The sequence below is a fragment of the Ixodes scapularis genome, unplaced genomic scaffold (genome assembly GCF_016920785.2).
Source record: "Ixodes scapularis isolate PalLabHiFi unplaced genomic scaffold, ASM1692078v2 PGA_scaffold7__128_contigs__length_106722199, whole genome shotgun sequence".
Taxonomy (NCBI): domain Eukaryota; kingdom Metazoa; phylum Arthropoda; class Arachnida; order Ixodida; family Ixodidae; genus Ixodes; species Ixodes scapularis.
The window spans coordinates 18,624,789-18,768,437 of NW_024609882.1; the positions used below are offsets into that span (position 1 = coordinate 18,624,789).

Below are 143,649 nucleotides of genomic sequence, written 5' to 3' on the forward strand. Positions count from 1 at the left end.
CCTACGGGCTGCAAGTAGGTACCGTAAGCAGGATTTTTCTTAAATTATTTCTGTGTGTGGGTGCGTGAGGGGGCTAGTTTGGACGAAGGACTTACAAGGCTACATTCTGCTCCCTCAAACTTCGCCCTGAATCGCCTTTGTCACGCACTGGGGCTTCCCAAGGGGTTCCCACTCCCAGTCCCAGCTCGAAAAAAAAACAAAAAAAAAAACGGACATTCCACAGAAACTGTACATACAAAGGGGTTGACCTCGCTTCCTACAGCTCCGCAAAAATCTTTCTTTTTTCCGATCGAAAAAAAAAGCAAATTTTATTATTGTCATTTTAGAAAAAAAAAGTGTGTTCGAGGGGGGGGGGGGGGGGGGGGGGGGGGGGAGAGAGAGATTTCAAATGACAAGTGCATCAGCGCGCCATCTGTTAGCCTACTATATAAAGAAGTGACTTATTTAGAGGGGTGTCAGTAAGATGTTTTATTGGCTGTTGGCGTTGAAGTTGAAATGTAAACGGTAGATGCGATGAACGGTCTTGCAATAAATCAGTTTAGAGTAGCGCCTTGTCCCTGTCGTTTGTGTTATGTTCTACTGTCCCTGTCTGTTTGCGCTTTTAAACCTTAAACCTAATAAAAGTAATCACCTGATTACAAAATTACTCCAAAAAGTAATCGGTTACACGTCATTCCATGTCAAACGTCCCAGACGTTGCGCTCGACCACCTTCGATTTCTAAAAAAAGAAATCATGGCCTTTTGCTGCAATGTCCGTAGCCATGCCCTAAAATATTTTTGACGAAAAAATCTTTTTGATGGCGTGTGCGCGGTTTTAACGTTTAAAAATAGCATGAAACTAGGTGTCATTTCATAACTCATGAAAAATCTGCTTTTTTAAGAAACACCCAACAATAGTTTTTTCTTAAATCTGCTTGGCATTCGACTTGCAATGTAGTTGGGCTTGTGCAATTTCGTTCAATTTAAATAGTTTTTAAAAACACAATTTCTTTTGAAATTTTTAACATTTTTGTTATTTTATTAAAAATATCTAAATTCTCCAGGGATACAATAGAACTTTTTAACCGGAGGCCCCTGCAGGTATATAATCTATTAAAAAATGTTTAAACCGCTCATTCAAATATCTCGCAGTAAAAAAAAATCCGGAAGTTGCAAAAAAGTGCGTTTTGACACATAAGCAGCCGTTTATTTTACCTTGATGTGGTCGAAGTAAAAATACAATACATGGTGGGTTTAGAAGAGCAATCGATTGCCTTTTGATTCTGAAAGTTTAATCAAATTACTTTTTGTTTAAAGCGAGAAAACAATTTTTGAAGTTGAACTCTCGCAGCTGACACTAGGGTGCCTACATGTTTCCGCCGCTCCGCTGAAGCATGTAGGCCCCACGATTAGGTCCAAAGAAAGGACGGAGTTTACTGCCGCTTCCCCTTGTCCGTCTTTTTAGCTGCAAGGGGAAAAACGGCGGGCATCGTGTTGATAATCGGAGGTGCTGCCAGTGCGTAGCCATAGCAAGCCCGTTTTGCCGTTTGTATCTGAGGGCGGCTCCTCACACTCCGAAACGCGATGCCTAATCGATGGGCGGCAATATGGCGACGGGCGGACTTACAATGTGGTTGGGCTTGTGCAATTTTGTTTAATCTATATATTAAAAAAATACACCATTTTCTTGAAAATTTTAACATTTTATTTTATTAAATATATATAATTGCTCCCGGGACTTAAATTAACTTTTTACCGGCTTCCCTGTAGGTATATAATCTATAAAAAAAAAATTCAAATCCGCTTAAATAAATATCTTGCAGCAAAAAAAAAAAAAAAATCCTGAAGTTGTTAAAAAGTGCGTTTTGGCGCATAAAGAGCCGTTTATTTCACCCTGAGGTGTTCCAAGTAAAAATACAATATATGGTGGGATTGGAAGAACAATCGATTGGCTTTTGATTCAGAAAGATTAATCAATGTAATTTTGGTTTAAAACGAGAAAAAAAAATGAATTTGAACTCTCGCACCTCAACCTGGCGTCGCTTCTTAACGCCTCTTCGCCGCACAGTACGCCACCTGCGACGACAGCTGACACGATTAGGTCCAAAGAAAGAACGGAGTTTGCTGCCGCTTCCTCCGTCTTTCCGGCTGCAAGGGAAGAAATGGCGGTTATCGTGTAATAATCGCAGAGGACGCCAGTGCGTAGCCATAGCAGGCCCGTTGTGCCCTTTGTATACCCGAGGGTAGCCCCTCAAACTCCAAAACGTGACTCCAAAAACGCGCCGTAACGCGCCGTGACGTAACAGAGGTAAGTTCGTGTATACACATACCGGAAGTGCACTGTCCTACACTTTTCTGCACCGGTGCAAGAGGCGCAGGAAAATCGAACGAAACTAATGTTTCTGTACGTGTTCTATCATCGCGGAACCAATCGTAAACTAAAAAAAAAAGGCATGTTAATTGCGCTTTTGACGCTGCTTGATATGTCCCCCATTACCTCGTAGCGTCGAGTGCATCCGCACTTAAGCTGAAACGAAGTATAATTCCGACTCGGCAGCCGCCATGTTGCTAGGCCCTGAGGGCACGGTAAGATGGCGCAAATTTTGACTGCATGACAATTCCGTGAGAGAAGGAATGCGGGTACGATAATTTGCTGGCTGCTCGTGTGTCCCCTGTGGCTCGCGGAAGAAAAGAACTGAGCAGGAAAAAGAAAATGGGACAAGGGGTGAGATCTTCCTTACGTTTATAAACATGAGTGCCGGAGCGCGTGTCGCTGATGTACACTTCAGCCGCTTCAATGAGAGCCCGAACGCGTGTCGCGGATGTACACTTCAGCCCGTTTAATGAGTGCCCGAGCGCATGTCACGGATGTACACTTCAGCCGCTTTAATGTAGCATTCAATGTATCAAAAGTCATTTAGTCAAACGCCGTAAAATTACTTTTTTTTTTTTGCTTTGTGGGTGATATTTTTTTATGTTCTGGTTATGAGCCTCGTACAGACGTTTGCAAATACGCGAAGGCTTTATGGAGCCATTATGGAAACGTCCGCGCAGAGGAGCGGAAGACGGAAAAAGATGGAGTGAAGGGGGCTGCACGCCTGGTGTGCGCTTTTGAAATTGTTTACGAGAACACAACCGGTCGTGTAGGATGTATCGGAGCTTACGGTGGGCGGTGAGGTATAGCCGCTTTAATACGCAAAAAAAAAAAGAACAACAACACATATATCGTAGTTAAAATTGTTGCTCAGTTTGTCGTTGAAATTCGTAAGCATTTTGCACCATCTTGTTCTGCGTAAACGTTTCTTTATTTTACTGGCTAGGAAATGCTGTGGAAATTCTAGAAATATTTTTCGTTCAAGCCCATGTAGTCTTGTGTCACATTTAAAACTAATTTAGTGTTTTTTTTATTTAATTGTTTACTTTCCGCGGACGGACCACCCGAGACCAACCTGCGACTTTTGTTGTACTGCAATTCAAATGTTCCTCCCTTGCTATGTATGAAAAACATAATATGTGTATATACATATAATCATAATGAAACCCTTGGTAAGTGTATTTTCTGTTCAGAAGTTAATAAATCGTATCCCATTCATTGGGCGCGTTACCCGAGGTGCGCGCCGTCGGCTTTGGTTGTTACAAACCCAAAGACAGACGCGAAAATGCGCAGGGTTCGCTCAAAAATGTTATCGTATTTAATACCTCGCACTCCTTTGCTAAGGTTTTCCCTCACGTTCGATTCGTTCGTCTGCTTTGCGTAGCAAGGGACCCAGCTCGTGCATTTATCCTTCATAAGCTGATTCTTCGCGATGCAAATCACCCTTTGGATAAATGAAAGCTTTGCGTCGCGAGGAATCAGCTCATCAATGTACTCTTTTATTTGTAAACGCTTTTGGTTTTGGACCTTCGTTTTCAATCAACCGGGGCGCTATACATCTGGTTAAGAGATGGCAATACACCAGCTGGCCAGGTGTAGCGCCACACCAGGAACACGAGCGCTCCTTTGACCTGATTTTGCACCAAGGAAAAACTACGCTCACTACTTTATTTTAGCCGCATAATTGGAGCGTTTTTAAGCACTAAATTCGAAAAAAAGAAGAAGGAAGAAACGAAATTCTTTTGGGGTGACGAGTTAATGGTCATTTCCTTCCCTCGCCCAGGGAAAGGCGAAGGGCCGTATCGCGTACAGAGGTTTCCATACGTCTCGCAAAAAGGAAATTCAAAATCGCGTGCAACCGCTTTTCCTTTGTTACCATCTCCGCGAAAGGGGTCAGACAAATGCTCCGTGTGCGTTCGGTGCATTCCCTTGTCTCGGTTTTCCTAAACCGATGAACGTTTGTGTGTGTGTGTGGGGGGGGGGGGGGGGGGGGGGGGGGGGGGGCAGCGAAAAGCGCGCGGGAGGAAAACTAAAGCGCCGGGTAAAGGAAACAAACAGTCATACTTTCGTTTTTGTGTCTTCCTTTATTTATTTTTACGCACGCGATGAAAAGATTCCCCGAACGCGCGAAGCTGTATCGACGAGCGGGAACTTGGCGAGGGACGTCTTAGGAAAGTGCAAGCAGAGTTCTCGCGAACTGACCTCCAAGAAATTGGGCGAGTATTGGTGTAGATTCCTTTTGACGGTCCTCGTGGAAAGTGAAAACAAACAAAAATACGAATGAAATACAAAAGTGAAAGAAAATACTTTATTTTTCCATTTTTTTTCCCTGTCTTCTGTCATTTGCCTAACCCTTATATGCTATTTTATGTCCCTTATCTTTTATTGTGAACCAAACGAGCTTTGGAAGAAGGATGACTTCATCACTCCAACACACCTTCTTTTTTGCTTGCTTTTTTTTTTTTTTTTTTTTTTTTTTCTATCGAACGAGCAGGTTAGCAGCGGTGGGCAATGCAGAAGCTTCCGTTCCCCTACGGATGCCACTAGCCGTGTCGATTTGAAGGTCGTTCGCGACCGGTGTGTGCCCTAATAAACGAGGCAAGGTATCAGTGTGCGCTTGAGTGGCCATGCGAAACAGGGCTCGCTCGACAGCGTTTCGTCTCTGTCTTGTTTATCGTTGTTTTTATTATTGCAGCAAACAAAATCGCCGAAGTACGCAAAAAAAAAAAAATCGTGTTTTCTAAAAAAAACGAAAAGGAGTTCGGTGGAGGGCTTGTTTTGAATCTCGGCTTTGTTCAAATCCTTCGTTTCACCTTTAAGTCCGAACGCAGCCGACGTTAGGATATGATGGGACCAATCACAAAGCATCAAAAGTGCACCGTCATGGTGTTGGTCCTGTTTCTATCACCGCTGACGCAATCATAAATTGAAAAGGCCTGCCGCAATATCCGGAGAGATAGACCACCCTTAACTCGATGGCAAATCAGATGAAAATGATAAATGTGCCATAAAAAAAGAAGTAAAAAAAAATGCTGCTTTTAGATTTGGTGATTCTCAAAACTTGACATCGCAGGAAGGGGCGATGAACCAAAATCTACTGGACTTCCCAGTCAGCAATGTTCGCGTATCTCCCGCCGTGGTTATATATGTATATATTCGTGATGATTCTATCTTCGCTGAAGCAATCATAAATAGAAAAAGTCTACCGCAATATCCCGAGAGATAGACCACCCTAAAATCGATGGCAAATCGGATGGAAATGATGAATGTGCCATAAAAAAAGTAAAAAAAAAAGTGCTGGTTTTAGATTTTGTGATTCTCGAAACTTGTGATCGCAGGAAGGGGCGATGAACCAAAATCGATTGTCTTTCCCAGTCAGCAATGTTCGCTTATCTACCGCCGTTGTTAGCTAACACCGTTTTTGCCGAGGTCACCATCGGCCAGGGCTTTGCAATTGCGAGAAATAAACTATCTTCCGGTGTTTAAAAAAAACCAAAAAAAAACAAAAAAACGTATGTTAAAATGAGGGGTGGGCTATCTTTCGGGGGTGGGGCATTTCTCGGGATATTATGGTAGTGACTTTTGCTCTTTTAACGCTGCTTGATTGGTCCCATTACCTTATAGTGCTCTAAACGCTAAATATCACATCGCGAAATTCGATGTGAGCCCATATACGACTACTTTTTGTTTTGTGTTTTTTTTCTTCATAGTTATAACTTATAATGGTCATACCATAAAAAAAGAGCTAGCAAAATGTTATTCTTCATTCGCAGAAGCTTATTTTTCAACACGCGAGGTCGATACTCGATCATGCGTTCGTTATTTGGAATCCCCGCCAGCAATATCTAACCGACAAATTAAAAAAAAAAAAAAAAAAAAACTTTGGAATAAAGCAGCACGATTTTTCTTTCTCATTGCTTTCTTTCCAGCGCTGAAGAACTTTGTATATGGAGCTTCGTTGTTTGTGCTCCTTTGACCTTATAGTGTGTACGTTTACAGTTTGAGTAATTGCAGTATACTTATAATTACAGGTACTGTATAGCGCAAGCGTTGGTTTGGGCACTTTCACGGTAGTTTGCTCGCAAGTACTCCCAACAGGAAAGCTTGACTGATCCTCAAACACCTTCTTGAGCGAAACGCTTATTCGTTGTTTTCTTTTTAAAGCTAGGCAATGCAGTCAATTGTTATTTCTGTTTCGTAACTAATATGTTTTGATGAAAACGAGAAAATTTTTGAAGAGGCTTATTATTTAAAGAAAAATGTACTCACACTTTACTTCAACAGCGGTAAACCACATTAAGAAACCGTTGTTAATGGGGTTCACCAAAGATGCATCCCACGACTCTGCAGCTTAAAATAAAGAAAAAATAAATAATAAAAAAGCAGCACCAACAGACGTCGTACGAAAAAGCTGATAACGCCGGATCGCTCATGGGGCAGTTAATGCTGTCCACTTCGTCCATCTTGTACCCTACGTTTACTTGTAGCAGGCTTGCACTAAGTAGTCAGATTTCTCGCGATCGATTACTTTTTGAAGTGATTGTGTAATATCTCGAATATATGTACTAGGAAGTAATCGTAAGAGTAATTCGATAACTTTGGGAAGTACGAAAATTACTCGTAACCGTTGCTCTTCTTCCGAGCCCTTCCTAATGGCGCCCATTGCTCCTACAAGTCTCTTACCAAGGCAGTTTTGGAGCCGAGTATATCCGACAGGAGGTTAGTTTACCAAGATTGGTGGGTTACGATGATAAGTATTTCCTAGTTCGGTGATTCTAATTTAACAATGGATAGTACGAAGGACCCATTTTCAAACTTGCAGAAAAATCTGTCGTTTTGAAAATCTGAACTATCCGGAAAGATACTACGCGGTTACTTTGTCAAGTAACTGCCAATTACTTTTCTTCTCTAGCAATCGAGTGATATAATTGAGTACTTTTTAAGCGAGAGTAATTGTAGTTATAATCGATTACTTTTTTTTTTGTAATGTATACAAAACGCCGTTTCATGACGGTAGGATGCATTGCCTAGTTCAAGTGCCTCTATAGTTTAGACACGAGCCATACGGCATAGACTCTATACCGTACGGCACGGCTGAGCGCGAAAGCATCACTACTTGTTTCGCAACGCATTCAGAGTATTTCCTCCAATATACTATATGCATTTCTTGAAAGGTGAACATCCACAGTTTCAGCAGTCTTTTTTTATATGTACTTCTTCGACTTACTAAGCATTGGGTATAGTATCGGAACACTCTAATAAATGCATGCCCGTCTACTTACCCGTGACATACTCAAAGAGCCAATCTCTGCGATCTACGAAATCAGCTCAGCGAATGATGAGGCGGAACATCCGTTTAAACCTAAAATGAAATCTGCGCTGTGACATTACGCAATGCAAGCATGACGCTTTGCATTGCCACGGCCCAGACTTAATTTTGAGGTCTAAACAGATGCTCCGCCTCATCATTCGCTCAGCTGATTTCATAGATCGCAGAAATTGGCTCTTCGAGCGTTTTGCGGGTAAGTAGACGCGCAGGCATTTCTTAGAGTGAAGCGTCTCTGCAGTGCTTTGTCGTTCAACAGTATACAGATTACGTGCAGCCAACGCTACGGACCAATGGGGCCGGTCAAGCACCGCCAAAAGTGCTCGTTGTTTTTGGCGTGATGCTATCACGGCTAAACCTAAAATCGCGCGCAACAAAAAAAAAAACAAAAAAAAAACGCAGGATTGCGGCGCATTTACTACGTGCGTAACTGCTTTAAGTGGTGATAGAAAACACACAAAGACAAAGAACGCCGCGACGACTGACTTTTTTTTTTGGCGCTGATTGATTGATTTCATTGCGGTCGGAAGCGTTTGACGCAGCACACACCACTCAAGTGTATGCTCGCACGCTGCGGCCCTTCTTTCGCTTATCTCTATTTTTGCGTGCTGGGCAAAGATAACGTATGCGTTCCAAATAGCTCGCTCGGGTTCGTCTTGTAGATAATCGGTTTCCGGCGTATCCATTCGCGATCGGGAACAGTTTCGAGTACCAGGCACGTAGCCAGGATTTTGTTTCGGGGGGGGGGGGGGGGGGGGGGGCGCCCATGACAAAATGCTGTCTGAGGGGGAGGGGGTGAGGAGGTCCCAGCAAAATGGAAGATTTCGAGGGGGAGGGGGGCGCAGGCCCCATGAGCGCCCCCCTGGCTGCTACGTGCCTGTCGACTACGCGGAAAGGGGCCTTACCTAGAACAGCTTCTGCGCATGTCCGCGCGTAGCCTTCCACTTGGCAAATAATTACCGCGCACTATATATAGTTAAAAATATAAACTTTTTTTTTTTTTTTCGTGTTTATCAATGATTGGGAGACGCGCAGGTCATATTCTGCTCTTTGAGGATCTTGCACGATCAGAATAATTATATTGCAATTCGCGATTGGCTATCCCGAAAAAAAAAAAAAAAGACTTATCGGCCACGTGCGCGCCCGGAAGCGTCGCTGTGATATCGGCCTTTCGTGATTGGCCGAACGATCACTATGACGACTCGAGTACACGATCAATTCTACCTTCAATATTAAAAAAAAAAAAAAAATAAGAGCAATGTCATACTGATCACTTAGATGGCGTCGGTTGAAAGACGCTGTGAATTCGAGCCTCCACCGTGCTTTCTACGCACACCATCGACATTTACACACTGGCGATCGATAATCTTGATCGTGACGTCACGGATAGGAACCGTAAGAAGGTTACTTACCGAAACTCTTAGAAGGTTTTGATGCATTCGCATTCGCCGCTAAGTGCTGTCTTCATTAAATAATAATAATAATAATGATAATAATAATAAAGTTCAGTGAGACACGCGTCCCTACAACCGCATTCACACTGCTCATACATTATACAAAAGACAACGAGTTTTCCGCAGACATGAAGACAGAAATGTTTGCGGACATCTTCGAAGCATGTTTGGTTCATACGTTTGTTTGATACGAACATGTCTGCGGGCCGTTTTTTAAACTTTCGATTCCGTAGCTAGGGGAAAAGAAATTCTTGCTAAGGTGGCTCTGGCTGCCTCTTGGAGTAACAATGGGATTTCGTTTCGTCTGCTGTTTGTGAAATCGTGTGGATTTGTTGCTGTCCTCTTGGATGACAAGAGCAGCTCCCAGAGTCGAGCGGTCTTTGTCTCCGAAAGAAGCGAGGCACCAGAGACTATTTCAGGAATCGTAATGGTGGTGCTCCATTCTGTTTATGACTTCCCGCTCCTGGGTGCCAGACCCCGCTTGGTGCTCAAGGCCTCACTGGATGTATTGTCTTCTGCCACATTCATTGCTGCCCGTTGCTGGAACAATTCCGGCCTCTATATAACATCTCGCTCGATGTGGGACGGTATGTCCCTTTTTGGGGTGCAAACTCACTTTCTTCTGCTCTGTTTAATATTTTTTTTTTCTCTATGGTTTGATTCTATCCTTCCCAATACGAAAAAGTACTCGTTTTGCGCTTTGCACTATATACGTGGCGCTTTTGTTTAAACTGAAAGCAAGTTTTGAAAGGGTTTTTGAAAAGCAAAATTATTCCTTCTGTTCTGCATAACGTTTTCAACCCGGCGGACTTTAGGGCGGGAGTGGGACACTGTAAATAGAAAGCAAAAAGATAATATTAAGATATTCGGGTTTTTTTTTTTTTTTTTTTTTTTTTTTTTTTTTGTGCGTGTCTTTTTGGGCACGTTCTAACCAGGTCTCTAAGCCCGTTGTCAAAGTGGACAGGGGCAGGTGCACTTGTTAAATTTTAGACAAGGAAGGGATGCTCCGGGGGTTTCTTGAGTTACCACCACTAATTACATTTTCGGAGTACTAAGGCTTTACCCTGCCCGGCACGCCATTTAGTATGTATAAATTCAGAGCCGACGCTAAAAAAACGGCAAATTAAGGTAATGCAAAAACCAAAATTAAAATTTCCCCGCGCATTCCAGTGACGTGATTTATACATGTTAAAAAACTTACAAGTCAAGCAACAAAACAAAAAGTATATTGCGCATTCTGTGTCATTCTGTTGAAATAAGCTTTTATAGAATTCAAGTCACGTCATCAAACCAATCTTAACCCATTGGAAAAAGTTATATACTGCTCAAGTCACAACATCTGTCGTTACTTTTTCGGTGTTACCAATAGAGCTGTTCAGCTTAAGAAGAAAATGGTGATAAACAAATATTAAAAATTCAAGAACATGGTCAGAAAAAAAAGTTATTTTGACTTATTATTTAGTTTACGAGTTCAGCTGTTTCTATGCGGAGGGCAAGTTCGTCTGCTTCGATTGAGCAGACGAACTTGCTTGCGGTTGCGGTGACGTCAGAACGTCAAGCTCCGATTGGCTTCGATTGGCTCCGATTGGCTCCGATTGGCTCCGATTGGCTCCGATTGGCTCCGATTGGCTCCGATTGGAAAGATGGTGGGTAGACCTCGAGGCAGCTATAGCATTGAGGTCTACCCACTATCCTTCCATCAAAGCCAATCAGGGTTCTGTGTTCTGATGTCAGTTTAACACCTGCGCAAGAAACAGACAAACTTGCTCGCCGTATTAGAGTGTTGAACCAATTTTGAGGCAAATCCGCGACCATCAAAATGTCGCCGGAGCTACGAAGTTTAGCTGTCTAGTGCTCTTCATACTTCAGCGAATGTAGGTTAAATTGAGAAGGTAAGAACAACACGATCAATGCTCCACTAAGATAAGACATCCCGACGTAAGCAAATACATATCTAGAGTGGAAATTTCCAGAATACGTTGTCCCCTTTATACCGGGGGGGGGGGGGGGGGGGGGGAGTTAGTATTTTTGTGTATTCATGCCGCCTCCGATGACGTCTTGCGTGCTCATTTGATGGCAATGAATTAATCAGAGATCCTATATCTCGGTCGGTCTATCAGTCTGTCACCTTGAAACAGAGAGCGTCAGAGCGAGAAAACAATTCAAATCGCGTGTTATCTCCCCGCTGTCGATTGCGGGCCACCGCGGTTATTTACACCTATAGGTGGAAATAACCGCGGTGGCCCGCAATCACAATGTCTATAGACATTGTGGTTATTTCCACGTACCCCACAGCCACGAGTTTTGATTTTGCTGTTTTTATACATAGCTGTATGAACATATATACTGATCTACTTCTTTTTTGTTTTAATGACACGTTCAAGACAATAACAATTATTCCAAATCAAGAGGCAAATGTGAGCTGGTTTGAGTCCAAGGGGAAGAAACGTGCTACAAATTAGACGTTAGACGTTTAGACAACATGAGTCTAGTCTATTCTTAAGTAGGGGTCCCACTGCTTATACGCGACGCAAAAAATCAGTCAAATTGGACGTTTTAGTGTTTATACAGCGTAAGGTCGGTCTGCCAGGATGGGGCGATACTGGTATACACTGTAGATGAGCAATTTTGCCAGTGCAGTACGACTGCTAACCTGGGGTATTTAACGTGCAGCACGCAGTAGTGATACACGGCCGCACGCCGATGCAATGCCCATCCAGACCGAAACGGGCAGGGGTAAGGCTCGAACCCAGGATCCCTGGGTTCTGCAGCGCGAGCTTTCGCTCCACGCGTGTCGAGCTGGACGTGCGCTTTAGCCCACTCGGCTACCGATTCCCCCCACATGACACAATGCGTGTACGGTCGGATGCACCCCGAACGACTGCAAACGAGCTTGAAAAAGCTTCCACGCAGTTCCATCTTCTCGCGAACATGGAGCGCTCCGCGAGCTATCATAGTATAATAAACCGACACCAGTTCGACACAAAGACCGAGGCGACAAAGCGAAACCGAATTTTGTTCCACGATTGCAGACTTCCCATCGGCGTATACTGGAGGTGAGATGCGACAAGAAAGACAAAGGTCATAAAGATCAGTAAATAGACATGAAAAAAAAAATTGTGTAAAAAAGTAACAACAACCGGTCGATCTGGAACCGACCCGGAAACATCAATGATGAAGACGTTTGAACGCTGAAAGCGCCATTTACCCCTATCGCAATTGCTGTGTTTAGGGTGCGGTCCTGATTAAAACAACGAAGTCATCCCTGATGTTTGCTATAATATATCGCCTATACTGGTGCTTGGAGATGGTTTGGCGATCTCCGTGAATCGCTTATTTCTCGTTCCTATTCTAACTCGGAAATCAATGTATACAAATGGGAATAGAAATATGCGCACATTCCAACATATAAACACAAAATCAGTTTTTCCTCTTATAACCTTAGAATTTGCCTGTTTCTCGGTCACCTAGCGCAGCAAATGGACACCACTATACATGACGCAGAGAGGCAACAGCGGAAGTAGAACCAGAGGCCGGCGAAAGTCATTATTTACCGAGACCATAAGGAAGTGGACATGAAACCGACGAGCTACAGGCATTTTCTTGTTCCGCAGCACGATTATGACCAGCGAAACAACGCACAAGTATGTCGAACATTGGTATATCTACTTCGGTTTTTTTTTTCTTTAATAGCCACTCCTAATACGATCCTTTCACTATTTGACTGTAACGTTTTGTGCATATTTTCTCTTTTCCTATAGTTCCAATGTAATCACAGTACCCTAAACCGACACAAATGTTGCAGATAAAGACAAACTTATATTTGTTTTTATGAGTGTTGGCTAAAGTGCAAATATAAAGTACCTGAAATAAAGTACAAAGTAAATTAGAGGTTATGCACTTCAAGGAAAGTAGTAAGTACACCGGGCGCAATGCACTTGAAGTAAAGTGCTATCAATACAATGTAGATTCGAAATAAAACGCGTCTTTCCTTTTTTATTTACTGGAATGCATTGTTCTAGGGGTAGTCTGGATGTATAGTTATTTACGGAAATAGCGGCGAATATTGAATAAAGTTAAGTGGCCAGGGAGTAGTCGTGTATACACTCGCTGACAGACAATTTAACACAGTCAACTTACAAGGCACTTATTTGTATTGGTCTTACAGCCGTCATTACTTCACTCAGAAAAATGACCAGAAGACGTCTCGAAAGAAGATAGCGTGTTTTCGATACTTCACTCATTGGTTGTTGCTGTTGTTGTTTTTGCTAGAGGCTGTTGAACGCTTATACTCAATCTCAAAGGTTCTGTATAATACTTAGAAAGCCAAGGATGCAAACGCGTGGTTCTTAAAGGATCGAGTGCAGGAGGGCACTGCCAAGATGAATGAATGCGTTCGTCCCCGTGCATTTCCCAGCACTTTACACAACATATTGAGTATATAGTTAGCCCTCTGAGAACGACACAAGAAACGACTTCTGCGGAAGCTCACTCCCTCGGTTACACAAAACATATTTTTGTGGTACACATTTCACAAGACCAAATTCGGGGAAGCTGGTTTGAAGCTGGGAGTTGTAGTTTCCTCCGAAAAGTAACAAAACAAAAATGCATTAAATACAAGTACACATTAAGAGAATGTACTCCAAGTAAAGTACAAGTTATCGTAAACCTACTAAAAGTAGTACTTCAAGCAATATCTACTCAAGGTACTACCCGAAATTGGCTTTATCTTCGATAAAACCGAAATTTGGCCGTATACAACTTCAGGAATAGCACAGTCAGCTGTTCGAAGTTATTGTTTTGATAAAATTGGCAGGACTTTGTCTTTGAGTCTTTTGTTACAAATTCCGCAATTATTGGAGTTTAAATTGTTAAAGGTACAATTCCCCCAAATTTGGCGTTCGTCGGAGTTTGAACTGTTTTATTCCTAATACGTAGCACGAAGTTTAAAAGTTTAAGAAAATATGATCGACATATAACCCCGTCAAAAGACGCGGAAATAGATTTTAGTTGTGAGCAGTATCTACAAGCGGTCTACAGCATCATAGCTTACCCCGTTATAAAAAAAAACACTACGTCTTCCCCATTCAAAATAGTCTAAATTATGCAAATCTCACATGCCCTATCACACGCCGAGATTAGCTTCTTTCATGGCCCAGAAATATAGCAACATTGACTCGCTGACCTGAAACGATAGAGGCGCGTTTGTTAATCTCCCAAGGTTACAGAAACGGAAAAACGAGAACTGCGGTGGCCTCTCCTTGCGACCGGGAACACAGCACTGTGTCCCAGATTCGCTTTGTCTTTTTTGTTCTATTTGTAATCAAGAACAATTATAGGCGCTTTAAACACGCGCCAGATTGGGCCGCCATTGCCGACCTTCTCATGTTTTACCAAGGTACCGAGCCACTGAAGCGGGCGTTGACGAGTCTCCACAAAGGCCAATGCTGGGGAGAAGGACACAGTAGTCCCTAAAGAAGCAATCACCTGTCCTGCTGTGGCAATGATGAAGTGAAGCGAACGGAATAAGAGAAAACAAAAACTGAAGGTCGGTTATGGCGGCGCCCATGCACAGCTGCTGCAAAGCGTCTGTATTCATTATAAACGAGAACAACAAAATATTAAAGTAATATCAAAAATATTAATAAAAGAAATATCGGTCAGTGTTTACAGATAGCGCACATTGAATTCGCCGGGATCCTACGTTTGTTTTCTATGCGTGATTGGTTTAGGCGTGACAGCATCCCGCCAAGACAACGAGCACTTTTTGGCGCTGGCTCGTTCCGGAAGATGTCAAGAACAACCATCCGGTGTCCACGTGTTTTTTTTTTTTCTCTTTTTTTTTTTTTTTTTAATCCGACGGTGGTTTTCCGCCGTGTTATTTCGCTCCAAATATCTCCCAGCACCCAAACGACTGGCTTAAATTATTATGTTGTCTTCTTTCTTACCAAAGTAGACGAGAAGAAACGCAAACAGCGAGTATTTTAGTTCCCGTCTGAACACGCCGCATGCGATCGAGTCATTCTAGGGGTAGGGCTGTCCACACTCCTCGCGACTTTAAAAATACTACCGGGTCCTTGTGGCTCAAAACGAGGAGCCATCTACGGTTCTTCCTTAGAGTGTCTGAAGAAACTTGAATGAATATGAAAACTTCAATATATAAACCAGGTCGTAAGCTGTACGTAAACTTGCCTTTTTGTACTCCGTGCATCTCTGCATCGGCGGTAGGAGTCCACTTCGAAGATAAACACTTACTAATTTTGTGTACTAATGTGAGAACGGGATTCGTCTTTTAAATAATATTGCACCACTTTAAAATTACGTTCTTAAAAAAAAATTAAGAACACATAATAAAACAAACAATACACGTCACGAATTAAAAAAAAAAAAACAGACCAATACATTTCGTATAATAAGTTTTATAAAACTGAAAAGAAATAGGCAATCATAAATCGCATTTTAAATATAGATTACCCTAGCCGAGTCAGAAGGTATACAGCTGGATAAATTCAGACCATTTATTAGTCATCGTCAACTACCAAAAGAACGAAGTAAAATTAAGATGTATCTTTCAAGTAGGATCTTGTGGTAAAAAAAAAAAAAACATATTTTGTGTCTTTAATACGTGCCCGCTCATTCATAAAGTAAATAGAGTAGTTTCTAACGTGAAATCTGTTTTGATATCACAAACGCGGATTGGCACACTTGAAAATATATGGTTTATGCAGGATCCGAAATGGGGTGAGTGTTGCCAAAACGATTATAAAATGTCATGAATAAAACCTACATATACAGCGAAAGAAGAAGGGAAATACAAAAGAGCAGAGAACAAGTCATAAGACTACGTTACGAGAAGCACATCAAAAAGCTTAGTTTAATATTCGGAAAAAATATGTAACACAGGCAGTTTGACCCGACTGTTTAAGAAAAGCTAAGATGTCTCCCGTACGCGTGTTGCAAATCTAGAAGAACTTTGGACTTAGGAAAAAAGGCGGATAAGTTGGGTAGCAACATTTTATACAAAGATGCCGATAGAAAACCACAATGTCGATCGAGCCAATGTTGTTCGCCACGTAATAAAGAACTCCATACAGAAAACACACATCGAGCACATTTGGGCTTTGGGACTGGACATCCGGGCGACAATAAAAGAGAGTTCTCGAAGTCCATTTACAGTGGTCTCCACTACCGTCCCGTGATAGGCGAGGTCGCCTGCAGACGTCGTGCGACCAGCTGGTATCGTGAGACAAAGCGACAAGGTTATCGGCTGCGGCGTATCTCCGTAAGTGGAGTGCCCGAATCAATGGACCGCTCTCCACCAACGTCGTCCCCGCGTCACTGTTTTTCGGTCCGGAAACAACAAGGAACGCCTCCGACTAGACAGGACGGTCTGGTCGACACGTACATCTCCGTGGACGGCCTTCGGAGACGAACCTGCCAGCGACGACAACCGCCATCCGCAGCCGAGGGAGCCAGGACAGGCGCCCGCCGAGTACGCACGAGACACGGCGAGATCAAGGTGCTGCCACAAGGGCCAATCGCCCGATCATTCCGGGATCACGGCAGTCTTGAGGACCGAGCACCAGGGACGAGTCACGTTGGAAGGCCAGCCAGCACTGGAAGGGCAGCCGACGTTGGAAGGACAGCCGGTACTTGAGTCGCAGATACTCTTTGCCTGGACCACCATCCCATCCTGAGGCACACCATCCGCGAGACACTGTACCAGGCAGAGACGACAAACCAACAGTCATGTTGGACTCTACTGAGAAGCAGGCCATCATCCCCCGGAACGGGTCATCGTGCTGTAAGTTGTCCCTAGTCACCGTGCACTCGTTGGCTGCTCAAGCCCTGTGCCTAGTGCATTTCTGGTGACATCTTCTAAGGCCCTTTAGTTCATTTGCGTCCATTATTTTAAAATACGACGGCGCGTCTTTGCGAGCCTTCATTCAGTGTTGAGGGCTTGGTAGCACCAGAGGACGCGAACAAAACAATAATAAATATGATGCGGTGGAGCTCTGCATTAGTAGGACGTTATAGCTGAGCACATAGCAGCCATAGTGCATATTCCACTATAGAGGTCTCTAGCTTTAGGTTGACTCAAAATCTCGGCCAGGGGACCGGACCACGTTAAGTGTACCGCGGTTCTTAAATTGATGAATGCTTTCCCAGGTGCATATCGCCGTTTTTTTTAATAGCCTAGATTATTGCATTGGGTGTTTACCAAAAGACAGGCGAAAAACGACGCGGACTGTAATCTCACAAACATGTATCATATCGCATGTGTCCAAAGAATTTCTTATTCTCCAAAGCCGTCTACGTAAAGTCCTGGCCTTCATTGCGCCCTTCCTTGTAACGATGACTGCAGCTGCTGGACTGACTCCGCATTCGAACGTGCAAACCGTGACGGAAGCTATAGGCGTCCGCTTCCTGTTTGCGAATACCAATATCGGCTAGATAACGCAGGGGTCGACGCCGATTCGTTGTCAGCCAAATTCGACTTCGGTGAGCGCATTGACCCCGCTGTTCCCCCGCTTGCCCGCCGACGATTTGAGAGCGGAAGCATGCGACGTGAATGCGGCTGGCGTAAACAAACGGCGCAGCTATTACGGCACGCATAGTTCAGCAGTATATTGTGCTCAGGTTCCATTAAAAGTTTTCAGATGCGCTGCCTTAGATCTTTTTCTTATATCTAGTTATGTTTTTTTAGCGGCAAGCCAGTCCTCTAGAGAGCGCCTGGTTGCGCTCCGTTTCAGGTGAAAGGTTTTTTATTCATTTTTTTTCTTTCTTGTGTAGTTATACGAGGTGTTTTTGTTTTTCGGGTCAGTGTTCGGTGTATCGTTAGTTACCTGTCGCTTCCTGCCTCTTACTAAGTGGAGCAGGAAGCGAGAGCCGCGGTACCTCTTCCGCTCTTTCGTGAGATGCGAGCGTGATCCTAAGCACCGGCTCGGTCGTGCTGCTCGATTCAGGGGGCTGCTCCGGCGATCACGATCTGACGAGAGCTTGTAGCTGCGCTACGATCACCGATATCCTATCGCGTCTTAGTAAAGTCTGCCATGGGCCAAATTACCCGACTGCATCAAGAATAAACGCACGCTGATATTTATGCCAGATAAAAAAAAAATAAAAGCAGTATCGTTTTTGCAGTGGGTGTGCGCCGGTATTTTCTTACATTACACTCTAAGAAATATGTAGCGTCTACTTTCCCGCTAAACCATTAGCGAGAGGCAATCCACAATGAGCATGACTGTTTTTTAATATTTTTCTCTTTTTGGTCTCAACATATTTTCAGCGTCGTCATTTGCCAAGCTCGCTCCGTATAGGTTACAGCGCTTGGTTTTCCCAAGTGCTCTGCGGGAAAGCAGACGATACAGGACCAGCTTGCTAGAAACAGTGAAACAGCGAAACAGCAAAACAGCGTCTCAGCTTAGACTGGGTGAAAGCAAGCACTGCCAAAGCCAGCGCACGAGCCAAGCGGGACTCAAACCGCGTCCCAAGGCGCTCGCGCGCCCCAGCCTTTGCGGTGCTTACTTTCGCCCAGTCTCGGCTAAGACGCTGTTTCTAGCAAGCCGGCCCATATTCCTTGCAGTGTGGTGTTTGATAACAACATTCAGAACGCTCGTTGCGGTAGCTGAGAATAGGGCCAGCAGTATATAGCTGTCTCCAATGGATTAAGACCGCCTCTGGCGTACACAAACGTTTCTGGTTATGTCGTTGTGGTTCTGCGGACAAACACGAAGGCGAAGGCTCGACCACACAAAATGATAAATTCAAATCCGAATGGCCGATAGACTGTTCCAAGGGGTGCGGTAGGCACAAACGAGTTTCTTTTGACCCGGCGAGATCTAGTTCTGGTTGAATCACTGCGAGGCGCAGGGCGCGGACGTTGGTCGAAAGTTTCCTCGTTCGTGACTCAGTACAAAGAGAAGCCTTTCCGTGAGGGTGCAGACAAAAAATCCATGCTAGCCCAAGAAAAAAAAAAGAACAGTAGGGTGTGGCCCGTCTGCACACCGATCACTATCAGTTTGCCGTCGACAAATAGCAACCCCAAAAAACAATTTTAAAAAAAAGAAAAGCGTATCAGAATCCACGGGGGATGGTCGAATGTGTTCGCGGACCACAGCTCAGAGCATTTGGAGCGAAAGCCCGCGCTCAACGACCCAGGGATCCTGCTCAATCACCAAACCCTGTCCGTTTCGATCTGTGTATCACTACTGCGTGATGCACGTTCAAGATCTCGTGCTAACGGTGCCACTGCACCGGCTAAATTGATCATCTACAGCGTAAAACAGCGCCTCTGCAGCTCAAAGGCAGACCTAACTTACGCAATATAAACACGAACGTCTAATGTGCTTTTACTTTGTATCGGAAAGCGCCCCATTTATTGTCCGTGTAAATAAAGCGCGTGGCGAGCACCGATCCGTTTCTCGTCGCGCGATAGCTATTTACATCGCAGAATCAACGAATCATTATGCGGAAGAATCAATCGGCAATCCAGGTGAACCTGGGAACCTGTGTCAAAGGTGTATATCCACTTTCGTTCAGCATCTGAGAGGCAGTCAGAAACTTTATTTACTTCATTTATTTTAAATACCCTCAGTGGGTGTTAGTATAACGCTCCGAAACAAGGTGCCGTCGCTGATGGTTACGATATTCTCCGGAAGGTCGTTCCAGCTCACAATGGCGTCCGGAAGTGTAGAATAAAGGTAGGTCATTGAGTTGCATTAGGGCCGGGCTATTTTGAAGGGATGATCAAATCTCGGACAGACGTAAGTAGGCAGGTGAAACAGAGAGTAATGTAAGGATGGGTGGTAATAAATTTTGTGCAGTAGACAAGGACGGGAAAAGATACGACGAATAGAAAGATTGGGGATGTCAAGGTGGGCTTTCAGGGCAGACACGCTGGAGGAACGTAAGTAATTAGATGAAACAAACGGCGCGGTTATGGACCAACTCGAGTTGGTTTGCTAAAATAAGGTGGTGAGGACTCCAAACCGAAGGCGAATATTCTAGTTTGGGCGGACATGGGTAACATATAGAAGACGTGGACTTAAATTTGCGGAGGAAACATCCTAAATCGGCATTGCAGACAGATATCTAGAAATGCGAAGACAAATTGTTAACTTCCTTACCTTAATAATTTCTTTCGTCTGTTATCTCGTCGGGGCGCTTATAACCTCGTTTAGTTTAAAAAATGATCGCTATTCGGGATGCAACTGCTGGGCGTTTTCTAAATCACCGTATATAGCTCCCAAGGACTGCAGAAGTTGTTTAGACAGACATTCATAAAACACCTACGCATCACGGCCATGCTATATATAATGGGGCCTGGCCTCACTTTGGAAAAACATCTAAATCATGAACCTTTTTGTTGATCCGATGAACCTTTAAGCGTTTGTTGACAAACGTGCTCGTCGCACAAGTTGAGGTTTATTACTGGCAAAAGACTTACATGTCCGTTTACGCGAAAAGGCGGCGTCGGCGTTGTGCCCGAAATATGGGCATAAAAATACGTCATCAGACACGCGGCGCTCACGGTAAAAACGAACGCGCCTCAGAAATAAATCACAAAGAAAAGCACAGCAACGCTGATGCTTCGTTTCGAAAGCCGTGAAGCCGGCGGGACGCTCAAGGTAAAAGCGGACGCGCCTCAGATATAAAACACAAAGAAAAGCACAGCAACGCAGGTGCTTCGTCACAGAAGACGTGGGGCCGAAGGAGGCGCCGCGCCTGCGCACTGGGGAAGCTTGATATCACCGCCGGGGCGCCGTGTTCAAAAGAAGACTTGGCGCGCCGCTTGTAAGAATGCGCGGTCGTGTAAGAACGCTTTCGCTTTCCTATACGTAAGCGGACCTAAGCGTCTTCGGCGTGTTTTATTATACCGAACGGATAGCACCTAGCCTAGCAACTTCTTTGCCCCTCCATCCAAAACTTTGCTCCCTTTATTATTCTTTTTTTTTTTTTTTTAAAGTTCGACCCGTAAACAGTGTTGCCCGACTTCAACACACACATTTCAAAATACGAGGAAAAACAATTTATACAGTATTTTATTTTAAATCTTGAAAATGGTTACTAATTCTTACGTAATATAACAGCAAATCTACTTTTTTTTTTTAATTTAGTTTTCGTTTACGTGTGAGGGAGTTTCAATGAATTTCAGGCACGTAGCCAAGATTTTGTTTCGGGGGGGGGAGGCGCCCATGACAAAATGCTGTACGAGGGGGAGGGGAAAGAGGAGGTCCCAGCAAAATGTAAGATTTCAGGGGGGGGGGGGACCGGCCCCATGCCCCCCCCCCCCCCCCCCCCCCCCCCTGGCTACGTGCCTGGTTCCTTTAGCGCTGTCACCACGGTATAGAAAACAAGGCGCAGGATCACGTAGCATTCAATATGCCTGGCTGGACGAACGCCGTGAAGACGCACGTTTGGTGTCGCTCGATTAGCTCCATCGTATCTGGTGAAACAAAGTACAGCCAATCGTAAGGTCCGGCAGTGTGTAGGTGATCTCGTTCAGAAACGGGAAGCACGGGAGCACCTTAGCCGAAAACAGCCAACGAGAATGCAGGAAATCCGGCACAGCGCAGCGAGGTTTCACCGGTGCACGCTCTCCGTTTCCGTGTCAGCCGCAGTGCGTTACCCGCAGACCGTAGATCAAAGATGTCGTGGCTCGCTTAATCGGCTTCTGCCCGTGGAGAAAGCCGGGAACCTGTGCGAGGAAGGGCCAGCGGAGACCCTCGGGCAAAAACGGGGTATATGCAATGCATGCAGATCCGATGCTCAACTTCCCCGACGCTGCAGTTCTACAAGTGCGCGGAAGCGTTTTATTTTTGGATAGGTCTCTCGAAACGAGGACGAAGAAAACGTTCGAGAGATCCCGATGGATTACAAATGGCGAGAGAGAGTGGCACCCAGTAAGCTAGAGTGGGACTCGGTGCAAAGTCAAAACGGAAATGCGGTTCCCAAAAAAGGTCATTTCGGGGGAAATGACGGAGAACATGCAGGAGAGCTGGTGAACTTTTGGGATCCCGAAAACCCAAGACCGAGGAACAACGAGGAGACGACACACACATTTTAGTGTCGCTTTTTGAAGCTGCGACCGCTGTCACGATAGTTTTTGAGAGATCGAAGAGCTTTACAAATATGTGTTTGTTTGTTTTTTTCTTTTCATGTGTGCGATTGCTGTCATGAAAGCCTTGTTTTAAGTCGTGACCACTGTTTAAAAAACTTCAGAGAGATTTTTTTTTTTTTTTTAGGCTTTGATTGTTACAAAAGTTAAAGCTAGTGATGGCCAAATGAGAGCGTTGGAAATTTGAGTGAGGTACGTACTATGAACGAACGCCACCCCAGGCTCTAAACTTTATCTTCTAAACTTGTGGGCAATGAAATAAAAAGTTATATGCAGAGGATGTGATTTTTTAAAAATGTTCAACGTAAAAAAAAACACAAAAAAACTTAGATGTGACGGTATTGATTCATTTATCATACCATATGTAAGCACAGTATGTAACATTGTACGTGACGTAAAAGACATTCCACAGACACTCTTTGAGGTCTTCCTTGTATGTCGGTCCTGTCCCGTTGGTAATACTGTCCGCGGACATGTCTTAGAAGCATGTATGAAGCAAATATGCCTCAGAGGTACGTGTCTTTTGTGGAATGCGTGGGCACCGTGACTGCGCCTTTAAGCCGGGATCGCACTGCTTATACATCATACAAAAGACAGTCTGCATAGAGATTCGAACGCGAGTCATCGCGAGATCCGTGCTTCAAACGCCGCGTGGCAGTGAGTTCAAGGAGAACACTTGGCACGCGGCGTTCGAACCGCGGACATTGCGGTGGCTCGTGCTATCAGACTGTCTTTTGTATGAAGTATAAGCAATGGGACCCCAGCTTTGAAGACAGCAGGTAACAACAACAACCACAACAACAATAATAATAGTTTTTATTATTATTATTAAAAAAAAAAAAAAAAACTTTATTTTCGAGCGAAATCAACGTGCGGGGGCGTCAGTCCATATACGATCCGTCGTACAAAATCCACTGCAGGTCTAAATGCGCGTGAAGGGAAAAGTACACAGAAACAGGTCTATTTACACGGTCTCTGGTCTCGGCTTTAGATATTCTTTGCACCGCCTTCGAACGGGTTCGCCTCAGACAGCCGCGGAAGGGGCGACACGGTTGTCAAGCGCGCATACAACGCGAACGCTCCGTGACTTGACGGTTTGATTGCCGTGGTTACCTTTCAAATCTGATCACGATATCCCACGGTCCGTTTGACGGCGGTCTGGATGCCAACACGTAAGTCAACTTAAGAAGAACAAAAACAACAAACGAAACAAAAGGCTGTCAGTGTAAAGAAAGGTTTGGACTTTTCTTTTTCGTCAACAGAGAGGAAATATGTACCCCTTGTGTTTGGACAGAGATAAACAGCCAATGCGTGAAAACGTGAGGAAATATTGCCAGCTCAAAATGTCCTCGCGGTGGCGCTAGCTGCGAAACATCCTCCTTCATGCAAGTAACTTTGGTTTACATTCGTCGGAGCGCTATTTGCGTTTTTTTGAACAGGTAGGAAGGTTACGCGAAAAAGATTTATTTTCTTGCATCAAGGCAGAGTGTGCATGCATTTGTCGAAAGCGTTACCGTGGCGGTGACAATCTCCGTTTGACTGCGTTGCGTCGAAAACCGAAAGCGAGTCACCGGCACATCTGTGCTTCGTGTGAAGCGTGCAATCCAATTCTTAGCACGCGATATAAGTAGTAGAGATGTCCTGGTTTCTCGCTGCCGCAACGCAGTCAAACGCAGTCAAACGCAACTGTCTGAACCAGGCTTAAGACAACACGCCAGCGCCAAATCCTTCCCGAGTTGTTTGGAGATCCCGTCTCCGAGAGGACGCACGCACATCGTGCTGCGCCGAGGGAGGGCTGCCGCCGAGACACCGGATTCGCCAAGACAGCACAGATGGCTGTCTCGGCGAGTTTCCAGGGCGATATGATGGGGGCTGCCACCGATCCCAATTCAAAGGGGAAAACCCCGAGCCTGCGCGCGTCCAGCCGCTCCAACTACGCATACGCTGTCGGCGCCAATGTCATTTGGATTTTCGTGGAGTAAGATGGTGCATTTGGATCGAGCAGTCCGTTCCCCCTTTTCCCTGCAGGCCCGTGCCGCTTCGTGCTCACGCTGTTCCTGTTCAGCGGCCTGCTGCTGGCGTACGCGCTGCGGTTCTCGCTCAGCGTCGCCCTGGTGGCCATGGTGAACAGCACCGCCATTGCGGCCATCGGTGGCGCCACCGCCGACGAAGGCAACCTGACCACCTGCCACGTCGAGCAGCCGTTGGAAGGGCGGGAGCACGCGAGGAAGGCGAGTACACACCAACACGCGGCTTACGAACAAGCCCGCGTTTACCCGCAACAGATGTGGGCACACACGCATGCTCAGTAAATCTATTTGCGTGAGATGAAGACACTGCGCATGCGCCGGACCGACAACAGCGCCACCGCAGTGCCGTGACGTCAGAGTCGAGAGGGCAGTGTACAGGAGGCGCCCCAGTCGGCTGCGTCTGCAGCGCGGCTGGTGGTCAATAAGGACAATTTTGGGCGGGACGTGACACCGAACGATTGGACACATGCGCTGCGTCACGGTTCGGCGGGGCGCTCGGAAGTTCGAGATCGAGGTAGGGTCCAGTGATCGCGGCCGCGGACCGTCTCAGGGTTGCGATAATTTTGTGCGAGATGGCGCTACCTGACGAACTAACCTTTATTGGAGCGGATTCCGGTGGATAACGCTGCGGTGCACGGCCTATGTGCAACTTCAAAAGAGGCGACACCACCCAGCGGAAAAGACGTGAACGAGAGAAGCGGGGAGCTACCATCAATATATACCGTTTTATCCTCAAGAAAAAGCAAGTTTTACGCATTGTACATACGCGGCGCGAAGTAGTTTTACGAGATTTGGTTGTCCGAGGAAAAAGTGATGCTTTTGGTGTTTGGAACGTGTTCGCTTTGATAAGATAACATATATCTTATCTAAACTTCACCTACATATATCTTAAGTATCAACATAAAGTGGGAAATTGGTGATGCTCCGCCTGGAGCCGGACCTTTTTACTACGGTTCTTGGGGCAAAAACGGATATAAGTGGGCAGAAAAAATTGGCCTAGCCAAGAATAAAAATTAAAAAAAAAAGAAAAAGAAAACAGAAAAAGGAGGATTGGATGCACGGGGTTGGAGTTCCAATAAAACACAACAACCCATATTACAGTTGTAGACGATCAATGATGTAATGTGAATGCACATGAACCGATGCTAGTAACTTTAGTTGTGTTGTATCGGGTCATCGAAGGTTTATGTAAACCAGTCTGGGGAGGTGCAGTCAGGCCAACGCTTATTTTATTACGAGTGATGATTCCGCGTTCTCGCGACGCACCGGAAAAAGCAGAAACGCGTCAGACTCCCCCAAAAAGAGACATAAACATCGTGAATGAGATTCACCGCGGTGGATAACACGAACACCCTTCTTTATCTCAACTTTTGCATGCATCATCCACCGGCATTTACGTGTGCTGCCGACACGTCTTGAATTTCCGTCTGCCGTATATTTCGGGAACCAGCCACTTAAGAGGGCAAGATCCTCTCCATGGAAAAAAGCACTACAAAAAGAGGGGCTTAAGAAAACCAACAAGTGGAGAGTGGAGCGGGAACTGTACTTCTTGTCATCAACAGGCCACAATGCTAGGCTAACGCAGTCAATACATGGCTGTAAATACGAAAATGTTCAGTGCTTGCCCGCCAAAATATCCAGTTAATTATAAAAAGGACGCGTGTCACTGCATCCGAGGCATTGAGAATCGGGCATAAACTGAGTATGTTGCATTTAAACGAAGTAATATTGGGCAACAGCCGCTCCAATCGAGAGGTATACATATGCCTTCCTTGGGTTCAATATAGTTTGCCGGATGAAGTAACGAAGCGTGCAACATAGGATGTGATAACATAAAACAAAAAAAAAATGCGAGGGGTGCTGATAATGAAAACATGATTCAATGGTTTTCCATGAAAGCGATATTTCGGTCAACATTCTATTTACACAAAGCATTGCCCTTGAGACGTTCAAACAAAACAAAAAAGGGCAAATAATAAAATTAATTGTATTCATAATAGAAATGCGTTCATATCTTCTACCACCGGTAAAAGATATTAACTTTTTCTCTTGTCTTTTTTTCTTGTCTTTTTCTTTTTTTTTTTTTGGGGGGGGGGGGGGGGGGGGGGAGAAGGGAAGGGGGAGGGTCATTGTTTTTTGGTTACGATTTGTTCGACTTAGCCGAGCATGTCGGCGAGTTCGTGCCCGAAGAGACTTCGAGAATGAGAGCGCACTTCACGCGTCCATTGAGCACGTTTCAAGCTCGGTAGCTCGCTTCGTTCCCAACGCCTTGTAAAGCGACTAACGGCCGGCACTTAGCATCGCAGGGCCGGTTAAGCGTAACAAACACCGCGCTTTGCTTCCCAGGTACACGGCAGCGACTTTCCTCTTTAGCGGTTCCTTTTTGTTTCTCCGTTTCACCTTGCGATGGACCGCAGCGGACGCTACGAGTCCTCTGAGCCAATCAGCGCTGAGAACATTCCAACCCGACCTTCGCGAACAAGGTTCCTTGACAAGAACGCGGCATTGGATTGGCTTCGATCGCGCGTAGCTTCCCCTGCGGTCCACTGCACGGAGAAACGGCGTGAAGGTTAGGGAAGTTGGTTCTGGCAAGACTGCCGCGTGCGCTTTTGGGAGGAACACGAGCGTGGCGCTAGAGACGAAGGAAGGAAGAGAACGTTATTGGGAGGAGGCCATCTTGTTTGATTATTTTCACAATATCGTTGATGTACAAGGTGTCCTAAAAAAATTGTTTTTTTTTTGTTTTTTTTTTTTTTGCCGCACAAATAAATTACGTATTGCCGAACGATCATTCTCCGCCCAAATTGAGCACTGGTGGTCCGAATCCCAAGCCAAAGTTTCAGCACTACCCGTTTTCTTACTCAAAATTTATGATTTTTGGAAAATTTCACTGGGAAAGTGGAACCGATTTGCGCCCGTTTTCGGTAACTGGTGCCACAGAGCTCAATATATTTGAGAGCTCTGTCGGCCAATCATTTTCCCCATTTAAAATTAAAAAAAGAAATCACGTATCACGTAACTTTTGAACAAAATAACGTTTAGTGCTGAAACTTTGACATATGGGCTTAGAATGAGCGCTCGGCGATGCGTAGTCTAAATATATGCGGCAAAAAAAAACAAAAAAAAACACACACAAATTTGTGTTTTTTTTTTTTTTTTTTTTTTTTTTTTTTTGTGTGTGGGGACACTTTGTACACTTGCGGATACAGACATGCCGTTGCGTGTCGGTCGCACGCTACCTCAGTAAGACTAGGAAGATCCGGTGACTCAGCCGAGCCGGCTCAAACGAGAGCGTTTGCAGAGGCATGCTCGCCGCCGAAAACCCGGAAAGTTTTCGCTGCGAAAGCGATTGACGTCGGTATTGAGGTCAATCTAATCGAGACGGAACTCGTATGCACAGATACAACTTTGACTGGATGACTCGATGCGCCTGCGTCTGCGTGTGGGCAATGGTATCTTTCGAATTGGTCCAGTTATTATCATGAGGCCGCCAGCGATACCAGGGATACCAGGATAAGGTGCCAGTGAGGCCCTTTATCGACGGCTCGAGTGTTCGTAAGAGGAGTATAGAAAAATGCATATCTGCAGGCAGGTGAAGGCGATCGAATGTAACCAGGAACAAGGATGTGTTAGATTGTCGGGAACCGTGTGGATTTCTTTTCTTTTTCTAAACAAATTGTACTATTTAGTTGAATGTAGCAATAATAGCCCCATATTACTACGCAGCATCTCCTACTTGTCTCCGTAACAAAAATGAGAGAAAGAAATATGTTCCAGCTGAAATTTTGATAAATGCGGTAGAAATATATATATATATATATATAGTGAACGAAGAGGGGAGAAGGTGATTATTGAATTTATTTCCTTTCCCTAACTTTAATGCAATAAATTCAATAATCACCTTCTCCCCTCTTCATTCACAGTTTTACTACGGCTGCATCTTCACTCATTCCCATTATATATATATATATATATATATATATATATATATATATATATATATATTTTTTTTTTTTTTTTAAAGTTCAGGCACAGTGACTTTGACTGTCGTGACTTTGCCCTTTTTCTTCACTGGCAGATTCGGGAACGTGTAGTTTCAAGTAAACACGAGACAACATCCATGCATCTCAAGAACAGTTAACACTCCACGAACTAAATAAGCTTATAAATAATTTAGATCGCACGGAAATCATCAACGGGCACACGGCAGTCATGCAGCGTTTATATCGCACAAGTTAGGTTTTACAAGAACCACGGTCTGGGTTTTGAACCCCTTCATGAGTATAGGATCGATGATGTCAACAATACGCGATAAACAGATCTCACACCATCAGCGAAAAAGAAAAGCCATCTATCTTATCCCGAAGCAACTTTCAAACCGTCCTGCGTTCTCTTTATCGTCGTGCGTGTTCCGCGTCCATCACAATTCGTCCAATGTCGAAACGGAGGCGAAAAGCGGGACGCCGGCAACTCTCATTCGTCACGGCGCGAAGAGCGTTGGAAGAGCGCAGACATCTTTGTCAGCGGTCTGACGACCGCCCGGCCATTGGCGTCCGACAGCCCGCGCTTGTAGAACCGGATCGAACCGGATTCACACGTAAATAAATGCAAACGAGGCTACGAAGCATCATGGACAGAAGCTGATCGGTCGAACTCAAGAAAACTATATTAATATACGTGTAAACAACTTTAGTTTTTGTCTACTTTTTTTTTTCTCCAATTGAGCGAAGGATCAGCGCACGATATGTAACGATGCATTGGGCAGGTTAGGACTGACCTTCATACTTTTAATGAAAAATATAACAATAAACCCGCTTCGTTAAAAAAGATAACAAACTTTTTCTGTTTTATTATTTACATATGAAACGTGCTTGCTGCACAATTACGCTTAAAAATATAGACAGCATCTTTCCTCGCTGTAGGCTATAGTTGACGGGCGAGCTGCCGTCAACGAAAGTCAACACCAGTATATGAGATTACTTACACGTATCTCAACAACCTTTAGAACAGCCTTTTCTTATCGCACACCTTCGCACTCCCGCATGCAGACTGTTTTCTATATACCTTTTACAGGTTAAGAAAAGCAGGACACTCTGCTAAAGTGGAAAGAGTGGATGAGCTGGTCAGGGCAAGAAGGCCTCTGTCCTCAAAATGGCGGTCGCTTTGCGTCTCAGTTGTCGACTGGTCGGCTGAGCAAGTAATATGTACTCTACACGTTTTTTTTTTTAATTTATTATTTATTATTAATAAAGAAAACGAACTACACCCACCGAAGTTCACTGAACGCTGCTCTTCTGGTTAATAAGGAAGCGATTTCTTAACCCTAAAATTACATTGTTTAAAGTCTGCTGGGAAGGAAAGGGAAAACAAATAGGCCACTATTGGGCAGGAGATCAAACTGTAGAAGACCATTTATCGAGTTTGCTGTCCACACAGCCCGGTGTTTACAGCATAACAAAGAAATCGAAATTCGCCTATACTCTGTTTCACCTTATGATGCACCGCAGGAAAGGCTACACGCGCGAGCTCCTTGCTCTGGGGCACATCTTGGCGGCACAACCCCTTGTGACTTAAGAGCAGCTGCCAACGCTATGAGCTCGAGCTTCTAGCCTTCGTTGCGGTACAACATAAGGTGAAACGAAGCATAGCATTTCGAACGCCTGGCCTCCAGCACGCGCCCAGTGCCTTCCGTGATGCTTCGGCTGCGCGTGCGAAGCGTCGTCCCAGGTTCGAGGCTCGCGATGGAGGCGAGGTGGCTAAAGGTAAAGCCCCTCGATGTGTTTGGGCTTGTCTTGCAAGTAGCGTCAAATGCGCGAGTGCACGAGGCCCATGTCTCGAGCGGCCCTTGGAAGCAAATGGCGGCGCAGCACTGAAATGAGCGGGCCTTGGAAGCGAATGGCGGCGGAGCACCCGCTAATGGCACGTGTCTCGCGCGCTTCCACAGCAATGGTTGGCGGTACTTGTAAAAAACGCTTTCATCAAGGGGCTTTAGCTAAAGGGCCTCTCTGCCTCTCTCACCTCGTCGGTGACTCCAGGAGACCAACACAATGTTGGCAAACAAGTCCGCTTCTGCCCACACCGTGGGTGGGAACTGCGCGGGAACCGATCCCTGCCAAGTGATATCTGTGATTTGTGGTTAAACACGTGATTGCGAGCGCGTTCGGAAAATTCCTTTCGCACCGTCAAAACTATTGCTTACATCTCCTAAAAAAAACATGAAAAGCTTAATGATGCTTCTAAAACTATTTCAGCTCGTGAAAAAACAGACTAGGAAAAACCCTTTAGCATGAAAAAAAAAAGGAAACAAAAAGCAGCGTTTAAAGAAAAACAATTATGCGGATCGCACGTTCGTCTGTTTCTTGTAGAGGGGTTGCGATGATGTCAGAAAGCCGAGCTCTTATTGGCTGATTGAAAAACAAATAGTGGGTGGGCCTCAAGGCATCCAGCACTGAGGTGTACGCACGATCCTTTCAACCAAAGCCAATCAGAGCACGGCATCGTTCTGACGTCACCGCAGCTCCCGCGCAAGAAGCAGCCGACTTGCTCTCCGCGTAGGTTTTTCACGAAGAATTCTTTTAGGGTGTGCTTAGAATAACTTTTTTTATGATGAAAAATATGAAAGAACCCCTAAAACTGCTTTTGCGACCATGTATTTTTTTTTTCTTTTTTTAGAGTGCATGGCAGACGATAAGCTAGACCTACACGGTGTTTACAAACAAGTTCGCATAAATGTCCGCACCACGTGTGGGCACTGCGCCTGCGCAGGAACCAGATCCGCGTCACAAGACACGTCTGCGCATGCGCGGCGTCTACAGCAGCGCCACTGCAGCTGTGTGACGTCTGAGTCGATCGTGTGTTGGTATCGGCCGGTGCGACGGCGTTGGCAAAGCGCAGTCCTGGAATTAGGAAGCCGCACGCTCTTCGTTAGCGACCGAACTTCCCGCTTGTTTGTTTGCCGGCGACGATAAGCCGTACCGAAAACGCGGAAGCGGCCCGCAGCAGGGACGTCGCGGTAATCCCGCAAACGAACGAGCGCGGGGAGAAAAAGAAAAATAAATAAACACGCCGAATACGCAATGGCGGCGACGAGGAAAATAGGAAGACCTAGTCGACGTCCCCGTGGCGAGGCCCCGAAATTGTCGTAGCTACAGGGCCTGGCTCGGGCGAGCGCAGGAGGTGTTGTCGTTCGAGAGCGCCATCGAGTAGAGCGCACGCAGCGTCATTTTTAGCTTGCCAATGAGATGATAATAGGACCAAGGACATCGTTCCGGCCGTTACAAGGGAGTTTTAGCGAGTCGTTTTTCAAGTTTAAGGTTCCGAAATCACGAACAGTGCAGCTGGTTCGTTCCGTGAAACCGTACGTGAAATTTGGCGTTTTAGCGAATCGTGAAACTGGTGCAACCGTGTAAACGATGATGATGATTGTGTTTGACCGGTGGCGCCATCTTCTAGTAAACATGTGAAACATTCTGCAACGTGTGAATCCGTAGTGGCTCGTGTTTCCGGCGCACGACTGATGTAAACAAGACGCCCGACGTAACATTTGCCGGTCGGAATTTCAAGAACTGCGAAGCTAGATAGAGTAAAAAGTGTCTGAACGACCGTAAAGGTATGTGGTGTGTCTCCGTCATCCTGAACTTGAACGATTGTTCACGTTGTGTGCCGTCGAACCAAATCATTTTGTCTGCTCGCGGTCGCCACGACAGCTACTCTGCCTAGGGTGACCACCTTTCTCTTAGCGAAATGCGGGACACACGGGACTGGGGGGGGGGGGGGGGGGGGGGGGGAGATTTACGAACACACACAACACGAACCGAGGCTCTGTTAACACATTTCATACCTTGTGCTGCTTATACACCCGCAAATTTTATTGCAATAATTACTCTAAAATCATTTTTCACTCTCAGGGATATATCTTCATGTTATTAAATGTGTCGAAGTTGCAAGTATAAAAGCCAACTGCAGCAGAACTCAGTGCATCAAATGATATTAAGAAGCAGTAAATCTTTTTCGGATATTCAGCATGGTCTTACGCACATTTTTAACATTATTTTCTTTTTCGACCGCTGTGAGATGCAGGCTTTTTGCCTTCACTAAAAAGAAAAATAAAACATTCCGCAACACTTTTGCATTGACACAACGATGTGAAAATTATTACAGTTTTTTTTTTTTTTTAAACTTTGGCGAGCAATTTTCTCTCACAATATTTTGCCACCAAGGGGAGAGGCACAACGGCGCATGCGCGTCCGTTCTCCTGCAAGAACAACGGTCGCTTCCCGCAATGCTTGGATAGAAAATGGTGTACCATTGCGATTCACACGATTACCAGCGACCCCCGCGCTTCCCCATGCCTCAGATGTATATATAGAGAAAGGGAAACATACATTACGGGAATGAGCATTTGGTTAATAGACGTCTGTAATTTAGCTAGTGGACTAAAAAAGAAACAGTTTTATATTTTATCTAACCTCGCCTCGCATCGCCTCCCCCCCCCCCCCCCCCCCCCCCGCGCCATTGGGACACCCCCCCTTGATTAGAATCCTGGGGAAGCCCCTGCCTTGTTGTTGGGCAGCACCATGAGTTGCAGAGCGAATTTTACGACTGTGTGAAATACGGGACATTATGAAGATTTTGATATTTCTTGCGGGACGCGGTACACGAGCCCTCAATGCGGGACAGTTCCGCGAGTCGCGGGACGGGTGGTCACCCTAAGTCTGCCCGCAGATGGCAAACATTTACTAGCGTGCGCAATTCACAGCATTCACGATCGTTTACCATTGCGAGCAGTCCTCGAAATGATTTGGTTCAACCTCTACAATGAAGCAGACTACAGGATGGCAAATCGCCTCCCGTTGTCCTAAGCCTAAACGCTCGGCTGGGTCGGCGAAGTCGGTCGCCAAACCGACAGTCTCCCCCCCCCCCCCCCCCTTCCTTCGAGTCGTGTACGGTGCTGGCTGCGTTTATTCCCCACTTATAAATAATTACGAAGAAATGTTGCGAAGCAATACCACATTCACTACCTAAAATATCGCCCGTACAGATGTTTACGCGAACAAAATATATTGTCAGATCTTATACCGCTGACAGAGCTCAAATTTGTACTCTGGGTGGTACCATTTTCGTGGTACGCTTATTTTTTCTGAGAAAACTATGTCTGCAACACGTAAACATTTTTCAGTTTTCTTCCACTCGCTTAGTACTCATTTCGACATATGCACGTTTCCAAAAAAAAACGGGGCATGAGGCTAGCTCTATAGACCTGTTGCTATATTACCCAAGCATCAAGGAGAATGCCGGGATTGGTGTTCCACGCGCCACACGTGCTGGCTTCAGCAGTAGTAAATTTTCTAAAGCAGATACCTAAAACAAGTGGCATCTTGCACGCGCGTTCGTCAGCGCTTTATTTTGGTTATTCACTTCGAATCTTTTATACGGGGAAGGCGTGCGCGTGTGGAACACCAATCCCTGCATTCTCCTTGATGCTTGGGTAACATAACAAATGGTCTATTGAGACCAAGTGACAGGACGGCAGAAATGAACCTGTAAAACGGGGGCTGTCTCGGCCAGAAAGGGACGGTCCCGGCCCTTACACACGTGTTCCGGCTTTATCTCCTCATTCTTGGTGGAGACCGCGGAAGTATACACTGCGGAAGAGAAAAACCCGTTGGCCAGGCATGCAGCGGCGAGTCGGCGACGGGGCAATGTTCGCCCGCGAGTCGCCTGCCTGCTGATAACGAATGCCCGCAATAATACCTCACGTGCTGCATGTCGTGTCAACGCGCAGTCACGAGCACGGCCCATTTGGGACCCTTATCGGCGCCCCCTGCACTCGAGTCGAGACACCGCCCCGACGGCAACACACGCGGGTCCAGCTACGGACCCGCGTTGTTGATTTGTGCTTATCAGTTGTTTGAATTCGCCTCAAAAAGGCAACCGTATCGAGTGTTGGCGAGATCAATCGTTCAGGAGTGGACCGTCGCCGATAACAAATATTGTACACGACAAAAACTCTCAAGCTCAGTTCACACATTTGCAACCGAGTAAGACCGACAGAGACCGGTTTTTAAGCCTCTTGCGGCGCCTTAAAACTGGATGCGCTGCAGCGGAGGAGGTCCTAAGACGTCGCAAGAGGCTTAAAAACCTGTCTGGTCTCTCTCGGTCTTACTCGGTTGCATATGTATGAACGGGCCTTCAGACTGCAGGTATAAAAAATGAAAGTCGCTTACAACTCCCTGTAACGCCGAATTAGAGCGCAGTTCTTGGGGAGGAGGAGGGAAGGGTACTGAGGGGAGGGTATACCTCTCCTTCCTTCTCATCCTGCCTGCTACACCTCCCTCCGAGCGGCGTCGCCGTCGGCGTAACCGTGAGGTCACGTGACCCTCGTGACCTCACGGAGGTCACGTGACCTCAGGGAGCAACGTGACCTCACGGTTACGCCGACGCCGACGGCGACGACGCTCAAGCCGGAAACAGGCGTCTAAGAGCTCCGCTCTAAAACAACACAAACACTGAAAGGTCTCTTAACCTTTTAGGGCTTGTGTCGTGTTTCACTTGCAGTCTCGAAATATTATCTAGGTTCAATGTAGGTCAGCTCGTTTGCGCACTTAGTTCATTAACAAATATTGTTTGCGATCTTGTTTTCCCCAAACGATGTTTCGCTGTTGTTGAGATTCGGCGCGAAGGGGAAATTGTCTCGATGTTGCTGTTTTGTTTCGAGCTAGAATGCTTGCGTTTCAAGTTACTCCGTCCACTCGCAAGCTGCAGTGTTCGCTGTGCGAGCTAAGCACTCGCCGGACCGATCAACCGCTTCCATTTCATCACCCGACTCCGCCCTCTACGCTCTCTACGCTGCCAGCTCAAAGCGGCAGCGTAGAGAGCGATCTGCTGAAATCGGAATGTCTTCCGATTTCAGCAGATGTGAAGGTAACTTGTCGACGGTAAGGATAAAAAAATATATGTATCAAGGCCAATTTCTTGAACAACCTGAGACTGGGTGGAGAACTAGAAGAACCAAAAGTGGAAGACTTGACTTGACCAACACAATTGAGGAATCAAATTACCACTTCAAAAAGGACCAGCGATGTTCTTCACTGGCAAGACACACAAGCCAGCATACCCGTTTCGTGTAGTAGTTACTGAGAAAGGAAGCTGGCAGGGGAACATGTCTCGATTTCTTCTTCGCTATCTGTCATCCTCAAGCTGGATGATCCTTTTCTAATTCCCAAATCTGAAGAGGTAATCAAGCATGTAAAAGAAAATCCCACGGGAGTGAGATTTGGGTTTTCATTGGACGTGGAAGATTCCTTTTGTTTTATTTTATCAGAGGGTTAATTTTCAAACCAACTCCGGAACATCATGTCATATTTAGAACTTTTGAGATTCTAGCTCTGTTTCACTGTGGTCTCCTTTAATTAATGGAAATTTCTACTTACAAAAGAGAGGAATCTGCACAGGTTCCTGCGTTGCATCTGTTTTATGCGGCATTTATCTGTCACATTGTGATCAGGCTATTACTAAGACTTTATCAACCAACCAAGCCACGCGCATCTTTCGATATGTCGACGATTACCTGGTCCTCCTTCCTATTCGTCTTGATGAATGCATGTGACAGTCACCCTATCGACAATGTGCGTACCACATTTCTGGAACAAGTCGATCAGCTCAACTTCACCATTGAGGCACCAAGAGACGGCATCCAACAGTTTTTAGACCTGCATATTACTTTCAACAAGACCTGCTGGATGTATCCCCTACGTTCTAAAAAACGGCTATTGCATTATAACTTCTGACTCATCCCGTTCTAAATTTTTTAAGCGAGGCGTAGTGTCTAATTGTTTAAGCACGGCGTTAAACAAATCATGTGAGCCAACTGCAAAATTAAGCTTTAAATCACAAGTGACTCGTTTGAAAGCTTCGGGTTACCTCTTTTCAGTCCTGAGTGACATCGCCGAAAAATTACTACAGCAGAAGAGAAAAAATCAAAGAGAAGATACACCTCCGGCTGTGGTGCCTTACATCCACAAGATTTCACACAACATGAAGGTAGCATCTATGTTTGATGTCCAAGTTGTAATATCGGCACCGGATAAATTAAAACGAATGTGCCCAAACATCAAGAATGCCAAACAACATCATGAGTGCGACATAAACCACAAGTACCTGTATGTCAACTGCCACGGCGGAGTGGTGTATGAAATCCCTTTCATATGTGGGAAAGTGTATATAGGGAGTATTCACTGGCGGCCATATCTGTGGGCGCGAATGCCGAGCGTGTGATGATGGCGAGCTTCCACAGTTCTTTTACAACGTGCATTCCGCACCATCAAGAGTGGCGGTCTTAGCAGCCTATTGATGTGAGCTCGTTCGGAGCATGCGCTCTAAACAGCACCTACAAATATGGCGTCCAGTGAATACTCTTTATAGGGCAGACTGGACGCTGCATAAATGCACGGCTGAGAGAACATGCTCTGACTCAGAAGTCAACACCTTCCAGACACTTAGCAGTGCATGCGCGAGATTGCTCCTGCACACCTTTGCTTTCGGACACAAAAGTGATCGGACGTTTCCAAGACAAGAGGATCAGAGAAATTTTTGAAGCTACGACCATAGAAGCCAATGGAAGGAAATGCGTCTCCACACCATCTTTGGCGTTGACTGAGGAAGTGGTTCAGTAAAAAAAAAAAAAATTGGGTTGTGTGTATGTTTATACAGCCTAGAACTTGGTCTGCCTCACAGGGGCGACGAGTCTCCCAGCTGTAGATGAGCAATTTAGCCAGTGCAGTACAACTGCTAGCCTGGGGTCTTTAACGTGCACCACGCAGTAGTGATACACGACCGCACGCCGGTACGATGCTCATCCAGATCGAAACGGGCAGGGGTGGGGATTGAACCCAGGATCCTGGGTACTGCAGCGCGAGCTTTCGCTCCACGTGCTCCGAGCTGGTGTGCGCTAGCCCACTCGGCCACCGATCCCCCCTGTGGTTCAGTACTTGAACCATTATAGACGCTTTCAGGCAGCTGTGCATGGGCGCCGCCATAACCGACCTTCAGTTTTTGTTTCCTCCTATTCCGTGCGATCCACTTCATCATTACCACAGCAGGACAGGTAATTGCCATTTCAGATTCTACCGTGTCCTTCTCCCCAGCATAGGCCCTTGTGGAGACTCGTCAACGCCCGCTTCAGTCGCTCGACATCTCGGTAAGACAAGAGAAGGTCGGCTATGGCGGCTGAATTTGGCGCGCGCTGAAAGCGTCTATACATGACAATCTTCGGAACTATATTTGCACGAGAGCGCGTGAGGTGAAGTACCGGCTGGGTCCTCGCTCTCGCGCCGGTATAGCTTTGGCTGTGGTGCCTGTTGGGTGTAAAACGAATTATAGACTGAACGAGGCACTGATCGGCGACCTATGAGCGATCACTTATTCATTTTTCATTCTCATATTCCTCTTTCACGGTCTAGAGGTCATTTTCAATCCCTTCAAAAAATATTATCGTGTTCAAATTCATTACCTTTGTTTAATTTTTAATATTTTCGTATTGGACTATGCTGTCACAGTCTTATTAGTCTAGCAAGCTACTTTCTTACAATGCCCCGGCTAGAAATAGAATTATTTCTTCTTTTTAAACACCGGCCACTTCCCTCACCTTATTTTTTCTCATTGGACATAATACCGTCACTTGTGAGTTTCCTGTCCACTTCTTCGTCTGCCTTTACCTTAGCGCTATTTGTATATTAGGATTATATTGCTCGAAATAAAGGTGCTGAAAGGGTGTAGCCAAAAGAGTACGCCTCTGGAGCAGCCTTTTTACCCCCATAAGGGCGTAAAACTATGTAGTGTGCAACTAGCAAAAGGGCAATTTTGCTAGTTGCACAACAGGCAGATGGCTCAACTGGTTTACGCGCTCTGTGTTGTTCGTCTCTTTCACTTGTCCGTTGCTTTTTAGTGATTTTACCCTCTGAACTATGAATCACCAAGTAGCCCAAGTGCATACACTTCTATGGTTTAAGAATTATCACTGGAATGCATCATGTCTTGAGTGAATCATAATGAAACTATACAGTTTAGAAATAAAGCGCATCGTATGAAATTAAAAATTAGCTAGGAAAAAAAAAAGGATATTGATTCATGTGTGTGGGTCTCACTTCAAACAAACGATGGACTCAAGGGCATTTATCGGCGAACAGAATATTTATCCAGATTAGATCATTTACGATAGAAGGCTAAAGGACTCATACGCAATCGGAAAGACGGTAATCTCCGCAATATAGCTAGGGTTCCGTGTTGTCGGATAGATTAAAAAAACTCCCAAAAAAACAAGTCGGTAAAAATTTGGTCAATTCGGACTTATCCTATAAACTCCAAATTTTGATGTGCCAGAAAAAACAAAAAAACAAAACAAAAACAATTATATACGGCATTTGGCAGTTAACCTTGCTCTTAGCACTTGGTCAATGGCCCTTTAAAAATGTCACCGCAGTTATCTATTAAATCTCGGATTAATGTCAAAAAGGGGTCTTGGGGCTTATCTCGTCAAAGTTCATTCAGGAGAACAGGTACTTTCGGGCCCCGACAAAAAACATTGCTCTGGCTTCGAGTTTGGACCATACTATTTGTGTTTTAGAGGAAGGAGAGGTTATGCTTTCGTACCAGTGAAAGCTAAGATTCCATAAAATGGGGAAGAGGATGGGATGAAACCTCTCTATTCCGTCCTTTACCACACCACCTCGCGAGGCCGCGGGGTAGGTTGATGGAATAGGATGGGATGAACACGAGCTTCCCAGCAACTACCTCCAGGAGCTCACTGATTTTAAGGTATCGACGTCTATCGAAACAACTCTTGTGGGACAGATTAGTATAGCCAATGGCAATGGCCTCAATGCCAAATCCAGCTAAAAAAGACTCATTATTACCACAGCGTTTTTTTTTTTTTTTTTTTAGCATACGTTTACATTTGGATATTATTTATTTATTTTTAATAGAAAACATTGCGAAATTAAACTTTAAATTTCGGAGAATTGGCAACCAGTTACCCGAACGAATTCTCCGATAAACTCCCAATTTTTGGCAAAAACTAAACTCCGAAAATCACTTTTCGAATTTGACGAAAAATAAACTCGGAAGACACGGTATCACAAATATAGGGCGCCTAAACAAACTCTCTTCGTTTTAGTCAGAAGTACCGCAAGTCATGGGTGGTGCTATCACGAAGTGGACAGTCCTGAAGCAGTCATGAATGGAGCAGACTCAAGCAATCTGAATGCCCTTCATTGAATCCCATATCCGCGAGAGGGCTCATTGTGCCGCGTGTATACGCTACTTTCACGTAGACATGTGTGCGCTGCGATAAACGTGCACATATAGCTGTCAACAGGGACCGAGAGAACAGAGATAACGAACAATAGCTGGAAGCAATCAACAAGTATGTAGATAAGGATCTAGACGCAAGGTGTAGCCGCACAACATACCCTCTTGTCGCAGCTATTCCAGCCCAATACATGGCTCGTACGTGACATCCTCGGACCGTACAAATGGTCGTTCCTTCTTGTTCTTGCCGTGAAGAACAAAATTCGCTGGTGGCAAATACAGCATGAACTACCCTCTGCAGAGGGTAGTTCATGCTGCAGAGGGTAGTTCGCAATAGCGAGCGCTTCCTTCTTATTAAGAGGGACCATGAAATTATTTTTCAACTTCTTCTTCCTTAGCTTCCCTCCTCGGCTGAAAAGCGAATGAAGTGATCACGTGGTCCAAATAGTCCTCGACGCATTGACTATTGCCGAGCGCATACGTCCGAGTGACGAGGTGCACGAGTCCAGTGCGTGAGCTGGGATGGGCTGAAGTGCTTGGACACCGCGGATGCATCACAGCGAAAAGGCGGAAAGCTTTCGAAGGAAAGAAGGGAAGAAAATAGTCCGCTATATTTTTTTTCAAATTTTCGTACCGAAAAGCAGGCTTATGGCTTTCTACCCTCGTGTACTAGTTAAGTAATCGCAAATAATTGTTACAGCAAACTACACCGAGTTGACTTAACTTTAATAACAATGTAGTCGGACGTTTCGTCTCCCACGCGGGAGACATCATCAGTGCGTGTTCAGGGTCGCGCACCGCTGTACTGTACTGCTCTCCTTCGTGTCCCTGAACAAGCACTGATGTCTCGATTAAATTGTTAATACTGTTACGTCAAGTCGGTGTACTTCTCTTTATCATTACGAGTCCCGTCTCTTGGAACATTTTTTAATGTTTGCAGCGAAAAATGCTTGGTACACGCTAACTGCCCTTTCCCAAAGCAATTTTGGAGGAACAAAGAGTCACTCTTCATCTAGATGACGTGATCGACGACTTTTTGAGGACTGGAAGGGATACCAATCACTCGTGTTGTCCACAGACGCCTTGAACTTGGGACTGAGGGGGGGACCAGCCTCTAAAGCCACTGTACTTCACCGGCCAGCGTACCCAGAAATTATACGGCTTTCCTCGTTCCGCCTGGTCGCGCTCTAACGAGGAAGCTTCGGTTCCGACCGCTCCAGTTCTGCTGCACGCGCTTACCGGAAGTAAACTTCACCAGGAGAAACAGTAGCCGGAAGCAGGCTTTTTTTTTTTTTTTTTTTGCTCGCGTTTTCTTTTTTTTTTTTTTCTTTTTTGTTTTGTTGTTGTTGGTTACAGCTTCCTCCGGCACGTCCACGGATGTTCAGAACGCGACACACTTTGCGAAGTGTGTCAGTCTAAATCGATATGCTTCTTTTCGTCCTGAGCGATTCCTGACAGGGGAGCACGACTCCCGCTAACGTTCTGTCATCCGAGTAAGAGACAAGCACATGTTCCGTGCACGGTTATAAGAGCGGAAAACTGAACCGGCGAACCGGCACGGTCAAGTATAGGCGGAAATACATAGACACGATTACAAGCAAATAATAAAATAAAAATAAAAAAACTAAAGTTGCGGTGACATTGTTGATACCATACAAAAAACAGTGTGCAGTCACTGTCTGAGGGGTGTTTCTTCCTTTCATGCCGTCACATTGGTCATACAAAAACTGTCTCTAGGTACGAGGCAGACGTGCTCCCAACATATGCGTTCGGCTTAGGCTAGGTAGCGTAAGTTACCACCCCTTACAAAGGGTATAGCCATTGACGTCCATCCATCCGCAGATAATTTTGTCATCACGTCTGCACCGAACGCCGTGCCTGTTGTACGAAAGGGTCGGTTTTAGATGCTGTTACCCAGATATGTGTCCGACGTCTCTCAAACGACGTCCGATGCAAACCTAGAAAAATTTAGGCAGCGCGCAGGTGATATCGGCGGCACAGTAAAGGAACTGACCCGGACTAGAAAAAACCTGCACTCGTCGGCTGTAAGCAGCGAACGTAAATGTGAGATCCTAGCGGAACAATGGATCTTCTTAATGGCCGATCAATTACACACATGAGTGAAAAGCTATAAAGCGATGAAGCGAGCTTCGGACGCATACACCTAAAATCAATAATTGTGTTCTAAAAAAAGAAAACGGGATTGGTACAAACGTTAATTCCCCAATTACCATCTTCAAGCGAGAATTTTCCTTAAACCAGAATTCAAGACAAACGAGCTGTGGGACTGCAGATATGTTTTCCTCAACTAACATTTGTTTTCACCTGTCCACTTCGAAGCTCTTTGTCCAGCCTGTCGAGCATCTCACGATAAAACGCGCCAAAACACGCGTGTGTTTGAAGAGTGCTTCTGAACACAATCAAGGAAGGATACAAACTTTCAAAGCAACAGAAACACTTTAACGTATCGCAGATATAAGTGAAAGGAAATGAACGAGAAAGCGACCAGTATACTAACAGTTTATTGAAACCACTCTGAATACTTTCCGGTGTTCAGGTTCACACAGTGCTTGACAAAACAACGCCTTTTAACAAAATGGCCATCCTCGGTGTATTTCGACGAAACCTTGTTTAACGAACTGTCAACGGAGTGTCACTACTAACGCCTTGCTTTCTACTACAACGCGCCGCGCAAATCTCCATTGGAATAGCAATCCTCTCGTCGTAGGCATGCAGTCGTATCGCAGGCGGTCACGCTCAAACGCGAATGCCTAAACCATCATTTTAAGATGTACTATCGCGGATAATATATGGGCTGCAACAGCTCATCCTTTTATTGTTTAGAACTTGCCGTAATCATATCGTAAGAACTTCGCGCGGCGTATAAACAATGCAAAAAAAACTTTTTTTTTTCTTGAAATGAAAACGATTATACAGCCAGTGAATAATCTACGCGTAGAGAAGCGGCATTCCATTCCCCGATTTTCTCGTAGGCGCCGCCATCTTGGTTAAAGAGCGGGCTCCACTGCCGATTGTGACGATTCGAAATTGCGATATTCTGAGCCTTGACGTCAGGAATTCCAGCGCGACGTCGTATTTTCCTCAATCGCGGACTGCTTTTAACGTTTCTGGAGGACGAAAACCAGTTACGGCGGCTATTTGAGACACAGTTTCAGATAACAGGTAACAATGACTTTAAGCACCAAGATGGCCAAAATGTCGCTACTTTGAAGCGTGTATATATATATATATATATATATATATATATATATATATATATATATAGTTCATTTACTGCCTCCATACTCCGTTTTACTCAAAGTTCGACCGCGGATGACGCCATAATCCGTTTGAACCAATCACAGCGCAATTACTGCGCGTGACTGGTTCAGCCGGCGATGGCACGAAGACAACCAGCACTGCGACGACGCTAGCAGTCGTATACGGCACTTGTTCTCACCGACAGCGAGGCTGAGGCTGGTTAACTTCCCACTGTCTAAACAAACACACACCAAAATTACTTTAAAAAAAAACAATAATCAAAAAGCCAGTTGTCCTTTTCACTTTTTCCTTGCGTGCCTTTTCCTCATACACACACAGAAGTTTTTGTTGTTGTTGTTGCTGTACTAAACGTGGTACGGGTCAACGGGCGAACCTCTCCTGTGTTCTCTTTCGCGTCAATGGTACGAGCCAAGGAGCTAAGCAGCACGGCCGAGAGGCGACGAAACGCTTCGTGCTCTGAGGTCACTTTGACAGTAGCTCTATATAGGCACCACTTTTGAGCCAGCGCGCTCGACAAGACTACGATTCCGCGCCAAATAAATATTACGGTCTCGTTTTTTCGTATCCAGCGGAAGATTTTTAAAAGGCGGTGCCCTCGGACAAACTAAGGGCCCTCCCCTGGGAGGTGGGTAGGGAACTCACTGTTGAGGTGTGCTCGCAGAAGCGGACACCGTGTTTTTTTAAACGGTGTATGAGCAGTGGGAAAGCGGCTCTAAAGCGAAACCAAGTATTGTCACGGGTGGTGACCAAAGAAACAGGAAATAAACAGGAAGAAATAAACATTTAATGTGGCGAACTTGTGCCAAAAATAAAAGGGTACAAAGATAATAACAGAGCGTCGCGGGCGTCGAAGTCGGCGTAGCAGGACAGTCGAACGCTGGGGCGAAAACTGACCCCGCTCGCCTTGCGGAATCCCTTATGTACCCTCGTGGGTTTCTGGATCGTTCGGCGTAGAAGGTTCGGCGCGTAGAAAATTCTAACCTCGAATCAGCAAGACGGTTCTTGAATTCACCAGAACATCAAATTACACTGTCAACAAAAATGTGTAGCCGCGGCCAGGAATCGAATCATGGCCTTCTGCGTGGGAGGCAAGCGCGATAACCGTTAGGCCACGCGCGCGCTGCCTACTTGGCCAGCTGCGCGCGCGGCAGTATAGTCTGAACCAGATTAGAGTCGTGAAGCCAGAGTGCGTCCCTCAACAAAGAGGAGGAGCTCTGGCAGCAGAAGTGCAGTTGCCTCGAGCAACTCCACCGCGGGAGTTCTTCGTGTTCGACGGGGGGTCTCTTTCGCGCAGGAGGGTCCCTTCCCCTGGAGTCCCGGCACGCAGGGCCTGGTGCTGGGCGCCTTCTTCTACGGCTACACGCTCACCCAGATCCCGGGGGCCTTCCTGGCCGAGCGCTTCGGCGGCAAGTGGCCCTTCGGACTGGGCCTCCTCTGCACCGCCACCATGACGCTGCTCACGCCCATGGCCGCCAAGGCCGGGGCCCACGTGCTCGTCGCCGTCCGCGTCATCGAGGGACTCGGCGAGGTACGGGCGGGCCCGGTTTCGGACCCGGAACTCAACCCCTCCTCTACTTAGTTTCACCTTAAGCCATAGCCTCCTCTATACTCACAAAACCTGGCAGTTCGACGACGGAGACATAAAGTGCCCGGTCGCAGATTTGGAGCGCGAGGATCTGGTAGCACAGAGCATCAAAAAGCCATTTTTCGGGGAACCTGTACGTCAGCGCACAGCATTTGCAGCGGCGGAGACCCGAAGCACACGTCTTCGCTCGGGAGAAATGTGCCTCGGCGTCTCGCCGCAGCGGGGCGCCGGTCACGTGGCTCTCCTCTTATCCGTTGTCTGCCGCTCCACCTTTTCTATTTCGGCGACCGCTCCTCGTGACGGTCTGCCAGGCTTTGTCAGTATATATGAGGCTATGCTTAAAGAGGGGGTGCAACGATTTCCGGACTTTTGTCAAAAATTTCTGGAAGTTGCCCTCAGACACTGAAGTAAAGATTTCGCCTGCGTGTCCTAGTTGTGTAAAAAAAAAAAAAAAAAAAAAAAGAAATACTGGCATTTCTGGCACCCCTCAGCTCACTCCCAGTCTTCACGTTCATACCTGGTCGCACTCCTAGTGACGTAATTCGGGGTGTAGTTTAGGTTCCCGTGTGCTCCCTCGGAGGATGCTTACTCTCCCTCTCTCTGCTGACAATAGCGGGCGTCATGCCGCAGCTTAGAGCCGAGCGAGACCGCGTAAGCTTCTCACCGTAGTTCCTTCGGCTGCCACTCGCGGCTGCAGGTGGGCGAAAAAAGCTCGACTTTTGCTTTGCGATTATGCAGCGGAATCGCGACATTTTTTAAAAAAGAGGATGTTTTCTCTGTCCTCAGGGACACGATAAACAACTAAAAAATAACGAGGTGCAAATTCTTTTGATCTTAAAATCCTTGCACCCCCGCGTGTCGACGCTACAAGAACTGCAGCGTCACGTCATTCGTCATCTTTCTACGTGTACGCTATCATCGGTTCGATTCATTGACCGCGGTGAGTGCACTATGACCTTGTGTTTTCAGTGCGATTGAGTGCGTACTTGTGCATGGCCTAGCCTTAACTACGCCTGGGTGTATGGTGAAACTTAATAGATGTATCAGTGCCGCAGCCTCGGACTTTCTACGTCACTAAGCGGAGGCCAGCACGACACGCACATTAAAGAGGAGTGCTGTATCAGTGGCGGCTTGGGCGCGTGCGCCGGTTGACTCGTGTCAATCAGGATGTCCAATCTGTCTCGCACTGCCCTTCACTAAGTGACGCAGACCGTCTACAGGGCTGTGGCCCTGTCAGATAAGAGGTGTCCGGTATAAGCGGACCGGAACAAGATTCAAGTGAACGCCGTTCCTCCCCCTCTCTGCCTGTTACGTGCAGGGGACCGCGAGAAAAGCGTTATTAATTTAGCAACACTTGAAAACGAGCGTGTTGGTTAATAGATACAAAACTTGAAAGTATAAAACAGGAAAGATATCCTGTTTCCGTCCTCGTCCTCTCTGTTTTATACTTTCAAGTTTTTTTATTAATTTAGCGAAGCTTTACATTACGTCTTAGTTCGTTGTCTGCGCTTCAACTGGCTTCTTTCGTTAGCGTCGTTCAGCACACTCAGCACCTCCCTCGCAGAAGGGGGTTCACCTAAAAACAGAAAGTGTGCGCCAGTTTCTGCGGCTCACGTAATGACTGCCCACCACCGGGCGGTGTTGGTCAGCGCGGACGACGTTGCGATGTTGGACAAAGTGCGGCGAAGGCTCCCTTGCGACTTTAGTATGCCTGTAGTGGCCCAAGGTTTTAATAATATCCCGCGAGCGTCGTCCTGCGGGCCGACCAGCGCCGTGCCGCGCAGTGGTGCGGCGATATGGGAGATTAGGCGCGTGCGCACAAAGCTCTTTCCGGTGCGAGCGGCGTCGGCTGGGCTATTCCGCAAGCACCGAGAAGTCGCTCGCCTAAATGCCGCTCAAACATTTGGGGTTTTTTACGTGCCAAACCAACGGCGGGCATCTGGCACGCCCCAGCGGAGGACTGAGGATTAATTTCGACCACCTGGGGATCTCTTGACGTGCAACCGAAAGCTCGGTTACACGGGCCTAAATGCCGCTCGACTCGGGGAAAATTTTCCTGGATAGGAGCTTCCTACAAGTAGCGACATTCTTTGAAGCGTTTACTCCGTGACGGTGCAGGTTTTAGGAAGCGAATGGCGGCGCGCAGCAGAAGAATGAACTGAATGACGACATTTTGTTCCAGCGGAATGTGCTTCGTCATTTGTACTGGTTGCCGTTACTTGTAAACATAAGTGTCGAGGGACCCGTTGACAACTTTCAGAAAGCCGAGACGAACAAGATTTGAAACTCATCATCCAGGCTCCGACAGCGGGGAAAGTTGCCGTGTTGCACCGCACGCGTCAAGCTTCGTCGCTTCGCATCGGCACTCGTGCGTGAAGCTTCCCCACTTAACATCGGTGCGCGCCCGCGTCAAGCTTCACCGCTTTGCACCGGTGCGCTGGGAGAAGCGACTGAGGCGGGGGAGCACCTCGGTTAGCTCGATGGGATCGGAAATACACGATCACGTCTGCCCTAATTTTAAAGCTCAGCGCCGAAACGTCGACCCATATTCGAGAAATTGCGATAATTAAGAGTGTGCAGAACTGTAACATACGTGAAAAGAAAATGCAGAGTTTCTTCTGTGCATTAAAAGAAACAAAAAAACATTGTAGTATTGTTTGGCTTGACCAATGAGCGCTCGATAGCTTTTTCCCTATTTGAGAACCACTGTCCCAGAGCAGAGAAACATTGGCCGCTGTCTTGGGGGTTCGGTCTAGAAATGTCCTTGTGTTTTCAATTTTCGAGTACTCTTATCAAAGTCACCTCCCAGCTGTTGCTACCCTTCCTAAAACATTTAGCTGTGTTCCTAGCCACATCCGCCTCATAATGCCACTATATATTTCCTGTCCTATTTGAGAGCTCACAGAGAAAGGCTAACTTGCATACACACCGCTACACTGTTAGTGCGAACAAGCCATCGCCAGTTTTCTGTTCTTCACTGAGTACTGAAGGGCTCTCCCCAAAAATACTACAATGGTGGGCAGTGCTCAGTTGGGGTACTAACCTAAGGTGCTAAATTGTCATGCCTGCCACCATCCTTCCGAAGTAAAATGCGAAAAAGCGCAGAAGTCATGTTCGCACCAACAGTCACGCAGCCCGACAAATGTTAGCAAGCAATCGCCGTTTTTGTTTTCTGCGTTTTAGAGCGCAGCTTTTAGGCGCCCGTTTCTGTGTTTCGCGGCGTCGCCGTCGGCGTAACTGCGCTAAATTTAGCAGGAAAACTGACGTCACGTGACCTCAACACCAGTTCAATTCCCCGCTAGATTTGGCGGGGGAATTGACGTCACATGACCTTAATAGCAATTCAGTTCCCCGCTAAATTCAGAGGGGAATCGAATTGCTGTTGAGGTCACGTGTCGCCAATTTTCCCGCTAAATCTAGCGAAGAAACTGAATGTGTTCATAGGTGACGTGACACCAAGTCATGAGACGTCCTTTTCCCCGCTAAATTTAGCGGGAAAACTGCCACTGGTGTCAATTTTCCAACTCAATTTAGCGGGGAAACTGTGGGAGGAGGGGAGGGTATGGAGGAGAGGCCATGCCATCCCCTCTTCCTCCTCAAGAGCTGCGCTCTAATTTCGCGTTACAAAAATTTGTAAACGTCTTTCATTTTTTTTTTTTTTTTTTTTTTTACTAAGCCGCTAAAAGTTAGCTCGTGATTCGCTAAAGCGTGCTTACCCCCTCCCCCTTTTTTTTCTCCTCTCTCTCTCCCCTCGTAAACAAGTTGACGCAAAGAGTTCGTTTCGAAAACAAACTTCCTCCTGTGTTCGACGAAACGTCGCAAGGTGTGTCGGTAGAACGAACCCGGGAAGTTTTTCGATGAAACGAACTGTCGATTAAATTTCGCATGTCGACGAAACAGTTTGTCGGTGAAACGTTGTTCGACAAACTGATTGCCACCTGAGCCCAAGTGCTAAATACGGCCTATGCCGCGGTGTTGCGCGTCCGCAGGGAGTGACATATCCAGCCATGTTCAGCATGGTGGGCAGATGGGCGCCGCCACATGAACGGGGATCCCTGCTGGCCGTCGCTTACATCGGCTCCAACGTGGGCGCCATCTTGGGCATGCCCCTGACGGCACTCTTCTGCGACACGCCCGGTCTCGGCTGGGAACCAGCCTTCTACGTCTTCGGTGAGCGGAAACTCTATTCGTCCAAACTGATCGTCACTATCGCATATTGGGGCCCCTCGGCACTTGGGAGCGGCAAGACAATGCAGCCATTCTCTTCTTACAAGGATGCCATTACCGTATTTGCTCGAGTAAAAGCCGCACTTATGAACAAGGCCCTTTCGTCCACTTTCCTGCAGAAGACACATACAGCCAATCATCGCGCTCTGCAAAAAGAGAGGAAGGAAGAAAAAAATGCATCGAATAACGAGGTTGAGAACGCGATTCTCCCAAAAATGTGATCTGAGCAGCATTTTCGCGTAGAAGGCGTTATACGTGTCCAGTAAATCGCTGCCATTTTTCTGCTGATCACGGTTAATTCGCCATTCCCGTGCTCTGCGAGAAAGCAGACTGACGGGCTTTGTTCGCAAACAACGCGGCCATTACTCGAGTAAATACGGTACGTATAAACCTATGAGTGTGTCGACATCTGTTGCAACGGGGAAGGGTGTCGTGTTCATTCGGTAGTTCTTTAGATAGTTATAGGAGTGCGGCTAAACGTTTGACCAAAAATTCTATCAAAAAAAGAAAAATGGCGCTTTTTTTTATTTATTGCTCAAACCGTTATGCGCGTTCAATGAGGCACACAACCTGCACTTGTCTAGTTTCGGCCTTCCTAGCACGCGCCGCCGCGTCTCTGCAAAGCGTCGCCTCATCCTTCTCTCGTACCTCTTCCTTGTTTCCGAACGCTCTCGGCAGCTGGACAATCCTGCTACCTTCTGCTGCGCCACGCGGTGCGTGCCTCATTCGATGCTTCAATGTCAGTTCAGAGTATAGTCAGTAGACTTTAACACTGATCGCGTTCGGTTCTAGGGGCCGTGGGTTGCGCTTACTTCGTAATGTACGCATGGCGCGTACGGAGCGATCCACACGGGGACCCCTGGATCAGCGACGCCGAGCTGGAGTACATCTCGCGATGTAGGGAGACCCTGGGCCCCGAGGATCCCAAGATCCAGCGGGTGCCCACGAGACCCGGACCTACCCCCTGGGGCGCCATCTTGAGGTCGGGGCCCCTGCTGGCCCTCACCCTGTCCCGCTTCTCCTCCCTCTGGGGACAGTTCACCGTGCTCACGGGACTGCCCACCTACATGACGTCAGTCATCCACCTGCCCCTGGGAAAGGTGACCGCGCCATCCAAACAAACCTCTCACCGGGCTGAGGAGCCGTCTCTGCATTCGAGCTGCCATCTTTTTTTAGGGGGGGGGGGGGGGGGGGGGGGGGGGAGGGCTGTGTTCTGAGCATGCGCAGTGGCATAGCCACCTCTAAACTCACAAAGCCTGGCAGTTCGATGGAGTGCCTGGTAGCAGTTTTGGAACGCAAGGATCTGGTAGCACAAAGCATCAAAGAGCCATTTCTCGGGGGAACCTGAACGTCAGAGCCTGCAGCTTTTGCAGCGGCGAGGACCCGAAACAGAATTGTTCGCTCGGGAGAAATGTGTTTCGGCGTCTCGCCGCAGCGGGGCTCCAGTCACGTGGTTTTTCTCTCGTCTGTTGTCTGCCGCTCTACCTTTCCCATTTCGGTGGCCGCTTCTCGTGGCGATCTGCCAGGCTTTCAGAGGGTCTCATCTGCAGAATATCGGATGCCACGCATGCTTTCAGAGCCGTGACCCTGCATTTTTTCGCCAAAGTGATAAGCGAACGAAAGAGATGTTGACATCTTTCCATCTAAAGGCTCGTTCACACATTTAGGTGTGATTTCGTTAAGACTGCCCGAGTCGAGCTGTTGCTATGGCGACCCTTATGGCGAGCCAATGGGGAAGCACTATGCTGCATGACGCAAGGCAGCACAACGCGGTCGACGCAAATGTGTGAACCGTACAAAGGCAAAATTTTAGTGCCTATATTTTTTTTTTCTGTATACGTGGTTTTCTTTATGACAGCAGCTCAGAAACACCAGTCTTTACGAGTCTTTCGTTCGTAAACGCAAGAAAAGCAATTTTAAAATTAATGAAACGATTTCTCAATATGTACCACCTGGTAGTTGGGGGGGAGGGGGGCGGGGGGGCGGCTCGGCTCGTTGGAACGTCTCACGTCACGGGCCCATCAGTAGCAGCGCCACGGCGCGGCGTGTCCGAAGGAGGCCTCCCGGGACCGAGCGGCGCTTGGCACACCTCTCAGCTCTGTACACCATATCTTGGGTATTCCCGCTTGGCGGAATTGTAAAGCGTTGACGAAAAAGCTGCGCCACCTAGTGACAACGATAGTAATTACAGTACCCTTGACCGTTTATGAGCCCGTGACGTTACGAGCAAGACGTCGCGGGGCGCATCGCGCCGCCTCGATGGCTGATTTTGAAGCGCTCACCAGAACCCGTCGGTTGTAACGAAGGTATAGCCATTCGCTGAAAACGCAAGCGTATGATTATCATTTACGGATATCATGGATCATGTTACACCCGCGCAACACCTTTGGATGGGAAAAACACCTAAAGAGATATTTACTTCACGACCGCTTATCAAACAGGCAAAAGGTGCAGAGCCACTGTGCTGTGCACACATACGCGGAGTCTGATATTCTTCAAAAGAGAGCCAGGGCGCATGCTCAGAGTGGGTTCCACAGGCTAGATATGGCAGCGCCCAGAAGGCGACTATTTCTTTGCACGGACCTTGCTCTAGGCGTTTAGGCTTGGAATACCAGTGACTGATGCAGCAGTTATAATACGGGTGACAGAGACATGATGGCTCATGTGGTAAAGCTTCAAATGCCGAGGCTTCTTGCAGAAAGCCTTTACATATGCTCGTTGTATTCTGCTACTGGATGATGTTGACCTGGCTGCTGCACAAACTACAACTCTAATAAAAAAAAAAAAGATTCCAGTTTTAATAGCATCTCGAACTTGTGGGAAAGGAAATAGAACAGAGGCGTGTTCTGCATCAAAACTGCAATGAATTGTGGCCGGGTCACTTTGGTCATCTTGCTAACTTTAAATTGCAGGCATTCTTCGCTCTTGGATACTGGGGAAGAAGAGGATTGATTTTTTGAAAAGTGGCATCATTGTGTCAACGTCATTTTGGTATCATTTCTCTGCAGAACGGGCTGGTGAACTCCGTGATCTTCAGTGCCCAGAGTGTGGGCATGCTCATCGGGGGCTTTCTGGGTGATCACTTCCGAAAAAAGAGCTACATGCCCACAACTGCCATCAGAAAGCTGTTTCAAACGGTTTGTGAGTAATGGCTTTGAGTACAGTACGCTCTTCATAACTACTATGTTACCCGCTATACAATGTGCAGTTATCTTATATAGTGTTTGGTGGCAAGACTACTAAAATATAGGGCCATGGGGATACATGTTGGTCAGAACAAACTAGTAGCATTTAGGTTATCCACTTATTATACTGAGGAAGCATACATACGGCATTTCTGTCATAAATGAAGGCCAACAAGTACTACATCAGCATTAGAGTAACGGCTGTAAACCAAGGTCTTCTAGGCCATGTGCGGGCAATAAAATGTACAGTATTAACTCTACATACCATTTAACATTGCATTCAGGAATCAGTAGCTGCAGGTAATATTGGCAATATAATGTCCTGCGAGTTGAATTTTTCTAGCAACCAGTGAATGACCTTGCACTGCACAAGTTATGTGAACTTCATTGCTCAATTCCCACCCCTGCCCCTTTCGATCTGGATGAGCATTGTACCGGCGTGTGGTCGCGTATCAGTACTGCGAGATGACGCCAGGCTAGTGGTTGTACTGCACTGGCTAAATTGCTCATCTACAGCTGAGACACTAGACGCCCATTGAGGCTGACTAACTTCCGGCTGTATAAACATAAACACAACATTATTAACAAACCAAGGTTTTTCAGGAATCAAAATAAAAAAAAAAAGGTCTAAATTTTTTTTTTTTTTTTTGGGGGGGGGGGGAGCATTGAGATTAGAGGAGTCATTGCGAATTAAGGGGGTGCCTTCAGAAAAACAAGGGGGGGGGGGGGGGGGGGACGGGTGTATAGGGAAATCAGTGTTAACAACTTCATTGCAATTATGTAATTATGTGCCATTGAAAGATTGTGAATCTGCCATAATCACTGCATCAGTATTTATGTGAAATTGTGCTGAACCAGCACTAGAATAGGCACGTTGAAAAAAGACTGTGCCATTATAATATGACATTGATAATATGCAATGTTGGCCATAATGAGCCTATCCAGGGCGCTCTAGTCTCGCAATGCCAAGGCCTGTACTGTTTCATCCACGCCAAAGAGAAAAGTGCTAGTTTAGGGACAACCGCAGAAAGCAGAGCCACGCCCACTTGCTTCCCCTCTCTGGCAGCGCTTGTCGGGGCCGGCCTGGTATTGGCACTGGTGCCCTGGGCGGGCTGCAACCAAATGGCGGTATCCTCCCTCCTGGTGCTAGCCATGGGCATCTACGGACTCGCCGCCGGAGGTGTGACACCGGCCATCGTAGACATGGCGCCAGCATACGCAGGTCAGAGGCTCACGCCATCAGAGATGCACTAATATATACAGGGAAATGTATCGCACAGCTACAACAAATTTCAAATTTGATCTGTGTGCTGATGAAATCCACATGCATAGTCAGATCAGGTGGCCCAATTATCTTTCCTCCCCTGCTACGAGTAAGCAAGCGCTGTCATAGTCTACATGGCACAGATGTCAACAAACAGCACCATAGTTCCTTTTTAAATTTATAATTTTATGCAAAACAATGCAAAGAAATGGCATTTCCACTCTCTTATGAATTAAAAAAGAAATTATAGTGCCATTGTTCTAGTTTTAGTGCCATTTTTGCAGTTTTCATATCTTTTGACCAAAGGTATGTAATCGAAATAAAATCAGGCATCAGGCAACTGATTCTGCAGTCGCTTCATCATGCTGCTACGAGTTTAGACGGCTATTTTTACTTGAATGACTGGCAAGTTCTGCAAGCCCTACACAAGTAGCTGATGGCTTATGCAGCATTTTTTCATGCAGGCACACTTTATGGCATCTGTGGCACCATTTCAAATGCCTCTGGGTTCTTGGCACCCTTGGTAGTTGGCGTCATCACTACTCCAGTGGTAAGAGGTCAAGCATATAAGCATTTCTGTACTTTGCAGTTTCCGGTCAGAGTGCTTTGCGCGAGAAGCCTGGGCAAGTTCTACAGATCTGAAAGGAAACAAGCTAGCTTTCTTATGACTGGCAATGAGTAAAGTAATAAAAGGCACAGCTCAACTTGTTCGGCGAGTTCAAGGACTTCTTCAGTCTATTACTGCTCAAGAACCACTTCAGAAGAGGAGGTTAGGTTGAACTAACTTATGTAAAAAATATATGCTCAAATGAACCATATTAGTAATCATTATCCAACATTAGCAGCAGTACAAGAGCTAAAACTCCAGGTTATTATCTCAAAGCAAATCAAACACAGAATAGAAAAGCAGTAAAAGAATTCCGTTTCATCATTTACAGAAAATGTCATCCTTATACCCCTTTTCATGATAACTTGACGAACTGTGAGGGCTGTGGCCTCCGCGACCCAGTAAGAGCGTCGAAGGCATGTGACAACACTCCATGGTTGAGAGCACGGAGGCCTCGTGACCACTACAGCAACAGTGCTGTCCGCGCGCGGCAAAAAGTAGTTCTAGGCTTTTTCTTTTCTTTAAACGGTAATTGAACTTGCGTGATTCTATCTCTATCGAGAATGTAAGAAAAATAAGCAATAAATATTTACGAATTGAAGAGTTTCAATTATCTTTAAACCAAGATAGTGACAGGACCATCCGTATCCGCTCCCCATTTCTTTCCGAGAACATGGTTTTTGGACGGTGTTTGAACGATTGCAGCTGCGTAATCGACCGCTTCTGCTCAAAACATTGCACTGGCATTAGCACCCGCAACAGATTCGAGGGTACATGGAGTGTATGGTTGTCTCATGAACTGGTCCCAAAGAGCTCGCTACTCTAGCAGATGGCAATGTTGCGGTGGTGGACGTTCATTCGGAGTAGGCTGGTCTCGCAGCAGACGACTCTTGGCCAGCAGACGACAGCTGGTATAGCCGGTATGTGTTGTCACGTGCCAGAGATTTACCTTGTGCATCGCTCCGACGCTCTTACTCGGTCGTGGGGTTCGTAGCCTGAGTAGTTCGCCAAGTTATCGTGAAACGAAGTAGAGCATGTTGCTATGACAAAAACTTGCCATAGTACAAATGTTCATGTTGCCCCTCGAATAGGTGCAGTCATTTCAGGAATGTCTGCTATCTAAATACTAAGAAGAAAATATTTAAAAAAAAGTCCTTCAAGCATGCAGGACAGGAATGTCCTAGACTTTCACAATGGTTTATTCTGACCCTGAGCTTTCCTCACCAAAGAAAGAACAGATGCGCTCAGATCGTCTGCTCTACGGCGTGCGCTGGTTCGCCGATTTTATAAAGGAGCTTAGTGAAAAGGATCTTCAGAATACCGTCTGACAGGGGCAAGTGCAGGCGATCTGGTAAATCACATATATGACCAAAACTTGAGACTACGAAAGGAAGACACATAAGACTGTGCGTACGTTTGTGTTTTCTTTTTCTGTGTCTTCACTGAGGTTTTCGTCATGTCTTTCCCTGCACGACGTAGAGGCTACCTCCGAGCCAAAAAAAGTCTGTTTGCCTCTACAGCCCAGCTTGGCCAACTGGAGTGTGGTCTTCTACCTGACAAGTGCCATCTACCTGTGTGGGGCGCTGGTGTTCCTGCTCTTTGGCTCCGCCGAACTACAGCCATGGGCCAAGCCACAGGTCACCACATCCTCCCTCGCGGAACCGACGGACGGACGTTTCGAATTCACCACGAGTCTCGCCGAGAGCTTCCGCATGTTCTAGGAGAGTGTCGCCTCTACATGTCGGATTTCTATGCACTCGAGAGCACATGATGGGTGCTTAAACTAGGCACCAAGTTAAATAATAGGTATGGCCAGGCACACAACAAATCGGAACAAGTGAAACACCTTGCCACTCCTGTTTGTAAACGGGTGCCAGTATGAAAGTTAAATGTGTATGCGAGCGGTGAGAAAGCACATAAAAGATCCCTCAGAGAGACGCAGGCTCCTTCCGATGACAGCAGGCAGTGTGAACGTAGCGAGATGAATGCATCGATACATTCTAGTTTCCATTGCATACAATTATACGCCTGAAATCGACGACAGCCTGTGGTGAGGTGCAAGAGCCTATTATTGCTTGGGGAGGGACATAAGAAAACTATTATAAGAGGGAAAGAAATTTAATGGCTTCAAAGCAGCCGAGGTAGTGATGTACCAGGTATTTACGAATCCCGAGAGAAGCTCGCTGGTGAGAAGCTCACCGGAGATAAGGTCATCGGAGAAAAGCTCACAGGAGAAAAACTCGCCCACTTTTATGCGGGTCCAGAGAAAAGCTCACTAGCCTTTCTACAGACCTGGAGAAAACTTCACCTTGAATTAAATTATTACGTAAAGTGGTCGTTATCACTTCATAGAAGCAGTGCTACCAAGGTTTTAGGCGTCTTTCACGCAGGTGTTACACCGTACAACAGAACTAGTGCGAAGCTACTTTTCGCATCTTACTTAGAGAAGGGGTTGATCAGCGTCATACTTTTATTGCATAAATTTGTGCCTGGAATGAGCACTTTCCACCGCACAAGTAGCTTTGATAGCAACTGCTAAAATGTAAACAAAAAAAGTTCATCATTTGTTTATGTAGACAGTGTCACCCATTGTACACTTCACGCCAGGCTGTTCTGCTGTAAGGAAAAAATATTAAAAAAGGGTTATTAATAATGTTTTAGATTTATTTTATTTAAATCAGGCTAATATCACTGTAGCTGGAAAATATTGATTATTTATCACTATATGCATTTTTAAACATGGCAAATTGTCTGATCAATTCTTCTAATCAGTGAAAAAAAAAGCGATAAAAGGAACCACAAATGAACATGTTTTGTTCATGAAAACACTGCCATACTAGAACGAGAACAGCTTATTTTTTTGTTTGAAATAAAACTGTAGTGGCTTTTTTTTTTTTGCATTCTGATTTTTTTTGTAACACGACATTACTTTCTCAGTTTTCGTTTTTATCTTTTGCGTTCCGATTTTATTGAAAAAGATGTGACGTAACTGACGAACAAAGTTGGAGGTAGAAAGGAAGCTCAACTCATTGATTTGCTCCGAAGACCAATGCTTTTTATTCGTGTTCAGTCCGACATAAATCTTTCTTCTGTGACGATTCTTCGATTTAAATATAGAATTTATGATCAAATAGAAAGCATCAAAAACTAATAAAACAGGAAAAAATATTTTGGGATCATTCTTGCGGGCAAGGTGATTTTCATTCTCCACCCTGGCTGTAGCCCTCGGTCCACTTTTATGTCAAACCATTTTGCGCGAGTGTTACCATATTTAATTAAAGCATAGCCGGGATAGAGGAAATACAACCTTTCATTTTATTTTCCGTTTGAATAAGATAAGAACTGAAACCACTGTTTCTGAAACAAATGGTGAAATGTAGAGATTTGGCAATGTGGTGTCTGTATACTACATAAGGTGATTTCATAAATTAATATTCATAAATTAATATTCAGAAACTACTTAAGCTGCAGCTCCCTACGCTAGCTATATTTCCCCCCGTTATTTTTTTTCAAAAGTGTTCTATTGAAATTCTTTTTTTTTTTTTTACTTTACATTATTTATTATTTACATCAGGCAATGCCCGACGTGTTACAGGATGTTTTGAGTGAACGCATTTCACTTGAATGAATGCTCAATCCTTAGATTTGTAGGTGAGCTTTTCTCCGCGTGGGACAGTTTTATAGTGAGCTTTTCTCCAGTGAGCTTTTTTCCGCCGCCTGGTATTTACGGGGAAAAGAGGAGATGCTGTCTTCCACCAAGAATATTTTTCTTCTTCAATGTCTCCGAATGGGTTCCATGCAATACTACCATTTTAGACAGTGCTCTATAAACGACAGCTGACTTTGCTGCTATGTGCCTATCACTGAAATTGTGGTTCCTATTTTAGACACTTAAGATGGGCTTAAACGTCCATACTCTAGTCACCTCATAACCACTAAACGGTGTGCTCGACGACAACTGCATAAAGTGGGAAGGTTCTAATGATGAAAATAGTTCAACTCTTAGTGAAGTTGTATGTCTACACTGAAAGTGGTGTGGGAAGCCATTATGTACATATTAACCTCTCTGCACCATTCTACTTGTATCTAGAACATGTGTCATACAAACTTTCATTTCACACTGATATACCTACATTGAAAGCACTGCATTCTGGAAGAACACAAATATGAGCTGTTTTGAGTGTTATTTCAAGTTGGTCAAAATGTTAAAATTTCAACCCCCCTAGCAGATCATTTAATGCCACAATGAACATGCTCTGATTATAGTATTATTTAAATCATTGCATGGTCTCATTACCAGCAATGGCACAGCCAGGAATTCTTTTTCTTTTTTTTTTGGGGGGGGGGGGGGGGGGGGGGGGTGGCGGGCTGAGGTAGCTGGGATGCGCATGACTGGGGGTGCGGGGAAGGGGGCTGATCAAAAGGCATGTGCATAATTTAGGGTTAGCTGGATTTCGGGAGGGTGGGCTGAAGCCCCATAACCCCCCCACTGGCTACGCCTCTGATTACCAGTATATTTTGTCAGACTTACAAACCTTTAAGGAACTGCTCACTGTATCACAAGGAGGTGACATATGCTGCCACTTCAACGTTTTTGGGCAAGGGATCCTTCCATTTTTTTTCTTTTATTTGCATTAGCCATTTCTAGCATGCCACATGTTATGTGAGCTATCCACTAACCAATGCTTTTGCATGACAATAGTCTCCCTATCAAGATAATTGTCATTCCTCAAATATCTTTACCATTAAAATCATTTCTGTTACTCTTTAAATGCTAAACTACCCTATATAAAACAAATAAAGGAACAAGAGCCCCAACTCGGACTGCTCCCATGTGGTGCCAATCACTTGCAGATGTGAAATAGTATTCAAACATGTTTCTCCTAATAAATAAAAACTTAAAAAAAAGATGGTTCCGGTTCCTGCACATGAACTTTTTCCTTTGTTATCGCTAGCAACACTCAATGACGAGAAATGCTTTCAGTCACATGACCCATCGCCACAACCTAAGCACAGATGATCTAGAACAGAAGGGCAGTGGGATCAGAGCTTTGTGAAGCTCACAGTAATGGTGGCGACTATAATAACAAATATGGAGGTGTAAGCCAATTAATGGCTTCGCAGGGCTCTGCCTCTGCATCTAGTAGACAGGCAAATCACGTAGTGGTTCTGCTTACCCCAATCGAGCATTTTTAAGCAATAGGAAAGGGCAACTCCAAATCGAGAGGTCTCCGTCTTCCGAGTTGCCAGCATGTATGCGAGATGTCAGTAAAAAAAAATGTTATTCAACGCTCATTCTTTTTTTTCTTCTTCTTTTATGCAAGTGTAATTAAATAGAAGAACACTGGGTATGTCTTTATAGTACAATTGCAAAAGAAGAGGTGCTAACAAACACTGGCAGAAACAACAACCATTTTACAAAAAGAATGAGACCCTGCCCACATTTAGAACATTCAGTGTACATTCCAGCAAACAATAATCTGGCGCATGAAGCTTTGTACTTGACATTTCAATGCAGAAGTTCCACATGAATTTAAAAAAAAAAAAAGAAGTGTCAAAGTGGCAGTACTTTTAATTATAGGTTATTTATCTCCATGCAAAGCAAGTACTATATTGATGTATAGTCTTTGCCAACATTTCTTTGAACAGGTTGAGTGAAGCACTTAACATTTGATTAGATGCCGTGGCCAAAGCTTCAGTTGCTGAGTCACTATTAGCATATGTGAAAACCACTCAAGAATCACAATTATATTTGTTACTCATTTCATTAATTGGGATGGGTGTCTACAAAAATACCCACAATAGATGGACGTCGCCATTGTCTCTCTTTGCGATGATTGAAACAGGTTTGACTTGGCGGTTACAAGACTAACATTCAGCAATGATAGTAGATACTGAAATGATGCATTCCACAAAAATGTAGGAACTGGAATCTTTCAGGCTGTATACTGCTTGTAACGTATGGACTGAACTTGACTTAAAAAGTCGGTTGGAAAAGATGGCGGCTTAATTAAAACTAACAGAGAACCAAACACTAATAAATGGATAGAGTATGCCAATTCATTTTACAGTAGGAAATCATAGAGTTGCCATTGGCATACATACCCACTAGTGTCATATTAGCCACAGCCAGTGCACTGGTCAGTAAACCTTCTAGTATGAATGCTGTGCCGCATCTGCAGTGCACTCCCAGAGAACATCCACCGACTTTGGAAGTGCAAGCACATGTAGGTTATGCATACACTTAAAGCACCACCAAAGGCAGCATACACCTGCTGGAGAAATTGCCACTCCAAGAGATTACACACCCTTGCTACCTGCTCGGGAGGATGCAAATCTCTCAGGATGAGTCCTTAATGTACGCTTATTTTTCAATGTTGCACCATCCTGTATGACTCGATTTGACTTCTTTTTAAGCACTGAAGCTCGACGCTTGACGGAGGATATCAATAACATCAGATCAGCGCTTACTGAAATCAATATTTTTTTTAATGTACTAGATAGCAACTAGGACACTTTCTTTTTCTTATAAACCAGTGGTTAAGCTTTAAATATGAGCTTTATGATTTGTGTTTCGCAAACAAAAACAGAAAAGAATAAATAAATAGAAAATGTGCAAGACCGTTTCTTGTAGCAAGAAAACGGAAGCCATACAACCTAGCAACTAGAAAGAAACTACTAAATTATACGCCATAATAAGCCACCTCCTGTCGCCATTCCCAGAGCAAAGCAAGTGAATAACACGGAAACACACGCAGCTTGTAGCAGCATCCTCACGATGAGAAAACCGGCGGATGGTTGGGTACTCATCACAAAAGTCCGGTCACGTGGAGTCGTCAAAAACGGAACGAGGGCCGCCGGTGGTTTGCTTGCGTCTTGTCTCCACTGGTGTGCTGGCTGACCAGGTGTTGGGTCAGCTGGTACCTGTATCACGGCGAGGTCAATACTTCCATTGTAAGATACTGCAAGAACTTAGCCATGACTATATACTCCGTTTCAGTTTACAATAGACAGCAGAGAATGCTACGAGCCATCGAAGCCAATCCCACATTGTATGAGCGTCAAGCAACATTCAAAGTGCGGGACGCATATAGTCACGTGGTACCTTCACAGCGCTGCACTGGCTCGGGCGACTATGGTGTCCACTGCAGTTCATCGTGAGGTGACACGGAGTAGAGAGGACAGATTTCCCTACGTAAATTTCAAAGTAAAACCTGCAATTCCTTTTTATGGCCTACCAGTCTTTTTGGGGCTATTTACAGCTGAAGCCATCAATTTCTGAGCTGCTCAGTGGGGCAGAGTTTCGGCGACTCAGCCTGATGCCGAGTAGAAAATCTTGGTTTTCCTGGCGACATGCCTCGACCACGCTAGGCAACACCTTTGCCACTGATCACAGAAGGATGGAGATGATCCATGCTGAGGTCCGACTATCAGGTGAACTGTATTTTATAAATATACGGTAGAACTCCTTGAGTAAACACTGATACAGTGACACTGAAACAGATGTTATGAAGCAGAGTTAAAGTGCACTTTCAATCCTACAATGGGTAACTAAAAAATTTTATAATGGTAAATTACAACTGCACTGCTAAAGCAACATCAATTAAAAACGCTCCACTCCTTCAAGGCCTTACATCATCATAGATTTTCTAATCTTTCTTTCTCCTCACTATAACTATCCCCTGTGTGTTTCGATTATCGTTGAACAGTCAAGGTCCCACACTGCCGTCAAAACACATTTTAATGATTTTATACATCATTTACCTCGAGGGTTTCAAATGACCAATCATTTACCCGAATTGTTAACGTCAATTGCTGGCTGCACTTTTTCACGTCTCCCCTACCGTTCAAGTATAGTATATTTTGTTTCCACTGTTTTACTACTGCATATTAAGTTCACCCTATGCTGTTTAACTATTATCTATACTTTTTCTTTTTGTCCTGCTTAAATTCCCCACTCCCTAGGCCTAAAGCTAAAAACATTAATTAATAAAAGCATTCGAGGTTGCATCAGAGTGAATATTTTTGTGCAAGTCTGACCTCAGAAAAAAAAGAAATTGATGGAAACAGCAATAGAGAATGCTTGTCACGCACTTCGCCATCACGATAGGCCCGTTCCTCTCGGCCAGGGTGGCATCAGCACATCCGCAAAATGCAACCATGTAATGCTGGCACAAGGCGGTGCAATAGTGTTCTCAAGACGAGACCCCAGAAGTGGCACTGCGGTGTCCGATTACGCACGAGTCACAGTCGAACACAGGCGTCCGTTGGTGTCTGTCTTCATGCTCCGACAACAGATCATAACGAAAACAAAATGAAATCGACAACACAAAAGTGCAGCTCGGGACTTCAGCGTCTTACCAAAATGATAAAATGTACTTCTTTCGGATTTTTTGTGCTTTCGTTTTTCTTTTATCGTTATGACATTTGTAAGCAAAGCAACGAACGAAACACAACCTAAATGCATTCGATTTCGCCTGCCAGGGACACTCCTCGAAACTCGAGAGTTGGAGGTCCATTTGCGAGGTCGCAGAGAAGCCAGGTGCCACTTGCCTCCTCTGAAAGCTCTGGTCGCACACCGAGCAGACGTGAGGACGCTCCTTGGTGTGCCTGAGCTGGTGGCGTCTGATGCTGCTCTGGAAGCTGCTCTGGAATGGGCAGTGCGGACACTGCAGGACCCGCTTTCCGCCGCCCCTCGCTCGCAACGGTGGAAAGTGCAGCATCAGCCCTGCGACCGAGAAAATGCCACGCACGGTGGGGGCATCAGCTTTCTACGCCAAACAGTGTTCCGTCAATGCGGAGCGAAAGTTTGTCTGCTTCTTTTGCGGGGGCTGTGGCGACGTCACAACATCGAGCTCCAGTTGGCTCCGATTGAAGGATAGTGGGTAGACCTTGAGGCAGCTTGCTTTGAAGTCTACCCACCATCCTTCAATTGGACGGCGTTCTGACATCACCAGAACCCCTGCAAAAGAAGCAGACAAACTTGCGCTCCGCATACCTCCCAATTAAAAATGCCATGGTGCTAAATTTTCAATGTCATCTGCCGGAGACCGGCAAAATGCTCAGATTCGACGAAAGTGCTATGTGCAGCGTTCGACCAGGACTCTTGTTCTCAATCGAAATGGACTGGTGGACTATGCTCGCCGACAGGACGAGAACGACAAAGAGGAGTTTCGGTTGTCCTAGCCCCCAGTGCGGGCTTCCCAACCGCAACAATGCTTCAGAGGCTCGCGAGCCTCAAATGCACGCATAGCCGACGCACAACGAAAGTAAACAAGTGCTTGCTGGAGTCTGGGTGTTCGAAAGAGACAGCCTGCTGTCCTTGCCATTGGTGGCTATGGTCAGTTGCATGCATCGAGCCAAAATTGGGAGCGAATCTGAAACAATCTTTTGTGCGTGCCGCGATAGGGTGCACTAAACACGACGCCAAAGGACAAGGACCATCATTAGAAAGAAGAAAAAGATATTTCGATATGCGTCCAGTTTTTTTTTTCTACTAGTCTTTCTCCTCATTCATTTCAACTCATGTTCTCGGCGACCGAACGAGACGTCCCAGCTGGTCGTCAACACGGCCCTTGCGCCCAATCCGTGCTCCCTGCTGCACTCCGATGGGCGACATAAAAAAATATGGCACTACGACCATGTTAAGTATCAAGGTAGTGCAAATTCTGTTCACCACGTAAAGTATGTATACACGAAATAATTGTAGAAATAGGGTTACTCCCGCTTGCAAGCGGCTCTGCAACAGTTCCTGTGCTGCGCCACCTGTTTTGCAGAATGATGCGTGCTGAACCTGTGAGGGATTCTTTGAATAGATTGCTTTCGACGAACGTCGGTCTTGATATCACGGCGTCCGGGACGCGTTCCCACCCAGTGCGTTTGGTGTCCCGTCCTGTCCGTGCATGCGTCGAAGGTTGTTCTGAAGTGGCAACAAACGACACCGCGGAAGCTGGAGTGTCACACTGCCGGATGTTGCATTCCTAGCAGGTGGTCGTAGAAGTTCCATCAAAAAAGCAAGAGCATCACAGACGTCGCGGCATCCCAACTCCTGGCTGTCGGAGCTTCAGTGACCTGTCAAGTCGGAGAGCGACACGCAGTGGAACAGGCGTCTGCTACACCCACCACCACTGTTGAGCCAGAATCGCGGCTGGCGACAGCGTGACGCTCCTACGTCATCAAATAGTAATCGAGAGACCACTTTTTTTTTTTTTTTATGCGTTAAACAGATTTGTTGGCGACGCATTCCATGCAGCCTACCAAAATGTGTCGGCCTTCATGCATGAAAGCTGCTTAGAAATAAAGAATTATGCGTGGGAAAGCAGTAAGTTAAAGGCACGAGCTAAGGAGAACAAGGTAAATGAGCGAGTCTCTTTGACCGACGTCCGTAGAAAGGAGTGTTGTCGACGAGCTGGAAATGAAAAGGAAATGCTGGTGGGCAGTCCAACTTGGAAAATGTCACGGCGTTCAAGAGCAGTGTTAGGGGTCACGCACCTGTTGCAATAAGAAACAACATACTACTAACCTGTCGAAAAGAGCATAGCGGCAGAAGGTATCCCACAATGCAAACAAGTAACGTGACACACTTTCGTGCTTTCAAAGACTGTTTGTACAATTCCACAAACAAATTTAGCTTCTTTGTATGGCAAGAGTTTTTTTGCCCATGAGGTTTAGGGGACATGTGATAAAATACTACTAAAATGAGAATTAAAAATTATTTTATCAAGTCTGGGGGTGAGACAGTAGATGGTTTTCTGTTATAAAGCTGTAACGTTGGGAAGAAAACACCCCATACGCATACTGCAATGCCACCTTTTTGAACCACAGTGCATAAGGTATGAAATTTTTACAGGAATGTAATGCAAACAACAACTGCTCAGGTTTTACACACGACAACATCGAACAAATGTGTTGTTCCATCTGTCCACCATTTTTGCAATTCACTTGCGAGTTGGACCTGTTTTGGATAGAAAAGAGCAAGCCCGTAGGCCTTTCCGAGTCATTTACAGCTACAAAGATTAAATATCAAGTTGAGTTCAGGGATTCGCTCTTGTGGCAGCGCTACTGCAGAGTACACCATGCTCTCGGGTTCGAATGATCAAGGTTGTTGCATCAGAGCTGCATGTTCTGGAGGGCCGCACCTGCTTCAACGTGCCAGCGGGGTGGTCCCCCTCCTGTAATTAAAGATAAGTAGACTTCAATTGATTAAAAGCAAAACAAGTAGACATGTAATGAATAAATATGGTCCAAATGCTCATCAAACTACCTTCAAAAGCATTAAATGAAGCTGTTGAACAACGAAGCAGCAACCAAGAGATGCATTGAGTCTGCTTGTACTGTAGTATCGTTACAGCCAGAGTTAGTGATAATAGTAAAACTGAAGTATAACCGTGTGCAAAGCTTTTTTCTGCAGTGAAACATACCTAGCTGACTTCTAAAAATGTTGCTATATAACCAGATGCTCACTAAAACTAACCTGGCTATCACCGACTTCCAATGCCATCCTAAATTGCAAGAATTACAAAACCAACTGAAATAAAACTATTGTCGGAGAAAAACCAAAGAAATTATTTCCTTTTGCTCTATAGCAGCAAACAAATTTGAAGATTTAGTGCAGCACTCACAAAGCAAAAAAAAAAATAATTCCGCCTTTGTCATAAAAATACATAAAACAAAGTCCCTCGCAAGCATAGATTACACTGTCAAACTTGCAACCAAGGAATTTGATTGCTTTAGTAAAGTGAAAAGTGGGAAGCGTAAACAAACCAAACACAGAAAATGATTTTGCTGTCACTGACGTTTGTAAACTTGCACAAGGTTGCTTCAGCAGTCTTTTCAATAAGCTATGGCCAACAACCCAAAACTCCATGGTTCAAATCAAGCTTCAATCTTGTCCCAATAAAGCCTTCAATGTACCTAAAGAACTCTTTTGTTCGGAAAGTAAGACAGAAATAAAACTTCTTAGAATGGATGCTTGGGCGAATTGGATATTCATTGTAGGAGAAGCGCTAAAGTAGATTCACTCACCCTCACATTCACACTCACACCAGAAAAACGGTCACTCACGTCGCGAGAAATAAACTCATTGTCATTGAGAAAATGCACTTGAACAAGTGACACCATCAGATGCAGCACATCTGCCACATTCCACCTGATGAAGTTAATGGATATGACTAAATAAAGCTCTTCTAAAACTAAAATGTATGTTAGTGTTTCGATAAAAACCCTAGTAAAAGGGACCATGAAACAAGCTGGCATCAAGGAACTACATGACACTTCTCTCCCGCACGAGATTTGACTCTCATATCACACCACATCCCCTGTGTGCTATCCCAAGGGTTTGTAGTATTCCTTCTTCCTCCTGTTATGCCACTTGTGAAGATTACAATCCCTCTGAGATCAAACACAAGCAAACACAATAAAACAGACCATCTATAGCCAAAAGCAATTTCTGGGTACAGCAAAATCAATGAAACAATAAATGGCAGCGATCAAACGGTAATCAGAAGTAAGGCGCTACCTATGGCAGACGCCAAAGACCAAGTGGATTATTGCAAAATACAAGCATACTTTAGGTCAACCTGTTGGCAAAAGCTTTATATCACAAAAATGACAAGACTGCTTTCCAACCCACAAGGCACACACTGGCCGGAATCCTCCATCCAAGGTATTTCAAGGCAGAACAAAAGGCACACATATAACGTCAACATGAAAGTCAACAACATCGAGGCCTTTGTATATGACAGGCACTTTATATTTTTGTGTAAATATGCAACAAACAGTAAGTACCCAGGTCTCTTATTTGGCAGGAAGGCGACATTCTGAAAAACATTTCATCTGGTTGAAAGCTCGAGCTAACGTTGAAATAGAAAAAAAAAAGAAAAATAAAATAAACCAAATGTGGGATTTAGATGTTCTCAGAAACAAGCACCCTATGAAAAATTTTTGAGGTGCTACAAATACCCAGATGCCCCCTGAAAAAAAGTTACAAGCATCTTTGGCAACTCTCCCCTTCCCCCTCCAAAAAAACAAACAAAAAAATTTTGCATAGAGAATTCTGTAACCATATGAATGCCATGCACAAAACAGTGATTAGTACAAAAAAATAGTTGGTTTAAATTTCTTTGGCTGGCGAAAACTTCTTTGGCAAAACATGGCATTGCAGAACAATGCACAAAAAACAAACACTCTAGATAATCTTCTAACAAAACCTGTCCCAACAATTGTCCATGAAACATCCAACAAACTGTCCAAGCGGCCAAACAACCAACATATATCTTAAGGCAAAAATTGCCCAGGAAACACATACACAGGCAAGCCTCCTCTAAGCAAAGCTTCCTCTGGCAAGATGTCATCTGGCAAAATATTTTCAGGGTGAACTTCATTGGGAAGGGTAACCTTGGACAAGACCTTTCCTGGCCAGATGTTTTCAGTCCCGCATATCTTTGGCACATTCTTCTTGGATGTGGCTTTCTTTGACTCTCTTTTCTTTGAACCACTCTTCCTAGAACCACATTTTCTTGAATGACTCTTCTTTGAGGAACTTTTCTTTTGTGAACCTTTCTTTGGCACATTTGTCTGACAAATGCCTCCAGGAAAGCACTTAGTTTTGGAGAGCTCTTGCGAAGATGGCTCTTGTAGCAAACACTCCGCTGGAGAACCCCTAAAAAAAGCTTCCTTTGGGGTACACTGCGGCAAACCCTTCTTTGGCACACTTGACTGGTCCCCTGGAGAGCTCTCTCTATGAGCAGCTTCTCGGTAGACTTCTGTAGAACCTTCTTGTGAAAGACATAGTAGAAATCCTTTTGGAGAACTAGCTTCCGGAAAACACTTTTCCGCGATACCTAGCGGCAAGATTTTCATTGGCACGCTTGCTACAGTTGCATCAGAAGCCCATCCATCCAGGACAGCTTCTGTAGTCACCTTCAAAAGTTTCTGAAGATCTTCATTTGGAGACCGTTTGCGCAAAGAACCTTTCAAAGAACCCTGTATCAAACTCTTCTTTGGCACACCTGACAGGTCCCCTGGAGAGCTCCCTTTGTGAGGAGCTTCTAAGATGCCTGCTGTAAGACCTTGTTGTGGAAGACATTGTAGGGAACCTCCCGGAAGTCCCCTCCCTGAGACATCCTGCGGCAAACTTTTCGTTGGCATGTTCACCACAGTCGCGTTAGAGGCACCTCTCGAGAAGACAGCTGCCGTAATGACCTTCAAAGGTTTTTTGGAGCCTTCGTTCGGAGACCGTTTCCGCAAAGAACCTTTCTTGGAACCTCGCTTTGGTGACCCACGTACCACGGAAGACCCTTCCTGCAGCCTTTTCGCCGCATTGATCGTCTTTCTCACCCTCCAATTTTTACCCTCTTCTGCTTGCATCTCCTTAGTGAACAAGATAGGCGCAGGGTGATTAGAGCGATGTTCCTCGAGCAAGTAGGCCCTTGTGAAGGAGTTGGGGCAGAGGGTGCACTTGAACGGTCGTTCTCCGGTGTGCCTCCGAAGGTGCCGTGTCAGGATGGTGCTACGACTGAACCTCCGGTCGCAGATCGGGCACATGTGTGGGCGGTCCCCCTCGTGGGAGCGCTCGTGGCGGAGAAGGTCGGCCTGGTGGGTCAGGCGCAGGGGGCACAAGCGGCACTGGAAGGGGCGCTCCCCAGTGTGTGTACGCACGTGGCACTTGAGCTCCGTGCGCGAGAAGTAGCGCTTGGGGCAGTGCTCGCAGCTGTAGGGGCGCAGGCCCTCGTGTCGGCGCATGTGCTCCATCAGGCTGCACCTGAATCGAGAGAATGAAGATGCTAAAAAAACATAAAACACTTCGGTCAGAGCTGTAAATCTTTCGGTTGCAAGCCGGAAATCGTTTCATAATGACAAAATTCGAGCGCGCGTGGCTAAATTGAAAAACATTTCGCGTGGAAATGGTTATACCCCTGACCCTTCAGAGTGTCCCGTGGTGTAGCAACCTGTTGCATTCCTCCGTCAAATTGGTTGCTTGACTCTTTACATGGTGCACATTTCATTTGCCCTGACATGGAACAACCAGTGCCTGCGTTTTAAAAGGCCGACTTCGCCACTGTTGTACGACTGCTAATTTAAGCACTTAATGTTCATCGGGCAGTGGTTCTTACAGAAACATACTAGTATTACAACACGCTCCCCTATTGCCACGCGGGTCACCGAGTCGATAGCGGACTTTGCTGCCCTCCACAAAGCGTTCGCCGATTATAGCTTTTTTTTATCTTTTTCATTTTCACCGGAATGCACCAGTGCTTTCCGGAAAGGTATAGAATTGTTGCAACTAGATTTCTATGTCTATCGGAACCTCCTTGAGAAGCGTGGAATAATCGCTTACCGATAATTCTGCATTCCAGCCTAATCATCTAGAGGACGTCAATGTATAAAAGGCAGTTCACAAATTTGTCAAGTCAGTCTTTCGCGCGCGTTCGACTCTGCATTTCTGCCAACTTCAACGCCTATGACGCTCTGTACTTATCTTCATTTGCCCTTTTTGGTTGTTTTGGGCAATAGTTTGCCCCATCAAACATTTATTTCAGTTCATTATTCATGGTCTCTTCACCTTCATCAGTGGCAATATTAAAACTGGTGTGACTGGGAATCGAGTCCGCAATAGAGGCAGCAGCACGATTACACGTTCAGTCATCAAACCCTCAGCCCTAGCTTTTGGATAGGGAGAGGAAATGCCCACCTGGTCTTAAAGCCCTTGGAGCAGACGCCGCAGCAGTGTTGCTTGCCGTGCTTGTGCATGCGCTCATGCTCCGACAGCTTGTCCCTCCGGGTGAATGTCCGGCAGCACTCGGTGCAGTGGAACGGCCGAACCGGACCACCTCGATGCACTTTGATGTGCACCGCTAGCCGCTCCGCGGTTCTGAAAGACCGCTCGCAGCACGAGCATGCAAACTCCTCTGCTCCTCCCCCGTCGTCGCCTAACATGGCTGGCCTGGAGTCAAAGGGGATGGCGGGAAAGGCATCTTCCAACAAAAGTTTTCGTTGGGGTGGAGCGGGGAATTCATAATAACTGATAAAGACGACTCAAATAAGACAAACCGAGATGTCAAACTGTGCTAAGCAGTATTGCGGTCACAGCCAATTATTAATTTCTTATGTGGCAGTAGTTCCTACTTTTTGACATTAGAATGTTTTCTTTATCTTTCTTTTTATAGTAAATAAATTTTTCTCAATGTACCATCTTTACTCGTAGGAATATGAGATGCTGCTGTGATGCGTGGTCAAGACCCCCCCCCCCCCCCCCCAAGACTTACTAAAAAGAAAAAAAATGTTTTTTTTTTTTTAACAGTTTGGTTGGGTCATGCAAACCAAAAAATAATTTTTACGCAAAAAAAAAAAAAAAAATTTTTTAGCAATATTGACGGCACGAGATGCAATTTAGTCACTAGTCACCTCCGTTCCACTTGCTTTCTCTCTCGGCATTTTGGGCGCGTGGAGGAGAGGTGGATCGGCTTGGCCATCACATTGAGGTGGAGAGAGTATGATCATCTCGTTGTGGTGGAAGGAGTGTACGAACATTCATTGGCGTCATGGACTTTGTGTGCAGAATTTAAAATAAACCTGGTGCCATCAACACTGCTCCAAAAATTATTTTTTTTCCCACAGAATTAATTTTTTGACAAGCGTGTCCCAACCAGATAGTTAAAAAAAAAAAGTATTTTCTTTTCAGTGGCCCTTTAAGCAGCCCTTTCTATTTTTGTGAATTTCTAATGCATGTTTAACAGAATAAGAATTGCTCTGCTAATAAGGCCATGCATCTATGACCTTGACTGGCTTTAGCACTCTCAAATGCACTCACATAGTAATAGAATTATAATCACAGCATAAAACCACTCGTTGATATCCATCCGAAAGGCATTAGTATGTTTTCAACCGGACACAGATATACAGATATTGAAGCATTTTTCACAATGCCCCGACCTCAGTGTGTAATTCAGCACAGGATGCTGAAACTCCGGCCTTTGGGATGGTGTTCATAAAATGGAAGGTGATAAAATTTAGAGCCCCCATATTAGGTTGCCATACTCGTCACGCTGCAGAATCAAGAAAGCAGGCCAGTGTCAAGTGGGTACCGCTTGTGACGTGCGAGTAATTTACTTGTAAACAGAAAGAGCTGGGAGGGGGGCAATAACCGAAGTTTGTAAAGGGTGCCTGATGACATCAGGCCGGCCCTGTGTCAATTTTACATCTGCGGAAGCTCACCATCAGTATGCATTGGCAGTCACGTACTCAACTATAGCCACCAGTGAACAACTTCTATTCGCAATGGACCCTTTTCGAGTAACAAGCGCCGTCTGGGGAGTTTTCTGCAAACTATAATAGAAGACCATCCTAATATGCCTCCGCCCGCCAAAACACATTGGCATCGTGCCGTTATATTGGTTTTCAGCGCTTTTTATATCCCATACTACCGATACTAAAAATCAAAGCATCAAAATAGACTAAATACGCTTGAAGATAGATGCTGACAATGTTGCTGTCGCCACTTTTGCAGGGCACCGCGTCCCGGTGTCCTGCAAAAATGGCGACAGCGGGAGTGTACGCATGTGCAAAAGCTTACTAGAAAAAGGTCCATTCCAGTCCGTCGCACGCACTCTAGCGGAGAAACGAAGAACCAGGAGGGTGGGGACGGCGGCGGAGACTGTAGCTGGGATTGTCAGCCTTGGTGCTGATGTTATAGCGTGTTCGTGCATCATGAAGTTTTAAAGAAAAAAGCGAGCGCATTAGACTAGCAAGTGTTTTGTTCCGCTCTGCAACTTTTAAAAATCAACACACTCACCTGCTCGCTGTCACCTGTGATATGCCCTGGCCGCATCATATATGTAGCCAAATAGATTAATTTTAGCACACTAACTAACGACAGCAAGCAGGCACATGGGAAATCCTGAAGAATTTATCCCCGCCCCTTCTCCCATCTTGCAACTACCGCCCTGCCACCTGTAAGGCGTAGGAGTTGCAAACAGACGCAGCTACAACCGCTTATAATTACTATACTTATCGCAACCACTCTATTTAGTCTCCCAAGCCAGATTACAATATTTTTTTAAGCATATTTTTGTAGGGGTGTTTGTGGAAAACAATGTGAAAGCGAGCTTTGAAAAAACCCAAACTCTGCAAGGTTTTTTTTTTTTTTTTTTTTTTCTTTTTACTAGCATTGGATTTTAGTATGAGGGAGACTTCGAGTGTCTCGTTTAATAGGAAGTTCATTTGAACGGACACCAATGTGGGGGGTGGCTGCTCGTGGGAACGTTTGATGTCATTAAGTAACTCGACACCCAGAAACGAGGAAAGGCGATACCCTTTTCGTTTCTCAGACCTACGCTGATACGAAGACTGTACACGAGACCGTCGGCCTTCCCCCTTGCATTTATTCTGCCTTGGGTTCTTAAGCTGGCAAGAACCGCTACGTCGCACAGAAGGACGGGCATTTTGGCCAGCTCTCATGCCAGGATCGCTTCGAAGTCACAGCCATTTGAAGTTATCTTATTTGACTTGCGATTTCACAGATTTATAGAGACATTCATGGGTACAGCCGAATGGTTTGAGAGGTTGTTTAAAAGGGAGGGAGGAGTATGAAGCGTAAACGGCGTCTACGTCTATGTGAAGCCTACGCTAGGAATGCCCAATCTTAACTGCAGGATTCGCCTCTGCAACATGCCGTACGTATATAACGAAGACAACGAACAATTGAACATTGCTAGTTGTAACGATTCACTGAAGCATGTCGCAGTTAAAACGCCCGTCGAGCGTGCGAAACGTATCTAGCCCAAAGCGTAGAGCCGCCTGTACAAATTCAATACTTGCGCAATTCTGCGGGAATCTTCCTCAGTTCAGGTCACACATCAGGCATCCCAAAGCGCTTCGAAGTCATTTCGGTTGAGCAGAATCAACGTTTCGTGCGGCATTGTAAAATATGGACACATTTTGGTTTCCGACCGCCCGCAATCAACCTATGCAACAACAAAAGATTCTGGGCGGAAGCGGAACCCGTTGAACCGTCCTCGAGTTGAGATCCATGATTAGGCGGCCGCTTACGCTACCTAGCCAGTGTTTAAAACTTTAATAGTGCAATCCCATAGAGCTATTCATAATAACTCTATGTGGCAATCCTAACGCGTCATGGAATATATTTTTTTCTGCTCTGTGTCCAACTAGCCCAACTGTCCATTCTTGTAAACACATGTTTATTGTTCCCTTGCTCTGCCAGTCGGATAATCTGTTTCGTTCTCTTCTTTAAAACCATTTTTTTTTTTTTTCTAAATCTCGCTTTCGGCAGCTGCATCATGCGCTCAAAGCCAGTTGTGGTTCTGCTGTTTTTGCCTGCTCTCCAGCCCAACTTAAAATCGAAAGGGTGGGCTAACTTTCGGTGTGCTATCAAGAAAAGTAAAAAAAAAAAAAAAAAACAATTTTTAGATTGTGTTTCTGCCAAACTTGTTATCCCGGCGAGAAGCAATGAAGCGAAGATCACTGTACTTCTGCTGTACTTCCTAGTCAGCAACCAATGTTCGCTTATATGCCGCCATATATGGATGACTAAACGCATTTACGCCGGGGTCATCATTGATCCAAACACTGGTTACTATAGGGTGGGCTATCTTTCGGTGTAAAAAAAAAAAAAAAAAAGCAAATCAAGCCAAAAATAGGGGTGCCCGGGGCATCTTTCAGGATTTTACGTTCTCTGTACATCTTATGTAATACTTTCCCTAGCTGTATATGAAGTCATGTCAATAGTAAAGTGGAAGCTCCTCCCACCTCTTTTGACTTCAGCAGTGTGAATGCTGGCGAGGAGGCGACCTACTCTCCACGGTTCGCTCTGTTGAAGTGGAAAGAGGTGGGAGGAGCTTCCACTTTACTCTTAACCAGGGTTACCAGGTTTATTTTTGTAGTTGGCAGGAAAATCTGGTCGTTGGCCATTTGACTGCTATTCGACTATTCCTGCCCGGGATTTCACCACTTTCAAAGCATTTGGTTTCAAAGCCTTAAACATCATATTTTGGAGCCAGGTAAAAAAACAATGATCAATTCAAGAGATTAGGAAAGAAAAATATTCAAAACACAAGCATGTAAATACAATAAGTGGGCTCTCATTGGTGTTGGCTATAGAGGTGCAATGATTTTTTTTCTGAAATTTTTTGGCGCAATTTAATGCCACAGTTAGGGCATTGGTTAGGGGCGGATGCAGGTGTTTCTAGTCGAGGGAAGGGGGGAGGGGGACAGGATCAGATGTTTGAGACACCCAACCCCCCCTCCTTTTCGATGCCTTAAAATATTACACATGCACAACGAAAAGGGGAAAAAAGGGGAAGGGAGGCAAGAGATCCGGATCCTCCCTTCAGCAGGGGTTTCCCCAGAAATTAAAATTAGGACGGTGTCTAAATCTTTTTTTTTTTTTTTTTGCGGGGGGCAATGAGAATAGAGAAGTTATTGCAAATTAAGGAGGGTGTACACCCCCCAGGGGATGTATAGAAAAATTACTGTGCCTCAGGGTCACCGGGTTCGCCACTGATTGGTGAAGTGCCTGTGCTTCGCCATTAGTTCACTAGTTCACGCCAAAGTTTACTACCATTCTTTTGTATATACATGTCTTATGTGATGTATTGTCGAATGTTCCCAAGAAGTGTTTTAAGAACATTGTATGAAGTTTTACGTATTGAGCTTATTTTTATAGCCCGACATTCAGCCATTCTTGGGCTTTATCTCAAAAACATTTGGTGGGTTAGTCTGCAAGCACCTGGCAACCCTGCTCTGCATACCTGCATCTCATATATCCCTTTCGATAAAAGTTTTCTATCGCTTTCTCAAACTCAAAAAACTTTTCCTTCACATCGTCCTCGATGCATTCCTCTTGTCAATCTTCAAATTTATCTTACTACTAGTTTCCCTGCCTCAATTCAGAGTTTTACAATGTGCTCACCACCACATATTGCTTCATTTCCAACTTTGTTTGGACATCCAATCAATTTTCAAGTGCAAAAGTAAACTACACAATGTTGAGTGATCAATCTCTGCCAGAATGTGCACTAGCGATCGGGATCAGATGCAGAGTTTCAGAAATTTTGGAACTTTTCAATCTGGCAGCAAATGATATTTGTCCTCACATTTGCGGGCTTCATGAGTCACGAAAATCCTTGCAAGTTAAGTACACCACGGTAACTCCTGAAATTTTGGCATCTTATCCCAACCAATAGCACTTAGCCTTGAGTAAAGACTCAGCGTTTGATGATGCAGTCAATTTTTGCGGTGAAAAAATCGTGCCATTATAACTTGCACATTTACTGGCTTGTTCACTATTTGCAGCAGAGCCCACATAAACCTCCCAATGGCTTCAAATACAGGCCACCTCCTATTTAAATGTATTTGAATTGATTATGAAGTAATAAGACAGGTCATACAGCCAGAGATTAAGAATATTTATTCTATTTACACAAACCAGACTTTCATGCCTGAGAATTACACCATGTGGGGTCATCATAATACATATGTGAACAAACAAAACATTGAACGGTTTCAGTTACAATTTCAAGGACTGGAAAGAAACTTTCTGCAGCTCTCAGTGTGGCCAAACTTCAGTAATTCAACCTTGAGAAGAAAAGCATTGCACAGCTAAGATGCAGTGTGAGAGCCTCGAAAGAGGGAAACAAGAAATTTAGCATAGCTTGGAATATTTGCTCCTTCCCACACTAACTTAAACCAAAATTTCAAAAAAAAAAAAAAAAAAAAAAAATTTTTTTTGACAAACACAGTAAGTTTATTTTTTCCGTCTGCAGTGCGAAAGATTTGTAGACAGGGTTTGCCCAACCTGTTTTGTCATGTAGGAAGAGCGCCAATAAAAAAAGTGAAGACCTAATCATGCCTATTAAACTTTGTTAGAGATTAATTGCAGTAAACTAATACTGCTGATAATATACTGCCTAAAGTGTTGGAGCACTAAATCACACAGTATAAAAACAAGGCAGAAAGTTCTTAGACTCATACAGGATATTTACAATATAAAGCAGATTCGGACTGCAGACAATTTTGACACATCTGCAATCTTCTGAGTAGGACGACAGCTGTCTATGCCGACAATTACTGCCTCATTGTCTTGCACTTTGCAATTCTGTACGATGTGGGGTTCTTTGTATTGAAAGACCCGGCAGGACACTGCTTTTAAGGACTAGGTGAATTGTTAACATCTACCACAAAATTTCTACGCAGCCTTTTTGTGTCTGTTAGGTGAACAAAAACCACCTTCTAATCTGACTATAGTAGGCAAACGTTTGCCAGAAGAGTCTTACAAAAGGTGAAAACAATGAGAGTTTTAACTACCAACAAAGCATACAAAGAAGTAGAGAGAAGTAAATCAAAGCAGAGGTACAATCAGTTTGAGGCAGCTAATATTGCACCAGCGTTCCATCTGCAGTCACTAGAAAAGAAATAACTTGGTGTTTGAACAGTAATCGATAGGCTTCATGCCGTTCTGGTACAAGCACGAAAGCGAAGCTACCAATGAAATTGACCGCTCTATTCACGTGTGTAAATAAAAAAAAATGAAAAATTGAACATTCACCATAGCAGAGATGATTCTCTCGAAGACTATACAAGCAAAAACAAAGTGGTAAATCCATTTCTCCCTCTTGATTAAAAAAAAAAAATACAAGTGACAGTAGAAGCATACATATATGACAACTGTATAAGCTCCTAAATAAAAGTTGCCCATAAAATTTAACTTGCACCAGAGAAAGAAATAAAAGCGTAAATCATGGTCAAAGAAGAGGGGAAACAGGATACAACAATCAATTTCCGAAATAGAAAAAATAAAATTACTAAAAGGCCATAACAGGATTTACAGTACAGAAAGCACCATCAGGGTTAATGAACTTATGTACTTTCAAGGCGGAATAGAACACACATGCATAAAGCTGAATTCAGACACGCACCTTCTGTGTTAGAAATAAATATGCATTGACAGAGGGTCTATGGTTCATGGCAATAAGATGCACATCTTAAATAGTTCTATTTTTGTGGCGCGACTTGCACATTTAAATGCCTTTGTAAAGTACAAATTGAAGTAGATCCCACCATAAAACTCATGTGAAAGCTGGCACAGAGCAAGAATTAGAATAGTACTTTATAAGTCAGGGTTGGCTCAATAAACTGTTTTACCGCAATCCTAAACATCATGAACATAACTACAGGGAAATCAGTGTACATTGTGCATAGATAAACCCCATCATAGATCAAGTTTAAACATAAGAAATACTAACACAAACAATTGTAAATAAACATACATTTTTGGCATCGGTTCAGTTGCTAAAGTTTTACACAAGTTTCCCATTTGTCACTAAAAGAACTAGTACCCCCAAAACACAACTCTAATTATGCCCTGCAGGTGAAGAGAGCAAACGCACTAAACCAGTCCCTTCAAACCAAAGACACATGCAAGGAATCAGCAGCCATGCTTTCTCCTTATAATTACAATCATTTTTCGTTTGTGAACTTTGGCATCACGACAAAATCTAGAGGCCTAAGTAAAACATGTACAACAATGAACATGTACAAACAAGAACTGTCCCACCGAAGTAAATTCCAAAACCCCAAACATCCTTTTTTTTTTGTACAAGTTCTTTGTACAGACCAGCTTTTGCAGAAAGACATTCAAAACTCCCTAAGGCACTTCAGACTGCCTCCCAGAGTAAACATACCACACACTTTCAAAAAATAATAATATGACAAAAAATATAGTTTGCATCATTCTGCAAGTTTGCTCCATTCCTCAAAACAACCGCAAAAGCTGACAAGCACTTTTTACAAGTTACACCCCCTTGAAGGAAACTAGCTCACTCCCAGAGTACATGAGAATTACCATATTTCCAGTGCAGGTTTTCAGGTACCATATCTTCCGGACTGCACACGTTTAAAAGTTGAAATTTTTGTGCTGTGCACACTATCTACAGGTGCAGACTAAAACAATTATTTGTTTTTTCAAGATTGTTTTATGATGAGAAGTGACGAATCTTGCGGTGAGAGATCAGTACGCTAATGATTTCTTTACTATACAAGCTTCTTTGGATGCTTTTTTTAGGTGTGCTGCATATAAAAATTTGATGCACCAAGTGCGGACGATGCATTGGGTACGGACTATCTAAGGAAAACTTTTTATGATCGGCCGATCAGACATGGACCGGAAAATATGGTATACCGTTCCCGTTTCCACCCTGTGCTGAAAATGTCGGGTTCCAAGATATTTATTGCGACAAATTTCCTTTTTTACCAAGTGCCACGAGCACAAACTGAACTCCACACGTGACTAGGATCCAATTGTTAGCAGTAAATGACTGGAAATTCACCATATATTGTTTGTTTTCTCTGGAAACTCATCGTCTCAAATGTGAAGTAGATTACGCAACCACACCTAAAATTTGGCACAACCTCTAGCTATAAACATATAAACAAGGTGGTATACAAAAATATTGCAACTGTATTTCGATCTGCCGATCAAAAAACGCAGAATCGCATTTCATAAGAAACGCAGCCCACGCTTGAGATAAATATTCGTCTTCTCGCAGGGCTGTCGCGTCATTTCGGGCGTCCGGTAATTCTTTCTTTCTCTTTTGATGAGAACGCACGGATGCACAGACTAACGAAAGTGAGCATTGTGCGGGGCGAGTTGTCACGCCAACATGCGATGCATGCAAAAGGGTGCCACCGGCCAACTGCACCGACTCTCCTAACTAGCGCCGTGCCAGGCCGCGGCGGATCTCGCGGAATCAGAGTCGACTCGGGAAAGAATGCAGTTGGTAAACCAGCAGGTCGGTATTTTTGTCGGAACGCACGACCCTCGACTGGCCCGTGCGTTGCCAAAAGACGAGCGCCATGTGCACCACGGTTGCCGACAAGGCGAGAACTGCGGTGCGTCTCTTTCGAACGCCCGGTGTCCCGCGCGAGCTCGTAGCCTTTTGCCGCGCTTTGACCGCCCGTGCGCGCTTGAGGTTCGTGAGACGCCCAAGCGTCATCGAAGCTGGAGACGCCCACGCCGAAGGCGCGACGACCAAAGCTTCTCCCTGCCGGAAACTATGGTCTCTTAATACCGAATCTAAAATACGGAGCCATGTTCTGGAACCACGTCCGTCGCCCGCGACGGTGTTTGCAAGCCAGAGGCGCGCAAACAGACGTGCCCTGAGAAAAACCGAGGTAAAGGGGCTTCGAGAGCGATAAACTGGTATCCCGTTCACCAGGCAAAACTGACCACCCCCCTGGCTGCCGCCATGTTCAATTTTGACCACTAGACACGTGACTGTACCAAATCCTGAGGCTTTTATGCAAAATTGAGCCGAGATTTGTATTGCTATCGCTGTAAAAAAACACGATAAACTATATTTCCATACTGTTATCGCCGATAACAACCCAAAATACAGCACCGCGGCTGACGGCATTAAGCGGAGCAATTGTGAAGTAGCCAGAGTTTTTGTTGTAAAAGCACATTTTGGAACTAACGAAACGTAACTTATCTCTTTGGTACTGTTATTAAAGATCAATAAGCAATTATCTGCGCAAGGTACTTTGCTGAAATCTAGATGTAAAGCTATAAGGTCAAGTGTCTAGTGGTCAAAAATGTGCAACATGGCAATGACCGGGGGGGGGTCACTTTCAGCTGCCGGTTTATCGCTCTAAGCCACTCTACCTCGCTGCGGCAAACGGATGAAAGACCGCGGTGGCGGCGTCAGACGACAAACGAAAAGAGTGCTGACGGCGACGTTATAAAGTTACCCCGGTTACAGAACTGCCCATAGACACCACTTCCACGAGCGGCTCCCTCCCTCCAGCTCTCACCCCAAGGTACGACTCCCGTCGTTCAACGTGCCACCGTTTTTGAGGAGGATGGCTGCTACGGCAGTAAACAACTTACAAACACTCTTTTGGCAGACGCCGAACGGAGCCAAACGAGTCCATAGAGTCCCCAGTGCTCGGAGAGTGGACACTGCACCAAGGAGCGACACGATGCCTTTCTCCTCGAGGGACTGTGTGTGCGCGGATATGAAGAGAGTGCGAGGATCATAGCGAGCAGGCGGCGTAGAGGATGGAGGTGATGGCGGCCGTGAGGCCCCCGGTGACCGGCAGGGTGAGCACCCAGGCCAGGATGATGTTGCGGAAGAGTCCCCAGTCGACCCCCTTGCGGGACCGCACCCAGCCCACGAACACGATGGAGCCCACCTTGCAGTGGGTGGTGCTGATCGGGATGCCCACCTTGGAGGCGAGCAGCACCGTGGACGCGGCCCCAATCTCTATGGTGAAGCCGCTGGAACAAACAGCGCGCCGCTCAGTCACTTCTGCCGAAGACCTATTATTAAAATCGTGTCTCCGACTGGTGCGTTTTTAAATGCGTCCTCAAAAGTTCTTCCTCGATTTCAAACTGACGACGTTGTAAAAATCTTTCGCGGTTGCTTGCTGCAACAGACCCTCTTCAGAAGTATGTGTCATCTAGCAGAAAACCGAGGCAGACACGAGTTCGGACGCCACGACGATGGCAACGTTTGCATCCGCACGCCCTTCTAGACCCAATTGCCGGGATCGCGACGTCCAGTGGCGGGACAAGGCGGGTCGTGAGACGCGTCACGTGTTGTCACTTTGGGGCTGCCTTAATGTACGGGCAGGATGATTTCCAGAGTCAGAGACTCTGGAAATCAGAGAGACAAGCTGCGCTTGGTCAGAGAATATGTCCTTGCAAATTCCGAATGAACTTCAGAATAGACCGTGCCACTCGTAATCAAAAACACAAACAAACCTAGTGACTTCACCCGAGTCTACAGGACGACACAAGCACGTAGAATCTTGGGTAAAGTCACTATGTTTGACGCTTGTGCCCTAGCTTTATTCTTCATAGATGAAATCTCAAGGTATTTGAAAAACACGTTCGAAGAAGTACTCCGAGATGAGCATAAACTAGAAGTACAAACTGTTATGCTGGGTCACTGAGAAACTAATGAAAGCAGCACTAGTACTACCAGTTTGCAGCACCTCAATTAGGCCACTTGCAAAGCATCTGGTTCTCCACGAAAATACCCCCCCTACCCCCCCTACCTACCCTACCCCCCCCCCCAGCAAACTGCGTTTATAGATCATGCAGAAATAAAACACACATTGTCTTAAGGGGGGCATCTCTGGTTGCCTTCACACAATGCCACTATAACAAAAGGGTTCACAGGGCTCACTTGGAGGGGGTGACCTTGGTGAGGTCTTCGCCGAGGGTTTGGATCACCCTGCGGCCCCAGAGCCAGAGCCCCAGGCTGATGCCCGCACCTCCGTACAGGAGGATGTAGATGGGCGTCTCGGAGTTCTGGAGCACATTGCCATCATGGTAGATCATCCACAGGGCGACCAAGGGACCAATCGCATTGCTGGAAGGGGGAAATAATCGAAAATAAAAATAAACATGAAATAAAGAATGCTATGATCCATCTGCAGAGCCACAAGCAGGATCAAATGTCACAGTGAAACTCAAGTGCAACGACACTTACGTGCACTTGCCCTGCATCATCAATTAGGTCAAAGTATTTTATAACCCTCATAGTTCATGCTCTCATGAATGAGTGTCATTGACAATATCTTCATTTCATTTCAGACACTATTATTACAATAAAATTACTCTATCCCTATTAATAACATTAAATGGTTCATACTTGTAGCTAGTAGTCATGATTTTATTTTAGTTACAGCTGCCAGTATCCCAGCTGCAACCTGTGGAACAGTAAAAACCCTGGTCTTGAATTGTTTTTCATTAATTTAAATTTTTCCATTTGCTAAAATATCTTGTGTTAAGCAAAAACATGAGCTCATTGCTTTCCTATCTATTATATTTTTCAAGAAAACTTCAACTTCAGCAGAAATGTTTCTGCCCACTTTTTTACAATTCCGCCATCTAAAAGTATGGCACTAATAGCCGCATCCCACTAGAGCGACAAACGACAGTGACACACGACAACAAGCGACAGACGACGCCAACACACAGCCTGTTTGTGGGATCTGCTGTCCCACCTGGCGGACACGACGCAGAATACGGGGACAAGGAAACTTGTTTCCTAGTGGGACTGGAGTTGTCAACAAAACACTTCAAAATACACAAACAAACAGCCTGGCGACGCGGTTTTCGTATTTTGCTCTTGGGACGTAAAACGTGCCGACAAACACAGTGAAAGTAAAAACGATTACTTTATTTCTTGATTCAAGCTTCTGTTTGTCTTCATTTGCCGTTGGCGATTTTCCACAAACAGTCGTGACAATTCACACCACACGTTTTCCAAACTAGAATTTCTGAATTGCTCCTTTTTTGGGTCGTTCGAGGCACTTGAGGTGAGTGCCACGGAATTTCACGCCGATTTTGAGGATGTTTATAACTTCATATCCGAATGATCGAGGGTAGGCGTTTTCTGGGGGACAGTACGGCATACTGATTATCACAGAATGTGATGACAAGTCTCATCTGCAGAACGGCTTGCAGCGGTACTTTGTGTCCTACTTCGTGGTGAGCGGCCTTACATTGTTCAGTCCTTGAACATGGGTGTATCCATCCTCATGCAGTGGCTAGACCTTGGCGTCTTGAAGCACCACCTCGCGCACCAAGTTTTCGCGAGCAAAAACAGCCACAGCAATTTCCCTTTCGAAACACGACCACCAGCAAGCAAGCCGCGCTTGCGACCACTAGTACGAGCAATCAAGGGACCGTAACTGCGGGAACTATCAGTGGCCGCCAAGGACTTCTCTGAAGGTTGAACGGCGGAGCGAGCCACGGGAGGAAGGGTAGAAGGGAGAAAGAGAGCCAGCAGAAGATACAAGCGGGCAAGGAGGATAAGTTTGTCCCCGAGAGATGTTCCTCGGTGGGACTGCTTGCTGTGCTTGAAGTCCAACAACAGACAAGAACTCATCCGTCGTCGATCGTTGGTTGTCGCCTGTCGGCGTTTGTTGTGGGTGTTGGCCGTTACAGTGGGACAGCATCAGCAACACGGAACTTTGTGGTGTTGCCGGACAAAAATCGGTGTTTGTCTCTCTAGTGGGACGAGACTATAAGAACCATATTTTCCGGTGTATAAGACACACTTTTTTTTCCAAAATTTTCGGCGTTGCGTCTTATACACAGGTGTGTCTCATATACTAATTTTTACTTAGAAACTTGAAAAAAGTGTGGGCGCGTCTTATACACCGAAAAATACGGATGTTAGTATGTTCTACAAACAGTAGAATGAGACAACACTATTCTGATAATTTTATCTTCACTCTGGAAAAAGTTATCAAGTTGAAATTTTATCGCTGATAATTAGAAATGAGTCATTAAAGTTTTTGCCACTTAGAAAATTCTGCAGCTAACATATTGCAGAAATATTAGACTTGCTGCACCCTCTCATATATAACATATTAAACCCTGAAGAAGGTATTCAGATCCAAGGTCTAGGTCAAAAGATACCGTGGGCAAAACTTTGCGCTGTGATTAAAAGCAAATAATTCTGAAAAAACAGGAAAAGCTTTTCAAATCATGGTTGCAAACAGCATGGATATGACACTTTGAACCGATCTAACTATATATAAATGTGCACTTTCTGAGCATATTACTACTTAGAAAATATGCGGTTTGAAACTTAATTGATGAAGAAAAAAAAATGTTTAAAAATATTTTGTTTTGAAGATTAGGTGTTTTTTTTTTAATGTAATCTAATAAAACACAAAAAAGTTACTGGTTGATTTACACACCATCTTTTTGTACTTTAAAGGGATACTACTACAACAAAATTTCGGAACTTATTTTTTGGTCTATACGTGTTCAAAGGAGTAGTATCACATCAAACACACCCAATATCTTGTTAAAAAAAACACAAAAAAGAATTTTAAGACAAGTTAAACGATTAGCAGAGAGCACCTGGTGGATGTCGCTAAGCCTCGTTTGTAATGCCAGTCTAGGAACCTTAACAGGTAGCTAGGCCCATTCACACACTTGCAACAGAGCACAACCGAGAGAGACAAGACCTGTTGAAACCTCTTAAATTTTCTTGGGACGAGAAAACACACTGGCATGCTGGTGCCATCTATGCTGTGACCCTGGAACTGCATTTCACAAAAGCGAAGGTTTTGCAAGATTTCCGAGGCCAAATGTGCGTAGTAATACTTATGAGTAATGCTCGTTTATAACATTAACAAAAGATTTTCGAGCCAAGAAAGAAAGGATAATACTCCAGAGAAATAGAAAATATGCCGTACCACTAAGTTTACACTGCTACCCTATAGATGGCGCCAGTATGGTTCTAAGGGGTCGTACTCGGTTTTAAGAGGTCGCAAGTGTGTGAACAGTCCTTAAGGCCTCAAGACTCTTTTGTGTGTACCAGATGTTGCTAATCTCTCTCTACAAGATTATAAAAGATAAAACCATAACTCAAAATTCACACAAAAGCAGCTTTGGGGTTAGTTGGGGTGGCGGGAACTGTGGCATGCTTGCACTGCTTCCTGGAACGGCTAAGGCATCCTGACGAAGTCAGCCTCGCTGGCCGCAGCTTTGCTCATTCGAAGACAAACTACGTCACAATTGCGCCTTATGTGACATGCTCTCCACTGGCTGCTCTCCGAGCGCTTGCCAGAGTGGGCCGTTTATAATGAAAAATACAGTCATCAGGCTCAAAATGCAAACGTGTGATTGTCATTTATGGATACTGTGAATCATATTCAGCCTATTTCCGAACACGACAGGTTTTGGCAGTTTAAAGGAAGAGTGAAACTCGTCGGTCACCTGACATCGTTACCGCCGTGAGCGAAGGACCCAAAGATGGCTGTGAGGACTTGCAGAAAGGAAAACAGCTTGGCTGTCTCTGGTTTGTCATCTTCGTGGATGTCCTTGCAAGGTGGCCCAGACTGAAGAAAGGGACATAGCACAAACATAGATATCTAACCATTCTACAACCTCTCCAAAATACATTCCCACTTTAAATCAATTTGATCCCATTAAACAATTACTAGCAAACATACTACTATTTAGGAAAGCACAAACCTAGGACACAGTGTATAGTTGGTCATTGCTGCTGCATGCTAAACTATGCTAGTTAGAATTACTATGTTGTGAACGTTCTGGGAAATAGAGTTAAGCCAGCACCTTCAGTTACACGCGCATGCTGATGTGGCTCTCACGAAACACTAACGATTGATTTTGAAAGTTGTTACTCCTAGTGCAGTCCAGATTTCATCTTTTCTCTTCAAGTTTTTCTGTACTGATTAAATTTGCTCAAAACAAGCAAACAATATCAGTCACCCACTTCCCCAAAACAAGCAACTTCAATTCTTTCAGCTTAATTGAGAGTAAACCCAGTGCGACGTAAAAAAGCACTGATCACCAAAAAAGCAAGTGACACGGTAAAACATCTTGAAGACACCTAAGCACTTTTCATGAGTTGTGAATGCGAAAGCATGAATGTCATTCTTCCGCTCCCCCAGTTCGTCTGTGGCGTACTGGCACGGGCGGCCATGTTTCGCTACTGCTGACGGCTGAGCGCGTGCTCTCGTGAAATGACCGTGCCGCGTTGAGCTTGGCCGTGCAGCCTCTCCGGAGTCTGCCCGTGTGGGCTCTGCGGCTAGGCCCGCACCTCTTACCGGGGGCCGGGCCGCTGCGTGCGCTGCGCCGCCATAGAGAGGGCTTCTCTGGTTGCGTTCCTTTGAACTACGCCGTGCGAGAGCCAATGGGAGCCTCGTTCTTTGAAACTACGACACGTGCCAGCCAATGAAAACCTATCCATCGGATTTCTGCCACAGACAACAGGCTTCGCACCATTGGGACAGGGGAAGGTGCCGTTTGGCGTGGCTTGAAAAGCTGATGACGTCGGTTCGCTCCATGGGACAGTTAAAGGGCAACTCCGCTACATTTTTGGTTTTGAAAAAACAATGCAGTCCTCTTCAGTATCGCCTAGGAAGACAACACGTAAAATGTTACGACGCAGTTCTGTCTAAATGTTTCTTAAACGGTCCAGCAAACTTTGCAACTCTCCAAGTTGCCGAAATCGGCTGACTTGAGCGGGCGAATTCAGGCGCAACCAACAGCGCAGTCAAGGCTACGGCATGGGCGGAGCCAACATTGAGCTAAACGTCATTATCATGGCCCCCTTTTGCTTGTTTTCACTTCTCCGGGCGAGCGTAGCGCATGACGTCAGCAACGTTGCCTCTAGGCGCTCAGCGGTGTCCACGTGATTGGTGTAATGCGCCTGCGCAGCGCGTTTCTTGGGAGCCGTCTGGCCGCCCGTTGTGGTCCCGCCGTTACCGCCGTCTTCCGCATCACAACCGCCGTCGTCGTCTCACCGATTGTGATTATTATTTCTTGGAGTTTCGTCCACACTACGGACACCACGTACGCAGACTTATGCCGCAGTTGTGCAGACGTCGTCGAATGCCGTAGACAACAAAACGTGGCGAAGAGTGCGGTGCAGTCGACACTCCCGCCTGCCACATGTCCGCCCCAATTCCGCCCGTCGTTGGTCCGAGGATCACGTGACATCTCGTACTACGTGATGGCCATGTACTTGGCGACCCGAGGCCAATGTTGCCGGGCGGAGCCGAAGTTTCGGTTTCGATTTCTGCTCGTGTTTAAAATTAGAATTAAAAATATATATCCCATTTTTTGCGAAGCAAATGACGTAGTGTGCTTTACTAGGGCTTTTTAATTCGAAATCAATCATTATCCCGAAATCTTCGGAATTGAGCGGAGTTGCCCTTTAAGGGGGGACACCACTCAAAAAGGTAAACTTCTGTACCACTTGCTTGATTTCCATAAAATTTGCAGTGGAAGTTTATGTGAGTGGCAGGCCCATCCCTGCCAAATTTCATTGTTTTATGTCATTTCTGAAACTCGTTACATATGTTACAATATGGAAGTCGTGTGTTCGCTTAGGAAAACTCTTGTTTTAAAATAATAAAAAACTATGCGATTTTTATGTGTAATATAGTCATAAGAATACCCATAGCATACGCCTTAGCTAGTTATTTTGCTATATTGCATTGTTTTTCATAAGTGGCCGTGTAATCTCCATAAGAAGATTAGAACTGCGATCTCCATAAGTTTACAGCCACAAAACAGCTGCTACAATAGCGCCGCGAGCTTATTCACCCCCATTTTGGTTTTGATTTTGCCCTGTAGCCTTGATACCATGTCCCATGCAATAGACAAGCTGGGTTGAGGTTATAGTTGGGTTTTCTGGTTCCACTATAGCCAACATGGCCGCCGTCTGCCAATTCTTATGGCTGTTCCAGTTCTTCTCGTGGTCCGTGTTTTTCGAGTGCGACTGCGAGAAGAGCAGCCGCCTGCCGTTCTTGTGATTTTTGAGCGCGAAGGTACTTTGCCGATAGGCTTAGTATTGAAGCGAGCTTGGTGGACAAAACATTGTCTACCAATAGCGCTAACTTCAACTTCGCTGTTTGCGCCAACGAAGGTGCCGACAAAGCGCAGCATCGTGATCAAACAGATCAACAAACAAGTGAAAAGTAAACAACATAGAGTGGAGGTTGGAGGAGAACTAGTGATGGGCCGAACTTTTGCCGAATCGAAAGTTTGGCGGCGAATCTTGGGATTCGGCAAAGCCAAACTTTTTCCAAACTTTTCCAAAGATACGGCAAAGATCCGTCAAAAATACATTGTTACCAGACTTAACGTTGATATTTAGTTTTTTCTGGCAAAAAGAGGTTTTTTTTTTTTTTTTTTAACTTAAATGCAACATGTGATGCATATCGACATAGTTATTGCTAAATAAGGTGATATTCTACAAGATAATTGTATCGGTGTCGTTTTTGTGTGTTTACTGGCAATTTTAGTGACTCCTTGCAGAAGTGGAGTGACAACGAGGTTGGATAGAAGCGAGCGTGGCAGAGGGGCTACGAGAGTTTCGGTTTTAAGGCCTTATCAGCGCAAGCCTGCATGTGTGTGTAACATATCAACCTCCTTGGTGTACATTGTTCAAATAAAGGCAATAACGCTGCGTTCTTGCTTTCTCTGGGAGTCACTGTTTTGTGCGCGAAAACAAATGCAACGGTTGCTGAGCCTTCACCAGAAGAGAGAATAATAATATTGTAAAAATGCATGTTTTTCGATTTAAGTCACTTGACGTCAGCTTTGTATGAAAGTGCGTGCTCCATATTCGCAACGTCTCGTTTTTAACCTTTAAAATTCCAGTTTCTGGCATTAGGACACACACAAACGTTTCAGAAGATAGGGAGAGTTAGGAATGTCGGATGTGGAACGTCAAGCATTATAGTTCTGTCTTTAGTTCTATGCAGATACATGAAAATCGTGAAATAACACTAATTGAAAAAGCAATATTATTTTGTTTTGGAACACACTACTCCTGAGCCGAAAACAGAATTGTTATAATTGCGAGGAGTGCTTTAGAGTAGTTGTCGGCCAATATTTTAGAATGTACCGCATCATTTGTCACTTGCGCAGTGGAATGCGTAAATTACTGGTCAATCTTCTATTCTTGAGGCAGAAAATATTGACACGAGAACCACACTCGCTCACAAATGCACAGTTACCATGTTGCCTAGTTCACACCGTACCGTAACCGCTGGCTGTACAACACTGCACGATGGTAACCGCACGACTGCACAGCATCCACTTGCAATTCATGGCTCCGTCGCGTTCTCACGCGTGCGCAGATATTTGCAGAATTTTTGCCGAATCTTTGCCAAACTTTCCTTCAAAAGTTTGGCATTTGCCGAACTTTGCCGAATACGAAGTTCGGCAGATTCGGTCTATCACTAACGAACTTAAAATTGACATAAGCAAGTGGAAAGTGTCCAATACGCAGCAGAATATCCGCAAAAATTTGATATTTTGGCTGAAATCGATTTTTCAGACTGCTTGATTATTTGGACAATTTCTGGGTCCCCTCAGAGTCTGAAAAATCGGCCTGCGACTGTACACAGCTTTGGGTGACTTTTATTTCTTTACATTTTGAAACCAACATTATGAATATGAGAAGCCTGAGGCAAAACTTTGTCTACACGCAGATAACAGTCCGTTAGATGTAGAATTTCATTTTTACTAATGGGACTACATATGCAATGACTTATATTTACATCCTGCGCAGTCACTTACATATGCTTCAGAATCTAGAAGAGAAGTATAATCAAAATGAAGGAGTGTCAGTGGAAATGTTTCTACTAAAGATTTTACCTAGGGCAAAGGGACCGCAAAACACTCACCAGAGCAGCCTCCTCAAGCATGATGAGGGATAGCCTCTTATTTGTGTGATGGTGAGGGGGGTGATCACCTGTGTGAACACCAATGCATCATTTAGTGTCATTCTGGACTCACTCAAATATTTACAAAATCAAATATTATAGTGTCCTTAATAGACTAATTTATTCATAGAGGAAAGTAAGCATCCCAATCTATCCAAAAAGCTAGAAATGTTCTTCCCGAAGTACTTTGATAAGGATGAAATGTGTAAGGCTGATTTTGAGGAAAACTTGGGCAGATCGAGATATTACTTAGAGTCATAACTCATAAATTAAATAACTGTGACGAATCACTGATATATCATAACATATTTTGGCATAAAGGGCATCAAACGTGACAAATTTAGCTAAACAAAATCATTTAGTTGGAAATAAAAGCCGTTTTACATGGCTAAATTTTCTTCTTCAAAGCATGTGTGCGACACTAATGCATAATCATTGTTTGCACTAGGAAAGGAGACGATAAAGATACTTGCACCGCGTCACACCTTTATTATTCGCCAACGAAGGCTTTCATCGTAGACTTAGCTTAATTTTCTCCATTAAACTTCCGAGTCTCTTGTTTAAATGAAAGCGCAAGGCTAGACACCGCAGCAGAACATGTCAATGTTTCAGTTGTTCATTTAGCGAGCGTCAATAACTGGCACGCTTAATCAAATACACGTCAAATGATTTCCCAAGGCAAGAACTTGGCAGACCCATACCATGGTGCATACGACCGGGGGAAATCACTTCCACGGACGGTTTGCGGCACCCATTTTTCATGTTCGCTTCATTGTTCTGTTGAATATTAAAAGAAAGATTTTAGTTGTTAGTTTGGATTGTAGATCTAAATGGGAAAACTAAAGAAGGAAAAATTATCATAGAGCCATTTCTGAAAAAGGCAAGGGGTGTGCAAACTATTTCGAAACTAATAGCTCAGCGTCATTCTAGCTCCAAGACTGCAAAGAGAGCTGTTGTTGCATCCTACCCTTGTCCTGTGAAGGCTACGAGTGATGTGGCGTTATTCGATTTAAACCATATTAATTTTTTAGAAGCAAGTTTTAGAACTCACAGACGAGCCTCCACACCCTTGCCGATTTTGTGAACTGTCGATCTCGTGCAGTAAAATGAGGCATGATAAACTTGTTGCTGCAGAGGCGAAGTGTTTTACGGTATCTCGCTCGTACGGTTTTTAGTGGATATATCAGAATGTGCGAGTAAAAGCTTACTGCCAAGTCATTTGAAGGGTATAACAGCTGGTTATTAATTAGGTTAGTAACTTTAAAAAAGAATATATATATTTTTTTAAAAAAGAATATATATATTTTTTTAAAAAAGAATATATATATTTTTTTTGAGGAAAACAAATGTAATTTTGGAAGTTCATATCTTAGTATATTCAATGAATAATAAGAAATAAATCATTGAGGTTTCTTTTCTCATTTATTACTTCAAAGAAAGGACGGTTCTTTCTCATTCTTACACTAACAAAACAAATCTATACAGAATTGGTTGGTTCATTCCTAACCACAATCCACAATAGCTTCTGAGAAGATAATACCAAATTGTTCAGCACCATGTTCTTTGTGAGATAAGCAAGCCCAACTTAGCTTCATACTGAACACACCAAATGGTGTGGCTAAAATTACCCTTTACAAGAAACAAAAAGACAAAGAAAAAGGGAGAAACAAACAGCTAGAAGCACCTTTTTCGTTGCTTCCATCTCCATGTGTGCAGGATCATCAGAAACAGGAACACTGGGAGCAAATGCGTATGTAAGAGTCTTGGTCTCCTTGTTGGCAGATGACAATTCTGTAAAAAAAAAAAAAAAAAAAAAGAAGCCAAAGAAGAGGCTTTTAGGTCTGAGCTCCCAATGTTGTAACTACGAAGGGCATAAAGTTTCTGGCATCATAGAAATGGGCACTTATGATGCGTCAAAGACAAAAACTGATCAAAACCTTTGAAATCCAACAACTACAGCTGTGAAATCATTTATCCCAAATAACTTGCTAGTATAACTGGTTACAAAATGTATTGACAAATTTGTTATTTTGAGAGTTACATTGACGAATTCTTACTAGTTATACCTTTATATTAAAGTAAACCTTTTAGTATCTATCCACTAAAACAGTGGTTCTCAACCATTGATGTTTTGCGGACCCCTTGCAGATCGGCGGACATGATGAGGACCCTGTTCGTGGCGAGGCAAAAGGGAAAGGTATAGGCTAATTATGATAATAGTTTAATCGATATATAGCTAAGGGCTAGTGTGAAGTAGACATCTCTCATAAACATACACACAGGAAAGCTCAACAGAAGATTATAATGTTTCATCTCAATCTAAGAAAAGACTACTTTCATTGCTGGGCTTGACTTATGAAGCGGGGCTTCGCGGACGCCAAAGGGTCCGCAGACCACAATTTGAGAACCACTGCACTGAAAGATTTGCCCTCTTGTAAAGATATTCATAATTACCGGATTCGTCAAAAACTGCAAAAGCATAAACAACATAATTATAGAAAGAAAAAAAATGACAGCCCCCTCCCTGCCTGTTTTGAAAGCATCGTATAATACTTTGAGAGTCGGCAAAGAAAAGCACGATGTGATCATAAAATTTATTTATTATAAGATTCAAGGTGCAACTACAAGGTCAACATGCAGTGCTAAAAGATACTGACCTGTCATTCTCATCCGGTCGTTATCATTTCCGCCGTACAGATCCCCTGGTCAGAATGGACCGACATGCTGTTAGTGCTGTCAGCTGAAAACCGCTTCTACATAAAGGTGCATGCAAAATCTCCAAGCCACATTTATGATTTATATTAGTGGTACTTAAAACCCTGTAGCAAGCATTTTATTACGAGAAATGCTTACCACAAAGGCTGCATAAAGAAAAGAAAGGAAAGCTTTAATTTTGGAACAAATACCAAGAGTAAACCCATAATACATTTTCCCATAGTTAATTAGCCATTGTTAATCATGTTACTAGCTAGATAGACAACTTTCCGCAGTATTCTATATGGTTCCCTCTGAAAACGAGTTCAAAGATTGTAGTACCTACTACACAGCATACTGTTTATGACTACGGTTCCCTAGATTTTTCGTGCGTGTGACCAAAAACTCTACGCTCGCACCGCCACACGCGCACACCTTCCCCGCATGAAAGATTCGAAGTAAATAACCAGAATAAAGCGTTGACAAATGCGCATGCAAGATGCTATTTATTTGAGGCTTTTGCTTTAGAACAGCTACTACTGCAGATGCCGAAATGTGTGGTGCGTGGAACACACACCGCACATTCTGCGTTCTCCTTGATGCTTGGGTAATTTAGCAATATGTCTATTCAGTGAATAGGCACCATTTTCAAGACCAGTAGACTCTCAGGTAGATAATAGAGGTCTCTTAAAGATTAGCTGCAATGCGACCCGTGTCGGTCATGTCTATGCTTGCACTGCCCTGTCTTTGTCGTTGCTCCAAGCGCTTGCGTGCCTAGTTTCCTTTCCTTCCGCTCTCCCAAGGTGGCGGTCCCGTCGTGCATGTCTAGTTTCCCCTAGCTCTTCGGGGCGGGTCTGTGTCGTATGCTAAACGGCTTCGCTGATCATCCACTTCTACAAAGTAGAATGGCTCATGATTTTATTATTATTACTATCATAGATGAAAAAAAAAAAAAATCTAACTGCTACTTTGAGAAGTCCAGCTACTTACACCACAGAAAAACCCAATTAATATAACACCATACCTCATGAAACTACAACCATTAAACTGTGAATGGCCAAAAGCCCCAATTCCACAACAATAAATTTGCAAAACTTAAAGGCAAAGCAAAAAGTCATAAATAAATGTTTCGAACATCGCCACATCCACAAGTCTGAAGAGCCATGCCCGATTCATAAACAAAAAATTAGAGGCCGGAAAAATAAAGAGTTTTGCAACACAGCATGAAAAAAGCGAACAATAGGCGAAACAGTGAAGTCATGCCAGCTAGCAAGCAAGCAAGAGCAAGGCAGCATTGGTATTTCTTGGGAAGCAGCAGCTGCAGGCAGACACACCTAATGACGTAAAAAAGCAAAGGCTTGGAAAGAAGATATCCAAGGCTCACTTTCGATTGTCTTCCTGAGCCGTGGAACGACGACGAACCAGACGACAATGGCTGAGATGGCGGCAACAGATACGGCCACAATCAGCGCTCCCCACCAAGGAATCAAGTCGAATTTGAGCACTGGAAAAAAAAAAAAAAGTGCTCTGTGGTGTCTGTTCTTCCTACGTCCCTGACTTCAAAGCGCAATCATATTTTCTAACGTGACATATCAACCTGCCCAACAATCAACACTTGTCAAAAAAAAAAAAAAAAATCAGAAAAGAAATGGAGGGCCCAGATCTATCATGCCTGCAATAACCAACGAGCTCTGCAACTCGAGTCTAGGAAGCGTTAAAAAAAGACAGAAAGATCATTTAGTTTATTTGATTAAACATCATCAGGTTTTGTCTAGAAAAAAACACACACACAAAAAAAAAAAAAAATTTTTTTTAAAGGGTTTAAATGGGACATATTTTATTTGTGAATTTTTCCACAAAAGAAAGTTTGATTGGAACAATATCTATTTTAAACGCAATTTAGATGGAGGTAGCCCACACTAGGCCCCGCCCAGGAACGTAGTTAACTCGCATACCATTTCTAGGCTCTCATTGGTTGGAGAGATGATTGATGTGTGGGTTGTCTGTTGTAAAATTATTTCTCCAAGCCGTAATAGTATTTTTATCAACAACATATTTATGTTTGAGAAAAAAAAACATAATCTAGAATGAGTCATTGTTTTCAAGAACACCCCAAGATCGGCTTTTCCGCGTTGGTGTGAAACAATAACGAACATGGCTGCGGCATCTGCAAAGTTGCTTCGCATTTACCGAGGCGTTTAGAGGAAGGTCTCCTCAACCAAGTTCGCAGGAAACAACTGTCGCAAGTATGCGCCTTCAGACGCGCCGTGCGGGTACTTGTTTTCGCAGCGGGACTGGCCTAAGCCTAGAGTCCCACGTAAACTATGTTGCTCTATCTGGCTTGATTTGTCCGTGCACGTTGATGCTGAATGAAGATGTTGGTCTTTGTAAGAGTGGTCCCGCCACTCTCTGCATTGTACAACCATCGTGATTGCAAACATGGTTTCAATAGCGGGAAGATACCTAGACAGGCTAAGAATGTGTGAGCCACTTGGCTGGAAGCAATTGGGCATTTAGATTGTATCAAGCTTGTCGTTCAGGCTGAGCATACTACTTCCTGTTGCTCCTTTAGAGTTTTCAACATTCTGGGATTTTCCTAGCAATAAACTAGCAGATTTTCTTGCAAATGTGGCGAGATACACTTTGGTATTTACCAGGCATTTCTGGGTAATTCAACGAGGTATCGTTGTGTGTCATTCTTTAAAAACCCACCATGAGAGCCTTTTTGTTGTATTACCGTAAAACCCCGTATAAATGCCTTTCACCGGCCTATTCAGTTTTTTTTTTGGGCTATATACCGATAACATAAAAATTCTGAAACATTGCCCACCCCCCGATTTCAGTTGGATATCATGCAATATCCGACGGGAATCACATAAATCATGCGATCTGCGATACTGGCACGTGTGACAAGGGAGTTTGTAGCGGGTTTGCACGTGTTTATCGCACCACGACATGTGAAGCTGCTGTGTTTGCAACCTGCAGTATCCTTTCCCATAACATACGACTTCGAAGCAGGTTCCTGCGTCTGCTATGCACGATCTGTGTGTGGGATATCGGTTACATGTGATACACAAGTTCTCATGTGTTTATCGGACCCAGACACATGAATCTGCTGCATCTGCAATATCCATTCCTGTGACATGCGAGTTCGGAATGGATTTCCTAGTTTTTTTTGTCCGCGATTTGCACGCACGCGACATGGGTTCCCCATGATACTCGAGTGTGTAGCGATTTCACGCATGTTTATAGCAGTATCAAATGCACATCTGCTGCGCCCGGAAATCTGCAACATCAGTTCTCTGTTCACTTAAGTGTACCAATGTTTATCGCTAATTTTTTATAAACTTTCACGGTTTCATCTCTAAAAGGTCGCCCATCCCATAGGTATTCTTACGGGATTTTACAGTAGTTGAACGACTTATGTAGAGAGGGGTCTTGTTGCCAAATTGTTTGTAGATTTAGTGCAGTTGCATTTTACTCCAGGCTGCAATGTTGCATGACCTGTGTCTTTTTTTTTTTTTTTTTTAATCTATCAATTCTACAGCTGTTTTATGGCAGCCGGAGCATGAATCAACAAAACAAAAAGAATTCACTCTGTGCAAGTAAGGCTGGGGGGCTTACTTTGAGGACCATCATGCACCACGGAGAAGACATTCACAAAAAGAGTGAAACCGTAGAAAAATGGCAGTGAACGAAGTCCAGGCTCCAAGGGCTTCTCCTGTAAAAACAAAGGGAAAAGAAAAGGGATGAATGAAAATGCCCACAATTCTAATTCCCAAGTTTTTTGTCTTTTTTACTAACACACCAAGACATCCTGTCACAAATGTTTTGTGTAGTGCACGTTGCTTAAAAATGAACGAAAACCTTGCTACACTTGTAGAATGCTACACTACAGAAATGTTTAAACAAGGTCTTTCAGTTGACAGTATCTGTTTTGAATACAGATCAGATGTGTAATCACGACTACACATCGGACTGCTAAGTAATAAAGGAAAGTTATGGCGCACAATGGGGTTCTAACAAAGCCATACTAGCTTACGGATATCTGAGACTATTAAAACTGCCAATGAAATCAATGTTGAGTGCTCATCAAAGAACTGCTTTTAACCTAAAATTTAGACACCTTTAATCTCTCAGTCTTTCGCAGGACAGCTTATGCGGAACAAAACTCACTAAAACATTCCAATGAATATATTAAAAAAAAAAAACATAATGAATGAGAATCTGTGTTAATTGCAACAGGACTAAAACATATCCCTTCTTTTCTGCTTTCATTCTGTACTTAGTGAGCAACAGAAACTAGCACAACTTTTCAATCTCCATTTTTAATGAATATGCCTCCACATTAACATGGTTGATTCTCCATAACTGCCATGTCAAACCGCCACAGCACCCCTGTAGAAACTTATACAGTTTTTAACCTGCATTTGTTGTTAGCCCATACGCCACACGACACCGCTGGTGCAAAAACAACTTAGACACTCTTTGCATTTTACTTTGGAAGGGTATACTGGCGGGGCATCAAAATTCACCACTTACGTCACCGCCCCAACCGAGTACTTTCCACCACAATAATAGTTTAAATAACAATCCCTAAGTACCAAAGAAAAAAAGAGAAAAAACTGCCGATGGTTTGTTTGCGTTAACAGTGTCGTGAAGTGTATGTGCATCTACATACTTTGTACAGTTTTCCCCCCTTTCAACTTGCGGCTCAAATAAACCACTCCTACTCGGCACCCCACACGAACAAGCGTCGTCGGCTCGCCTTTCTGAGGATGAGGAACTGGATGAGGAGGTAGAGCACAACTGAGATGATGCCCGAGAGGACAGGGCTGATGAACCAGGAGAGGACGATCTTGCCCAGCTCCCACCAATGGATGCCCTGCAGGCCGCGTGCCACGAGGGAAAAGCCCACCACGGCGCCGATGATGCTGTGCGTGCCCGAGATGGGCAGGCTGAAGGCCGTCGCCAGGATGTTCCAAATGGCACTTCCTGCAAGGGACCCCCCCTCCCAGGGTCTCGGTCAACGAAGGGCCAATTGGGCAGCCACGTGTGTCGCGTGATGACGGTCGAACCTAACAAATGCCTGCTTGCCTAAACAGCTGATTTCCCCGTCGCTCTCCCTCTTTCAGACACTACTGTGGAATGGAGGGCTTCGTGGGGGAGCTCGTTTTGCTTCTCTTGACCCGCAATTGTACGCAATATGTAGAACCTAGAGTTTTGCTCGTTTTCTTAAAGCTGCAGTCTGTGTGTTATCGTAGAGGGCCATCTGTGTGTTACAGCAAAGGCGAAACCGTCAAACTGTTTTGCAGATTCTTTTTATGTATTTTCCGGTCAATAAAATACAATACTTTTTTTTTTCTCGTCAATTTGATGAGAAAATAAAGTATTGTATTGTAACGGGCTATAGAGACTTTATGCACCAGCCAAATCCCGCATTGACGACTGAAGTGCTGCAGAAACCAAAAAGTGACAAAGCCTCTTTTTTTAAAAGATATGTTTAGAGCAGACACTGTTGTATATATGTTAGGCAATTATAATAGGAGCTACACGGCTCCGAACGAAAGAATGAAACAATACATATTTCGTCTTGTATACGAAAAACATAATTGGGCCGTGTCAATAATCTCAATAAACAATTAAGCAGAATAAAAAAAAAAGACTCAACTTTTTACATTTGATTTTCACCGAAACATAATTTGAGAAAAAAAAAAAGCAAATTCTGCTTCTATAAATGGGAGTGCACAGTTGTCACAGAGAGTACAGTATTCCAGAAATAATATGATAGGGCTCTTCCCAGAGGACTGGTTGTAGCAATCATCACTTGACAACAGGCTTTAACTGTGGCCAAGATAGCGGCTTGACAAAACAATGCAAGGGCAAGATACCAGATAAGCTGATGTTGACACAGTTGTTTGTTCCACAACATATAAGCCACACAGCTGATACCTCTTAAAATAAACGTATGTACAAAGTCAAATATAGCATAACATTCCCTCAAAAGGGTACAGGAATTTGTGTCATTTTGATTGTGCTAATAAATGAATAAATTGATGAACAAACTAGCACAAAGGCAAGCCTTTGGCGTGCTGAGGTAGAAGCATATTCAAGTTCCCGGCTCACCTGCCAGTGCAGCCAAGTTTCCCAGCATGAGATCCTTGGTGGCATTTTCGTACATGCTCACATCCAGGATCCCTTTCCGAACAGTGTCAGACACCTTATACCCTGGATCGAAAAACAACAAAACTCAAGTTACACATATCAAGTAAAATATAAATTTCCTAACCGATTAAAAATCAAGACAATTAAGATTTATTCAGGAACCGCGATGTAGCAAGATCACGTAGGAAGCTACGCTTCGTCATTCGAGAACCAGCTGCACGCGCCGACGGTCGCCTGCCAGTACAGGCTCCCCCCCCCGTTCACCGCCTTCTTGTGACACCAAGCTGAAGCATCACGCCGGGGATTGCACGGTCCGGGGTTCAATTCACACTGGGCCACTTCAAAAATATAGCTAATTACGATCACCCACACTATAGCGTAACGCTTTTCGCATGAAATCTAGCCCCCAAGGGAAGCTTAAAGGGATGCTATATGAAACACTTCAGTGTCCATAATAAGTGGCGCACAATCTTTTCATGAGCCAGCAGCCGCCATCGTGCGCGAGCACACGCGACGAAATTGACATCATAATCCTCCATTTAAGTTTAAAATGACAGTGAAATGTGAGGGGCTCCGGGAAAAAGGAGAACAAAGACAGGCTTTTCATCCCCACAGTGGGGTTGGGTGTAAAAGGTGTGCGATTAATTGGTCTAACAAGCACATAGCTTTTACTTGTGCAGATAAAAACCCCTCTTTATTCTCCTTTTGCCCGGAGCCCATACATTTCCCTGTCATCTTAAGCGTGAATGAAAGATTATGACGTCAATTTTGTTGCATGTGCTCGCGCACACCGCAACAGCTGCTGGCTCGTGGAAAGATTGTGCGCCACTTATTATGGACACTGAAATGTGTGGTTCAGTATCCCTTTAAGAGGTTCTTGAAAAAAGCGAGTTACAGGTGAATTTTAAAGTATTTTGATCCCATGAATCTGAATATCATGTCCGTTTTCCCCAAAGACGTAACTAAACGTGAGAAAACATGAAAACCTCCGTTCGGTTGTTACGTCATACCTGGATTTTTCGGCCGCCAAGAGCGTGCTGCTCGCATGGGCAGCACGTGCAATTGCAAGCTCGCCAGATATATCCCCCTGCACTGACATAAGTCGTGACATCTTTTTCTAACCTTTCTGAAAATAGCAAGACTGCTAGGGTTGCTATCTGCCCGGTTTTTGACCGGACCATAATTGCACATAATATGTATTTGTGTACATGTACAATATACTAATTCCTCTCTAGGAAAACATTCATTACAATAAATTGCATTGCCTGTCAAAGACAAACATGGCATCTTCCTTTCAACACTAATTCAATCTCCTATATTCAACCACCCCCCCCAAAGGTGGCAACCCTAAAGACTGCGCAGCATAGCTTTGATAGACGCTGAAGATGCACAAGAGTAAAGATTCCGAAAACTCCTAATATGACGTCACGCTCGGGGAAGGGTACTTTGAAAGTGATTTTCTGCAGTCTCCGTGCATCAAATTGAGCAAAAGAACCCCATCTCTCGCTCAATAATTTTGATATCTGTGATCCTAGAGGTGAAACAAAGACTATTTGAAGGGGCACCGAAGTCATTTTTGAAAAAGGTAGTTTTTGATCTTATATTGTTTTAAAGGTGTTGGATCGCGCATATGCCAAGTCCTATATTACAAAACTTCATCTCAGGGCAATAGAAAAAAACGTAGACTTTTTTCTCGCGGACTACATTGTGTGGACCAATGAAAGCCCAAAAATATGTGCAGATTCCGAATGATTTTATTATAATTCGTTTCAAAGAGAGTCTGATAGGTAGGTACACATTTGGATAAGACTCCTCTTTTTCTCCGCGGGTGAAGCCATCGCTTGCAACTCGCTGACAAGCAACCTTCGTCGACCACTTCAAGAAAATTCTTCCCAAAAAGGGTATGTCACGATCTTTGAACACGCTTTTAAAGAAGAAATAAGCTACACACGATTGCGATTTCAAGTTTGCTGGGATGCTTAGAACATCTAGATTGAGTTGTCACCACAAAAGGACGATCTCAGAATTGACTTCAGTGCCCCTTTAAGCGTTTTTCCTCAAATGCAGAAATCACTTTCGTTTCCTTTTAAAAACATTTTGTGTTAAAATAGTCAAAGGACAGGGAAGAACAACTGCGAGCTCTCTTTCTTCCTGCCCTTTCTGAGCGAGTCGAGTTCACCCACCTATGAGGATTGCCCCGAGAATCTCGAAGATGGTGGCCAGGATGCAGGCCTGGCGAAGAGTGAGCACCTTGGCACCCACCGAGGTGCCGAAGGAGTTGGCCACGTCGTTGGCACCCACGCCAAAGGCCAGGAAAAAAGCCAGGATGAAGCCCACCACCAGGATCCATAGCAAGTCCGAGCTGGTGTCCACGTACACCATCTTCCCGCAGTGCTCCAACCGCGTGCCGCCTCACAAACTCACCTCCAAGGTCCCTCAAACTGAGCACAAACAACAGGCATGTGCGAACTCGAGAGGGTGCTCGGTCACATCGGGGCACAAATTCGCGCCATGGCTCGGTATGTAAAGTCACAGCAATAGACCATTTTCAAAAAGTGTGCTCCCACTTGTATTTGCTGCACCTATCATCCCAGTCTGCCAATGATTAGGCACACACTCCGAGCATGAACTGGACACGAGGGTTGCGTCAGCGTTTGTCATTAATTCGGCTCAGCTGTATTAAAAACGGAGTGTCGCGTCTGCGTACGGCGAGGACCAATCGCACGCGTTGTGCCAAAAAAATGGCGACCACCAATGTTGCTCGGTGGGTTTTTAAAAAGGCTCTATCTACGTCGTTCTACCACTTATACAATGACAGCTGCCATAGAGGTCACCGAATATTCGAAGACATCAACTTCTACACCCCTACCAGCCAACGCTACAAGAATGACGAATTCACCGCCTTGGAAGAAAACCTAGTATCCATACGTCCATCCACTCCGGTTCGCTAGTTCTAAAACCAAGGGCAGGCCTGTTGACTAACGAGGCTGAGCCCACAGGAGAGAGCGACGTGCTTGCAGTCAGAAAAAGATTATAATGTGTCGTGGCAGGGTAAAAACAATACTTTTGAAAAACCGGAGACGACGGACAAAAAAGGGGACAACACACAAGACGTCTCGGAGATGTCTTGTGTGTAGTCCCCTTTTTCGTTCGACGTCTCCGTTTTTTTAAAAATTCGTAACATCAACCATCTCGGCTGCCTACTCACTTATCTTCAAAAACAATATGTTTGATTAACAAACGCTGGGCAGACTGTAACACACAAGAAACAAATCACAGAGCTCTATCCTTAGTCCTAGCAACCTTTCGTCACAAAAGACGGTGTTTTTTTTTGAGAGCATGATAGCAGACCTTACTTAAACCAAACAGCCTCCGGATACAGTTACTTCATGTCTTACCAGAGCAAATGAAGACGTGATATAATTGGCTCAATGTTTACCCTAGGTGTTGACACTTCCCTTTTCCCTACAAAAAAAACATGAAACCTTTTTATCAAATCCTGCAGGCTATAGCAACGACAAGAGGTCCTTGTTTCTTCCATCTTTATCAGTTAGCCTCGCAAGGTTGGGCGTGCCCAGAAGTGTGTTCGAGATAGGATTGCTAAACCGAAGTAACGCTGATGTAACAGAAATGCTTGCACGATATGCCGCTATTAGACGCTAAGATAAGCAAAACTGTTAAGAAACGGTACACCGTCCTGAAATGTCGTTCAAGGAGTGTGAAACAATAAAGCAGCTACGATCTCCTGTCTCTACGATATGCTGAGCTGACGCAATTTCTGGCATTGCCAGTTATCAGACATGACGTCGTAAGACAAAAAGTTTGCGTACTTGGCAAGACCAGTGGTGGGACGATGGCCAGTTGATAAGTGCACAACCGTGTTCATCTTCATATGCACTCAAATACGGCTTCTCTATACCAACAGTGATTGTTAAATAAGCTGTAACCGCAGACAATAAAAATCATGGTTTTTCTCGGAGCTGATAACATTGCTGGCAGTTACGCGGATACGTTGTCACCGCAAAATTCAACTCCAGGTCTAAAGCAAGAACTAAACTTGTTCCTTCATAACCACAAGAATATGGCCGCTATTCCTAATGTTTCCAGCATTAAAAACACAAAGATATTGTAGGCTGACACAATGTGGCAGTCTTAGAGTGGTTGTTTTTGTTATTTCATTGAACATGGAAGTATGAGATAATTAGGCCTGTACTAAGACTGAAAGCCCACACTGCTTTCAGTTTTTTCTTAAATCAATGGGTGACTGTTGCCACACACATTCAAATCGCCAACCTTTAAATTAAAAAAAAAAAAAATTTCATGACAAGTTAGTAGAACGTTTAGGCAGTTAAAGGGATACTTCAACGAAATTTGAAATGTGTTCAAGAATAGGTTGAATATGATCCACAATATCCGTGAATGACAATCGTACGCTTGTATTTTGAGTCTGGTGGCAGTATTTTTCGTTATAAACGGCCCACTCTGGCAAACGCACGGAGAACAGCCAGCAGAGGCCACGTGACATCGAATGCAATCGTGCCGTAGTTCGTCTCGGGACGAGCCAAGCTACTGCGAGGCTGACGTCGAGAGGATGGCCTAGTCGTTCCAGCCACCGAAGCGGCTGCTTTTGTTCGAATTTTGAGTGACGGGTTAATCTATAATCTTGTAGAGGGTCAATAGCGAGACACTCACCGTCACTAGCTGTCAAGGTTCCTAGACGGGTATTACGAACGAGCCGTTAGCGACATCCACCAGGCGCACTTTGCTAAACGTTTAATTCATATTAAAATTCCTTTTCGTGACTTTTTTAACAAGATATTGGTGTGTTCGATGTGATACTGCTCCTTTGAAGACATATAGACCATAAAATAAGCACCGAAATTTCGTTGTAGTATCCCTTTAAGTGTCACTCATGATAGGCACTTGAAAGTTTTCATAGATACGAAGCGAATTATCTCAGTGTCAAAGTGCACAATGCCTCTAACACAAGCATTTTCCATTACAGAAGCCTATCTTGGGTGATATGGGAATGGGAAATACACACTCCTATCAAGAGTGACCTGCACAGGCCACAAATCAAGGATGTGGCACCGGTGCACACGTCATTTTTGGTCCGGAGTATCATGACTGCTGACACACTGAGTGCATCTATACCCTATTTCACCTTATGATGTACCGCTGGAAAGGCTACAAGCGTGAGCTCCTTGCTCTAGGGCACATCTCGGCGGCACATGCTCTCGTGAATTAGGGGCAAGTGCCAACGCTATGAGCTCGCACTCCTAGCCTTCGCTGCGGTACATAAGGTGAAACGGAGTATAGAGATACACCGGCCCCAAGATAGGTTTCAAGAAGCTCAATTCTATTAACCCCATTGTCAACATGACTCCTCCCCGGTTGGAGAACAGTTTGAAAGAACGAACAATTGCACAACAATAAATTGCATAAACTGCTTTTGCACACTTCCAGCAGTAACAGTTGGACCATTGAATTATATTCCTTGTTTCCTCAACGCTTTTATGTTTGCCCTGATCTTTTTACCCAAATCCCCTGACGAACTTGGGGAAAAAAAGAAATTGTCAGATTCGTGAATAACTAGAAAGGTAACACCTTATGGCCTCAAAACCAATAGGATATAAACGTGGAGCCTGCATGGGTACTTTAAAAGTACAGCTAGTTCAGGCCTTCTGAATATGCATGTAAAAAAAAAAAAAAGTGTGTAATAACACTTTTTACAGACTTCCCCCATTCTCACAACGGTTTGGCCAAGTTTCAGCTTTTCCAAATGACTTCAATTCCCGGACGATTTAAAACTTTTCACATAAAAAAAATTCAGATTTGGCATGTTTTGCTCAGTGTCAATGAATTTACCTACCAACCGAAGTATCACACAAAACAGCTGGCTCCATCAGTTACAAATTATTTAGAGGACTTTTTGCTTTCCTGCAAAGCTTTGTTGGCCCCATCTGTGCGAGAAACAAAGGAACCAGGAAGCCCCTTGAAGATGTGTTGACCCAAGAACAGTCCCCGCCACTCTTGCTCAGACACTTTGGATATAACTATCATAGTGCACAAGTGACTGCAACGAATAAAAACAGCTGGCTCTGTTAGATAAAACTTGCACAAAAAAACATTTTGTCTTCCTGTAGGGCCTTCGTTGAGCCCCACTTGTGCAAGAAGAAAAGAACCCAAAAAGCCCCCTGAAGATGTTGACAGTGCGACCCAAGACCATTCCCCGCTGCTTCCATTTAGACGTCTCTAGATATGACTATCGTCGCTCACAAAGTGATCGCAATGCGTCACTTCAGGAGTGCATGCCGTCGAACGCGTCAGAGAAAAACAGGCGTGCGTCACCCTGTTGTTTCCCTTTCTAGCAAGAGCGGCTATCAAACCCACCGCTTCAATTTCGTTGTCAGAGCAGCGGCAGAGAAGGCGTTGTAAATACACTCCTCTGACACATCCGATACAAGCTGTTTGCCCCAAGATAGCCCTCTACGATCATGTGGAGCCAGCCGTCTGGTCAAACGCAACGTGAAGCGAGCGAGGGCGGTCTAACCCCGATCACAAAGGCAGCATGCGTCTTCGGCGTGGCATAAACACTGCCTCTTATCGGCTCCGGGTAAGTGAGCCTCCAAAATGGTTCAAGACAAGTTCAAGTGGAGCTCTTAGACAGTAGTTTTTGGGGAAGCTCCCGGTGTCACCGATATGCCGATATGCAAGCCTCTGCATTAATGCAAACTTCCGTTCAATCAGTAATGGATAATGGTTTCTTGGCAGGACAACCCGAGTATGATTAGGAAGAGAAGAGAAATTTATCCAGCTCTTAGTCATGTGCGTGGAACATGAACGGGCCTTTTTGGTAAATGATAAAATTCCAGCCAAAATCAAACAAAATAAGTTCCACTTTTTACTTTGGTTAGTAGCATTTCATACATTGTTAAGAGGTTACGAATTTTAAAACACATTGTTCAGTGTCAAGCAAAAAAGAATGCAGTCCACAGAACATTGCAAATAGTTATGAAACAAAGTGATGCAGGTTACTCTGTTCGAGCTGAAAAATATCTCTTCCAAAAACAAGGGGAAGATTTTTTTTTTATTGCATTATGGAGTTTAAAGTTGATAAAAGAGAAAGTGTCAAGGCTCTTCAACTGATGCCCGCAACTGCAGCAAACATTAATAACATGGTGTTTAAGTCTGCAGTACACATGAGCCGGCATTTGAAAACTCAACTACATGAACATGCATCGCTATGCAATGTTTTTTAGTAGTATGTTGCAGTGATGCCAAGGCTACCTTGCACAAAAGAGTTAAAAGCTCGAGAGTTACACAAAAGCAAGATAATGCTGGCCAACAGTGCACAATCAACAAGCAGCAGTCGAGTCACCAAGCAAAAACGACATACAGACCTTATCCGCAGCAAACATAAGTGGAGCAAGCACTACACACGACCAGTTAGACTAGCAGGTATCCACCATGCTGTGGCCGCGACAAAGCCGCTTAGTTTGAAGCCTCAAAGCAAGAAAGAACCGGATAGGGAGTGGGAGAGGAGGCTGATAAGTCCTCCTTGGGCTATCTGACATGGTCAAGATTAAACCGATTACCAAGAAAGACCGGACAAGCAGACTCCTAATCTCAGCAAGACAAAAGGCCAAATGCCCTTAACAAGATGGTCTGTTGGCCACCCCACCCCCCACAAAAGAAAAAAAAAAAAGGAATTATTTTAATGCTTTATTTTACCCTACGAGTATCCGCAAAGGACGCTATGAGCCATAGAAGCCAATCCAATGCTGCGTGGGTGCCACATGACCTTTGGGAGGAGGCGCAGACACACACGGCGTCACGTGATATGTTCATGGTGCTGGATTGGCTGGGGGTGGCTAGTAGCATCCGCTGCGGTCCATCGTAAGGTGAAACAAAGCATAGTCACGGCTACGATCACAGGCAAGATTGAGCGCACTACGTGAAAGCAAACCGCCTGAACCTGGATAGGGTCGGTGTTGAAAGGTGAAGAGATGCTAAACAATGCTGTGAATGTTAAAGGCATCAGATAAGTGTCTAAGCAATCACTTCTGTAGAAAGTGTATGTGCGAAAGGAGCCTAAAATTTAGGTATCAAATAAGATACAGATTGCATACAATGTCGGGAGATATGAATGATGTAATCACTATTTATGCAAGGCTCTACTGGATATCCACATACACAGGGTTGTCATTAGTGATGCAAAACTATCGATAAATTGACTATCAATACTATCAATATTTTTTCCGAAACTATCAATGGTGTCTCACGACTATCAATAGTTTTTCGATAGTTGAGTATCGATAGTACTGTTAATAGTTTTTCGATAACCGACTAGAATAGTATTATCGATAGTTTTTTTACTATCGATAGTCAGATTTCTGGCGATTATCGATAGTACTATCGATAGTTTTGCACCACTAGTTGTCACACCATTCCAAATGCTGTCACGAGTTATAACGTGCATCAATTGTTCTAGTTATTTTTCTATAAAATTTTGCACCTAACATGAACCAGACGTAACATATAATGCTGAAGGTCTGATAGCAAATGTGATTGACAATATTAGATAAAATACAAGATTTACCAAAGCAGGAAAATTTACACTTACACTCATGGCAGCAATGTTATTTACATTATTTTTCTATAACTTCTTGTTAAGAGTCGTAAGAAACACCTATAGCTTGATATCAAACATTTCAAGGAGAGAATAACTTCTCTAAAAGGTGCACAGAAGGAATTTTTTTCATTTTGTTTTACAACAGGTACTTTCTTTTGTTTTGTTATTTTTTTCTTGAACCGTCACTTCTCTAATAATATGAAAAGGGACAAACAGCATCATACATAAATATCAAAACATTTATATTATATTGTATGCACTACCTGCAGATACTTTGCAAACTACAATAGCAGGTGATTTGAAGCTGTCAAAGTGCTTTGCCCCTCAAATACAAGCATTGACATCTGAGGTCAATGCCCATCTTGGGCTTTGCACTTGGAGGAATGTAAACTTCAAACAACACACCTGAAATATTGTTCTGGCAGTTGGTACTATAAATATTTTTACACAATTATTGTGTACATTAGCTGAATCCCACTAACCACCTTGGCCTCCCAAAGGTAAGTAACTTGTGATTATGGTAATTGTATTACCATAATCCCAATTTTTATTAGGCTGTGATTATAGTATTTTTATCCTCTGCTTATTTCAATCTGGCTGAGCACCATTCTGATGTATGTTTGTGTAATTGCCACCTGATGACGCACAAGAAAAACTTCATGCCAGCGGTCACACTGTACTGGCCAAATTTCTCGTGTTCCATGTTAATCAGTGGTGTCATACCTCAATGGCAGACCAGTCTAAACTGCTTAAACACTCGCATCTAATTTACTTGAATTGTTTTATGTTAGTTACATTAAAGTTATACATGTTACACTGTTGACCTTTTGTGGCGATTTTCTTCTTGATTATTATAATAAGGCAACTATACTCTGATGATAATACTGAAAGTGCTTAATCTCCCAAGTTAGTAAGCATTTGTAAAGGGCTCACAACCTCAAGAATAATGTTTCACCACAAGTTTTGTGCTTTCAGTTCATGCTCAACTGGTAATTCAGGCTTTGGTATAGTCGGTTACAAGAAGGTAGGAGAAGCTCCTTCCACAAGCATGATGCGCCCGTTTCAAATCTTTCCGCAGTCGTAAGAAGAGTTCACTGGAAACGCTCCTTGTTCCGCTTCAATGGATTCCAACTTGTCTCCGACCCCACTTTTTAGGAAAGCGACCTTTGTATTCATTGGAGGGGGAACCGAGCCCCTAAAAGCAGCCTTTGTATCCATCAGAGGGGGAAGCTAATCCCCGAAAATCGTGTTTGTTTTCATCAGAGGGGGAAAACTCTAATCTCCCCTTGTGGTTTCCACAATGCTTAGTCAAAGTCGAAAGATAAAGTAAATATGTAAAAAAGGCAATGCCCTCCTCGCACGCTTGCCGCGACGTGACCGAACTGATGGGACGCTATTGAATACGGAGGTGGCGGAGGGATATACGATTCCCTTTGAGGGGCATTTGCTGCTACCTTTTTAACCTGTAATCGACTATGGACTATTCTGTTAAATCAGAGCTTCTGCAGATGAATTTATTAGGCCCGCTTCAGACGAAGCAATTTTACCCAGCAACTTGACGTCGCAACACCAGCAACATGGGCTGTCCGCGTTCACATGCAGCAACCGAATCACTACTACTTGCTATCACCATTCACTTTGAATTTTCTTGCACTATTTAGACGCCCAGCTACGCGCTAAAAACATGTTTTTATATCTTCGAATGGCGTTGAGAATACTAACTCATCTTTCTGAAAGGGTTTATTTCCAAAAACAATTAATTTCAAACCAGAACCAAGTCTTTAGCCGTCATCATCACCACCACAGGGGTGTCACATGATAATATTGCGTCCCTGATTGGCTGCTGCCGCTTCAAACGGTTCCGAGTTGCTCGTCCGTTTCGAGCCGGACCCGATCTCAGCAATTCGTGACGATCTAGGGAAAGCTAGAGAACAACCCGCCAGCAACCTCAAAATTGCTGGAAAAGTTGCCCTGTCTGAAGCGGGCCTTAGAAGCAGCTGTTTGTGAGAAAACCCTCTATCTTCTTTTTTTCTGCCCTTTCCATTTCTGGATGTTTTCAGTTTGCTTAGTTCAGCCTCAAGTTGACATCACAATGAATCATACTGTTTTCACTGCAAAAATAAACAATGTCGATCAGGGAGGTGAGATTCCACTGAGTGTTGGATCAATAGGCCAAGTCTCCAGATTCCAACATTATGAAGGTATAATGATTAGTGGCTCTCAAAAGTATTAAATGAGGAACGTCAACTGTTATTGGCAGCCGACCCTGTTCCTCTAACAGGATGCCCATTTACTACTGAAATTTTATAGAATGGGCTTTGCACACAGTTTAGGCAACATTACAGGCTGAAATTTTCTTGAGTGATCCTGACACAGAGCACTACACCTCAGCCAAGCCCAAGTTTCATGTACAATTCATTAATGAAAAAAAAAAATAAGAAAATGGGTCTCACTTCTTTTGAAAACCTGTATATTATTGATATTGTAATCACCCCTTTATCCAAAATCCCACTGTCAAAAGAGGCACTATAAAAATAAATCAAGTACAAAACTACCAATAACTACACAGAGAGGAAGCACAAAGGTAAAATAAACAGATGGAAGGAACACGAAAAGAGAAGAAGCGAGGTTGCTTAATGCATTCCAAAACTCTGCGAAGACATCTTTCGAATTATTATGTAGATAATTTCTAGACAAAACAAACATGTCTAGCAGAAACAAAGTAATTCCAAGCCTCCAACTACCGACATAAAGAGTCCTGCTAAATGAGAACTGAAGCAATGTTCAAGGAGGCCCCCCGTGTTCTAATCTATATGACAACTACCAGAGCGACAACTCTCAAGTAGAGTCCTTGTACCTTTGTCACAGCAATGTCAACAAAACAGTGAAGAGCCTTTGAACCCTTCAGGGATGTGGGCAATGATCACATCCGTCCATGAACCTCAATAAATCCTACTCTTTCTTTTTTTTTTTTTCCTCCACTGACCCAGGTAACCCTTTATTACGTCCCAACTAACCCGAGGCAATGGTCATAAATGTGGCACGTGCCCTCCAAGATCCCGCTTGCTAGAAAAACAACAACCACACACAAGCGCACTGTCCAGCGGTCATATAACCTGTCCCCCGTTCCGCGTCTTGAACTGGATGGCATACTTGCTCACTCGTTCATTGGCTCCGAGATAAGACAAGCTCTCTAATTGCAGACGAGAGACAACAGACTGACAGCCCAAAAAGTCGGGCAAAAAAGAAGTGTGAGATCAGAAGGGGCCCTTTCGTTTGATAGGAACTTTACACCGAACAATGCGAAGCGACTCTAGCTGCAATCTTTGCTGGTGAGATACTAGAGAAGGGTGTCATGGGGACTGCCACTTCTGGGCTGGCGGGTTCGAAACAAAGTCAGTCGGTCTTATATAATATGGTCCTAAAACGTAAGAGCTGGGAGGGTACAAGCATATGAGATGAACAATATTCACGCGTTACACCACTCAGGAGCTAGTCTTCAGAGAGATAGCTTTCAGGCTATCTTAATTAGGACGCAACTCCTTGCGCAAGCCAGCCATGTATTCTCTCCCTTCCTCCAGGTTATTTGAGCTAAATTTGTGAAGGATGCAATTCAATATTATCACCTAAAACCATCAATGAGAAATAGAATGATAGAGTCGAATTATGAGATGTGGCTTGATATAAGTTTGGTTTTATGCGTAAGGCACCAAACACATTCTATAAAGTATTACTGGCCAGGACAATCAATAACGAATATAATGAGTCAGCTAAACTTCAGATTTGTGGCTTGAAATAAATTTGGGTTCACATATGAAGTATCTAAACATACTAAAGAAACGTCCCACACCAGGCACTGTGATACAGCACCTGGTGTGTAAGTTTTTTCTACTTGCCTTTGTCTCTTTTTATGCTGTTCTCATCTTGCCACACCTTACCAACTCACCCCAAATGAACACTCTTCTACCATAAAAAAATTTCTTTGCACCTAGTCTTCAGGATTTTTTAATGGTGTATGCAGTGATAAGAGAATGCATTCACATTACAGCAAAGTACTCTACAGCATGCAAACTAACGCTTTTAAGGCACTTAAGACGGCCCACAAAAATTGGTGTCTCAACTTATTGAGCTGCAATTTACCGCAGCGTAAAAATCAAGGAATGAACCTACCTCGTTCAAAAGAAAAGAAACCTGTTCTGGGCAACCTATGCCGTCACTTCGCAGGTGATGCACAGATATTGAGAAGTGATGCCGACAGATGGCGCAAGCTGCATTGAAGGACCACCGGTTAATTAGGCTTCTTTTGCCGGATTGCCTGCTATCATAACCTAAATCAGCCGGTGCTGTCATCTGTCGGCAGCACTTCCCACTATGTGCACATCCCCTGCGAAGTGGCGGCATAGACTGCCCACAACAGATTCCTGTATTTTTTTTTTCTTCTGAGCGGGGCAAGTTCATCCCTTGATTTTTTTTCGCTGTTAACTTCCATCAACTGCTTGCACCTCTGTAGCAAAACGCAGTGCGATACGTTGAGGAACTGAGTTTACATGCTGTTGTCGCAAGATGTTGGGTTACATTTCGGCATTCTCTCGAGATTCCATCATCAAGTGCCGCATTCTGACATGGACACGAGCTCACCGCAAACAAAGACATGAATTACTGCTGCACATGTGTGACTACACGCACCACCAAATCATCTCCGCATTTTGCTTCCCTTTTCCGACAAATACTCTGCATTAACCTGCAGTAGAGGGGCGTCCGGATAGCACGACTTGACGCAATTCAATGGAACTTGCGTAACTATTAAATAAATATCCCGCGTATACCTTCGTATATCCTAGCGACAACTTCCTCATTGCACAACAACAAAAAGAGAAAACGACGCCCTATTTCTAGCTTTTGAACCTCGGCCAGAGCTCGGCTTTAAAGACGAAAAAAGAATGCCTCGGTCGTGCCAAAGCGAAGTGGAACGGCGGCAACTAGAAAGGTGAAACAAAATCAAACAGATGCAAGTTTGTGCACGCACTTTCCAGCCTGAGAAACGCCCAAAGAAAGCAACCAAACAAAGACAGAAATCCAACATGGGCCAACATTACCGGCGTATGGAATTACCTCAGACGGAGTCCACAAACAGTCCGCTTTTTGAACGGCAAAAGATCGACGGGACGAGAGAGTCTTCGGCACGACAGAGTCGTCGGCAAAGCGAGCGACGTGTGTAATAAAATGCGGCGAGCCAACACGAAAGAACGGAGCCGCACCCAGAAATGATCGAAAAAGCAGGCATGCGAGCGTCATGTTACAACTGCACCTACGCCAGAGATCAAGATCCCCGAATGGAAAATCTTAGCACGGGTACGGGTTGGCGCACTCTGAGGAATTTCAAAGAAACGCGCCGCGACGCGCGTCGGTCGTGGTGGGTGCGTCGCGATGACCACGCTTTATTTTGGATGGCAGTCTGACCTCGAAACCTCAGGGATTCTCTTATTCACGCTTAAACAGACAACTAACTGAACACCGCTACGCCCCACTGACAGAATTTACCAGCAGAGTCGTAGTGGTCGTAGCGCACGCGAGATTGATGTTGGTAGCGTAAGAACTTACCGTTCAAGTCAGTGCGATTCACGTAGGCCGGAGGCAGACACTCATAGCGCGGCACTTCGATTGGTGATAATATGTAGCAGAAGGAAATATAAGTATTCACGACGAATGCTGAAGAGCTGGGAGCCTTTCTCGGATCAAACTAGGAGCTTCGCTCGCGCGTGATCACATGGCACGAAATCAACGGCGGCGCGCGGCGTGCTGATCTGAAAGTGCTACTGGTGCTGAGAGTAGGTGGGTAGGTGCGGGCCTGTGCGGGTGGGTCGCTGGGATGGAGATTATTTTGGTATTCTTTTCGTCTAGGGGGCGCCACATGAAAAACCTCACATTTCTAATCAAGATGGCGGCGGACGATGCGGCTGCGAGTCTTCAAAATTACCAAATTCAACTTCAACAGGTAAAGATTGCGTCCTGCGCTGCCTTAATGACGTCGCGTGAGGCGTCGGTAGGGTAATTTCCTAAATGTAGCTGGGAGCTTTGATATTAGCTATTTTACGAGGGAAACGCCGTCTGTTTGTTCTCTTTGGAACGCTAGCACTACCATGGTGGAAAACAACAAAAGCAATCGGAGCTCATAGTTGCCGTAAATCGTAGCCGATTTCGGCTCACACTGACAGTTTCGGTACACTGTGTGATTATTAAATATTTCATTGCCATATGGGGCTTCGGGAAAGGGTTTTGCGGTCGGTAGCGTGACGACCGATGTCTTCAACGTAGCCTAAACCCCGTTCGTTCCTGGGGCTCAACTTGAAACGTTTGTTTATTCTTTTTCAAGGTTGAAGCCGCTCTCACAAATGATCCGGACGATAAAGACCTGCTCAAGCTAAAAGAGGATCTTTTGGTAAGTCAACACATTCTGATTGAAACCTCACTGCGCTCGGGGCGTTCCTAACTTGTTCGTGCATGTCCCTTCGTTTTCCCCTAGGAAGTGATCAGCTTGACGCTCAACTTGATTAGCAGCAGCGGTGCGGACACAGCTTCATCATCACCTCCGGGTAAATCGGATTATGCAGGGAGTCAGAAGCACGCTGCCGCCGAGTCGTCGTCGACGCAGGACGCCGACAACGTTGGCTGGTTTCCTGGCGACAAGTGTCTCGCGCTATGGAAAGACGGACAGTAAGTTCTCGGATGCTTGAGTCAGTCGATTGGATGGCTGAGAGGGAAGTTATTCGAAGAGTAAGTCGTCTGCTTGTTGCTTAGGAGTAGCGTTGACGTCAGAACAATGTCGAGCTGTAGTTGGCTTTGATTGAAAGGTTAGTGGGTAGATCTCGATGCTAAATGCCTTGAGGTCTACTCACTATTTTATTTTTTATTTTTCAATCGGCTAATAAGAGATCGGCGTTTTGACATCATCCCAACCCCTGTGCAAGAAGCAGACGAGCTTTTGCTCTGCATAGAATGCGTTCAGGGATGATGTTTCTTCAGTTGTATTTCTGTGTGACTGTCTAGCAGACGATCGTGCGTGCGACCCCTTTCTATCTGCCTTGCTTTGCGAGTCACCCAGAATACTTCAATTTTCATGAATGAAGATTATTCTTATTGATATATATCTCCTGTAGGCGCGTTGAGAGTCGAGCTGTGACTGCATATGTAGGAGACGAAGATGTAAAACTGACCAGAGCAAGTCAAACTGGTGATGCTCCTACATGCATCTCGGTCGTGATACCACCCTTGCTACAAGCAAAGCATGTTTGATTATGGTGCTTTCAGCTACCAGCTTCAGCAAATGGCTTAGAAGTTTCACTTCCATTCTTAGCACATTTTGTTTCGCTAGCCAGGTCTGATTCATTCGACTTATGAAGGTGTGGCGCCCCCTTGAGCACGAATGGGGTGCCATCTTATGGTGAATTCCGCTCGCAGATCTTGAGCGCTCCATTTGGAGCGCGCATATTCCGCTCGCAGATCTGGCTCAAGTTGGTCATCTTCCGCTCGTAGATCTCTGGCAGCGTCCGCTCCACGGAGCGCCCCAAACTCCGCCGAACTTGCTCTGCGGGGTTTCACAGATCTCTCCGGAAGTTGACAGAGCGGCCCACGTGATTTCCGTCTAAATCGGCGGTGCGCATGCGCGGCGAGGTTGGAGAGATCGGCGGGCCGGTCGGGTCGTGGAGTTGGATCTGTTCGGGTACGTCGGTTGTTTACTCTGGATTGTGACGGCTCGAACGCTTCTACTTCGCGTAGATCAGGGATAAAAAGCCGGGAATGTTTAGCGTGGCAAATCGTAAGCGCTGACTCTGTGATCGCGAGAGGAAGACCGAGAAAAGGAACGACAGAAAAGCCGGAGGCAGACGCAAGGTTAGGCCTATTCATTCTGCAGCCAGTGATTGTTTACCTTTTTGCACTGCATTCCGTCGGCGTTTTCCCGTGAAATAAAGCAAGACGTGGTCAGGCAACGACCGCGCAAGTGATGGTTTGTTACCTCTGTGTTTATTAAAGTCGTACTACGAATCCGAACTCCACCGCTGGCAATCGCTGTCCGTGCCCCGCCGCTTCGAGGCGGCCGAAAGGTATGTGACGGTGCCGAACGCGGACGTCTTCGTTATTTGTGACATGGGTGCCGTGGTACGTATAATTTCGCCCGGTCTGTGTCGCGTGTTACTTCTGCAGCTAAGCAGTGACAGTCGTCACTGGTCGTTGGTAAGATTAGCCGGCTGAGGCGTTGGTGGGACTGGTCAAGTTCGAGCAGCGGCCATTTTGTACGGCGGAGGGAGAAGGGTTGGGAAGGGGTGTGAGGGAGGTCGCTCCAAAAATGCAAGTTTATCTTCCCCTCGTCGATTCGGAGCGGGTCCCACGGAGCGGAATTTTGCCTCCCTCGCGGATTTTGGAAAGCGCTCCAGATCTACGAGTGGAATTCACCATTAGCAAAATAGTCCTAAACACCCAAAGAAGTGTTTTCTTTCACCTAGTGCAGGGGCCTCCAAACTTTATGGCTAAGGAGCCGGATTAGGGATTTTTTGCGGTCTCGAGGGCCAGAAAAACGGAGTAACAAAAAACCAAAATTTTTTAAATAAATGAACCTAAATAAGCATTTAAACACAAACGAGGGCAGAAAAACGGAGTAACAAAAAACGAAAATTTTTTAAATAAATGAACCTAAATAAGCATTTAAACACAAAAGTGACTGTTAGAGTAAGTGTTAAACAGCCCTAAGGTGGGTGAATATATATACTTCTGTTTTAAAAGTAATGTTTAGCTAATTATGACATTGCATTACAATTGTGACCAAGGAAAACTCGCCAGGCCTAAATCAAAGCGCATGGGAACTTTGGCACATTTGCAGAGTGCAAAAGTCTTACGAAAATAATAAAAATAGTGCTGACAATATGCAATAGTTTTGGCAAAGGACACTAAGCACAGTGTACACAAGAATGCAAGGGAATTTTATCATAGTTAAACAGACCAGAAGCAGGTGACTAAGAATGTTGGCTGGTGATGACAGTGTTCATTGAAAAATAGGATCAGAAGACCCGTGTTACGATGTAGTTTCTCTCATTCTTTCTGGTATCTTCGTTCGCACATTTGAAGTGCGTCGCTTCATAGTTCCTTTACGCGCACTTTTTGCCCCGGCAGCAGTGGGTCTGCTGGAAGCGGGCCACGGGGCGGGCTTCATTAGAAGGATTGGGCGCGGGGAGGATTTGGCTTGTGGACCTGGGTTCGGAGACACCTGATATAGTGCAAAGCATGAGTCTGCAGAATGAATAATTATGACCACCATATGCATCTGGAAATAAAGCAATGCTTTTCGTGGCATTGTCTACAGGTACTACGATGCCACGATCGAGGACATCATCGGAGAGGGCCAGGCAACAGTCACATTTACCGCTTATGGCAACACCATCGTCAGTAAGGTGAGTACTGCTACAGGGTCTCAAGCCGCTTTTGTTTGAGTACTGTGTGGTCGCTCGAAGACTAGTGTGACCACCATGCTGAATGACTGGGATGTTGTCGATTTTAAAACAGCGCTGCTGCGAGAGATGAATAGGTTCCTGTCCCCGGCGGCGCCTTAGCGAGAAGACTGAAGGAAAAACAGTGTCGGTATCAGAGTTCCTTTCCCCAGTTGTGGACATTGTGACTTCTGCTTTCTCTCTTGGTCTCTTGATTCTTGCAGTCGGATACGGCAAAAATGTGGGCCAGAAGGGCTTTAAAATGGTAGGGGCTCAGTGGGGCACTTGGTAAGGAAGACCTTTTGACCTATTAACGAGTGCCCACTAAACCTTGAGCAAATGTAATGCCAGGCTTCTTTTCTTTTTTTTCTTTCTTCCGAAACATGAAAGTTTAGGTTTTTCTTTTGCACACAGGCCTAATAAATTTGCTTCCAAGCCATTGCTTCTACAGAATACTGTAGTTCCAATTGGGCAACTAGTAGACCAGAAAGGGGAAATACTTGGGGACAAAAATAGGCATGTTTAGTGCTTCTATTCTCTTGTCTAGTTATATGTTAACAAACTTGCTCCACTTGCTCTTACCAGTCTTGGGGTATTTTCATTCTTTCGACACCTCAGTCCCAGGCGTCGGCTGTAGCCTGCATTAACATACTTGTTAGTAGTGTCCTTCCGAGGAGGGGACTCTAAGATATCTGCACTTCCACAGTTATCCCAGCTGAAGGCTCACAGCAACAAGCGTTCCATGAACAATGTCATTGAAGGTGGACCAAAAACCAAGTAAGCTGCAGTTGCCCATTATGAACAATAGGCTAGTAAAGGCAGGAAATAAAGACACTGACCTAAACGGCGACGTGCCCTTCCAGAAAGCAGCTCCTCCTAGCCGAGAGAGAGTACAAGAAGAAAAAAGCCCAGAAGAAAGCGGTGCGTCAAAAGCAGATGGAAGAGGAGCGCGAGAAGGAAAAGAACAAGTGGCAAGAGTTCAACACAAAGGTAAGTTTCTGTTGGTCTGCTTTGCACGGGGCAGTTGAGGTGTGACGGGCAATAATGGTACAAGTTGATTTGTATCATTTCTTATATTTCTGCTTCCATAGGTGCAGATTGTAGTTGCACCACTTTATTTTCGCTGATGTAAGAAGCTAAGATATTAACCTTCATCAGCACAGTAGAAAAAATAGGAACTCTTTCTGGCAGCTGCACAACTGAACAGCTACTGCACGTAGCACCTCGATCGTTTAAGCCATATAAATGACGTAGGAAAGAGTAATGCCAGACTTCGCGATGAAGCCTTTTGAATAAACGTCCTACATGTGGCAAGCAAAATGTAGAAAACTCTGTTGACAGAGCCAAACTATCCCAAGCAAACTGATATCCTGCCTTTTGGTGTTTAAGGTACTATGATCTCTTGGTGTCCTAGTGTGTGTTGCATAAGGTTTGCAGATGAGCACTCTATTCTCCTCTTCTAGCACTTTCCTGTCCCAGGCACTTACTTGAACATTCTTTTGGTCTTGCACCATGCAGGCCTTCAATAAGAACAAGAAGGGCCAAGTGAAGAAGAGCATCTTTGCGTCACCAGACAATGTCAACGGGCGCGTCGGAGTGGGCACGTGCGGCATTGGGGGCCGTCCCATGACCGAGTTCCATCACCAGGAGAAGTGGCGCAAGCAGCAGCAGGCGGGAGCGGCCGGAGCGCAGGGAGCCATGGGACCGCCACCGGGCATGTTGGGCATGATGCCGCCAAACTTCGCAGCCATGGGGTTCCCCATGGGTTTTCCTCCCCCACCCCCTCCGCCACCACCCTCCATCTTCTGAGCAGCGTTCTGCGTCAAAGTCGTGGTACAGACACTGTTACGCAGCCTCGCAGCTGCAGCAAGCAAGTGCCAGCTCGGTGTCGTGCATACGCAACAAACACTCATCGATGCCATTGTTGTTCTGGTGGCGAACGAGTAAAACCAAACTCTGACGTTCCAGGACGCGAGATGTTTGCAATGTTCCTCCTTCGTTTTTGACAGTCCGGTGGAGAAACAAGTTTGACAAACTTTTGAAAAGGCTTTAAGTATAAACCGCGTGTAAGCGATTTGGCGAGTGACGAGACAAGCGACGGCGACCCACTTCGCTCTCGCACGACGAGGCAAACCGCTTGAAAGTGGCGAGAGCAAGCTATTGAGGCGACGTTTTCTAGAAATCCAAAAAACCGAGCGACGCTACAAGTGACAGTGAGAAATCTTCGTTGCTGACTCTCGTTGCTGTCACTCGCTGAATCGCTTACATGCAGTTTTAAGCCCTTAGTCTTTGTGTGACAACATTTGTGGTTGGGCAAGTTTGACATTGCCAAAGGCAGTGTGTTACTAGAGATTGGGGTGCAGGCTTGGAAGGAGTGGAAAAACAGGTATGACAATAACTTTCAAAAACTTCGACCCTTATCTGGTTTCATCTACAATCAAGTCAGATGGCTCAATCAAAACTGAACTAATAAATCCTAATGTTGTTTGAAACTTTACTGAAATGTGATTCCATATGGCTGTCCGCTATTTTTGAAAAAATGCTTTATGAAGCCTCTGCTTTCGGATGGAAAAGTGTGTTGAAACACTATCAGGCTGGTATTGCAAATTTCAGAACTGACTGAGTGAAACTGACGATTGGGCTGAGGCTGGAACAGTAGTTACGTCAACAAGAGGAGCCTTGTTTTGGGCGAACAGCCTGACAGCAAGTAGTGTTGATCATAGTCTTTTTTTTTTTTTTCCCCTCTGTTGTGTTGGAGGTGTTTTCAGGGTGGAGGGAAGTTACCGCCAGCCTCCCTAGAGCATGCAGTTTGAGTGTTTGAGAAAGTTGATTGAATTTTGTTGAGCTATCATTCACCTTGCTTGTGCTAAGACTTCTGTACAGTTATATTCATTTGTGAAATAAATAAACAACATTGTAAACCTTAGCAATCTGTTTCATAGTATGAAACGTTATTCTGGTACATACATGCTGAATATACTGCTGCATTTAGAGCAAACCTTGGTATGTTGAGAGAGAAGAGCTATGCTAATAATAATAATTTTTATTTTGTGCAATTCAAATGTTTAGAAAAGGTGTACTTCAGTTGAAGTAAATTCTCCGAGTATGTTTTTGTACTTTACTGAAGGTGTATTTTTCTTGTTACTCTCTGAAGAAAGTACAACTTGCGGCTTCAAACTAGATTCACCAAATTTGGTCTTGTTAAATTTCTATCACAAAATGATGCTTTGCCAACTCTGAAGAAATACTGGGAGTGACGTTCTACTTTCACCACAAACGCAAACAGACGACGCATCGCTCCGTTTGTGCCGGGGGCGGCTTTCCCGCAGCATTTCAAACTCGCTAATTCTAGCTCGGTAAGCGCAAGCGGCAGGGTTAAAAAAAATTAGCACGATGCTCCTCCGAGAGAGGATTGCTTGCGGAAGCTACGGCGCTAACGTCATGCTCTATCCTAGTACGTACAACCACCTTAGTTGCAAGCCAGTGCAAGTGGTATCAAATTCAAAAGTGAGAGTGAGAATACGTTTATTTCAGAAAGGGGACACCGGATACCTTGACGAAAGTCATCTTATCCCTTGGGGAAAGTTGGGAATAAGGGTTGGGATGTTAAGAATCTTGACGAAGTCAAGAAGGATGTCGAGGATTAGCTTCCTGTCTGGAGGACCTCGGTTGGGGGTAACCCAGTCTTCGTAGTTTTGTGGTGCGAGTTCGGCGACAAGTCTTGAGGTGGTTCCTGTCGTTTTCTTGTCGCTTGACAGTCCCAGATAAGGTGCATGCAAGTAGCCGGTACATGGCATAATGTGCAGTTAGGGTCAGGGCCCGGGTCGTCTTCTGATGTTGGTTTGTAAAAACGCTTTCGTAGAACTGGTGTAATGGCCGTGTTGGTAGCGAGGCGCCGAAGGCCCACCCGCTCCCACCGTGAGTATTTTGATGGGAGCGGGTGTTCCTCCGTTGGCAGTAGAGCAGTCAGCCTCGCTTTCCGCTCTTGTCTTGCGAGTGTCTTTATTTCATCGGGATCGGGGTCCTCGGTGGGTATTGCGGCGGAGGAGTCCGGGAGGCCTTTGAGAAGTCAAATTCAGAAGTCAAACTTCAAATGTTATGCCGTTCTCCCCCCCCTCCCCCCCCCCCCCCCAAAAAAAAAAAAGGAAAAAAATTGTGGCAGTTTATTTTATCTAATATTCGCTGCCATTTCTGAAAATAATTCCGATGCACCCCAATCACCCCTAAAATAATGCGTACCAGAAGATTAAAAAGAGTTATAGGGGCATGAAAGGGCATTACTTTGAAAGTGAAATTTATAGCACTTTACTTCATTGCGCCCGGTGTACTTACTACTTTACTTGAGCCTAACCTCATTTATGTTGAACTTTACCTCAAGTATGTTTTAGACGTACTTTATCCAACAATGAAATGTGTACACCCATTTGCGTGCTTAGAGGGGGCTTCAACGATTTGAACTCATCATTACACCTTCACCCAGTTGTGTACTTTGTGTGATACACCCTTCAGCATATTCAAGGAGTAAGGTGCAGTGCAAAGAAGTGGCAACATAAAAAAAGTGAAAGCCGTTTACAACTCCCTGTAACACCGAATTGGAGCGCAGCTCTTGAGGAGGAGGAGGGAAGGGTACCGGGGGGTGAAGTGACCTGGGGGGGGGGGGTCACGTGACGATGCCGATGATGTCATCAGTGACGTCACTGATGACGTCATCCGTGATGATGACGATGCGGATGCCGGTGACGTCATCAGTGACGTCACTGATGACGTCATCAGTGATGATGACGATGCGGATGCCGGTGAGGTCATCAGTGACGTCACTGATGACGTCATCAGTGATGATGACGATGCGGACTCCGATGACGTCATCAGTGATGATGACGATGCGGATACCGGTGAAGTCATCAGTGACGTCACTGATGACGTCATCAGTGATGACGATGCGGATGCCGGTGACGTCATCAGTGACGATGACGTCATGGGGAGGTCACGTGACCTCGGCGGGGGGGTCACGTGACCCTGGGGGTGGTCACGTGACCTCTGGGGGTCACGTGACCTTGGGGCCATGTGACCTTGGGGGATCGCGTGACCTTGGGGTGACCTTGGTAACGGCGACGCCGCTCAAGCCGGGAACGGGCCCCTAAGAGCTGCGCTCTAAGATATGGCTGTATCGTTTCCCTTGTACCAATGGTTTTTACAAGATTTGTGGGTCTTCAATACATTGGCAAGAAGAGAAGGCAACATTTGCAACCTCGTTAGATGCTGTGGCGATCCCCGGCAAAGTGCTTGCCTGTCAAATGTGGGGTATACCTCAAGTGAAGGGGCACTCAACAAAGTCATGATTCCGACGGCGTTTACACGTCAAAACCATCTAGTGCATGTTGCATGTAACCTACACACGTACAAACTATCGGGTTTGAATGAAATGCGAAAACGAGCGCATGGCCATCGACACATGCTGCGCCTTCTGGAGGCCTCTGGAAACTGATAAAACTACGGGGTGGACACTGGAGAGTAGCGCGCTGGGTGTGCGTCAAACTCCGATGTGTTTGAACCTCGCCCAGCACAACCCATGCATGCTTCGACGCTGTGCTGGTAGTGCGCCACAAGTTCCGTCACTGTTCGCATTTCATTCGAACCCTATAGGACACACTGAGTGCCGTATAAGAAAGTCGCGACATACCTCTGAAATAGATTTTTGGTTTTCAGCGTGCTGCCTCTGCTAGAAGTGTTTTAGGGTGTTAGCCCTGGGACAAGCCTTAAAGCTCTCGACTGACGCGCAAGCAACAGTTTCAGCCTGGCAGAGAAGCCTTCCCCAATGTCCTCTCCCTTCCTTCCGGCACTCACCCCTCTGTTGAAACCAGTGTGTACAGGAGTTACTCCCCACAGAGGAGGTTTCCTCCTTTGTGCTTGCACGGGGGCCTTTAAAAAGTGTAGATAGCTTGACTTTCTATGTACAACTGGATGAACACAAACAGATATTCCACACCAAAGTAAATTCACACAAATCTGACAAGCTTTCAAACGTTCCGCCTTTATTTTCCGCCTAAAAACAGAGCATCTCAAATCAAACTACATCTCTACATTCCACGAGCCGTGTAGAGTTGTCATCAATCAAGCTCTCTGAAGTAGGACTTGAGTATTAACTTCACATTTTAAATATTTCACATAAAAAACAAAACAAAAAATACACGTGTTCACAGCCGCAAAATATACGGGTTTTAAAACATTTGGCAGCATGGCACGCACACTTCGATGGTCTCTTAGGTCGGGCTCAACGATTTAAAATGGCCACCAGGATTATGGCTGCTTAAAAGGGCGTCCAGTTTCGGATGAAAACAGGGGTGTCCCTCCCAGCAATAGGCGTGACAAGTTGTAGGTCGTCCTGAATGGCTACTGTGCGCAGCCAATGGCAGAACGGTGTCGAGGAAATGTCCACAGCGAAGACAGCGCTGTCCTCCACTCAGCAGCACATCTTGCGGGGCACAGACTGCGCTACGGGCACTACTCCTCCATCCAGTGCCACAGCCCCGGAGGTGGAGTCGTCCATATTCACGGCCTTCTGAGTACGAAGTATCTGAATCAAGGACATTAACAGAGACAGTTGGTTTTGTTTTCGGAAATAAACTCGTATTGAGAGATCTATATATAAAAAAAGAAAATACTTGAGACCATGGAAAACAAGTTAGAGACGCCTTCAGTGCTAAAGACGGCACACGTATGAGGACCATTTACGCCGAATTAGTGGGAGACAGTATCTGTTACATGGTTGCCGCGCGATTTGCACCATTGCGCTTACCCTAACGTCCTGCTTTATTTCACCGATTCTATCCTTGTATGAAACACTGAATGTACTAAAAAGTTTCCCATCATCGCTCTTCGTAACCTGCGCGGGCTGTTTTGCTGTTAGCTCCGCTGTGCGCGCTTTTCTCCGCGCACCGATGAACTGCGGAGAAGCTGCACTCAAAGAGTAAACATCTCGATTTGACGCATCTCGCTTTGCCGCAGCGCGACCGCATACTGAGGGAGAGCGACACTCCAGAACATGTTGATACACGCGTCGGGCATTCGTGAAGAAATAACAAAACTTGGTTAATTTTGACTTAACTTGCAAGAAAAAATTATTAAAAAAAGGCTTGAGGTGCATTTAGGCACTTCTTATGAGTTGTGAATGCGAAAGCATGCAAGCCGCTCGTCCGCTCCCTTATTTCGTCTGCTACGTACCTTTCGTCGCCGGTCAGCGCGCGCGCGCTCTCGTCTGCGCGCTGACCTTACACGCTCCGTGTTAACGGCGCGCTGACGGATACGCAGCGCCATGGGGTGAGCGGTCGTTGAAACTGACGGGCAGCGGCCATTGGTAGCCTTGTCGGCGCACGCCTGCCAATGGGACCGAACCTGAAATCTATCAGCTTTACATCGCTCCTTTGGGATCGGGGAAACTAGGTGCCGTTGTCTAGGCTTTTCGCGTGGTTTCATAGCTGGGAGCCGGCTTCACTTGGAGAAAGGATTCGAGGTGCCGTTTGGCGCGGCTTGCTCCATAGGACAGTCAATACTTTAGCATTGAAATGGGGGGCTAGTACATTTATATTATGGATAGCGATCCTGACAAATCACGGGCATAATTGTTCCCACTTTTCTTGTTTTGTTTTTATATAAGTTTGGGGTTTAGGGACGGACTTAGGAAACAGCGAAATGATTTATAAACAATATTGATGGAGCGTCGCTGGGTTGCATTACAGCTGCAGTTTTTATGTCGAATTCCTGGATTATCTGCCACTTTCAGAACTCCAGTGGTTCGAGGGTACATTCAACAAACTTTAAATTAAAGCTCTGCTAAAAAGCAACTGTGCGGTGATGCAGTCAACAGTACGGGAGTATTGATTAAAGCTGTGCGCACTTGTCCTCTCTTCGGAAATGCCACGCAAAGTTTTTTTCTGAGATAAGAAGGGGCTCAGCGTGCTACGAATGGAAGCTCGTGAATAAACTTGCCGAGTTCAGCAGGATGTTTTAGGAAAGAAAAGATCGTCTACACACCGAGTTTGCATGCACATATAACTACACGTGTATAAGGCCATCGATATGCATAATTAGGAGATATCGTTCGCTTTTAACTTAATGAAAAGTTGCATGGTCTTCTTGCAATCTCCAGCATTTAAAGAAAGCATCCAATTTTGTGGTCAGAATTGTTCTGTTTTACATTTGTTTTCAGTGGAATACTATTGGTTCACTCATGGTTCTACATTTCAAAGACCATTCGCAAAAGTTCATGCTATAATATTAAAAGCGCTAACACTAGACGAGGACAATAGGGAAGACAAACAGGACGAGCGCTCGTCCTTTTCGCCACATTGACTTTGTCTGTTAGCGCCTCTAGTCATAAACCACCTCGCCTGCTTCACCACTTTAGTTCATGCTTTGTTTTCATCAATCAGCAACTACTACATTTGACAACTACTTCAATCAGCAACTTCTTCGATCGCAAAAAAAACAAAAAAAACATTAACTCTCCCATGGAGCGCAGCCGGCGTTGTCTGTGCCCGCGAAAAACGAGCAACTAAATCACGGCAGTTAAAATGGCCACGACGCGTCATAGTTCCAAGGAACGCCACCCCACAAAGAAGCTCTCTCTCCTCTGGCGCTGCGGCCCGTGTGCAGGTAAAAGGGAGAGGGTGGCGCTCGCGCGGCCGCCGCGTCAGGCGTGGCCGGACGAGAGGGAGCGGGATGTTCCCGCTCCGTCTGCTAGGCCTAATGAAGCACTGTCTGCCAGTGGCGCGCTGCGGTTTTTTCTGCTCCTAAGGCGCCGAGGAACATCGCGGCGCCTGAGGCATCTATAGACGCTTTGCGGCAGCTGTGCATGGGCGCCGCCATAAATAACCTTCAGTTTCTTCCTCTTATTCCGTTTATTTCACTTCATCATTACCATAGCAGGCCAGGTTATTGCCACATTAGATTCAATTGTGTCCTTTTCTAAAGCATCGGCCTTTGTAAAGGATCGTCAACTACCGTTTCAGTTGCTTGGCATCTCGGTAAGACAAGAGAAGGTCAGCAATGGCGGCTGTAATTTGGCGCGTCTATATCATCGGCGGCCGCAATCTCGGCAATAGCGAAACGCGATCGCGTCCACGCCAGCACTCAACGGCGTTCAATTGGACATTAATACTTTCGCATTCACAACTCATAAATGCTTAGGTAACTTCAGCATTTGTTTTTAGCGTGTTTGGTGCTTTTTGCCGAGATTAAATAGGCGTTAGATCTTATCAATCAGCTGTTATGAATGCTAACGAGTTAGGATTGAGGGAGGGCAATGAGGTTTGTTTCTTCGTTGGCTGCAGGCCAACACATGAACCTCAGCATGGGGTTCACCGAAAAATGAGTGAAAATGAATCGGATGTTCGTGTTCGAGAAGTTAGTTTGTTATTTTTTTTCTGCATATTTCGAGCTTCGAATCAACTGAGCAGTCACATTACTGCGATACTAACAGTGTGAAGTTTGCACGCAGCAATCCTAGTGTATGGTGGGAGTCCGATTCGCCGCACCATAGGTCCGTTGTACAGCAAATCGGCATCCAACTTAGAGGCCGACACCGTACTTATCAGTTATGTTATCATGTTATTCGCGACTCGTTCTCTGGCGTTCTTATCGGCTCATATGCCGCAACCTCGTTGGCTGCGGAACGTTAATAAGCTATTCTGGATTCGACACGCACTGCGTTTCTTAACACTGTCGGGGGAGATAAGGTGACGAAAATAATCCCTGGAGAAGGGGAACAAAAGGAACAAAGGACAAACACAAATCTCCAAACACAGCTAGGTGACTGGTGCGCGACCGAAAAAATCCCCCTGGTCCGGGTATCAAACCCGGGACCTCTCGATTACAGGTAGCGGGTACGCTTACTTGACTAATGAGGAACCGCGCAGCTTCGTCGATGTTCAGGTTTTCTTTCGCGGACGTGAGGAACCAGCCCGCGAAGTTGTTTTCCTTGCAAAACTCGTTCATTGCACTGGAACTGTTGACTATGCCTTCCTTGGACATGTCACACTGCAACGCGGGACTCTGAATCAGGAGCCGGTCAAAGCTCTCTTGCAGGAATGGGGCACAGAAAGTAAGGGCGTGCGAACGCTGCTTCGAATCGAAAGGCGCAGCCTTCATCTCTATTGCCGCAGCACTGCAAAGAGAGCCGGCACGTCGCGGGTTTCTCTAGCACTGGGAAGGCTATGAGCGATGCTGCGCTATTCGCTTCGAAGCAGTATTCACAGCGCAGCCCTAACAGAAAGGTTCGACTACTTCGAGTTGGTCTAAGGTATGCGCCGCATACCTTAGAGAATTGCATAGTCACACAGTTTTCTTGATTGCGCAACATATTAAACAGATTTTTAGATGGCAAATACAAGAAAAATTTAAATCTGATTTATATACCTGGTCCAACCAGGGTCGTGGCGAGGCACGACATAATGCCAATGAAATATATTGACACAAATAAGATGTCATGATGATTCGAGACATTAAACAACGTTCACAGCCGATATGAAATGCCAATGAAACCGCATTCTGGCACCACGTTCCGGCAAATTTCGTGTTATATGTACGATTCCGGAGAAGGAACGTATACCTTATTGCCTAGGAGCACACAGGGAATGCTGTTGCCCTCCGGCTGCTGAACCTTGCTGTCCAGATCCATCTTCCACTTTTTGACAGCTTCGAAAGTCTGAGATCTCGTGACGTCGAACACAATAAAGGCGCCGACTGCTTCCTTATAGTAGACCCTGGTCATGTTGCCGAACCTCTCTTGCCCTGGGGTCGAAGCAAACCGAAATGGACGGCAGTAAGTTTGGGGCGAACCAACTGCCCCTCCGCTGCACTTGCCCATTCACGTAACCAATTAACATCGGTTGGCAATGCACATGGTCAACAAAAACGTGCCTTGTCAACAACAACCCAAGAAACACGAGTCGTAACCCATCATGATCCCGCCTCCTGCTTCCCGATTCGACGGTTTTTTTGTAGCTAATTATCCAGTCACATTTACTGCGGAGCGGTAATGAGATGCATGGTACCCGACCCGCACTCCGTTCTTAAACTGTCCGCTACTGTCGAACATAAAAAGGGAATTTTGATTACTCGTTCACGAACCTCACCCTGAGTCATGACATGAAATTCCGTGAATTAATTTCTCTAGTGCTCGTGCGCAGAGGGGGACACAGTACGTTCGGAATATTTGGGAGAGAAGTAGCTCTGGTCGTACTTCGCTACACATAGCTTGCACATGACTTCATTCAAAGAGCGCTCCGATAACCACCAAAGAAGAGGGAGCTCCCCTCTTATCGGGATCCTCTTTTGTGCCTCCCGGATTTGCACAGGCGTCGCTACTTTCCTCACAGAAGAATATAGAAGATTAACCCGTCACTCAAAATTCTTACAAAAGCAGCTTCACTCTTCTCCTCTTACATGGTGGTCAAAAGGTGACGTCAGTGCAACCGATATATTGTTTGGCGATCACTGCCTTCTCCAGTTTCGTGTTTCCTGCCGCGGCAGTTTGTACAGATTCATACGCTTCTAAAGAAATAAGTATCAATGAAACGACACATCTCGCTGAACACAGCTGTGTGTTCAGGCTCCTAGACGAAGCTGCCTGACCGTAAGTTGAACGGAGTCTGCGAAGCAGCGTGGGCGTTAGCCTTTATTTACAATACACTTTTCTCCATTCAACTTTACTCTATTGCAACAACAACAACAAAATAATTGTAACACGCTGCCGCAGCTCACAACAACTGCTTCCTTCTTTTTTATGTCTGTGACGAACTTTTTTGCTAGGTAGTGTTGAGTGGGAGCGTGTTGTACTGCTCAACTTACCGGCAATGTCCCATAGTTGAAGCCTGATAAGAGTGTTTTCATCCCAGTTGATGACCTTCAGGGCAAAGTCAACACCGATCTGTGTAGCTGGATGTAAGAAACATTCACTGTAAAAATAAACAAAAATAAATAAATAAATAAATAAATAAACAGCCAGGAGGGTTTGTGGTCCGAAGTTCAAATCGCAACGAAGTGTGACGTGCCATAACTATATTAGCGGTTAATTTTGTTATTATTATTATTAAATATTCGAATAAAAAATTTTGAACTAATGCATTAGTAGAAAATGATTACTCCACCTACGTTAATGTCCTGGCCGTGATGGACCCAAGTAATTGTCATTTTATTCAAACTGCGTGGAAGACGGTCACTTCTGCAATTTGGGTTTGACGATTTAGGTAGATTAGGGCATATGATACATCAGTAGCGCCTGAACAGGAAAGCGTGGGGACCGGGGGGATAAGTAATTGTTTCTCCCAATCATTTGAAAGATTCATCATCCATCCCTCTCTTTTTGTGCCCTACCCCCCCCCCCCCCCCCCCTTTCCAAAAAAAAAAGAAATCGTTTAAACATTTTTATATCCCTGGCGTATATTATAGTTTATAAATTAATAAAAAGAAACTAATTTTGGTCAGGATACGGTGGCCCTGTAGTGGTGCGAGAAGAATTGATGGACGTAGCGTTTGATGATGCTTGTCTTGCCCGTTCCCAGGTCTCCGATGACGAGGATCTTGTACAAGTGCTCTCTCTGCTGTTCTCGCATCATGTCATCCTGGAGAGAACAGGCGCTGTTCTTAGTTTTGGGGATCAGTGGCCGAGCGCTTTAACAAACCGCAGCTCAGAGAGGACAAGATCACGCTGCAGAGTCCAGGGATCCCGGGTTCAAACCCCATTCCTGCCGTTTTCAATCTGGATGAGTATACCATGCCGGCGTGAGGTCGTGTATCACTACTGCGTGATGCATGTTGACCCCAGGCTAACAATCATACTGCACTGTCAAAATTTATCTACAGTGTCGAGGCGACAGGCACCTGCTGACTAACTCCCCGCTGTCTAGTCATACACACAGCACATTTGCAAATCTCAGTTCTCAAACAACTGCATGGAGTACACCGGGCGTTATTTGTGTGAGGATGCACCAAAATAAAGGGACCACCGAAATCATTTTCTTACTTTCGCATAACACTGCACAGAATGAACCGTTGACGCTCATAACCTACAAAACGTGCACTAATGTTGGTTTTCTTTTTGGTCTTTTTTTACGCTACAGAGCATACACAGAACAAGACTGGAGAAAAACGAGCAGCGTTCATCCCGTTATTTCGCAGTCTGAAAAAGCGGCCACGTTAGGCATAATTGCTGGAGTTGAAAATAAGTGAGCCCCAACCCAAACGTCCGCCAAGGAATTGATTTGCATAGCTTATACAAAGTACAGGGTGTACTTTAAATCAAATAAAATCCACCCGATCAAACAAATCCACCCCCCCGCCTCTCAAAGAAAAATAAATATATATATGCATTGTTGAACGTTGATTCTCCACCTAAACGTCCGCTAGAGTTCCGAACCTGCAGATGCCAAAGTTTCAGCACAAACCGTTATCTTATACTAAAGTTATAATTGATTTTCTAAAATTCTCAATGGAAAAATGGCGGCCGATCGAGATCGAGCCATAACGCCAGTTACCGAAGACGGGCAAAACTGGATTCATATTTTCATTGAAATTTTCAGAAAATCATTTATAACTTCTGAATAAGATAACGTTTAGAGTGCTTAAATTTTGGCATCTGGATCGGACCTCTAGCGCTACCTTTTGGCGGAGAATGAGCGTTCGGCGACGCGTGGTTTATTTTTGCTGTGTAAAAAACCTCGTGAATTGTTTTGGGGGACACCTTGTATAGACATTTTCCACAGGGGCGCCGCCATCTTGAATTGTCGTCACTTCCAGTATGGGCGACGAAAAAAAAGTAAAACGTTTCAACCTGTAACCAGTAAAAAAATAGAGTGGAGCCAAAACGATACTGTGTGACGGTTAGGCTTATATCCTAAATGTCTTCTATTGGCGTGGTGAGGGCAAAGTAATGTTTTCGCCCATACTGGAAGTGACGACAATTCAAGATGGCGGCACCCTTGTGGAAAAGGTCTATAGCGCTCCCACATTGGTTTACGGGCTGCCATATTTGTGCACCGTATACGGCTCATCGTTTCCTACAAGCTCATGGTGGAGACGGTGAAGACATCGCTTTTTTGCACGGAGTACCACGAACACGTGCCGCCCGCAACCGGTATCAACATATAAAGGTGCATGGTACAGAGAAAAGGTACGCCCGCGATTACCCCGGAAAGCGGCATCGCGAACTTACTTCGGTGGCGGACGCCTCTATCGCGTTGGAAGTCATTGGACGAGAAGAAAATCCAGCGTGTGTCACTTCGCTGCTCCCTTCAAGTTGGTCAAGCTGAACTGAGACGTACCTTTTGGGAACAGAGCGATAGGGTATCGGCGAGACACTCGCCCCGAGATAGGCGCATGGAGGAGCCCGTGCTTCTCAAGAGGAGCTCGCTTCTCGCTCCCGTCGGTGTACGGAGGTGAATTTGAAAAGTAAAGACCGTTCCGCTTGTGTTCGATTCACGCTCGATGAGTATATATGTACAGCGTGTTACCGAACACTGATTTTTTTTTTTTTTTTTTATTGCAAAAATGAATTATGCGTTTCGGACCGCTCAGTCCTTGCCGAAATGTGGAGCTAGCATCCGGACCAGATGTCGAGGTTTCTGCACTAACCGTTATTTTATTCAAAAGTTGCATAGAAGTGATGTTCTCAAAATTCAATTGGAAAAGTGAAGCCCGTTCTCGGTAATTGACTCCATCAATTCCCCGTCCCATGAATTCGGGTCTTCTTCGGTCACTATTTTCCCATTGAAAATCGCTTATAACTCTCAGATAAGGGAACGGCTATTTCTGAACCCTTGGCATCTGGTCCAAAGTCTCAGTTTCCGCCCAAGCGTAGCACCAGCTACGTTTGGCCGCAATCTGAGTGTTCAACTTTTATAACTTAATCTCGTTAAAAAAGTTTTTATTTTAGGGGGGGGGGGGGGCGCTTTGTAGTTTAGTTACATTTAGTTATGGTTCGCACACTCAAGAAAAGTTGTTCTGCTTTATGGGTTCCCAATGTGTAGTCTTGTCTTTTGGAGGGCGAAATCACTCGTTCAGGTAGATTGGGTTCACGACTGATACACGAAGCCACTTCGTCGATTGTTTCTCCTTCAGGAAAAACAAAACAAAAAAGAAAAAAAAAACAGTTCCGGTCTTCAATTTGGCCCTGACTTGGGCCAGCCGCTTGTAATAATCTAGTTTGACTTTAATGACCACCGACAGTGCCGTATGTTCCAAGAATTTCCGGAGACGGAAAAGAACGGGGATGTAGGTTTGCTCAGCTTAGCGTAAAAAAAAGGTTAGGGGGTATCCACCGGTCGCCATATTTGAGTGCGACGCTCAAAACGAGCGGGTAGTTAATAGACAAGTTGCTAAGACCAGCAGTCTTGGTGGACCGAAGTTCACGTAGCAAATGAGCAGTGGACTCTCAGTCGTGGCCGCCAGTGAGCACCTCCCATGCAACAGGACGAGGATGGCGGAACGTCTCTTTTGAACAACCGGCCTCCATCACGCGCTCGTTGCCTTTGCGTCGTACCATTGCCTCCTACATACTGACAAAGCCTGGCAGATCGCCACTAGAAGCGGCCGCCGAAATGAAAAAGGTGGAGCGGCAGACAACGGACGAGAGGGGAGCCACGTGACTGGCGCCCCGCTGCGGCGAGACGCCGAAACACACCTCTCCTGAGCGAGCAAGTGTGTTTTTGGTCCTCGCCGCTGAAAAAAGTCTGCGCTGACATCCAGGTTCCCCGAGAAATGACTCTTTGACGCTCTGTGCTACCATATCCTCGCGCTCCAAATCTCCGACCGGGCACTCTACGACTCCGTCGTCGAACTGCCAGGCTTTGTGTCAAGAGACACCAAAGCGCTGTCGAATGTAGGAAGCTCGCACTAGAGGCGGGGCAACTGGAAGACCTTCCTGCCGTTCTCATACTGTCAGGATCTATAAAATGCAGGGGTTAAAGAGCGTTCTGTAGGAACTCTTCGCCTGGCCTTGTTTATATGTTTTCCGTAGCCTTTATATGCTATAGTTGGTGACAGGTTAAGGATCCAGTAAGTTGGGGCTTTTTAAACTTTGATGCCCAGCGACCCGCCAAGAAAAAAAAAAAAAAAAAAACAGTCGCGTCGCAATAACGTGTTATAGTTTTAATGTGTTTTTACACATTTGTTCATAAAAAAAAGCCGCCAAAGCTAGATTACTTAGGTTTGTGCAGGTGAGTTATACGGCCAGGAGGGCACGGTATAGCAGCATAATCGTCACAATGAGTTGGTTTGACGAAGATCTGTGCGTCAACATTTTAATTCGTGAAAATGAAACACGTGGCTTTAATTTAAAACTTGCTAGCGCCATCGGAAGCCACTAAATAGTCAAATTTTAGAAGGATTTCTAAAATTTGACGCAAAAGGTAGCACTAGTGCAACGGGCGCAATGATGGCGGCGAGGAAACGCGGATGACAAGAGGCGATAGCACCGCGCGGGTACGTTTTCGCACCCCTAGCCTGTTGCACGACTGATATTTGGTGATTTTCGATGGCGCTGAGCAAGTTTCTCACGGGAACCATAGCTTCATCTTCAACAATTCAAAAAGTGAATTAGCAAATTTTAGTTACTTAACAGACTTACCGTGGCGATTATGCCGCCGTGTAACTTACCTACACAGACCGTTTTAGTGTAGCTTTCACGGCTTTAAAACAAATCAGTAAAGCCTTAAAAAACACCCTGCATACAGATTAACGTGAGAAGCGTTATTTTCCACAATTATCTATGCGTATAATCTAATACGGGGGTCGGCAATCCGCGGCCTGTGAGGAAATATTTTGCGGCCGCCGGCACGCTACCAAAAAAGAATCCCCCCCCCCCCCCCCCAACGCACACACACACGCACACACTCCAGGACCACTGGTTCAAAAAGAATAACTGGTGGCAAATGTGGTGTAATGGAATCTATTAATTTCCAAATGGCACGACTGGGGATTAGTTCATTCTTCAGGTTCATCTATCGGCAATTGCTGTGGATCAAAGTGATGCGTTGGGAATTTAAGGTATGTGGTACCTAGAATAAATGTCGTCCGGAATAACGACTTGGACCATGCATCGTTCATTTTAAGAATTTTGTAGCGCATAGAAGCTTATTCTAGGGCTGTCCAGTACAGCAAGAGTTTTGCATTTTTTTCTTGTTTTTTTTTTTTAGCTTTGTAAAAACATCCTCGCAGGGCCTTCCTCATTCTGACTGGGTGGCGACTTGGCATTGCTGTTGGCTGATATCTCATACCAACCTAATGACCCGACTAGTATTACAAAGGAAAGAGAAACCCGTGGTGGTATGCTCTTAGACGCAAACGTTTTCGAGCTGAAGCTCGGGGTCTCCCAACACCAGGAATCTCTATCAACAAAGAATGTATATAATTTTTCTTTGTGGGGAGTTTTTATAGGAGGAAAGAACACAGTGTTCTATAAAGAAAGTATATGCATGATATCAATCATATTACGCAATCTGAACTGCAAAGTCGGAGTTGGATTCCCTGATTTTGCGAAATACTCAAGCATTCAATTGTTTTCTTTATATTTTGCTTAAGACAGACATTGACCAAGTTCAGGAGGCTTACGAGACAAAATTCGCTGTTAAGCTGGTCCCTAAACAGATAACAGGTTGTATCATGTATTTTCCGCGAATGACTTCGCTAAGTTTTACTCCTGAATCAAGTTTTCAAATCCACGAAAGTTCGCAGCAGCTATGATTACAATGTTTCGTATAATATGTACATCGCCGAAGATGTTTTTTTCTTAAATGAAAACCGTCAAGTCCATTGTGTTTGCAAATGACCTACGAACACCTCCAAAGAGTTTTACGGCTCTCAGTTATTAGCTGTAATGGGAATGTGTGTCTTGGCAAGCAATACTGGATACCAGAACTCCGACTGAGTAAAAATGGCTAGTTTGGCTAGTTGGTTTTGCATCATGGTGTAACACGCCAAAGCAACGTGAACGAAAACGAAGGGAGAACTGGACAGGACGCGGCGTAACTTTCAACTGAATGGTTCATTCCGATGACATAATTAAAAATATATATATATATATATATTGCCGCGCGCCAAGTAGGCAGCGCGGCCGTAGCCTAACGGTCATCGCGCTTGCCTCCCACGCGAAGGGCCAGGGTTCGATTCCTGGCCGCGGCTATGCATTTTTGTTAACACTGTAATGTGATGTTCTGGTGAAATCGAGAACCGTCTAGCTGATTCGAGGTCAGAATGTTCTACGCGTCGAACCTTCTACGTCGAATGCTCCAGAAGCCAACGTGTGTACAAAAGCGGCTCCGCGGGCAAGCCGGAGCCAGTTTCGCCCCAGCGTTCGACTGTGCTGCTCCGCCGACTTCGACGCCCGCGACGCTCTGTTATTATCGTTGTACCCCTTTTATTTTTTGGCATAAGTTCGCCACATTAAACGTTTATTTCTTCCTGTTTATGTCCTATTTTTTTGGTCACCACCCGTGACAATATAAAAGCATGCACACTTGGCAGAACACAAGGATATGGTCTAAAAACAAACCCCCCTCAAATGCTAGCGTCATTGGTTGTTCAAATAGTAAAATTACTTTATCAGACTGAGAGGAAGCTCAGCAAGCTTGGGTTACGTACGTGTTCCGAAATCAAGAAAAAATGTGTACAACTTTTCAAGTTTGGGAGATTTTGTTTTATAACTTGCACCCCCCCCCCCTCCTCACCCTTCCCTCTCCATTGATTGACCTGGCCTGCTTCAATAATTTACGGCGTTTCGGCCCTTCTGCAGGAAAAAAGTGGCCGACCCCTGATCTAATATATAAAAATTTGATTAGTTTGTATTACCTCTTTCCGCAATCTGAAGGACTTGCGGCATCTGGTTTAAGTCATATTGGAAGTTGAAATAGTAGTACATCACAACGCGTTGGCTCCTTATATATATGTAGCTCTCGCCTCAGAGAGTGAGAGGTCAGAAGTGACCGAGGATTGTGATACATAGCCGGCGCACTGCTAATTGTACTTACGTGCGTCTGGAACGTTTTAATTACACTGTGACCGATTTTACATTCCGGACACGAGACGCCATGTTACAAACAAATCCCAATGAACATTTACCGAATGCACCACCGATCATGTCATTGCTCAGATAACAAAGTACTTAACTCTGAAAAAAAAAAGGCTGAATATTTTTACTTTCCTTGTCACGGTTACTTGTTTGATTGCAGCGTTAATTGTTTTGTATTGCATTGATATTAGCCCCGAGAGCGAACACAAGCGTCGCTGCGGTCGCCGCGCCCTGATTGGGTGAGGTGTACCGTGACGTCAGGAGGAGGACTCCGCTCCGCGACCTCGCATCGGCTCGCTTCCCAGCACCGGTTTCCTGGTTTGGCGTTGTGTGCCGCAAGGTCTTCGAAGAGCTGGAGTTCGTTTACCCGGTGTGCAAGACGTTGAGTTAAGCCAATATTGACGTGCTTCCGTATGTCCCTTTTACCTTTAAAATTGGGTTACAAATCCCGAAAACTGTCGGCGGAGGCAACTCCGCCGATGAACTTTCCCGTCCGCCCTCACGACACAAGGCAATCTTGCGAGGGGTCGGTGAAGCGGTGGCGCAAGTATTTCAGACGCTGAAATTCTGTTCCTTTTATGTTCATGATTTAAGACGAAATTACATTCCGCTTTTAAGGCATTTGAAGTGGCACTTATATCATGGGCCTTTGGGTGGTCGGCAAATTAGCTCGCTACCCCGACTCTGCGCTGCCACTCTGCATGTGCTGGTTCGCAGATGTTTTAAAGACTATGCGTCTGATGATCTTGGAAGTGGTCCTGGAATAGGGTTGTTTTACATAAATGTAGCTTCTTCGGGAATTAATTATATAGTTTATACGCCTATGCAGACATATTTCTTAGAAGCTGCACAATTACTGAAAATTAGTTTGTATAGTAGCACCAAAAACGGCCGAATTGCCCCCAGTTGCCTGCATGATATGTATTGAACTGCCAAAATATGAACGGCAATAGTGCCGTAATATGGAATGTTTATATTCTTCCTGTCATTCTTTATTCCAGCCTTGGGTATTCTGAAAATACACCGTTTAGTCTGAATTGTCATTTCCAATTAAAAGAGACACTGCTGCAGCTCTCCAAAAGCTTCCTCAGCCTCAAAACTCCCTACAGTTGGACTCAGGGATGAACAGTATTTCAAATACAGGTATTTGAAATACGTATTTCAAATACTTTGTGTATTTTGCATTTGTATTTAATTACAAATTGGGTAATGTATTTGACATGTGTATCTAAATACTAAAACGTGGATATTTCAAATACAACTGTAATTAAATACAATTTTCTGGGCGTGAATACATCCCTCAAATTTATTGTCACTGTCCAGAGCAGGAAGGAAACTACGTTCTGCACCGAATGCAGCGTCTCTAAATCAAGCAAAAGCGGTTAGTGACTTTGGGATTAGTCCGGGGCAAGAATAGTGACGAAATCGACGTTCACAGGCAGACGGGCTAAATAAGTGCCTGTGACAACTTGTGATGCTTTCCATCCATATTTCTGCGTGGAACATTCTAAATTCGCGGGTCGTCCAGATTTTCGTAACTGGTGCGAGTTGCAACAATAAAGAATTCTCTAGCTAGTGCTGCGCGTCTTGGTCGTCTCGGTTCTTTGTTGGTCTATACGAAAATGTAATCGACAAAAAAAAAAAAAGCTGCTTGAAGCTCTTTACCTTTTTCACCTATTACGTCCAAGCTGATTACACTTTTTGTGATTATATTTCTATTGCGTTATTAGAGCCTCGCACACTAACTCCCGAGTGTGCGATGCAAAATTAAAATGAGATACCCAGATACCCGTTGCAGGTGCCCTGAAGTCGCTGACGCAAATTTTGAGGAATGTATTTGGAAAAGTATTTGGAGAAGACAAAATACATTTGGTTGTATTTGTATCTTGTACTTAAATGCTTTTCTGGAAATGTAATTAGATTTGTAATTAAATACATTTTTGACGAAGTATTTTGTATTTGTATTTCGATACATATTTACGTGTATTTTGCCCATCCCTGGTTGGACTCTATGACAACAGAGGAAAACAGGAGGAACAGCAAGCATTCGAACGTCTGTCCAGTGGTAGATGCAGCACTAGTAGCAGAAATTGTGGAACCTGTGAAGGGCGACAGTCTGCGTGCAAAAGGCTTCTGGTATTTTAGCTTGAGGACAATTCGATTTAAGTAAAATCTCAATTTTAGGGCTTAAGGGACTAATAACAAGCTAGACACCTTCGCTTACGTTTGTTATACATTACTTGAGGGTTAATATCAACAAGTCCGCAGATACCACCCGTGTAATCCATTGAAATACTATCTGAATCCAGCAAAGGTCAAACGCGAGCAATGTATATAATAAATGTTCCTTGTCTTTTGTTTTTCTTTTTTGTTTTACTTTGCCCCTGCACTTGGGCTGTCTTACTTGTGATACTCTCCCCATGGCCCAGACTGTATTTAGCATGTTGCTCGAGTAGCATGCAGCTTTTCTGCTTTGGCGATCTTTGTTTAAGAACAGAGATACAAAAAATAGTATACATAACCTGCGAACTCGTTCAGACCATCAGCAGCATTTATTTTGCGATATGTAAATCTATAGTGATGCTCCTACAATTGGGGCCATATTTCTTTATTTTCATATACCAGCTGCGATTCATGCGTTGCCTGCCCTGTCAACCATGCTTAAAATGTTAGTTGAAGTTTCGCCTGTAGCTACAGGCCATACCTCAATAAAGGCACATATAAAGATGTACACTTCCTACGAAAAGCACGCCAAAAAAATTAAATAGAAACGAGCGCGCCGACAGCTAGCGTCGTCACAGCCTCCACAGGGCGAGCGGCGCGAGTCGGGGAAAAATTCTCTCCTCGCCGTGACGTCACGCCGGTTCGCCGTAAGGGGGCGCCACGCGAACTTCTCGGGGCTAATAGCTGCCCGTCTCTGAGGTGACCCCGAATGCGGATGCACTGCGCGAGTTTAAATAAATCAGGAATGTTCTATAAACATTTTGGGGGGAATTTGATTTGGTGTGAGGTTCGTTTACTCAGCACGTGACCCACGACTGGCGCGCGGGTCGTAAGAGTTGGTAGACTAAGCTCAAGAAAGAAAAAGTAAATTTAATAAATCTATATCTTGGAGCGGCTGGTACATATTTCATGCTTCTGTATGTCATCTGGTCTATTTGCCCAGACTGGTAGCTCACATAGTTTTTTTTAGAGCGTATGGGGGAAAGGGGACGGGGTGGACGTTTACCAAACATTTTTCTTTCAACATTTTCAACGAACATTGTGGCCTCCGACACCCAGTAATGAGGTTGTTTTTCTTTTTGCTCTGTCCCGTTTTACGACGGAGCTAATCCAATACACACGATTAAAAAACTATCGATACGTAGGAAATAATGTGTAATTATGTTTCTTATAGGTGGCGTTTTAAAGCGACCTTATTTGAAAAAAAAAAGAGAAAGATGGCATAGACTATCCTTTGGGTCGACTTTGCAGGCAATAGGGAGGCAGCTGCTAAGTACAGCGCGCACCATTCGTACCTGAGACAGATGAGGCCCCCACCCATGCCCGTTTCGATCTGAATGAATATAGCAACCGTGTGCGGACGTGTATATCTCTATACTGCGTGATACACCCCAGATTAGCAGTGGTACAGCGCTGGCTAAATTTCTCATCTACATCAGAAACACCAGACGCCCACTGAAATTCACCAACTTCCCACCGTGCCCACGCATGCACACGACAGAATTACAATTACAAGAACTGATCCTCAATGCAAAGGTGGCGTTTGAGTCATCCGGTGTAGTCTACAGGAGGGTTCTCCAAATCCCGGCCCGCGAAGGCGCTTCGGCACACCCGCGGATAGCCACGGTCGTTCCAGTGACGCCCTGCCCGCGGCCTGTTGCTACCAGCCCAAAAAATAAACGCTTGTTAAAAAAATAGAGTTGCGACATGCACAAAAGGCGCAAACGAAGGTATCAGAAACAATGAAAGAAAGCTGTAGTGTTGTGTGTACATTCACATTTTCGAATAGTAGCTTCGAATAATAGGCTATTCGATATTCGCTTCGCGATGAACTCTGATATTCGTATTTTTCAAAGTGTTGACCGCGGCGGGTTTACCCCAGAGCCGTGTATAAAGAATTTGGTCAACGGGAGGCGCGGGCAGCGCCAAGGCGTGCACCAGACGCAGAAAGTGGGCTTGAGATGCTCTAATTTGGCCAACCAGAAGCCTAAAAGAATACCCTAACGGTGGTAGCGAGAAATTGTTTTAATCAAAGGTATATGTTAGTATTTGGTTTTAATAAGTGCGTAAGAGTGAAGTGTAGTCACATTTTATGGTTGAATATTGGGGAGGAGGAGCGATCGTGACGCCCCAAGCGGTTAACTTTAGAATTACACGGATAGGGACAACAAATACAATGACTCAGCGCTCGGCCGACATAACCGAACGTGGCGTCAGCGTTCGGCTGGAGTTCGTGTTCTCCGGTGAGGGGGAGGAGGGGCTTTTTTATTTCCACTCAGGCCTGCATGAACAATGCAGCATGCACGGTCCCAGCTCAGCACAAAAGCCGAAGTGGGTCAAGCTCGCATTCTCTGAGGATAGATCCGGCACTTAACGTCGCTTCGTCGATTGTTAGCATTTTTTATATTAAACTGCGCCCTGCGCTCTATTGTAGAAGATGACATGGACGTGCCTATAAGGCCTGTGGGCATGTGCACAGGCCTTGTGTTGAGTAAACACTGAGGTGTGGGGAAAAAAACGGGTCACAGCGCCCCCTGTAGTTCGATCTCCTGCCCAATAGGGTGCACGTGATGTTTCGATCATTATCATGCACAAAGATGCAAGAAACGAATGTGCTGCTGAACTCTGTTTTGCTCGGACAGAGCGTGACCGCTCGGACGGCGATTCCCGGCCTTCGGCGCTTGGAGTACGGATTATGTCGATCGTTCCGCTAGTCGCACTCATCCACCATGACTTCGGATGACCGTGATTGAAACATCACATACACCATATTTTCAGTCACCGAGAGTTACTCCGACGCACTTATTAAGTTTGTTTCTGGCGACCACCACCAGGGTATTTTCAGCTTCTGGTTGGCCACATTCGAATTTCTGAAGACGCCCTGGAACACGCCCAGCACTCTTTCGGCCAATGGCGCCTCCTCATTCATCTCCTATACTTCCCAATGAATGACCAAACTCTACATATACGGCTCTGGTTTACCCCGTTGACCGCGCTTCTTGCCGAGCACCGGTGCACTGCGGAGAAGACACACCCGTGGAGCTCGCTTCCGCGGGTGTTGCTTGTCCGCAATGCACCGGTGCTCCGTAAGAAGCACGCTCAACGGGGCTAACCCGCCGCGATCAACACTTCGAAAAGTACAAATATTGTGAAGAGAAAACCGCACTTTCAAAGCGGGATGGTGCCCGCGCGCGCGTGGTGTGTCTAAAGAGAAACGGCAACTTCGTGAACGTTTATATACACTACAGTAAAGTTTTCAGAATTAAACTGTGGCTATTATGCAAAAGTATACAAGAATAATAGCCTGACTTGCTCCAAACGATTAACGAACTTGTTCTTTTGGTTTCGTCTTCCTAAAATGCACCAAAATATTTTTTAACATTGGCTGAATTATTGTGAAACACCCTTGTATGTTAGGCAGAGATGTCCTGACAACCTACGTTCATTGTTCATTAATATCTTCTATTATTTTCTGAAATCTTATATTTAATGAAGAATATTTATATGCAGCAAGAAGATTTATAAATCCAATTGATTAGGTTTAGCTGGGTATCTCCAAATTTAATTTCATGTCGAATGCATCGCTTATTTGCCGTTCCCACGAAGGCAATGAACTGTCAGAGGTCACAATCCATAAATTTAGCTAGACTAAAATTAGCATAGCTTAGATATGGACAAGTGGAAGCTTGGGAGAAACTTTTACATGATGCAGTAGTGATAAGCTCGGATAAACTATTCAATATTTGAATAGAGAATACTAGGCCACAGCCACTATTTGCTTCGAACTGAAAATCGACTATTCGCATCCTAGAAAAATGCATCGAAACGCCGGTTCTTTTGGCATATTATTCATTGTACATTTTCATCAGAAGAACTACTATTCGTAGTTTTCTGCTTCATGTCGGCGTAACTGAAAAAAAAAGAAAAAAATATTCTGCGTTCTCGTGTATATTGTGCCTAGTGATCTGATCTGATCTACCATTTTTATTGTTCTTCTGCCCTGCGTGAAACACGAAAAGTTCCATGCGCTTTGATTTATGTCTGGTGAGTTATCGGGGTCGCACCTGTTTGATAATGTCATAAATAGTCAATATAATACACTTAAAAATAAAGTTAATTTATTTGTCCAGCTTACATTTCGTTTTTGCATTTTTGCTCTAGTTTATAATTTTTCTATTTAAATGCGTATTTAGGCTTTGCTATTTACTATTTCCTCGTTTATATTATTCAGTCGAATTTCCGACCTCCGAGACTGCAACAGGTCTCCAATCCGGCCCCCTAGCCTAAACGTTTCTAGACCCCTGGCGTATAGGTGTCCACGACATATACTACCCTGGTCTACGAAAATGTAATGCATCTGTAAGCCAGATATTTCTGGACATTTCGAACCCTCTCAAAATAGTTCGAGGTACAGAGCCTCGACTAATCGTCCGTTTCATTAGGTCGTTCCCTAGCTCAGATCAAGATATCGGATAACGGCGCGAAGCACGCGCAAGGGCGCCGGTCGGAGTATCGGGCAACGTTATCGGGATGAAAAAACAAATCCTTTTTTTTTCTGAACCTACTTAATGCTGAATTATTTTCCACGTTCATCTATTGAAACAAAAGCACACTCTCACTGGTACTGCTCTCTAATTTAAGGGAAAAAATTCACATAATAAAGTACGGGTGCGCAAATAGTGGTTCCAATCGTTTAGCGATGCATCATTCATATATCCTTCCCAGTGCACAGCGAAGTCGCGGCTAGCGGGTGACAGCGCTATTCGAGTCGAACAACTATTCACACACCTCTATAAAAAAAAAAAAAAAAAAAAAGCAGACGCGATTTTAGCGCGGCGTAGATACGTTCAGTGAGTCGGCTTCCAGCGAGCTGCGTACAGTTATTCATTGCCGTCTAGTTGAGTAGTGATAAACGCTAGGCAAGCGCTGATTACCAGTCTTGCTCTTCGCAACTAACCGAGATTGTGGGGCGTTTTATCAATCTCGGCTTGCCGCAGCTATGCTTGACCACAGATTGACGTCGGTATCGACGAATGCCCCCACGCACAGATCCCACCTGCCTTAGATCTCAGACTCAAGTGACTCTTCCTCGACACAAATATTACCATTGTTCAACATCTTCACGTCATTCCCAGAAATAAGAGTGGGAAAAATGTTGTCATAACAAAGCCATTCGTCGACATGTTGATCACGAGTTGAGCGGTGTGAAGCGCAGACCGCATGGCGCGTTTTTCTGCACGCGGAAACGCGACGCGCTATGAATGCTCGCGCGGAAGCTGACGCGGGGGCACCCGCATGCAGACAAAGCCAAGCACCGCCGGCCGCGCGTTATCAGCGTTGCCAGATAACAGAATTCTTAACACGCGATGTAAGTGTTGACGCAAATACTACAAAATGAGAATTAAATGAACAAATAAGTAAATAAAACGGGTTCGTGTGTCAAAAGAACACCTTTTCAATTTTTATATGGAAATTAAAAATGCTTTTGAACACTTTGAAATGTGCTGAATACGAAACAGCGTACTGTGCAGGATCATGTGATAGTTCGACCGACCCTGATTGGGCGAGAGCCGCTTCGACGCCTCGGCGCGCGCGTCTTGTTCTGGGTCGGCTAGAAACCAACGCTCCCGCGAAAACGCGCGCCCGCGCGCAGGAAATGACGTCAGTTTGACGCCGACGCGCCTGAATCGCGAGCAAAAACGCGCCATGCGGTCTGCGCTTTAGTTTGTTTTCACGGGAAACGAATACAAGGCGACAGATTTACGCTTTGTAGGTAGACAATGTTTCCCGGAAAGGAGCGTTTGTTCGGGAACCATCTCGCATATTTGGAAAGTTGAGTGCACTCGTGGATAGCAGACCCTGCGTATAGTTGCCCATCGACCCTCGACAAAAATTAATGTCCCGTTTCAATACAGCCTCAGATTGTGCGGGCGACGTCAAAGCTAAACGGGCGAGCAAGTTGCCTTCAAGGATGCGGGCACCTCACCAGCGCAGGTACCGTACCTGTACTTTCACCCGAACATAGAGTAGTGGATTTACGTTTGCTGAAAGTGTTGCAGGACAGCACGAATACGGAATATTCTTGAAACAATTAAAAAAAAAAAAAAAAAAAGCAAGACAGTAAACGAAGAGGAACATGAAAACAATTTTCCTTTCCCACGAACACTATAAATATGACATGTTGCGCGCTTTAGCTTGAATTCGCTTTGTAGCGTCATGAATTTAAAAAGACCTCCAGATATTCGCGAGTCATAGTAAGGTGCCTCCAATGTAACAGTTCGGCACTCAACTTGAGAGTTTGTCAAAGCAAATGGAATGAAGCCGACCTAATTCCCACTGCCGTGAAGCTCTAATGTGCGAGACGACATTTTATTCGCGTCTTGTGGGCGCAAATGATGACATACAA

At 45.0% G+C, this 143,649-nt stretch overlaps 5 protein-coding genes across 9 annotated transcripts in view; 2 read left to right on the forward strand and 3 right to left on the reverse strand.

Moving 5' to 3' along the window:
- Positions 1 to 16,433: 16,433 nt before the first annotated feature.
- LOC115324082 (sialin) lies at positions 16,434 to 61,121 on the forward strand. The gene is made up of 9 exons (XM_040206560.3): positions 16,434 to 16,938; positions 24,283 to 24,485; positions 44,167 to 44,400; positions 48,447 to 48,627; positions 49,477 to 49,784; positions 51,693 to 51,825; positions 52,936 to 53,091; positions 53,598 to 53,683; positions 55,261 to 61,121. The coding sequence occupies exons 1-9, from the start codon at positions 16,884 to 16,886 to the stop codon at positions 55,459 to 55,461; spliced, it is 1,557 nt and encodes a 518-aa protein (XP_040062494.1). The 5' UTR covers positions 16,434 to 16,883; the 3' UTR covers positions 55,462 to 61,121.
- A 5,192-nt stretch (positions 61,122 to 66,313) lies between these two features.
- LOC115320314 (zinc finger protein 227) lies at positions 66,314 to 72,734 on the reverse strand. 2 transcript variants are annotated; one of them, XM_029980413.3, is made up of 3 exons: positions 72,557 to 72,734; positions 69,432 to 69,683; positions 66,314 to 68,501 (listed from the first exon to the last, which is right to left on the reverse strand). In XM_029980413.3, the coding sequence occupies exons 2-3, from the start codon at positions 69,674 to 69,676 to the stop codon at positions 67,016 to 67,018; spliced, it is 1,731 nt and encodes a 576-aa protein (XP_029836273.2). In that variant the 5' UTR covers positions 69,677 to 69,683; positions 72,557 to 72,734; the 3' UTR covers positions 66,314 to 67,015. The 2 variants fall into 2 exon arrangements, with proteins under 2 accessions (XP_029836273.2, XP_029836274.2); XM_029980414.2 differs by having other exon boundaries at positions 72,553 to 72,719.
- A 2,413-nt stretch (positions 72,735 to 75,147) lies between these two features.
- Positions 75,148 to 112,293, reverse strand: LOC8024657 (sodium-dependent phosphate transporter 1-B). Of its 3 annotated transcripts, none has more exons than XM_029994990.4 (13): positions 112,083 to 112,293; positions 100,030 to 100,287; positions 97,808 to 97,909; positions 96,450 to 96,676; positions 95,306 to 95,402; positions 93,066 to 93,185; positions 91,645 to 91,689; positions 90,672 to 90,778; positions 89,689 to 89,764; positions 88,949 to 89,016; positions 84,501 to 84,622; positions 80,944 to 81,129; positions 75,148 to 80,030 (listed from the first exon to the last, which is right to left on the reverse strand). In XM_029994990.4, the coding sequence occupies exons 2-13, from the start codon at positions 100,226 to 100,228 to the stop codon at positions 79,787 to 79,789; spliced, it is 1,593 nt and encodes a 530-aa protein (XP_029850850.2). In that variant the 5' UTR covers positions 100,229 to 100,287; positions 112,083 to 112,293; the 3' UTR covers positions 75,148 to 79,786. The 3 variants fall into 3 exon arrangements, with proteins under 3 accessions (XP_029850850.2, XP_029850852.2, XP_029850853.1); XM_029994992.4 differs by lacking the exon at positions 112,083 to 112,293 and adding an exon at positions 105,250 to 105,371; XM_029994993.4 differs by lacking the exon at positions 91,645 to 91,689 and having other exon boundaries at positions 112,083 to 112,286.
- Positions 112,294 to 112,382: 89 nt separating this feature from the next.
- LOC8024656 (survival of motor neuron-related-splicing factor 30) lies at positions 112,383 to 118,886 on the forward strand. Its single transcript, XM_002406470.5, has 7 exons — positions 112,383 to 112,476; positions 112,855 to 112,920; positions 113,005 to 113,195; positions 115,837 to 115,924; positions 116,667 to 116,737; positions 116,824 to 116,950; positions 117,479 to 118,886. Exons 1-7 carry the CDS (start codon positions 112,393 to 112,395, stop codon positions 117,767 to 117,769), a joined length of 918 nt encoding a protein of 305 aa, XP_002406514.2. The 5' UTR covers positions 112,383 to 112,392; the 3' UTR covers positions 117,770 to 118,886.
- A 3,086-nt stretch (positions 118,887 to 121,972) lies between these two features.
- Positions 121,973 to 143,649, reverse strand: part of LOC8024654 (ras-related protein Rab-32) — a 22,088-nt gene continuing 411 nt past the window's right edge. The window contains exons 1-6 of one of the 2 annotated variants that reach the window (XM_002406468.4): positions 130,170 to 130,263; positions 128,449 to 128,580; positions 127,808 to 127,886; positions 126,567 to 126,748; positions 125,852 to 125,995; positions 121,973 to 122,534 (exon numbers count right to left, since the gene is read on the reverse strand). In XM_002406468.4, the coding sequence (XP_002406512.2) occupies positions 122,421 to 122,534; positions 125,852 to 125,995; positions 126,567 to 126,748; positions 127,808 to 127,886; positions 128,449 to 128,580; positions 130,170 to 130,205 (687 nt within the window). In that variant the 5' untranslated portion in view covers positions 130,206 to 130,263 and the 3' untranslated portion in view covers positions 121,973 to 122,420. Of the gene's footprint in view, positions 122,535 to 125,851; positions 125,996 to 126,566; positions 126,749 to 127,807; positions 127,887 to 128,448; positions 128,581 to 130,169; positions 130,264 to 143,649 lie in introns of those variants that run through there. The other variant, XM_040206562.3, reaches the window with a different exon arrangement.

Coding starts and splice junctions, on each gene's coding strand:
- LOC115324082 (XM_040206560.3), top strand. CDS start 16,884: ATGTTGGACTCTACTGAGAAGCAGGCCATCATCCCCCGGAACGGGTCA. Junction 44,401..48,446: donor TCATCGAGGGACTCGGCGAG/GTACGGGCGGGC, acceptor GCGCGTCCGCAG/GGAGTGACATATCCAGCCAT. Junction 53,684..55,260: donor GCGTCATCACTACTCCAGTG/GTAAGAGGTCAA, acceptor TTGCCTCTACAG/CCCAGCTTGGCCAACTGGAG.
- LOC115320314 (XM_029980413.3), bottom strand. CDS start 69,676: ATGTTAGGCGACGACGGGGGAGGAGCAGAGGAGTTTGCATGCTCGTGC. Junction 68,502..69,431: donor TCCAAGGGCTTTAAGACCAG/GTGGGCATTTCC, acceptor CTCTCGATTCAG/GTGCAGCCTGATGGAGCACA.
- LOC8024657 (XM_029994990.4), bottom strand. CDS start 100,228: ATGGTGTACGTGGACACCAGCTCGGACTTGCTATGGATCCTGGTGGTG. Junction 97,910..100,029: donor TCTCGGGGCAATCCTCATAG/GTGGGTGAACTC, acceptor TTTTCGATCCAG/GGTATAAGGTGTCTGACACT. Junction 89,017..89,688: donor CCCCGGTCGTATGCACCATG/GTATGGGTCTGC, acceptor GTGTTCACACAG/GTGATCACCCCCCTCACCAT.
- LOC8024656 (XM_002406470.5), top strand. CDS start 112,393: ATGAAAAACCTCACATTTCTAATCAAGATGGCGGCGGACGATGCGGCT. Junction 112,477..112,854: donor ACCAAATTCAACTTCAACAG/GTAAAGATTGCG, acceptor TTCTTTTTCAAG/GTTGAAGCCGCTCTCACAAA. Junction 116,951..117,478: donor GGCAAGAGTTCAACACAAAG/GTAAGTTTCTGT, acceptor TGCACCATGCAG/GCCTTCAATAAGAACAAGAA.